Below are 124369 nucleotides of genomic sequence, written 5' to 3'. Positions count from 1 at the left end.
AAGTGCTCGAGGCAAATTTTGCCCAGTGCCACTTGCAATGTCATAAACAACTGGGCAGTATTAGACTGGAGTGTTATGGGCAGCATTCAAGGTGTGGACTGCCTGCCTTTGTAAAACCCAACAACTGTTTGTAAGCATCTCCTTAGAACTGTAGAATAACTTTCAGAAAATACTCATATGCATTTGAATATATTGAGTTAGAAACCAAATTTTAAATGCTTTTGTCAGTTTTGTTGCTGCACATGGCACTGAACATTTCAGAGGGCGGCAACAATTCATGCAAACATGCCCACAATGCAAATAAATAGATTTAGCTGTGGTGCCACCTCATTAATAGAACTCGTTCCAAAAACGTGAGAATGGAAGAGCTGGAGGGAATACCAAGGCATTTTCTATTTGGCTTACAGAATAACCAGACTAACAATGAGCAGCAAAAAATTCCTGTCAAGTGTAATTTATGAGAGAAGTTAGATAAATCAAATATCAGAGGTGGTGTTTGCTTGTGATTTGTGTGGGCATCCCACTAGTGCTGCACTCCCTAGTACAATTTGTTTTCTTTCCCTGCAAGGAAAAACAATCTGATCGTAGCTCTTCACCTGTGACTTCTACTCCAACTAAGTCATAAGTCAGAATGCAGATATGTTGTCGCTCCTGTTGCCAAAGCATGTAAGCATGGCGTTGAACAACCGCCTCAGTTTACTATATTGGAGGAAACAGTCAAACACATGAGATACAAGGAAAAATACCTCACTTCATTTGTACATTAAAAAAACAGCCATAACAAAGTAAATGCACCATGAAAAGGAAATAGCACATGTGCTCAGGTGTCTGTCTTTGTGTTTCTCTACGTGTGTGAGTGTGTGTGAGTGTGTATGCACATGCTCTCTTGTGCGAGAGAGGTATGCAGTAATCTCTTACCGTCCTGTGCCAAGTTTCTGTTTACCTCACTCATCGTCTCAACCGCTTTATTGAACTTGTTTATCTCCTCCTCCCTCTATTCTTTTCTTTTCCCCTCTCTTCTTTTTGAGCATGGAGTCCTTGGTAACAGCTGAATGAAAGTGGCATCTAAACCTGATCCTTGCTCACTTGTGCTGTGTAATGTTTTCTTCAAGAGTTAGGTTACATTTAATAGTGAGGACAATTAGACTGTTTAGCTGCAAGCTCATGTAAATGAGTAAATATGCTGAAGAGAACAGAGAGGGGGATGGAGTTAGTGTCGGGTGGGTGGGAGGCAGACAGACACAGCAATGTATGTAAAGCATTCAACAAAATAAATAAAGCCAGGAGTTGGTGGGAAAGGAAGACAGGCTTGGCCACACATATTGATGTACTACAACAGAGACTTGTTTTGCACTCTCTCAAAATAGGGCCATTGTATGGGTGTGCGTGTGTGTGTGTGTGTGTTCACTACAAACCCCTCCACCTCATTCCTTTTTTCTCCATCATCCATCTGCCAACAAGCACCTCTTTGACAGAAAACTCACTCAGCCTGTTCAGATTTTCAGTTCCCACAGCTGCAACCTATACATTGTCTTTATGGCCTCTGAACTATTTCGTTGCATAAGTAGACGGGCACCTATCTTTTTAGACACCGCTGTTGTGTTGTGTTCAAGAATTTGTGGACCGTGCGTGGTGTGCATTTTCTATGAAGAGCCTTAAACTTTCTTTAGCCTACATGTGCAGGTGCTAAAGTGCGTTTCCCAATAGGGAACTGAAGCTGGGCAGAGTCAACAGCCCACGTCATCCACTGATAGCAATGAGCTGCTCATAGCATAGGTAAGGTGGGGTAGATAAAAACAATCACTGTTGAGCAACTTGCACACAGACAATTCAATTAAATGGCTTCCTCTGGAGCAAAGTGCTGATGAAAGTTAAGTGAACTATCTAAAAGCAATTTGGAGCAAGCGGCAGAAACAACAGAGCCACACGACATGGAATAAATGTAGGACTTTGATGCTGAGGAATGTCCCGTGTTTCTGCAGGCACAGCGGTGAACGTTAGAGAGGGATCATGTCTGTCTATTCATACAGTTTGGTCCAGAGCCAGCTCCTGTAAACCCGACAAACACAATAAAGTGACTGTTATCTTGGCTTTATGGCGGTAGGGCATGTTCGTTGAACTGTTGTCACAAGCAATCACAGTTCTTTTACTCACCAGCTATGTCTTTATTGCACTGAGGTTAATGAACATGACCCTTTTTTATGCCCTTGTTGTTGATCTTGCTCTGAGATGCTTGCAGATGGAATGTACGCGCGTGTGTGAGTGTGTGTGTGCGCGTGTGAGTGTGTGTGGAGACATTTTGTGGACACATTCTTTTTCCTGGTACACTACAAAAAACAACAACAACAACAACAACAACAACAAAAAACAGCTGGTTTATTATTTAGGTTAGACTTGGTGTAAGCATTTAAATAAAACCTCTTCAACACTGCTGGTCTCATTGGTGGGTTTGTCAATACAAATGCATGTTGTGTGGCTGAGCTTTGTTCAAACTCTCAGAACTATATTTTAAATTCTAGCGGAGATTGCAAGGTTTCCAAAGATGCCACATATGTTCTGCTGAAGAACATGGAAATGTGGATAAAATAGTGCAGAAGACATCCATATAATTTGTATTTGATGTAATGTTGCAGCCACAAAACAGTGGTGTCCTGGGTTTGAATATTTCACTTCACTGTAGCTTCAGTGAAGCAATGTAACCAGCAAATACAGAATTTGTATGTACCATTGTTGTACAATATACAAACACAAATAATGAAGCTGCTTAAGGGGATATTTAAGGGAAGTCAGTGTTCAAGGGGCTAAGATTAGGCAGTTGGCACTGATTTCAGGTGCTAAGAATATGGGCTTATGGATGAGTTCACCTGAATGTCGTCTTTGCATATATGTACCAACATGTATATTTGTGTATATGTGTTTGCTTGTGTGTTTGTCCATTCAAAGTATTGATTCCTAGACAACATTCAATGCGACAGTCATGCTACACCCTCCCTTCCGCTGTTGTTCTGTCCCCTCCATATTCTGTCGTGCCCTCTCGTTCTGTCAGAGATTTGAATAACAAAGCAGCAACTTGGTTCCAGTGACATCAATTGAACTCTAACAGCCTGTAAACAAGGCCACATATGTTTACCCAGCATGTAATCAGGCCCTCTGCCAGTCCTTAAACAGTCTTAAAACGTCTTAAATTCAATGTAGTAAACATTAGGCCTTGAAAGTTATTTGATAGTCTGAAACTTAATTGAATTTATTATTATAAATATGTTATCTAATTTAATTTATCCATCTTTTAATTTCTTTGTGTCAAAACTTGTGAAGCTCCTCTGCATGAAGTTCAGCATTTCTGGTGTTACACAACTCTAAACCTACCACTGAACCTAATACTTCCTTTATACCAACATGCAACACTTTACCTGGTGGGGAAATGCCTGTTGCATGTGCTATTTTAATATCAATGTAAGAGACCAGATTATTTATTTTTAGCATCAGTAGAGAGAAATTCACCAAAATCCTTGGACTTAGATAGAAGTTTGCTAAGCTAAGCTAGATAACTAAGTCTGTTAAAAATATGTGTATACTACTTACCCTTACACTTACAATGCTCACTTGAAAAGGAAAAGGATGATTTTTTTTTTTTTTTTCCAAAAATGAGTCTTAAATTTTGGTGAAATTTGTATTGAAAAGGTCTTAAAAAGTATGAAATTTAAGTCTTTGATGGCCATAGTCACCTTGATAATCCTGTTACAAGACTGCCATTGTTACCAGTCAAACTGAATAAAGTGGCTTGTAGTACGTGGTATAAAAAGCTCTTTATACATGAAGGACCATATTCAACAAAATTTCAATATATTATGACACCATTATATGCACAATATTGAATGTTCGGTGGATTCATCTTACTACCCCTACTTGTTCACATTGCACATCAGTACTAGAATATTACTAATAACCAATAATACTCATGGCCTGACACAACTGTTAAAATTATCTCTAAAATGCAAATGAGGGGTCAATATGTGTGTTAAATCCTTATAAACTCATTTACTGATGCTGACTACTCATTAATGTGAACTTAATCTATTTGCTCTGTGACAGTGGTGGTATGCACCGGCACCAACAACGATTTGAGCGTGACGAGAAACTTGGACGAGCACTACAAGATGATGCAACAGATTTACAACGGCTGTGAGATAGTCATGGGCAACCTTGAGATTTCCCAGATGGAGCACTCCAGAAACCTCTCCTTCCTGCAGGTGAGGGTTTGAACACACGGCATCACAGTAACAGATGTTCAGGGAGCATGGTGTCACTGAGTTGGTGACATGCCAAGACAAGACAGGGATGTTCAGATAACAGCATGAGCGCAGACACAACGAGAGAACCAAAACAAGCTTCTTTATCCTTTGTCTACTTGATGGATGATGTCACTTCCTCACATACACAATAACATCTCTTACATTTCCCTCCGAGACATTTCTCTCCATTACACCGTGTAGTGCCGTCTCAGTGACTAACACAGCAACCAATACACACTTCTTTTGTCAGGCTGTGACACCGAGTGATGACAAATGGTAAAAGCCAAGAGTTAGTATTTGCAAAAACAGATATTTCCAACTGTATTTATTTCTATAAAATGTGCAAAAAGCGCATAGGCAATATCATGACAAAATTTAGGGTTTTGGATTCAGAGGGTGTGTTATATAAAGTATTAGGTACAACTTTCACATCTTTTTTTTTTTTTTTTTTTTTTTTTTTTTTTTTCAAGAATGGCATTCATCTGTTTTTCCAAATAAACTCCTCTCATGCTTACAGCAAATTCTGACTTCCTGCATTTAACATTTCCTTGTCTAACTGTCTTGTTGTTTGTCTTTTACCCACTGCAGTCTATCAGGGAAGTGACCGGCTACATCCTGATTGGCCTCAACCAGTTTACCCGTCTACCACTTCCAAACCTGCGTGTCATCAGAGGCACCACATTGTACAAAGGGCACTATGCCTTGGCGGTGGTGCTCAACTACCAGAGGGACGGGCAGTATGGACTACGGGAACTGGGTCTCACACACCTTACAGGTAACATACACACATACACACACACACACACACACACACACATAGACATACACAGTGCAAAATTATGTGATGGGAAATTAGGATTGTGGCTTTTGTTTTTCTGAAGTGGCATAGTAACCGTTTGGTAATATTTATGTGTTCGTGATGTGGAAGCGTGTGTGACTATGTGTGTATGTGTGTGAGAGGCGACTTACAGCAGCTTACTGTTGTTGCTGCAGCTCCCACACCTACGTAGTACAGCCACGCCCTCAGTACTGGTCATCGGCAGGCAGGCAGTGCCAGGTGTAGACTTTAGTGATGGGAAGTCCCTGGAATGTCTCATGTGTTCAGTCCCTGTTTAACTGTCAGTGTAACATGAGCTGTAGCACATTACACTGTGTTAGTATGCACTGTAGTAAACACCAAATGTGCCCGAGTGTGCTGCACTGAGTCACCGGCCTGTTCTGACTTGTTTTGGTAATTGTGCTCATCATTAACATGCATGTGTGTCATCTGCAGAGATTTTGGAGGGAGGAGTCAGCATCTTCGAGAATAAGTTCCTGAGCTACGCTCCCCAGGTGAACTGGCAGGACATAGTGAGGGACCCAGCAGCCAAGGTTGTCATCAGTGACAACGGGCCTCAGAGTGAGTGCAGCGCATGCAAAGTCATGAAATATTTAATATCAGCATCAGCCAGGTTTTTTTTTTGTTTGTTTGTTTGTTTTAACCTCTTCAGCTTTTATGTTTTAATCTCTGCAATCCTGCAGGTGGTTCATCATTGCTGTGTGGCTGAGATTTTTTCAGCGATGCAGAAATAGTAGTGGAGATCCTAATGTTTCCATGGATACCAAATATGTCCTGCTGAATGACAGAGGAAATGTGTATAAAATGATGCAGAACATACCTAGATTTGTTATTTGATGTAACGCTGCAGCCATAAACACAATGGCATCTTTCATTTGAATATCTCACTCAGTAGTTTTTTTTTTTCATTATTATTATTATTTTTACCTTTGAGGATATTTCAGGGAAAAGCTGTCTGAGTTCAACTTGTTAATAAATATATATGAAATTTCATCCACTGATTATAATAGAGTTTTTAAATGTCATATGTCAGTGCCTTGTGATGAGGCGTGCAGAGACGTTCCATGCTGGGGGCCAGGGAACGACACGTGCCAGATCTGTACGTATATCATCCCTTTTATTTGTTTTAGCATTGTCACCTTGATTTACTACTGTTTGACTTCATGTGTCTTTGTGTTTTTTTTCTTTGCTTTATTGATTTACTGATTTGACTTGGAGCTTTATTGATTTTTCTTATGAATTTTATTGCCCTTTCCTTGTGGAGCACTTTACAACTTTTGTTTTGAAAAGTGCTGCACATATTAAGAATGTTATTGTTATTAGCAGATTTCTTTGTCAGCTAAACTCATAGTTAAATCTGTAACAGATCGGTTAGTCAACATGGTCTCGAATTTGTCACTCTCCTTCTCTCCCTCTCAGTGACCAAGACAGTGTGCGCGCCTCAGTGTAATGGTCGTTGTTTTGGCAGAAGTCCCAGTGAGTGTTGTCATATCGAGTGTGCAGGCGGCTGCAATGGACCCCTGGATACAGACTGCTTTGTGAGTTTGCAGCTTGAAGGAATACTCCAACATTTTGGGCAAAATATCCTTTATTTGACTCACCCAGATTGAGACAAGACGTTTGATACCATTTTCACCTCTGTGCATCCAGTGGTTCAGTTTGTATGGGTAGCATTTCACGTTAGCTTAGCATAAAGACTTGAAGTCTATGGGAGTCGTTAGCTTAGCTCTGTCAAAGTGAACAAATAAATATTACAGCAGCTCCGAAGCTGTGTAATTCAAATACACATGATATGCTGTGTAAATAGCACAGCTTCGGTGTCGCTGTAAGGTTTATTTTTTCACTTTTATGAGCCAGGTTAATGAATCCTATAAACTTCAAGGAACCCACCCATAGGAACCAAACCACTGGATGTACCGATGTGAAAATGGTATCACACATCTTGTCTCAGTCTTAGTAAGTATTTTTCCCACAACGTTGGAGTATTCCTTTAAAATCATAGACTCAAACTTACAGACTCAACACATCTATGGGCACATGCTGTGTTGCTAACTGTGTTGTGCTCTGACTCTTTGCAGGCTTGTAAGAACTTCAACAACTCAGGTTCTTGTGTGCCTCAGTGTCCCCAGACTCTGATCTACAACATGCACACGTTCAAACTGGAGCTCAACCCCAATGCTAAATATCAGTACGGCTCCATCTGTGTGGCCCAGTGTCCCAGTGAGTCCCCAGACACTCATCCTTGATCATTTTTTTTTACATTAAGTTACTGTTACACCCCTATATATCAGTTAGGGATGCACTTATACTGGTATCAGTATTAGTGCCGTTGTTGAGCAAAAGTGTGCTAGCCCTGAGTAACACATTAGAAATAAAAGCAATTTTCTTCGGTGTCTTCCACTCTTAACTCTCTTACCTGCTTTTCTCAAATGGGGTGTAAAACGTTTTTTATATTAATTATTTTGTTCAATGACCCCAAACGTTAAAAAAAAAGAAAAAAAAAAAGGATTGAATCATAACTCCACATTGATTTAAAGTTTTGTTTTCAGCAGGTGGCATCAGTGCTTCCCTAATATCAGTGCATTATGATTGTATAACACTGAATTTGCATTTTGAAGCGGTACATAGAGTTCCAGTTGATTAGCATTTGGCTACTATAAAGTTATAGATCCCTAAAATACTGTAGAGTATGTATGCTCATGCTTGCTAATGTTTTAATGCAGTCAGAGTCAACTAATCTTTATATTTGTTCTTTCTCTCACAGCAAACTTTGTCGTTGATGGCAGCTCGTGTGTGAGCAGCTGCCCTTCTGGTAAGAAGGAGGTGGAGGAGAGCGGAATGAAAAAGTGTAAGCCCTGCGAAGGCCTCTGCCCAAAAGGTACTCAAAAGACTTCAGTAATTGATTCACAGTTAATTTTCTGCAACTGGCTCATACAACTAAAATAGAAGCAAACCTTTGTGTCTCTGTCATCTTCCAAGATTGCAGCGGCACAGGAGGCAAAAAAGGACAAACTGTCGACGCCAACAACATCGACAGCTTCATCAACTGCACGACCATCCAGGGCAGTCTTCACTTTCTGGTGACGGGGATCAAAGGGTGAATAATGCTCTTTGCAAAATACAATCGGGGTTTTGTGTCATAGGTTTATATATGTTTTATTTTCTGTGCCTTGTGAATGCTTTTTGCAAGTGATCCTTACTTTTGCCTCATATTTGTCTTTGCAAAGTGATTCTTACAAGAAAGTCCCAGCCCTCGATCCAGAAAAACTGAAAATCTTCAGGACTGTGCGAGAGATTACAGGTACAAGTGTGTGCATGCGCGCGCGCGTGTGTGTGTGTGTGTGTGCACATGTGTGCGTGTGGTGTGTGTGCATGGTGATTTGCCTACAATCTGGTGACTTCTTTTGAAAACTGCCTGTGGTTGCAGATTTCCTCAGTATCCAGTCATGGCCTGAAAGCATGTCTGACCTGTCAGTCTTCTCCAACCTCCAAACAATTCAAGGCAGAAAACTCTACAGGTAAGCAGTTTGTGGTGTTTTCTGTGTTTCTGGCATATTTTTTTCTCCCTCCTTTTTGTGTCCTTTAAACTCATGTTGTCATCTCTATTTAACTGCATTCACCACCTGCATGAATCTCATTGCCTTGATGTGTTTTCTGTTTTTGTATCCCCCTCCCACACCCCTCTCCTTGTCCCATGGCCTCTTTCCTTCTCCCCCATTGTGACCCCATGTAGAGGACCGAGCTCTAAAAGGTACAGTGCAATTTTTCACATTTTTTTCCTGTCCCTGTTTGTTGTGTGTATGTGATGTCTGATGTTTCACAAATCAGTTTAGCTGAATATAGAGACAAGAACTGACATATTTTCTTGTCATCTGTAAAATGTCATGGTAATACATTTCAACCACATATTTCACACAGAGTTGAAATTAGTTTTTTATTTATTTATTTATTTATTTTTTAAATTTGGTTGGTAACAACACAGGGATTCCTGGTTGTATTTTGAGAACAAATTTCATAATGACCACTCTTGAATACACATGCATCGAAGAATAAAAGAACATTTTTTATTAAACTAAACTCACTCTGTATCTGGTTTCAGGGGCTACTCTCTGTTGGTGATGAGGATCCCCTCTTTGACCTCTCTGGGTTTACGCTCACTGCGAATAATCAATGAGGGCAGTGTGTACATCTCAGAAAACAAGAAGCTCTGCTACCACGACACCATCAACTGGACACGTATTTTTAACAGCAGGTCCCGCCCACAGCGTCGCCAGAAGCACATCGAAATCAAGAACAACCGACCACAGGGTCAATGTGGTGAGACGGGCGGGTGGCCATTGTATCTACCATTCTTGATCAGCTCCTCTGTCAGTGGTAATGTTGGTGATCATGACCTTGTCATTTTTGTGCCGTTGTGTCTGTAGCAGCAGAGGGCCACGTGTGTGACCCCATGTGCTCGTCTGATGGGTGCTGGGGGCCTGGGCCAAACCAGTGTCTGTCCTGTAAGAATTTTAGCAGAGGAGGAACTTGTGTCCCGCAGTGTATGTTCCTAACTGGGTGAGTCTTCACAAAACAACAATAAGAAGTAGGTTATGTTTGCTGCACCTCAGCTTCTGCCTGTGTTTCAGTGCTCCTTTCAATTCATTCAAAACATTTGTGAGTAGTTTATTTTCATTCTGTTGTATTTTTATGTTTGTTTTGGGCTCTATGCAGTGAGAGGCGAGAGTTTGCTACCCCAGAAGGCGAGTGTATGCCCTGCCACTCAGAGTGTGCGGTCCAAGAGGGAAAGTTAACCTGCATTGGTCCAGTAAGTTCTCTGCCATCTAGTGGCCACCTGAGGCCAAACAATCAGGTGGATTACCATTTAATATGTGCAAACAATCAGATTCTTCAAGCTACATAATTATATTGTAGTAACCATAGGTGAACTGCTGCCACCTAGTGGCCAATGGCTCTGTTAGAGTGCCTGCCATGCACCAAGACTGAGTAGCCCAGATTCAATTCCAGCGCAAGCCCTTTGCTGCCTTTCATGCCCTCTCTGTTTCTTGTCTGTCTAATAAAGCAGAATTGACTCACCAAAAAAAAAAAGAGCTTTATAGATGAAGATATCACTGACTTCAGGTCTAATTTCAAGAGAAAATCCATGTCCTCTGCTCTTACCATGTTTCTGTCTATCTCTCTTTTGTCTGTCCATAAAATTGCCTTTATTTCTTCCCAGGGAGCAGATGAGTGCGTGGCCTGTGCCAGTCTCCAGGACGGTCCACACTGTGTGTCCTCGTGTCCTGAGGGTGTAATGGGAGGGGAGGGAATTATCTTTAAATACCCCAGCAAACAACGCCGCTGTGAGCCTTGCCACAGCAACTGCACCAAAGGGTAAGGAATAAGAAGGGATGCATGTGTGTGAGTGTGTGTGTGTGTGTGTGTGTGTGTGTGTGTGTGTGCACATGCACTAGTCTGTATTGAATTTGCCTCCTCTCTGCATTCTGTGTTTAGATGCTTAGGCCCAGGAAGTGCAGACTGTCTGGAGACTTCCCGGTACATGTCCAGGTGAGTGTCTCTCTTCACACTGACATATTTTCAGTTAAAATAAGAAAAGATGTAAACAGACAATTTCATACTGAAATGTAGATTCAGTATTAAGTGACGATAATATGACACCACTTCATTTTCATTCCTGTCCAGCCAAAAAACCACAGCCATTGCACTGGGAGTGATTGCACTTCTGTTCATGGGATTCTCCATTTTTGTGCTGAGTGTCCTGTATCGCCGAGGTCTTGCCATCCGCCGCAAAAGAGCTATGAGGAGATACATGGAGAGTGGAGGAGTGAGTGAGATTGTGTGGTTTGAGTTTTAACTATGCTCATGTGTTTAAATAAGGCACCTGTTAACATGGTGCCGTGTGCTGACAGAGTTTTGAGCCCGATCCTGGAGAGAAAGGGACCAAAGTTCACGCTCGGATCCTGAAGCCCACAGAGCTACGAAAGATCAAGCTGCTGGGTAACGGCGTGTTCGGATCTGTCCATAAGGTAGTGACATCATCAGCCTATATAATGCTCCTCGATAGTTATTAACTTGATCAGTGATGAAAATGTCTCTTCTCTGACTCACAGGGCTTCTGGATTCCTGAAGGAGACACAGTGAAGCTTCCTGTGGCCATAAAGACGATTCAGAGTCGCTCTGGACGGCAAACCTTCCATGAGATTACAGATGTGAGACAACATATGGATTCTCACTGAGCATTTATTCGTCATTTTTCTTCCTTTTTTTTTTTTTTTACCCTAATAATTATACTTATGCCTTTTGCAGCACATGTTGGCGATGGGGGGTTTGGACCATGCTAATGTTGTCAGGATCTTAGGTATTTGTCCGGGTGCTAGCCTGCAGCTTGTCATCCAGCTCAGCCACCTGGGCTCCCTGCTGGAGCACACCAGGCGTTACAAAAACAAACTCAGCCCTCAGAGGCTGCTCAACTGGTGTGTGCAAATTGCAAAGGTAAAGTACAACAAGGATACTTTTTTGCAAAAATGTGTGTATTTTATTTCTTTTTGTATACAATTGTTACATGTACTATTTAACTTAAATACATGCCTCAACTTTTCTGTCAGGGCATGTATTACCTGGAGGAGCACAGGATGGTCCACAGGAACCTGGCTGCCAGAAATGTGCTCCTGAACGCTAATTACATTGCCCAGATCTCAGACTACGGCATTGCAGACTTGCTTTACCCTGATGAGAAGAAGTACGTCTACAATGAGGCCAAGGTCTGTAGTCCTCCAATAAAGATATGTCTTTGTTTTTTTCCTGGTAGACAAATAGCCATTCAGTCAAAGGTACAAAGTTCATTAACAGATATCGTGCCATGTATTTTAACCTTTAGAAAATAACTCAGTGCTTCTGGTTTTGAGCAGTGAACAGTGAGGACTTGCTCTCATATTCTTTATATGTCTATCCTCTTGCATTTATTGACCACTTTCTCTGCCTTAATTAACTGTGTATGTCTTTATTTAGACACCAATCAAATGGATGGCCTTGGAGAGCATCTTGTTTCGCAGATACACACATCAGAGTGATGTCTGGAGCTATGGTGAGGTTTATGTTTGTTTGTTTGTTTTTTTAAACAGGGTTTTAATCCTCTGAATCAACCAAATCTCCCACTTAAGATATTGATTATCTATTGCAAACAAAAGCCTTGTGGACTTTTAAGCTACCATTACTGCTGTTTCACTCCAACTCACAAATATATCTATCACTTTTTTTTAGGTGTGACAATATGGGAGATGATGTCTTATGGAGCAGAGCCATATGCAAATATGCGTTCACAGGAAGTCCCTGATCTGCTGGAAAAGGGCGAGCGTCTCTCCCAGCCTCAGATTTGCACTATAGACGTTTACATGGTCATGGTCAAGTGTGAGTAGCCAAAATTACATGAGTACACCATACCTACCACATCCTTTTTTCATATCGAATTACATATTGGTTTGTTTCTGACACTATTTTTATTTATTTGTTTGTTGCAAACTACTGTATGACTCTTTGTTTCCTTAATTTCCAGGTTGGATGATTGATGAGAATATCCGTCCAACATTCAAGGAGCTGGCCAGTGAATTTACCAGAATGGCCAGAGACCCACCTCGCTATCTTGTGATCAAAGTAAGAAATGCCCAGTTAACATCAGTAGCCACTTTTGTTTATTTTCATTGTGAAAGGAAAAGTTCTGCTCATCACAGGGCCTCTGTAAAAGTGTGCAGACAAATTACTTATGGTTTCCATACTTTTGTGTTCCAGGAGGACTGCAGCCAACAAGACTCTCCTCCAGATGAAGCAGCTCAACGGAGTGTGGACCTGGATGACCTGAATATTGAGCTGGACTATCTGAAGGAAGATGAGCTTGATGATGGCATGACCGCAACCGCACTCTACATGTCCCCATCTCGGAGCCTCTCTCGTATCTCCAGGATGGACAGTCACAGAGTAGGGAGTCTTACTTGTTGTTGATTTTATGGATAGTTGGGAAAATGGTACTTGAAAGGGCTATTTTGTCACCTCATGTGTGTATCTCTGTCTTTTTCTAAAAGGTGGTTCTGACACCGTCAAGCATGGCTGGATACCTGCCTATGACCCCAGGTGTTGACAACCCAGGACAGGTAAACATGGAGACTGTTGTGTGATTTTAGATAATGCACATTTAAAAAATGTATTTGCACACTGACCTGTTTGTTAATGTACATTCTTCTTGTTTGACTAAGACAGCACTTGTCTGTTTCCTTTGTGTAGGTCATGTGGCAATCACGCTCTCGACTGAACTCGAACCGGACCGTGTCGGAGAGCTCAGAGGGCTGTGGCACAGCAGTGGAGCTGGAGATGAGTGAGGACTTCTCACTGGCAGGGAGCCTGAAGAGGAAACGTCACCGTGAGGACAGTGCTTACATGTCCCAGAGGGACAGCATGTCTGGTGGGCCATCAGAGACTCCCTCCCCAGAAATAGAGGAAGAAGACCAAAATGGATATGTGCTTCCTGGAGACAGCCCAGAGAGAGGTGATACTGTGATTCACAAGCATTATACATTTGTCTAATAGACCTTTAAAGTTAGAACCATATTTAAATGACGCTGATAATTTGGCTGCCTCTAAGTCGAATGTTTTTGGTAAAATGTGAAAAAGCATCGGAGGCTTGATTTAATTCTGTGTCAAAACTTCCAATTAATGGAACGACTGCATTGTGCCATTATTTTACGCTGTTTTACTTGTTACTTATAAACCAGTAAGTAATGTTGAGGATAGAGTGGAATGCCCTAGTGCAACAAAACATACAAATCTTTCTTACTACATCAGCAGTTACATGAAAATGGCTTCTTGCTGATGTGGTTTACACTAAATTATTAGAACCCATATCAGTTCAGAATCTAATCCTTACTCACTCTTTCTGTTGTTTTTCAGACACCCTCCTGTCCACCTCTCGAGCCACTCTGTCTCATGACAAGATGTGGAGGGCTCACTCAGCAGGACTCCTGGATGACCCAGAAAATGAAGAATATGAGTACATGAACAAACAACTATCCATACCATACCTCTCACCCAGACGCAGTCACAAGGATAACTGCCTGAGGAAGGACAAGAAACAGACGCCCTCTCTGCCGGCGCAGGCGACAGGCAACATCGCATCATCTACAGTGAGCACGGGCGACCACACCAGGAACGAGGACAATGCCACAAAGCATAACTCTGATCCAAAACACCAGGGATGTCAGGAAATCGAATATGAATACATGGACATCAGGGGCATTGAAAAAGAAGATGCTAGCCCTCCAGTACACGAACCCCCTCTTCCAGCATCAACAAGGGTTGGAGGGGAGGTGGAGGAGGAGGACGTCGATGAATATATAGACAGTAACTATCAGTACACAAACGAGCAGCCGAAGCTGCGGCAAGCTCTTCGAGACAGGAAGGAGCTGAAGATACACGGCAGGGATGAGGAGGAGGAGGCATATGAGTACGAGGAGATGGACTCTCTTGCTGCACCGGGGGCCAGAGATATAGCGGTTTACCAGAATATGCGAGGGGAGGAGGAGGGTGCGGTGGGCGGCACAGAGACACAGCAATCCGGGTTTGACCCTTGTGTAAAAGTGCGCACTAGTGTTGGGGTTGGGGAGCCTGCCAGTGGAGACAGATCCTTTGACAATCCAGATTACTGGCATAGCAGGATGCTGCCGAAGCCCAAAGCAGTGCGCACATGAAGAACACTTACAACCACACGTACACATCACAACCACAGCTATTTTTTTTCAATGAAATGTATATTAATGAAGGACCTGGAGGAGAGAATTCCCTCAAAGCCATCCAGTTGTGACTTTTTCCGTAATTGTATTGTCTGTTACAGGTTGACATTATGCAGTTTATTTTGACAAGTTGTTGGGTATTTCCAGAAGTAATGGCACTAAGTGATGGAAACACAGATGTGGCCAGAATACAAGCTTTATTTTTATGTTTACTTTTTGAAATGAACAAAGAATTTTTTTTACAATAATTGTATTTTTTTAAGTTTCCATGTTTTGAGACCTCTTTCAATGACAGCAAATCAATATGTTTCCTACACAATAAAACATGTTTTCAATATTATGATGCGGACACTTTTTATTTTAAGCATGGCTCATGCAGTGTGTGAAATGCATGCATATGGGCTGTTCCACCATGCAGGAACTGGTGTGTGTGTGTGTGTGTATATATATATATATATATATATATATATATATATATATATATATATATATATATATATATACATACATACATATATATATTGTTTAAAAAGAATTTAATAATAACGGCAGCTACGGCAGCTCTGCTTGCATTGGGCTGTATTTCTGTGCCAATTCTTTGGTTTTGCTTCACAGTAAAGTGGACTGAAATAGTAAGATAATATATCAGATAATTTGAGTAAATTGTTGGGTGGGGATACTTAGCCCTCACATTATCTTTGAGGTCTGGTAACTGTTTAAAGTCTCTAATTACATGCTTAACATTGTTATTTTTTTCTTCATATTTAATGATTTTTCCTAATCTAATGGGGACAAATGGGCAAGCATAAAATTAACATGATGATATGTTTTCTTTACCCTGGACATATTTTGTAGGCATCAGTTTTTCTAAAGGGTCTATTTGACCCCAATGCTTTTTTAGCTGTCTAAAACATATAAGAGGCATCAACATTTTATAACATTATATAAAACCTCTCCTTTGGTGTGCTAACCAAACATGACCATACCTGTAGTAGTGCAAGAACCTCTTTTGACATTCAGGAGGGGAAAACATAATTGCCACAAGAGCTTTGGTGTATAAGAGGTTTAAGTTTTTGTTTAAAGGGCTGTTTATTATATTTTTTCTGGAGGTTTGAATTACTGAAGTCAAATGACCCCAAATGATAAAAAGTTAGTAAATTTTAAAGACAACAGGAGGGCTAAGAATATAACTCAAATGAAAACAAATCAGTTATCAATTTTCTGCCTTATAATTCATGCCAAAAGATGATGTAAAACCAAATAAAGACAAGTGAGACTACATTTACAATGATTCTTTGATTTGAGCTTGTAAATGCAAATGATTTTTTTCCTGTGTAGTAAATTATAAGTTAATGTGAGAGTGGCAGGAGGGTTAGTTGACTTTCTATTTCTAAGGAGACACTTGAGGAGTCCTCTCAGTTTGTTGAAGCGGGTTTTACTTTAACGGCGCCATCCGCATTTTGGCGGGTTGGAGTGGTGTGACGTAAGTGACGTCAGCGCGGTGGGAGGAGCCTCAGAGGGCAGGAGGCCGGAGAGCAACGGCCAACAGTCGCTGGGGAAGTGAGGCTGTTTTGCTGCCTGTACACGGCTGAAGAGCGCGTTGAACCCGCTGTAAACATGTCCGACGAGGAGCAAGAGCAGACCATTGCCGAGGACCTGGTTGTCACCAAGTATAAGATGGGAGGTGACATCGCCAACCGTAAGTTCAATTAGACAAGTGGCCACGGGGTGAATGTGGAGGAGGTGACCCGCTCCTCTCGGCCTGTCGTGCAGCGTCTCTCCAGCTAGCGTTAATTCCAGCAGACAGCCAGCAGCCATGTGGTTTGACATGCGAGTCACATAGCTTCAGGAGACACGGACGGGCTACTGGAGACGACTAGCTTGGTAGCTAGCAAGTGCTGCCGTTGTTGCTAGCGACTCTGTCATCCATAAGACTTTACCGGAGAGAATGCTCTAGCTGTTCTTTTTCTTTTAAAAACAAACAAACAAACAAACGTGGGATGCTAGCTAACTAGCTAGCAGGATCCCCAGCTGGTTGCTTAGGCATGTCAGCTAAGTTAGAAATCTTAACCAGCTGGGAGACTAATCAGCCCCGCATCTTCCCGTTTCGTGTACTTGTCACCACGGTAAAATCGCGTGTTAGGTTCATCCACCAGTTTTGAATGTAATCTAGTTAACCCTGCCACTTCAAGCTGCTTGCTTTAAATGTTACCTGCACTGACATGCTAATAGTTCTGCTTTGGGACACAGACATGGTATGTTGCCTACAGCTTACATGCCACCTGTTCAGGTGACATTATTTTGTCTCCTTTATTTGTCCATTGGTGGACTGAACACAGTGACAGCTTGGGGCCATGTATGAAAAGTAACTTATACTCTGGACACTGGCTACAATTTGAAAACATCAACCAAAGTTATTGTAAATCATTTTATTGACTGTTCATATTGTAGTTGCTTCCCCTCTCCCTTCCCCTCTTTCCTTAGCAAATTAATTTTTGCCTTTTTGTCTCTCTGACTTCACCCAGAGACTCTCCGTCTGGTGGTGGAGGCGGCCAAGGCCGGGGTCTCGGTGCTCAGCCTCTGTGAGAAGGGGGACGCCCACATCATGGCTGAGACTGGAAAGGTCTTCAAGAAGGAGAAGGAGATTAAGAAAGGTGAGGTTAGGGTGGGGTTTTAGTGACCTGAGAATGATAATACTGATGCATCTCGCATATTTCGGTTAGGCCAAGTGTCACTATCAACAAGACGGTAGCTGCAGTGATGCGCAGTGTTTGTAGTCCGCTGTGTGTCATGCCAGACATTTTTAATTAGTTTCAGTCGCTGAAGGGGGTTTGAAAACTATGGATATGGTGGCAGAATTTGACCATGTATGGACTTAGGAATAAGCACATTAGGTGGACCAAGTGCCACTTCCTCTATTCCGCATACTTTAGGCAGTTTTCGTAATAAAACTGTGGATGATATTCCAAATGAAGACTTGGTGGTTCTCTTTTCCCTCTTCTAGGCATTGCCTTTCCCACCAGCGTCTCAGTCAATAACTGTGTTTGCCACTTCTCTCCCCTGAAGAGTGACCCTGACTACACACTTAAAGATGGGGATCTGGTCAAAATGTAGGCACCGCACTCTACAATAATGTTCCCCCGTGTGTGTGTTGAGTGTCTCAGTGTGTTGTCTCCCCCTCTCTCTATTTCACCTTGTGTGATGTCTTGTCACTTGTCTGTGACGGTTTTCGCTTTGCTCTTGACTGTCTGTTTCATTGGTGAGGTCTTTGTCTCCCTGTCTGTGTCATGTGGCAAACGACAAATAAGTTTGGACATTTTTAGAATTAGTCTTTTTGTGGTAACATACTTTTTGTTGGTGATACAGTGGATTTTAGCCACAGTGACCATCCATCTGCTAAATTCCGTTTTTCACTTTTGTCAGTGCAATGTTAATCTTCGTCTTCATCTTAGTTGTTGTATTGCCACTTGTTTTCATGCCTCTGTTTACTCTTGTTATTTGTCTTCTGTCTTTGCCTCCGTCACATGTATATATTTTTAGAATTTTAAGAGTTTTTTTTTTTTTTTATAATAGTGCAGTGTTTAATTATACAAATTGGGTTTGTATGTTTGTCACCTTGCTCAGACCAGTTGCATAAGCTTTTCTGCTGGTGTGTCTGTCTGTTGTAGTACAATCTCTTGGTGCTCATTTGGATTCACAAAAAGTGCTTTACAGTATCCATCCAGCTGATGTACAGCCAAAGGTTGCAGAGCTTAACCTCGGAATATATCTTCAATGTAATGACCATAATAGATTAAGTTGTTTTACTTTTATCTGACCTTCTCTTATGATCTCGTGTCACTCAGTCCGATTTTCTAAAGTACAGGATGGTTGACATTTTGTCCTCCCTGAATTGTCTTTGATCGGTTGTTTCACACAATGATATTAATAATCCCGGCAGCTGGTTGGCAGTAAACCTGCCATAAATTTGACACATCACAGATTTCACCTTGTTTTATTATGTTTGTCTGTCCTCTCTTCCCTCTCTCCCTCTTCTTTTTTCTCTGCAGAGATCTTGGGGTGCATGTTGATGGCTTCATTGCCAATGTTGCTCACAGCTTTGTTGTTGGAGCCACTAAGGTATAGGCTATATCATTGTTTTAGTAGCAGCATTTAATGTCTTTGTTTTAATTGCAACATCATGTCCTCTCATGAGCACACACCTTGACCTCCTGTTTTCACCATGTCTTGTCGGTACAGGAGAACCCGGTCACAGGCCGGAAAGCTGACGTAATAAAGGCAGCTCATCTGTGTGCAGAAGCAGCTCTTCGTCTTGTCAAACCTGGAAACCAGGTAATATCACACTTTTCCACCTCACAGTGTCTCACATGCCAACAATAATATTATATTACATTCTCTGCTGCTGTTTTTATGCACAGACTGGGTCAGGACCCAAAGGTAGGTCATGGAAAGATTAAAACGGGTACTCAAATTATGAAGAAAACTTGGTTTTACAGAGCTAGTAGCTGTTACTGTTGGCTATGCTACCTCCACCAGTCTTTTCAGGGCATGATGGGTTGAATAAAGTGTAAAGCTCAGGAATGTGTCGTCTACTGGAGGGCAGTAGAAACAGCTGGTCAGTTTGTGGCTTTGCAGGTTGTGCACCCATCCGTTTGTAAACTGCATGTTTTTATAAATATTCACAAGTTTATGCACTCAAGCCAAACACAACATACACTATGTGCCAAAACTGATGACTGTTATTGGAGTCAGTAGGCCTAGTTTTGTTTGGTAATGTTTACGGATCCATACCACCAACAGGGTGTAGTTTTTCTTCATCATGCCATGGCTTACTTTACAGACTTTCCTTGTAAAGTTTTTTTTTCTTTGCATGTTTTTTGTTTTACATTTGTGACTGTAAAAGATGACAAATCCATTCTTTCAATCATTTCTTGTGGCCATACCAAACTAATTCTACAATGTCGCTTATTTAAGTTAGAAGTGAGACATTTCAAGCTTTCACACGGGGAACTTACTGTCAGTATGGGTTGAGGATTTACTTTGATCAAAACTCTTGATCTGTAAGTGTAACGGTAGTATACGGTCATTGGTAACCATGCATCTGCTGTCATAGATTAAATTGATTAAAGGCATAGACAGATTGGTAAATAAGTTGTTCTGCATTTCACTTGTGTAAAGAATGCACTTCTCTCTTGCAGAACACTCAGGTGACAGAGGCTTGGAACAAGATTGCTCAGTCATTCAAGTGCTCAGCCATTGAAGGTGAGTGCTTTTATTAAAAGTCCTTGCTTTTATTTAAATAACAGGCTGTTCCTCACAACATGCTGTGTCATGGAAAATGCACCGTAGGGCACAATGAGTGTTGGTTAACTGTTGTCCTTTAACTTCCTCCTTGAATCTCTTGGACTGTGTGAGAAAGCTGTATTATATTGACACTGTGGTATGTGATCAGATATCGTCTGGAATTTTGGATATTGCAATGTGGCTTAAGTCTGGTCTTTTCCTGGTTTTAAAGGCTGTGTTGCATTACATGGATGTAATTATCTAAACATAATAGACTGCTCCAGCTCTTCTGGTACTGCCAGTACCTGCTTGGTGATCTACATTACTAGTGATTGTTTTTCAAAAATATCTTGTGTATAAATATCTAAAGAAAGCATTGGTGGTTATACCTACAACACTGTTACAATATTGGTATTGAAGTATTCGTTCAAAGCGATTATGTGCTATTGATTTTGACCATATATCTCCCAGCCCGAGCTTGTTCAAATAAAAGATTACCTCTGTCACACATTCATATAATGCCAGTGGATGCTTTCAATGAAATACAGTGAAATGCCGAAACAAGACAATTCTCCACCCTGTTGAATAATCGTAATGGTTCGGCGTTGTGTTTCGAAGGTATGCTGTCTCATCAGCTAAAGCAGCATGTCATAGATGGAGAGAAGACCATCATTCAAAACCCCACAGACCAGCAAAGGTATAGACATTCACTCAGATGTTCTGCAGGTATTTTGCGTTAGGAAGCATGTTTTACCACAGAGATGTCACTGATTTGTTTTGCCTGGCCTCTGCTGACACTCGCTCGCAGGAAGGACCATGAGAAGGCAGAGTTTGAGGTACATGAAGTCTATGCTGTGGACGTGCTGATCAGCACTGGAGAAGGGAAGGTCAGCGGCCTCTTTTTGTTTTGTTTACTCTTGTTCCGCGACCGTCCAAATTTCAAATGCCTCTACTGTACATAGTCAGCCATGAAATTACAAGAAAGGATCTTTATCCTCTGTATGCAGGCCAGGGATGGAGGTCAGAGGACCACCATTTATAAAAGGGACCCCAGCAAGCAGTATGGCTTGAAGATGAAGACCTCCCGCATGTTCTTCAGTGAGGTGGAGCGACGTTTTGATGCCATGCCCTTCACTCTCAGGTACACTTCACATGAAGCAAGCTGCTAAAAGAGACCATGTTTTTAATGGCTCTGACAGAATTTACAAATTGATTGATTGCTTGACAACACAACAACGTTCTATTCAGCAAAGTTGAGTGCAGATTTTGAGATGCTAACGTGTAGGACTGCCATCTTGTAATTTAACTTGTTGACCCCCTTGGTCGACTGAGATTCTTTGACTTTAGCTGTCGTTTTTTTCCCATCAAGACATGCCTTCATGACCAAAAGTGGTTGTGGACGGAGTCAGAGCAGCTCACACACACACACTGCCACCTTGCACTGTGTGTTAGCAACGGTCTGGTGATACGACACATATCATGATACAGAGTTGTTGTTGTTGTTTTTTTTTTTAATCTAATTTTAGGAAAACTGATATGTGCTTCTTCCTGTCTCAGTTTATGTTGTCAGGTTGGAGTGAGAGTCAACACTGCAAATAGTAGTTGGGGTTTTAAACACCTGCCACAAATCTTTGCATGTAAACTATTAATTTAAAATCTATAGTGTTTTTGAAAGTCAACACAGTATCACAGAACATGATGTGGTGATACTCAAGTGTATGGATATTTTATAACGCCACCTGTGCTGTTCTTATTATATTGCTGTGGTAATTCAGTTGTGTTGTTGCTGAAAGTAAATGCCACAGAAAACATATTACTACAAGAAAAAACTCTAGGGGAAACACAGGTACGTTGTGAATTTAGGCCCTAGAGCTTCAGTATTTTAATCATTCACAGTCAGAACAGCCTGTGTGCTTTCTCCTTATTCCAACAAAACTTTACAGTATTTCAGATTGGCTGGAGATTAAACTCTTTATGCAGCTGTCTTAATGAATTCAGTAGATTTCAAGTGCTCAGAATATCTTTAGATTACTCTGTTGCATTTGATTATTATTGATTAGGATTGCTTTGATTGTTATCAGCACGCTGTATAAAAGTGAAACTGCCAATTCATTTTGTGATTGCCAGAAAGTATGAATTAAAAAAGAAGTTGTTGTATTGACCATCCAGACTTGATTCAGCAGATGCGACTTGGAGTGTCAAGCACAGCCCTAACTTGTCTCTCCTTTCCTCACCAGGGCTTTCGAGGATGAGGCCAAGGCCCGGCTGGGTGTAGTGGAGTGTGCCAAACATGAATTACTACAGCCATTTAGTGTACTTAATGAGAAAGAGGGTAGGTGTGCACCTCTCTCTTCTAATTATACATTTGATGATGCATTGCATTCCTGTGTTATTTACCTCCCCACACTCCCTTACACACACACATGCTCTGTCTCTGCCCCTCCCAGGAGAATATGTAGCCCAGTTTAAGTTCACAGTGCTGCTGATGGCCAACGGCTCTCACAGAATCACCACCGGACCCTTTGAGCCAGAGCTCTACAAGTCAGAGTATGAAGTGCAGGATGCAGAGCTGAGGGTAAGATGTAAAACTCACCCTGCCGACATCAAGCTCTTCCGGTCACATTCACGCACGTTCACGCTGCAGAGCTGCTTTGCATGAAGTGTCTCATCCACTTTGGTGCTCAAAGCTCTCCTCTCTTCCCCAGACCTTACTGCAGAGCTCCGCTAGCCGCAAAACACAGAAGAAAAAGAAAAAGAAGGTACATTTCCATTTAGAGAAGAATGAGTGAACCAGGCTGATGCATAAATTGTGGACTCGTGATTTTAGAGTTATAGGCATTATTATTAACAGGACAATATCCATTGTGCTCAGTGTAACTTGTTTTCTGATTTGTTCCTCCTGTTTCATGTTCCACAGGCTTCAAGGACTGCAGAAAATGCAACTGGACAGCCAACCGAGGACACGGACGCAGCGGAATAAATACGACCTCTCCACACATACAAACACACGCAACACCCCAAAGAACAGCAAGAGAGAGAAGAAAAAAAAAAAAAAGACAAATCTGCCCAAACTCTTAGTTCCCTCTGCTCATTGTTCACCTCTAGAGTTGAGTCCACAGATTAAAGTGTTGAATTAATAAAAACAATTTTTGGAATCAGTTAAATATTTGAAGATCATAGTTGAGTGATTAACCAGCTTGCCATTAATGTTTAACCCTTTACTGCATTAATTGAAAGAATCATTGAAGAAATGTGACTTCATTTTCCCTGCCAGTTTTGTTACATTTTCAACTATAATTTTCACCAAACTGTGTGTGCAGCTGAGGTGCTTGTTGTAAAATTAAGAAGTCGTTGATTGTATCTTGTACCCGAGGCCGCCCAGGTGTACTTTACTTTCCTGTTGCTTGAATGGAGAATTTCAGTTTTCATTGTTTCATATAGTTTCTCTTGGACAAGAGTGTTAAACGTTATCTTTTTTTTTTTTTTTTTTTTTCATGAAAAATGTTCCTTTGGTTAAATATGACTTTGGTAATTACTGTTTGAAGAAGCTCCAGGTTGTGTCTAGAAACACTTTGCAGCCACCTCAGTGTGGGTGGGGCAAAAGATTTCCACTGACCAAGGGCATTATTAAACAGCTGAGACCTTGTCATTTATAAAGAAATAAAGAAACACCGTTTAAATAAATTATCTTAAAGTGGGCAAAAGAAAAGTCATTTTTACCAAAATGGCAGCACCATGCAGTAAAGGGTTAAATTCAGAAATCTTGGAAACTAGCCCAGGTGATTAGAGATAAGGAAAACATGTTTTTAGAAACAAATTATACAAACCTGACTCCTAAATTGTCAAAGCTAGAGATGAGGCTTTGTATATTTAATAAATTAAAAATGTGGGGGGAAAGAGATTATTACAGAATTGACAGTAAATGACTCAAGTGGCTTGATCGTTAGGAGGCCCTCGCTTCACACTCTTGATGTAGTGAAGCTCAATGTTTATCCTGACGTTTACAGCTGCACCCATTTGGTTAAGATTCCTGGGTTTTGACCACCGAAACCATTTTTTAAATTTGAGCAATAACTTGAGCAGAAGAATAAAACATTTGGAAGAATGCAAGCACTGACAAACACAGCTTGATGTTTGGGAACAAACTGCTATATTTACTGCCATTCCCCTAAACATGGTAATTTTATGAAAAAAAAAAATATGGAAGTGAGTCTGTACTTTCCACTTTGGGAAAATATTTTTTACTGTTCCAAAATGACACGTTACCTGTTTTTTTGCTTTAATACATCATTAGTCTTGTGGAGCATGTAAGCTTATCAGCTTTTATGAAGAATGGTGTTTGGGGTGTTTTTCATGGAGCTCAATTTCAACCCGATGTGTGGGACAAAGTTGGAAGGGTCAGAATTAAAAGCTGTTGGAAATGTTAGAAATGGTCAAATCTTGTTTTGTACCTTGAACAGTGGTTGATGGAACTTTATATCTAATGAAATAAAAAAGGACATTTTCATATTTTTTCTCTTTGTTTTCTTTAAAAGTTCCCAATCAAAGATCAAAATAAAAATTTTCTTGTGTCAATACAGACAATTAAGAGACAGCAGGCTGCTTGGTTTACCCCCCAAAAGTCTAAGATTATACCTGTATTGAGATGTATGGTGGTGGTATGAAAACATGAGCGTGGGATGAGTTCACCATCATTCAGCTGGGATAAGGAGCTGCTGCTAAACCAACATATGTGACCCAGCAGGAAACACAAGGATGCTGTAATGTCACATGTTATCTCTGTCATAATCTAACATGCCAACTATTTGTTTGTTTTCTATTATTTTTGGAAATAAACTCGACTGAAAAAACAACCACGTGGTCAGTCCAATGTTTGGTTTAATCTTTCAGTCAGACATAAGGCCAAAGTTACAGGATCGCCTTTCAATCACTTATTTTGTTGTTAGAGCAGACGGTGCAGTTTCAAATGGGAGACGCCTCACCTTGTTATGATGTGGTTTAAAAAAAAAGAGAGAGAGATGAATGCCACTCTATTTTCAAAAGAATGTGATTAGGAAATCCTCAAGAGTTCAGGATAATCCCCATCATCCCCATTATGACCCAAAGTGTAAGAGCATTTCACTCCACTATTTATATTTTGTACAAACCTCACATCAAAACATTCAAGACAGAAATTTAAGGCAGTTAATTCTATGGGTCATTAGTCTTGGCCAATGCTGTTATCGTGAACGAAAAATGACGAAATAACGAAAAGCAGGTGTGAAAAAAATAATTAAGTACAAATGAAGATGAAGCTTTACCAAAAAAGATAACTAACTGAGACGGTATGGTCTTTAAAACTATCTATAATTATAGAGAAAATGCCTTAAGTTTTCGTCGTTGTCAGTTTATTTGGTTGTTCATCTGCCCGAAGTGAAAACACTATTTAAAATGGTACGGTGACAAATATGCCATATTACAAAAACTCTAAAAGCAACACTGACACTAATGAAAACTAAACTAAAACTACGCATTTTCTAAAACAAACAAACAAACTAAACTAGCAAACCTAAAAATAAGTCTGAAAAATAAAAAGTCAAGACGAAATAAAAATAAAAACCAATGTACGATGCAACACTATATTAACCTTGGTCTTGGCATGAGCCTGAGGGGTTTTCTCCTTCCTCACCGTCATCCTCATCCTCAGTTAAAACGGCACAGACTCACAAACTTTACAAAGAAAAAAAGTCTGCAGGAACACTACCAGTCATAACCTACAACTTTTGATAGACACAGAGCACAATAGTACTGATATTTCTGGAGAATATCGTTACGCTGTGCAACGTTGGCGAATTGGAACTACATTTCCCATAAACCAACGCGGAGGGCGCTGGGACATGACGCCGCACTCGCCATAAATTCCGCCCTCTTTCGTCGTCACATCCTCTTTCAGTTGCTCTCCTCGCTTCGAGGTAAGCTAGGAAAATAACCGCCAACTAAAATCCAATCTAATCATCAAAGTTCACAAACCATCCGCAGTATCTAACGTTGTTTCTCCACTTGTTATTCACAGACACGTCTCCACAAGATGAGGGCCAAGGTAAGTGAGCCAAATAATGTCTTTTTTTTAGTGTTTGAATTGTCTTCCGTTAAGCATCAATGCCGCTAGCAAGCACCTGGCTAACTGCAGCTAGCTTGTCTGTAGTCATGCTAACTGTGGCCTTTTTGAATCCACTGTTTCTCCAGGTTGCATGGAATAATACTTGACCATGTGGCAGTGTAATAACAGTGATTTAATAGGTGTTACAGTGATGGTGTGTGCTTAGTAACATTCATGCTAAGATACCCTCACGGCCCTCTGTTTTACATGCTGTAGTCTCCGCAGTGGCTGGTAATCAATTGTGTGAGGTGCAATTAATCTGATTACGTGTGATCCAGGTAGTTATTGGTGTTGGTCATGTAAAGTTGGTTACTGACCCTGCCGTTTTATAAAGTAAAGATAAATTTAGCCATTACTTATGTTGCTATGTTGTAGTGGCTTGTCTAATCCTCCAACAAGCATGCTGTCCAGGGCTCTACCAGCATGCATGAGTACATTTTTTTTTTTTTCAACAGTGTAAATACTTGACACTAATGTCTCTTTTTGCCTTCTAGTGGAGGAAGAAGCGTATGCGCAGGTAAGCCTTAACCAAAATATTACTGTCCAAACTCACCTGAGCAGTCTTGATTTTATATTGTTGAACATTATTATGAGAACTGGGGTTTACACTTCACATATTAAAAACTTCTGTCCAGACCATTTAGTATGCACACCTCACAGGGAGTGGATAGGCTGTGATTTTTAGACCTTTACTCATATTCGCTAAGCTGCCAGATAACTTACAGAGGCAGAAAGGAGGCCAGATGCGGTAACAGAACTAATACAGTAATTTCTTTGAGACAAGGTTTAAAGGTTCTTAAGAAGAGAATTGACATAAGAGCATTGGTCAGCTCTGTGCCTCATACTCATGCCAAAATGATAATGTAAAACCAAACACACAGAAGCGAGTAAATTTATAATGAAGATTGTTTGATTTGAGCATGTAAATGATGATCACTTTTTGTGTATCCTCCAATCTGGTGTCTGACTTCATAAAGCAGTCATGGTGTGTAGTAGCAGATCAGTTTAAATGAGTATGTAAACTGGACCACTGAGAAAATGGAGCTACCGTATTGCAAAACGGAATATTTACTTGATTGTTGCTGTTCAATTGCTCCTTGAAAGCACCAGACCTCAAAAGCCATAAATGTAAATTGTGCACTCAAGTGCCCTATGTCAAAGTTCAAAAGGAAAGCAACCATAAAATATTTGCTGCTACAGTTTACAGACTTTTTTACTGTAAAATGTGGAAAGGAGAATGAATTGATAATTCCTATCAGTGCATGATGGGTACACATTGAAGGTGGAAACCCACAGCAGTAGGAGTGAACGAATAAATTGTAGTATATCCTACTGCCTCTTGCAATGCGTTATTGATGCGCTTATTCCAAGTGTCTGTTAAGTTCTGAATGTAATTTGCATTACCATGAAGCATGTCTTTTTTTTTTTTTTTTTTTTTTTTCCCTGCCTCAAAGTCAGTGATAGTCAGCCATGTGCCATGAAGCACCCAGAGCCTGCAGGTTTTCATTCAATGAAAACTACATCAGGTGGCTTCACTGATTAATTCCTTCCCTTTGTTTGAAGACGAGGCAATCAGTGAAAACACTATGGAGTTGTGATATATTGGTGTAATAGATTAGTGACACTAGACCTTATGGTTCTGTCCTGGATGTAGTCAGGCTGCTTGAGAAATACACTTAAGTAATCAGAAATTCATTGATTAGTCAGTATTCACAGGCAGTCGCTTTCATCTTCAATTTTTTTCTTTTTTCTTTAATTCAACCTTAAATTGAGTTTAGAAAGTAACTGTATAAGCTGCTTTATCTGTTTGGGTCAGTTGTGAGAGTAGGCTGCTGCATCAGTTGTCCATCCATAGTTAGATGGTTTTCCATCCTTCAAAATGCGGTGTTAAGGCTCCTAATGTCTCTGCAGCTTGTGCAGAAAATGATCCAGATGCCAGTTTTCCCTTTCTGTAAACCCTCAGGTCATTGGCACAGTTTTGGGGTAAACAAATGTGGACCTTGTACCTGGAAAGAATCTGCATTTGAGATGGGGTACTTGAAGCCAAGGGGTGAAATAGGCAGGATCTTATCCTAATAGGATGTACAACTACACATCACCAATGCTGTGAACAGTGCAATAGTGGCATACGTGTGAGGTCCTTCTTTACTGAAAGCTGCTTCTTTCCAACAGGCTGAAGCGTAAAAGGAGAAAGATGAGGCAGAGGTCCAAGTAGACTGCCCCCTTCCCCAGCAGCTGTGATCCTGTCAGAGCCTGACCTGACGACTGAAGCTGCGGCTGAGATGACGCGTGGAGCCGCCCTGGTTGGAGAAGCAGCGTCTCAACTCTGATAAAGAGCCGCCACACTTCATGGCAGCCAGTTGTGGATGTCTTCGACTGGAGGATGGTGCCGATGACAAGAATGGATCTCCCCTCAACATCATTACTACAGCTGCTTTAAGAGACCATAATAAATTTTGGTTACCAACAACTGTTCTCCTGTGGTGTGTGTTCAACTAGGAATCTGAGTCTTGACGTTTGGCAGAAAGTGCAGTTTTCTTGACTAGATCTCACGGTGCAGGTGTCTAGTTAAAAGAACTAGAGCTAATCAAGGCTTGACCCTGGGCCATGAGTGGTTTATATGGTAAGAGATGGAGCTAGTACTGCAGTTACTGTCATTAAGTGTCCTGATCTCATTAAATTAGTCATTAAATGAAACGGCTGATGCTAATTGACAGTCATGTTGGTTTCCCTGCATAACTCAATCTCTTAAGTGCAAAGCTTGCAGCCCCGTAAAATTACCCCGAAGTTCTGGCGGTGGAAACGAGCCTTATTAGAGCTTACAACAACCTGCAGAGTCCTATAAAGACCAAGAGTCACTTTTTTTTCTCTCTAAAGATGGGCCCTAATTAGTTTTGCCAAAGAAGCATTTTGACCCCTCATGACCCTTTATGGTAGGGGCTTCATGTAGACTCGTGGTGATCTCTAACTCAAAAACCACATGGCAGACACGAAATATTTAAACCACAGCTTCCCACGGTAAAGTGGGCCCGGCTAGGTTCTGGGGCGCCTGCTACATTAAGTTAATGACAACTACCGATTGATTACTGATAACTGAGAATAGCAAAAGGTGTTGTACGGTTAATGCACAAATTAGCATGATTTTATGAGTGGTGGTATTGAAGAAAATGCAATGCATGGCTGCCAACTCAAGTTGGCCACATTCAGCTCAGCCTCTCCCTGCCTCACTCCTTGTAATGTCCCTTCTGAAAAGTCATGTTGGCATCCAGGCACAGCGGCATGACGCACAGCACGCACCGACTTTCTGAGCTCCGTATTGTAAAAATCCCACCTGACTTGTCCAAACATCTAAAAAGCATTTGACGCAGGACAAATGTTAACTCCACTTTGCAGTATGTTGTCCTCAACAACACATCGTTGAATATTCGTTGCTGCTGAGCTGTCGGAGTGGCTTCTGGCGTGAGAATCCACGTGCGCAATGAATGTCCAAACAGCCAGGGCGCTCTGGATAAGACTTGCCCTGCGTTCCAAATCGCATACTTATACTTTTTACTTTTAGTATGTACTGCAGCTGCCCTTACAAAGTATGTAGTTTAGTATGTATTGGGACATACTAATTCTTTTTTTCCCTACTAAATAGTATGGTAGTAAGGGTACTGGAACGCAGGGTCAGTGTCTTATCGCAATGACTTACTTACTCACCTGTTTCAGCAAAATAGCACACCTCGACTTGCGCTTCCTCATCTAAATAGTCACCCAATCTCGGTGCGCCCGTCCTTCCCTCCCATCCTTGCTCGCCAAGCCCGGTGCAAAACACTGAAACACCACATGGATGGACGACCGTGTCTCTGGGTCACCAAAATACCAGTAAGTCACAGCATTTCTTTGGATGATCTTTGTACCCACTAAAATATGACGCATCGTGCTTTTATGACAAGTCAACATCCATAAAGATAGAAAACAGGATGGATAGAGTAAAACACTATCATCAGGCTAAAGGTGTAGTCAAAGTCACATTATAACTTGGCTATCAAAACTGCCAGGCCGAGAAAAAATCAAAAGGGCAGCATCCATAGGCCGCTAGTTGAATATGCCTGCAGTGCATCTGCATCAGATTAAGGGGAACCACATCTACCTCCACCACGCAGGTGATGAATACCCTTTCACTGAATGCCCAGATACATCGTTTCCCCTTTTTGATTACTGATCCCAGTGCACCAGATGCGTATTCCTTGTTTTTGATAGTGCAGAAACAGAAGGATGCACACACTTGGGAGTGGACCCTCAAATTTAGGTTTAGATTTTGGGGAAAAAAGTGGCTATCGATTCTGGTCCTAGCAGCCAGAGCAAGGCTGTATTTCTGTTTTATACCTTGGAATGCAATTAACCATCAAGTGAGACAGGATTGATTACACTGATTAAACTCCCGCTTCCAGCTAAGACTTCTAGGCCCGCCTCTCCCACCCTCTGCCGCTAGGGGGAGACCAGGAGCGCTGGAGCCGCACTCCACGTTGAAGACACCAAAGAAGCAGAAGTAGGATTGTAAACACAAGGATATGGCTGACGAGAGGGGTGGAGGTGACAACAACATCAACGACAACATGGGCAACCAGCTACAGCTCTTACCAGGTAACAAGTGATCTTCATCCTCATTTAAGAGCTTTCTTTGTGTGCCTGGTGTTTCTTTAGCAAAGCGTTTTTCTTCGTACCTAGCTGCTCTTCTTGTGCAAAAGGCCACTGTCAGTGATCACAGCCTGACCTGACTGGCAGATTTTCGAAACCTAGCGTCAGACTTTCGCTTTTACTTCATTCTCCAAAAAATAACAGCTCCTGGCAGCTAACCGGTTTGATATAAGGCTGCTAAGTTTGCAGGCGTAATGTGGGTGGGATACTCAGCCAGCTAGCTAACATCTCCAGCTTGACCTGAGATCCCATTCAAGCAGAGAGCGACTGGTCATTCTGCATGTGCCATTACAGAGAATGAAGAAGAGGAGGAGGACGATGACATGGAGACTGAAGATCGGGACAGTGAGGATGCAGAAAAACCTAATATCATCAACTTTGACCCCAGTCTTCCCACATCACATGCTGTGAGTGTTGACAAAGGATTCCTCTAAGTCAGACCTCTTCTCAGTAGATGTTAGACTTTTGTACTGCTGGGCTGCACGTTTGGAGTGCATTTGTTTGATTATTGTCATGACCTCCCAGTTTCCAGCTGGCAGGGAGCTCCGTGGATCTTGTTCTGAAGGTGTTGTGTTTCACTGTGTCCTCTCTGTCCGCAGTACCTGGGTTCAGACATGGAGGAGTTTCACGGCCGTACGGTGCACGATGACGACAGCTGTCAGACCATCCCTGTGCTGCCCCACACGGCCGTGATGCTGGTGCCAGGCCAGACGCTGCCGCTGCAGCTCTTCAGGCCGCAGGAGGTCAGCATGATGCGCAGCGTCATCCAGAGGGACCGCACGTTTGCTGTGCTCGCACACAGGTAGCTGGCAGTCCAAGTGTGGTGTATGCTTTGGGAGTTCTTGCATACTTCTTGCTTTGACAACAACAAAAGGCATTTCTTTTGATGTTCAATAACTGAATTGTTTTTGATGTGGCTTCCTGCAGCGACACCACTGACCCAGAGGCAGAGTTTGGGACAACAGCTGAAATCTATGCATACCGCGAGGAGCAGGAGTATGGCATTGAAACAGTCAAGGTGAAAGCTGTAGGGAGGCAGAGATTCAAGGTCCATGAGATAAGAACTCAAGCAGATGGGTAAGTTGAAACTGCCAAAAATTAGGATTTGAAAGAACCTTCATTAATGTGCACTTTTGAATGGGAGTTACCCTTTATGAATAAAAGCATCATCATCATGTAGTCAGTGCTGCGGGTTAGGGTTAGGGTTCCCACAGCACTGAACTACACTCTGAACCGTTTGGATGTTGCTGCTGTTGTTTATTTGTATTTACCTGGATCTTGAGTCTGAACATGACTCCAGTATGGAATGATCCATTTCCGAGATGCTCTAATTTCATTCTAACAGTGAAATTGATCTTATAAATATCTGTTTTTGCTGCCTATGTATTAAAGGAGGATGAAACCACATCAGAATCTGGTTCTGACCAGACACACCCTGTGATCCAGTTTACAGTCAGGATGTCCTCCATGTTATTAAAGTGCTATCACAGCTGACAGCTAGAGGGCAGACTTATTCTGCAGGAGAACAAAAAACAACAGGGTCAGCTTTATTTGAGTGGATCTGGGGAGCTTAACTCTTATTCCTGGAAACATGGCCACCAAAGGTTTTTGTGTCAGCTTTGTGGGTTGTGATTAGCTCTTTCATTTTGAGTTCAATGGAGTACTTACAGAGCAGGGCTTATTTTTGTTATTAAATGAATCCAGTATTGATCCAGTGAAGACACTGCTGCAGTGATGGATCATGTCTGTTTAATTCCTTCCTTGTCCTGGAAATCCATGTCCAAGCTGCCGAGGCACCGAGTCTAATAAATAAATAAAGACATATTTCTCTCATTTTCCTGTCGCTGTTATGTAACGCACACAGACGTCTGGCGGCCGTAATCATTCTGACCTCTCGTCATGATGCGAGTGACATCGCCATCGTTTTAATGGAATCTGGCGTTGTGTGCGGCATGCGTCTTTACCTCTTAGAGGACAACATGTCTTGAAGGGGTTTTATCTGAATGCTGTTCCCCTCCTGTCTGCATCTCCTCTCTGAATGTTAAAGCCCAGGATAATCGATCGCTGAACTTGCCATCTGCTATACAAACAAACACTTAGAAATGATGCCAGCTATTTATTTTTTTTTACTTCTTTATCTCTGACGTGTTTTGCGTTTGTGCCTTTTTAAATGCAAGTAGAGATTAAATATTGCAAGACATGTTAAGTTACTGTTCTTATGTAGGAGCTGCAACATTTTAAATTATTTTTTAATTTTCCTTTATTTAGCCAGGAAGGTCCCATTAACATAGAAGATCTCTTCTTCCAGGGAATCCTGGTCAGGACGGCAGCGCAATTAGTTTCACATAAAAGAACAATTTCACACGAAACAATGCAAAACAATACATAAAAGCAACACAAGGGAGGTAGTGAAAGAAGGGAGTCATGCAGGCTATACCAGATATACCAAAACACAGTGGTTTTAACAGTGGTGGTTTTAATTAAGGATGTCACAATATCAGATTTTTGGGAATTTATCCCAATACCAATAAAATTCCACCATTGTTGATACTTGATGCAATGTGACAGCTAGAACAGAAATCCTATTCAGAACGCTTCCTGTTATTCTGCATAAACATTAACAAACATATAGGATACATTAGAAGAAGAACAGAGTTACAATTGCAACATCGGCCAGTGCTCTTGACGCAGAAAACAAAATATTAGTTTACAATTATATGAACTCTATGAAATGTCCTGCTATCATAACAAATCTAATGTTATGATTATGCGATCTTATTTTGATTTACAGTCCTATAAACATGACTACAGTCTGAAGTGTTGCAGTCTTTAAACATGCAGGCTGAGGCTGGATTAGGATAATAGCACTGAGTTACAGAGTGAGGGATCAAGTTGTGTCGATACTACCAATGCTAAAAACACTAGCATTGGTATCGTTTCGAAAAACATTAGCGTTGACACCCGGTCGCTCCATTTGTCCCATCTTTTCCCGATGTATTCAGTTTAACCCGCTCCTCTCTTGGTCGCTCTCCCTTTCCCTCCTTCCCTGTGTATTTTATCGTATTTTTATTATCTGCGCCTATTTACCAACCTCCTTTCTTCCATTTTCCTCTCTCTCCTGTAGGATCAGACAAGCTAAGGTACAGATCCTCCCGGAGCGGATCCTCCCAGATCCCCTCACTGCAGTGCAGCTGACACCCCTCTCCAGGCTCCACATGCACCCCTCCTGTAGACCCCCGTCCCAGAGTTGCACACAGGCCCAGTGCTGGTGGAATAACTACCGTCAGGTCAGACACACACACACACACACACATGCAAACAAAGTATATGCACGGCATCACAAACACCTCTTGTTATTGCACAGTTGGATATTCAACAATTACTACTATATCAGTTATTAGCCTGGGCTTTTATTTTCGTCAGCCATTAAAAGCAGACAGACACGGCGTTTAATTGGAAGTTGGCTTTTACTTGAAGGTTCACAGTATTTATTAAAAACAACAGCCGACATAACACAATCCCTCTGTGTCTGCGGACACTGAATGTTCAAAATGTTAAAAACACCTGATGTACTTTGTTGAATCCAGGTGAAAGCCATTATCCCATCTTCATTATCTCTTATGAAATCAATCACAAAGGAGGAGATGCAGATAAAAAGTCGAGTCAGAGAGGTATTTTTTTAAGCTTTGAGTGAACTGAGATGTGGATTGCGTAAAAGGGGATGTGACTCAGTGACAGGAAGATGTCACTAAAATTTTGTACATTCGGGATATTTGTCAGTACAGATTAAAATATGACCTTGTGTTTTACATATATTGCGTAATTGTTTTAGTGATATTTGTGTTTGTGAGATGTAGAGAACGAGGGAATGAGACGGCGGAAGACAAGATTGACTGTTCGCTTAGATGTTGGATGCTTGGAGGAAAACTAATCATCGTTGTATATGGAAAGTTGGAAGTGAATTATGAGGGGTGACAGCAAACCCTGTACCACTAGTCCGGTTATGTTATGTTGTATATGTACACTGTGTGCTCCTGTTCTTTACCACAGAGGAAGTTTCACTGTGCCAGTCTGACACCGTGGCCGCCCTGGGTCTACGCACTCTATGACTCTGTGAGTACTGCGGCCTGCATGCAGGGAATTTCATTGGTTAACCCGTTACCATTCAGAAAAAGAAGTTGTATGCATCATCTGAAAGCTGTGAACCTACGATTGATGCATAAGATGCAGCTCAGCACTGTGTGTCAAGTTATTATAGATCTGCAATAAACACAGTGTTTTGGTTAGGCACCTATTTATTTTACATGAGTACATGAGTCAGAACATTATGATGATGATAAAAATGGTGATAAATTCCTTCAAAATGCCACTTTAGGATACAAAGACCTGGAGGAACACCTTAGAAAAATTGGTCCTTTGATTTTGATATGAGACATTTGGAGATTTCTGTAAGAAATGCATTTTTCAGTGATTGGATAGTGAGCAGTCTCTTCTGGAAATTAGAAAGCTATACATCCTCTGAATTCTGTAGGTCTCTAGTTTGTGGACGTAAAGTTTCATGAGGCTGTGATTATCCTAGAGGTCACAACGGGTCATCTTGTTTTTAATGTTTCTTTCATTTTCCCTTGCAGGAGTCGCTCATGAACAGAGTGAAAAAACAGCTTCATGAATGGGACGAGAACCTGAAGGATGACTCTCTGCCGGCTAATGCCGTAGGTGAGCGAGTGCCTGCCAAGATTATTGTGGATGAATTACAGATGTGCACACGCACATGCACATAACGTCTCTTTGTTTGTGTTATTTTTGCTTTCCGTCCTTCCGCTCGCCCCCTCCTCATTGTCTTTTTCCTCCCACGCTTCTTCTTTTGTCTGGCTTCTGTCAGACTTCTCCTACAGAGTGGCTGCCTGTCTGCCCATAGATGATGCTCTGCGGCTTCAGCTGCTGAAGATCGGCAGTGCCATCCAGAGACTTCGCTGTGAGCTGGACATCATGGACCGGGTGAGGGCACCCTTAACACCTGCGTCATCCCCCCGCCAGAACTCCTCCTTTATTCCTTCTGATGTTTAAAATAACATCCTCTTCCCCTGCAGCCTCCGCCAGGGCTTTCATTCTGTTGTGCTAATCTTATATTCACCTTCCTTTACCACATACTCAAAGACAGACTATTTCTCCTGTCCTCCGTTAACGTCCCTTGGCATTTTTAACTGTTCCTGCTCATACTAGATCAGATATGTTGGGGCCTTTTGCAACTGAAAGATCTTCAGAAGTCTACTGTAGGATGATTTCATAGCAATTAACACTGAATTTGAATAGTTGAACAGTATTCATTTTAGGTCTTTGTTAAGTTTACTTTATAAAAGATGTGGATATTTGCCCTGGAGACATTCTTCATTCAGATGGATTGACGACCTGTCCACAATGTTCCCCTGTCTTCTGCCCAGTGAGCACTGGGATAGGCTCCAGCACCACTCCGCGACCCTTACAGATAAGCGGTTTGGAAAATGAATCATTCACATAACAGAAAATTATTATTGATGAATACATCAAATATTTTCCTTTCCATATATTCACATTCATATCAGACCCAAAATTCCTCAGCAGCTGGGTCCTAAAGCCTGTATATACTGGTGGTTAGTTAGGTAACTACAGGCCTGGATTACATCTGCGGGAGAGATCCTACCCAGACTTGAGGTTTTTGACAGTTTTAAAGCACCTCTCGCTTCGTCTTGCCTCCCTCACCTCTCTGCTAACATCCATGTGCTTTAATATAAACAGAACAACACGCTCTGGCCCCTATCCTCCCTGCTTGTCTCACTGCTGTGCACCCGGCACCTCCTTGCTCCTGCTAAGAAAGCTTATATAAGTTTGTGTACATGTGCTGTGTTGTTTGCTGTGTTCAAGTGCATGTACCGCTACAGTAATTGTCTGAGTCACTTAAAGCTCTCACTCAGTGCTTGTTGCTACTGTACCGTCACCTGCAATGTTACCTGCGTGTTCTTTCCTTTTGAATTGATTCATCCTGCCTTCTGATTGAGGATAATAAGCCCCCTCAACAGCGAAACCATCATCAGTCTCACTGAAAAACAGTGCATTTTATATGGATTACTACTCTCGGACAAGCACAGACTTTCAGGTGTCTTTCATCATGATTACAGCAGCCAAAGTCGACTGCAGCAGTGGGAACACTCTGAATCATTTACTGTGTAGTTCCTGTGTGTTAACTCTCATTCTCTCTCCTCAGTGCACTTCACTGTGCTGTAAGCAGTGCCAGGACACAGAAATCACCACAAAGAATGAGATCTTCAGGTGAGATTTGAGCACACCTTTTGATTTCCTGTAGGTCAGTGCATCTCTTCACTTTAGGATCACAGTAAACTTTTGCCACAGCTGATAAATAGGAGTGGATTTTTTTGATAGTGATGTGATCTCTGGTCCATTGACACACACACACACACACACACACACTTATAGAAATACACTATATGGACAAAAGTAGTGGGCCACCTTCACATTACACCTAGAAGAGCTTTCATGACATCCCATTCTAAATCCATAGGCATTAACATGCACATTAACATTAACATTAACATCCCTCCTCCACCAAACTTTACACTTGGCACAGTGCAGTCAGGCAGGGAACGTTCTCCTGGCATACACAAAACCCAGACTCGTCCATCACACTGCCAGATAGAGAGGTGTTTCATCACTCCACAGAACATGTTTCCACATGTGGCGGTGTGCTTTACACCGCTCCATCTGACGCTTGGCGGTGTGCTTGGTGATATAAGGCTTGCATGTGGCTGCTTGGCCATGGAAACTCATGCCATGAAGCTCCCGGCTCACAGTTTTTGTGCTGATGTTAATGCCAGAGGAGGTTTGGAGCTCTGCAGTTATTGAGTCAGCAGAGCATCGGCCACTCTTATGCACTAGGTGCCTCAGCACTCAGCGACCCCAGTCTGTAACTTTACGTGGTCTCTGTCACTTGACACTTCCACTTTGTAATAATACCGCTTACAGTTGATCTTGGAATATTTAGGAGGGAAGAAATTTCATGAACTAACTTGTTGTAATGGTGGCATCCTATCACATTACTATTACAGTACCACACTGGAATTCATTGAGCTCCTTAGAATGAGCCATTCTTTAACAAATGTTTGTAAAGGCAGACAGCATGGCTAGCTGCTGGGTTTTATATACTTGTGGCAATGGGACTGAATGAAACACCTGAAATCAGCACTTTTGTCCCTATAGTGTACATACATACATGCATGCCCATCACATTCTTAAAAAGTAACTCAGCTTCCTGCTCACCTCTGTCCTGTTGCTTGTTGATTTGAGGATGAGAAAGCCTCTAAATACTAAAAATTTGAATAAAAGGCACAAGTGACATTTGGTAAACATTTTCATGCTTGTGGAGGTGCTTGTTTTTGTACTCTGGTGTTAATTCTGTGAAAAGCCCACACATATTTATATTTCACTAAAAAATGGAAGGCAATTTAAGGCAATGTAAAGATGCACTTAAAGCGGCTCAGGGAGTAAGAAATGTGTTCATGCTTTATTTGGTAAGTCATTTGGTGTAAAGCCCAGTTTTTGCATATTCTTACAACCTCTCATTACTGTAATGATTAAACCATTAGTAGCAGTGTAGACTGTCTGGCAGTTACATAAAGACTGTCTGCGTTTACATCATCAAAACAAGTTGCTCCACTCCGCACCTCAGCTCTCACTGTGTAAGGAGTTGTCTCATCACCAGCATAAGGCATGTGTGTGTGCACGCACACGTACACACACAGTCTGTTATATAACATAATTTTCTGAGAGTGTATGACGTGTGATGGCTAAGTGTGTCTCCAACAGTGACACACACCGCCACAACAAGCACCACTGAAATTGTCCAGAGCCTTTAACTGTATGTTTATTGTAAATTGTCATGTGCTGTGCTGCCTGAGAACAACCAGATTATCTGAATGAGTGACTGATGATTTGTTTAATGCATTATCATAAACATTAAAAAAAAAAAGAGGTTTCTTACATGAAAGACTTAGAAACAAGCCCAAAATCACACCTGGAATGCAGCATAATGCCACCTGAGAGGAATCCAAAACACAACTGTGAGCCGTGATTGCATTTTGAAGCCCTGTTTTTGTAAGGCTGTATTATTTGTAAAAAATTACCACTACATGGGCCAGTAGTCTAGTATAATTATGTTGGTGGAAACTGAACATAGAAAACAAATCATTTCCCACCCTCCTAGCTTTCTGTATTTCTGCACATATTCCCGCAATTAATCTGCTCAGAAAATCCTGAATTCAGGGTTCAGTGGGTTCTGAGGACTACAAAAGGCTCAGCAGTCATTTTGATGTTTAAAATTGCCTTTGAGGTTTAAAGTTACATTTTATCTGGAGTGCCTTACAATGAACCAGCAGTTTCTCTAAGCGCTAGTCCAGCCTGTCGCCCTTGAAGCTGTTTGGCCACCAAAGTGACAAAATCCTTTGTAATAGACGTTTATCACTGCAGCTCCAGCTTTTTTTTTTTTTTTTTTTTGACATGAACTAGAAATGTAAACACAGGTGTTACTAATGACATTAATTGAGGCTCTGTTCCATTAGATCGAACAGAGGCGTTGTGCATGATGGCTCACTGGACTGGAGCCCAACCTCATTTAATGTCATTTGTAACACCTGCGTTAACTCTGCCATTCATGTCAAAATGACTAGTGAGAAAAATCTTTCCTTCGTCTATGGCTTTGGTGATGCCATTCTGTTGTTTGTCTTTGACAGAGCTGAGTGATATTAACCAAATCAAATGTCACGATATTTTGTTCTTGTGGGGATGACAGTTGGTGCCTTAAGGGGTTTGAAAAGTGGCTTTCTCCATGCAGCACATCACAGGACATAAGCATAAACAATTTGTTTGTCATACCAATAATTAAAAAAAAAACAAAAAACAAAAAACAGAAAAAGAAACATAATATAACGTTGCACTTTGACAGCAGCGCATCCCATAAATACCCTTATATAGTATATATAATGCTGTCATTCATTATATGGGTATATGTTATACCCATATAATGAATTAAGTCATAGTCATAAGACACTCACAAATATACACACATACACACACATACACATATCCAGAACACACACTCATAATACATGCAGGTATAGGCTACCCATGACAATATCAATATAGCATCAATATATTGCCCAGGCCAAATTATGGCCTCCACCAAAATCATGATTTTGGACAGTTCAGTTCAGTTCAGGTCGATTCAGGTCATTTCAGTTCACTCAAGGGTCTTTATTAGCATGACAGTTATTTATACAATGAAAAGCCACAGCACTAAAATGAGAATACCATCCTCCCCTCCAGAGTCAATGTACAAGAGAGTGAGAATCTCAGTCCCATGTTAGTGAAGGTTGAGTGCCCGTATCCAGAACCTTCCCCATCAGTGTGTACATGATTAATGTTTAATAAAATTTTAAATTATGCCCCCATCGCTTATTGTACAAGGCATTCATGTAATCTCAGTTCTCCATGTCTCCAACGTAATTTCATGATCTAGGGTGATGTACATTTCAAGCTTTGTTGTGTGATGTGTTTCTTTTGGTTTATTTTTGTTAGTTATTGTGAACTGCAGAGTGAAGTTTGGCTTTAAATCAGGGCTTCTGCTGTTACATAACAGGCCTTTATATTGGATGGACATCTGATGTGCTCGGTTTTGATGTCGCCGGCACTTCACAGCTCTTTTTCTGTGTTTGTATTTTCAAAAGGAAAAGTTTCAGCTAAGCTCTCCATGCGTTATCTGATGGTTGTGTTCAATAGATCTGAAAAATCTTAATCTTAACTGAGATTGGACTTGCGATAGGCCGGCCCTCTAGTTTTGTCACTGAATGCCTCAGCAGTCAAGCCAAAGTCTCATCAGAGCCGAAGTCTAGACAAAAATATTTAGAGGTATAATAATATTCATCCTCCTGCAGTCTGGATTTCCTCTAGCCATAACAGAGGTGTTGGAGCAATAATGACTCATGAGCTGTGATTATACATGAAACTTGGTTTAATGTATGAAAGTGAAATATTAAGTGGTACACAATCAAGCTATGTTAAATATGGTATGGTTTAACATGTATATTGAGTGATTTCTGTGTGAGCTATGATTATTTATATGCCTTGCTCCCCCCTTGGGTCAGCGCTGATACTGCAAGAGTTTTTGTTTATATATAATCGAGGGATTAGAGACACCTGAGGAATGTCACCTGGTGAGATGGACGAGCGGGACAGTTTATCGACCCCAGATATAATGTAGAAAATACGCCACTGATTACACTGATACATCATCATGTACGATGAGGATCAGTAGGATCAGTTTGACATCCAAAGTATTATATATAATGCTGTATAGTTATTAGTCAACCCAGGTGTTATGCAGTACTTTGTATTTTAAGCTCTGTTTCTACATTTTCAGTCATTTATGTAGAATATTGCCATGTATCATCATTGAAGTCATATTGTATACCCGTGTATCATGATGCGTACAGGATTGTGCTTTGCTTTGCTTAGCCCTACTCTTCATGGAGACCACTGAAACACGATGGCAATGTCAAGTTTTTATTAAGTCTGTAATAACAAATTTTTGGATGAGCATGGTTGCCACTGTAATCCTGCATCCTTACACCCAGTTCGCTCTTGCCAAATTCTCATGTTGCACTCACTGCAACTTTAAAGAGGTTTTTATATGCTTCCATCCAGTGCCATTTTGAAGTATTTTGTACTGCAATCCATTGTGCCACACAGAACCAAAAGCTTTCCTTTGATTTTGTAATATGATTTCTCTGCTTTATCTCCTTCTGCAGCCTGTCTCTGTACGGCCCCATGGCTGCGTATGTCAACCCTCATGGATATGTCCATGAAACCCTGACTGTCTACAAAGCCAGCAACCTCAACCTGGTCGGCCGGCCCTCCACACTGCACAGCTGGTTTCCAGGGTAACTCCGTCTGCACACGCCACATTCAGCTCGCATTCCTCTGCTGACTTGTGAATAATACAACACATATCAGTACTGACAGGTACACCAAAAGACAGACACGACACACACTGTGGTCGAGGTCTTACTCTTGCCTCATTGCTATATTTGGTGTAGGATTAATCCACACTGAGCCTGCCAAATGCCTGAAATTAAAAGTTTTTTGGCTCCACTTGAAACTGTCAAGTTTGCTGCATTAACAGTGTAGTGTTTAGCGCATCGTTTCATTGTAGTTTTTCAGAGGCACGTTGCTTCCTCGCTTCTTAGTATTCCAGAGGACTGTGGTCATTGTGTAACACGGGGCTTTGCGGAGGCAGGCTTATGCAGAGAAAGCAGCAGGGAGCTGCGACAGTACAGTCTCCCCAGGGCTCTCAGTAGTTACGTCACCCTCCATCAAACCGCTGTTCTCATAAATGGCACCTAGTTTCTTTCCTGCCAGAAAGTCCATTGGCATCTTATTTTCAGAAATGTTATCCATTTATCAGTACCTTCTTTCAAGCCATCAAAAAAGCACTTGCATTAGAGTTGCAAGGTATTTGGTAATAGATTTTTGAATAGCATAATGTAATAGCCACAGACGCTGAATCCATTCAACTTCTGTGATAATAGCTTTCGTGAACTTCTGAAAACCATTTCTCTTTTGAAAAAAACTTCACCAGAGCTAGCGATGAGAGTCTTAGATGCGAGATGTATCTTAAGCTAGTTGCCTTTGCATTTTGCTAGGCTGCAATTATAAAACCTAAAAGGGCTTTGAACTTAAGAAATTGATGAGAGTAAATGAACTGGAGATAAAAGAGGGGAGATAAATTGCATTAGTTTAGATTGTTTTCCAGCTTTTGTATCGAAGTGGGGAGGAAGTGCTTACTGTAGTTGCGTGGTTTAGTGGAGTTGTGTTGCCTCGTTTAATCACTGAGCTGGGAGAGGCTGCGTTATGTGGCTTACTGCCTCTATATAAAGGAGATAGAAAGTACACAGTTAATCAGTATAAGTTTCAAGGGGCAATATGTGAATAGAATAATAATTAAATGCTGTCTTCCACCAGGCAGGATCCTAGTTATTGAATCAATAACATGGTTGCTTAGGGACACATAAGTACCAGTAGTAGTGGTGATTTTTGGGTTACACATTAATATTACACATTAATGTTAGCCCATCGACCGTTATGCTTTCACAGATGTACACGTATCTTACAGGGCTTTTGAGTGTGCCTCATCACAAATAAAGACTGGAACCTTTCCATTTCATAGAGCTTGGCTAGTAACTCTTCTTTTCCTCTCAGGTACGCCTGGACAATCGCTCAGTGCCGGACCTGTGGCTCCCACATGGGCTGGAAGTTCACGGCCACCAAGAAGGACTTGTCTCCACCTCGTTTCTGGGGTCTGACTCGTTCAGCCATGCTGCCCCGCATCCCCCACACCGAGGGCGAGGAAGGGGGAGAGGGCTCTCGCCTCCTCTGCCTGTGACATTGGGTCATCATCAACGCCCCCTGAACCCCACCAACCCTGGATATTCAATTATTTTCTGACAGCAGTTCCTTTTTCTGAATCAATAATCACACACAGGCTGTCAACTGTGGCAGCAAATCCATCATATTTGTGGAAAGGTCATTCAGTCAGTAAATGGCTCACTAAGCGCAAATAGGAATGGGATGGCAACAGTCAGTGTTCTTAAATGTGGAAGCACTATTGAAAAAAAATCATAGCATTATGATCCAGTGAAGGGAAAGGAATAGAGAAAAATAAACAAAAAAAAATAACAGTACTTTAGCAGCATAAGTATGTGATCGTAATAGCATGCAGCTCCTTGATCTGCCCTCCTATAGCTGTCTGTCCAGCTGCTGATTGGCTGCTGTAGACACACACGCGCGCCCACATACGCAAACATACACACACACAAAATAATCTTGCTTCATGCACAGCTATGTTGTCTCCCAAGTCCTTTCCTCTGTATGATGGATAGTGTGACTGCATGCAGTTGAAATATCAATCTATGTCACAACATGACCACGTTATCCTCTTTAATTTGCTCCAAAACCATCCATTCAGTCGAAATCCGCTTGGGATTCAGCTCCTCAGCGGTTTTCTCAGATTTGTTTTCTCAAATGATTTCAGCTGCAGCAGGTCATCATAACATTAACTAATTGTACGAGGAAATATTCTCATGTTTGGCAAATTGCGTCAATCTTCCAAGAAAGTGGCTGTTTTTGTATGCCTGGAGTGAGATTGGAAATGAATACACTTTTCCATGTATGCGGAATTTTTATCACCAGTTTTTGAAGAAAACAAGGTGTAATATAGTTGTAGATTGGTTATCTATTTTGTAAAGAATGAAGGCTCATTGTTCTGCAAGTCGATGTGCCTCTGAAGACGTCATTATCTCTGGTCACTTCATATGCACAAGTGAAAATTAGAGATGGATTGGTGCCTCGTGTCAGACTGCTTGAGAAAGGTCAAAGCTAATTAAGCCAGAGACCAGGGATGTTAATTGCCCTTCTTCTGTTTACTTGTTTGTTCATGTTGTGTGGCATGTTAAAATGGTGTGCCTACGCTCCAGCTCAATGTCTTTTTGGATTTGAGTTTGGTAAATCATCGGACCACAGACTGATGAAATGAATGAAAGCAACTCATGAATGAAAGTGATTTAAAAAAAAAAAAAGAAAAAAAAAAGATTTACTTGTTTAAGTTTTTCTAGACTAGACTTTGAGCTGTAATCTCATAGTTTTAAGAATTTTACTTATTGAATTTGTTGCAAGGTTGCTGGCTCTCGTTTGTATAAATATAACTGTAAATAAGAGGCAGTGATGTTGATTATGGTTCAATATAACCAGCGTTCGACTGTGTGTAGAATCTGACTCTTATTTCTCCTAGCTGTTCATTCCATCGGCACATTACCTGAAATTATTCTTTCACCAGTAAGCAGACTAATCTTATGCCAAAAGAAACTCTCTAGAATGTGAAGATGTTGGTCTTGCTATCACACAGCTGTGGTGTGCCATAATGAAATGTTTGGATATTTTCCTAAAAGGCAACACCATTCAATAAACAATAAAGTCCTATATGTCAGTATTTTGGCCTCAAGACAACAATGTCATATGAGTGGACAGTTTGGAGTTGTATTTAAGGTTGGGAAAATGAATTTGTGGACTTACAGAGCTTGACTTTACAGGAATACTTCAAGGTTTTGGGCAGAATACATTTTTTTACTGACTTACCCATACCGAGATTAGGTTTTCAATACCAGTTTCACCTCTGGGCCGAACCACTGGACGTACAGATGCGAAAACGGTATCGAACATCTTGTCTTAGTCGGGTTAAGTTGGAAAAGGGTTATTTTGCTCAAAACATTGGAGTACTCCTTTACCATCTAATTGATCTCCACCTTCTAGTTCTGTAATTTCCAAGTTTAAAAAAATCAGTGTTGTCACTTTAGGATTTTCCATCTTTTCCAAATAACTCACTATTGAGCTGTACATCAGTATCATATCATAAATAAAGAGACATGAAAAACGCTGTTTTATTTTGTACTAAGGAGTAAGTGCTGACTGAGCTGTCCTAAAGCATTGGAACAACATCTGAAATTCAGTTGTTCTCGTCTTTAGATAATATTCTGTAATATCTAGTTTAATGTTCACCAGGCTGCCAGATTTTCCTACACTCCTGACAGTAATATGGATGCTTCACTTAAGGAATCAATAGCCCAGTTCCAAAAAAAAAAAAAAAGGCTTGTTTTTCCATGTTACTCAATGTACCACAAAGTAAAATAAAAATGCAGTTATACTGTGACTCCCCTCTTATCTTACCTCGATTTGAGATATTGAATGAGCACCAGTGGGTCAAACACAACCTGCAGACGGCATTATCCAAACAAAGGAGCAGTCTTAAGCATTCTGGCTACACCCACCGGCACAAATGTGACAATTCAGACACGAGGCACATGCTTGTCTGCAAACCTGGAGACCGTGGTGAGGTGATGAATGGATACATAAGAATCAGGTAGATCCATGATAATCTGCCTCACCATAATTACCATAATTGCTAATGTTCATATTGTCAGACAGATCAGCAAGTGCCTTGACTGGGGCTGTGTGTCTGCATATGAACTTCCATATCGCTTTGCTTTGTTTGTTCAGCCGTCTTGCAGATACACATGCAGGTTAGGTTAGCCGGTGCCTTTCTTGGTTGGCAATGTGGGTATTTTGTATGCTCACACAGTGCAGGGCTAATGAGTCACTGAGTGGGTGGCTGATCTTTGTTGTTGGGGGAATCAAGTTCTAAGCATGCCTGTGGAGATGGACGTGAGGGGCCCTCAGAGACGAGCTATTACTGAGAGTGACTCAATTTGGCATATGTAAAACATGTGACATCACCAGCCTCGCTTGCTGAGCCCAATATGAAAAATATGCACAACTATCTGTGCAGCTTCTGCAGTTTTTGTGCCATTTTTGATTTAAATGCTCTATCTCTTTGGTCTAGTTAGGCCTAGTTGATCTTTTTAAAGTGTGTTGTAATGTGTTTTTACTTAAAGCACGATTTCTCTAAAATTTGGATTCAACTTAAATTAGGCAATGATGATGATAATCTTTCATTCACCTCTGCCATAGAAGCCACCACCTCTGTGTTTGTCTTCCTCCTCAGATGTGACCAGTAGGAAAATTTTGTGCCAAGGAAAGTGTGTGTGTGTGTGTGTGTGTGTGTGTGTGTGTGTGTGTGTGTGTGTGTTCTTCTCCTGTAGCCTTTGTGTTGATATGGACTGGAGAAGTGCTTGATTAAAAACTATGGTGTTATTTGGGGCTTGTTGTTATATGATATGTACACATGTATCTACCCATGTGAAGACATGAAAGGAAACACATTATAGGGATTACTATTTTCATTTTTGGTCAGTGTGTGTGTTGTGAACAGTACCAGAGATTAGCTTTATAAAATTCTTATGGCTCATGTAATGTTCTTGTCAGTCTAATCGCAGTCGAGGGTTTCTGAAAATAAGAGAATTCCACTATTTATCCAGATGTATGGTGAAATAGACATTTATCTGTTGTGATCAGGCACTTACCTTGATCTTCCAGGAATTAATAAAAAGTGTAGTGTGTATCTCGACAGTAAAGCATAATGAGTGAGTGTGTAGATGGAAATCTTTTACAAAATGAGCAACTGTCATATGACAATCAGGAGCCACCAACTTTAAGGCACATCTGTCTGACATATTACATAGGACAGCATTACGGTGATGTGTTGTATAAGAGACTGGATGTCATTCCTCATTCAAAGCCTTCATGAAACAGTTAAACTCAGTCTAACCATTTAAAGATAAGCAACTGATCCAAAAGAAAAAGCGTCAGTTTAAACACAACCAACGTGATCACTGATAACAACACACATGGGGCACCTTCTGTTCTCTTTTTTATTTTTGAATGAGGAAAATATGAAAGAAAAAAACAACCAACCGACCCTCTTTGTGGAAAGTGTTGAAAGGAGGATCATTTATTTTTCTTTGAAAACCCAGGATTCGACAGCAGTAATGAGAACACAGAGCCACTGGGTTAAGGCCAGGGCCGTTCAATAAACTTCAGACGTTGTGGAGGTCAAGACTTTCTGCCGTATAAACATTCCCAGTCAGAACAGAAATCATTGTGGCTGCTATAGTGATCCTAACAAAACCTTTCCTCAGTCTCTATAGTGACTGCTCTGTTATTACACAGACAACAGAGTGCTAATGGCCTGCCTCTAATGTGGCCAATGTGTCCCTGTCCCCTCTCTGTCTGATCAGCTGAATAGGTCATGATGCAGTGCTACGTCTGTCCACATTACCGGTGAAGTAAGACAAAGCAAATAGTGGCTGTTTTGGAAAGATAATCATTGTTTCAGGATGAGGCCGGTGTGGTCATTCAGACAGGTCACGCGTGTCCACTCAGGTAAAGGGGCGGATTGCAGATTTAAGCCCGAAGCCCCATACAGCAATAACATCTGAAGGTCCTCTAGTGGTGGAGCATTTATTTGCCAATTAGATAAGAGAATTAATAACCAAGAGGAATATCATGACTACTAAATAATCAAAAAAGTTTGTTCTCAAAATGTGATCATATTTTTTTCTGTATTAGTAGGAGTAATGATTTTGTCTGAACTTGCACTGCCCGTAGTGTGTGTCTGTGTCTGAGTGTGGTTTAGTGTAGATGAGATGGGACACATTACCTGAACTTCATCTAATAACACATAATCTGGCTTTTGTTATGCTGTTCCTTGAATGGGACAGTATTAAATGTGGCAGGAAATGTTTTGCTAGTCATCTTCCTGACTGTAGGACATACCAAGGATCTGATATCACATATTTGAATCTGGTTCATGGGTTTTGCCAAAAAACATTTCTTGACCCTATCCACTACATACTGTCAAATCAAGAATTAAATAAATAAATAAAAAATAACAAAAAGAGTAGAAGACAACATGGTCCTCTGCAATGACATATATCTCCATACCATGGATGCTAAAGAGCACAGAACACACTAACCGCAGGTGGCTTGATGCAAACTTTTATATTCTCTTGTAAAGGTCATAAATAATATTTTCTAACTTTGTCATGAGTGTATTTTCAAGAAGACAAGTCATATACACAAGTTAAAGACCAAACAATTGTGAGAAGACAACTTTAATGCAGAACAGTTGCTTTCCATAATTGGCCATATACCACAAAACACATTGTTGGCAAGTTGAATCACACAGTCAATGATAAACAGCAGTTTAGCACCAGAGTACATCCATATAAGCAGCAACACAATTTTACAAAAACCATGTGGTCAGCTCACTGTTACTGGGGACCACATAATGCATTACATTCTTTACAGCATATGTTTGTACTCTTGAGTATGTCTGTAATCTTGAGAAAAATGTTTTCGCGTTCAGCTTGGACTACTTGGTAATGTTAGAGGAGTGTTGAGATGTGTTTTCTCTCACTCTTTGTGAAAGGGTTCAGTTTGGGAAAAAAGGATGGGATCTAGTAGCCTTACCCACTTAACTCAAACTCATAGGGCATTATGATGTAACTCACGGACTCCTTGACTGGAATTGTCAAAAACAGTTATATTTAGGCTATGTGTTTGTTTGTTTGTTTGTTTGTTTGTTTGTGTCCAATTGTCTTAGCATTCTTAACCCAGCTTGTGATACAAAATCAAAGTATATAGGCCTATTTAAGTTTAGAATATATGGGAATATCATCATTTGGGGTCAGTGGGCCTAATTAATGCTATAAATTTGACAACCTTTGTGACACTTTTGACGCATACCTTTGAACCGTTGAGCTGAAAACTAACCACACACTTTTCTCAACTTCAGACACCACTATCAGACTCAGAACAACATAGTGGCATTTATGAAAGCAGTTTTTTGCCCAAAGTGCCCCACAAAACCATACCTTTCGCTTTTTATCATCAGTCAGCGCCCAGCATCGGGGGCACATTTGGCTGAGCGCTCCTCGGAGACGCGCAGGAACATGGTTTCATCGTGATCTTGAGAGGAACTGCCTTAAAACACACAGGACATGGTGGTTTGGAGGCAAGTCCACTCAACGACTGTGCTTCAGATTGCCGTACCTTTTCAGACAGTTACTTTTTCCCTGGTCCGACCTTCATTTGCAGTCAGAGACGCTTTTGAAGCTCATGTATAAAGAACTGACCATGGTCGCCTCGTCATGCAGCAAGTCCTTACCCTCGGACCGCCTTTGGCAAAGGACTGTCATCAGTTTCTTAGGAAGCTGGTCGCTGAAAAGCAGGTAAATGCAGGGGTTCGCGCAGCTGTTCAGACTGGCCAACAGCATCAGGATGGCGAAGGTCGCCGCTGGAATGACATAACAAGAGTAAAAAAAAAAAAAAAAAAAAAAAAAAAATCACATAATGCCCCTGTGCATTACTAAAGAGGCTATCTAATGGCCAGCTGATTGTGGGAAAGTCAACAGTGATCGTTTCTTTTGCTTTACTATTAAAATAACTCATGCATGAGCTCAGAGTTTACACCAAATCGTATTTACGCACAGGCTATACGGGCGGGAATTCACAGTGTGACTTACTTTCTTTTGGCGCGTGTGTGTCCCAAACGGACCAAAGCTGCACGGTGAAGAAGGGAGCCCAGCAGATAACATAGGCAAGCACTATGACCACGGTCATCTTCACTGTCCTGATTCTGGCCTTGGACATCCCGGCCACACCGCTGGCTCTTGAGGGGAGCGGGAGAGCCACGCCGACACTGCCCGCCTGGTGTGTTTTTTGGTAGAGGTTCATCTGAATAGCTCTGCAAATGCGCACTTGGCAAGTAGCAACTGCAATGATGGGGAAAACAAAAATGACCAGCGTGGTCCAGGTAATGTAAGCCTTCAGACCCCATGGCTGTATGAATATCGCCCAGCAGTCAAACACGCCTGGTGCAACCTCGACGCGTGAAAAGATGAAAACTTGCGGCAAGCTGCCCAGCAGAGAGACTCCCCATGCGATGCACACGGGGATGTTGAGCCGTGCGCGTCGCCGCTGGAACGTAACCATCGGGTTGCATATGGCTTGGTAGCGGTCGATTGTCATCACCACAATCATGTAAGTTGAGGAAAACATGCCGAGAACTTGTAGGTACTTAACAAGGCGGCACACCAGGTCTGGTCCGACAAACCTGTCCGTGATGTCCCACATGAGCTGCGGGCACACCTGGAAGAAAGCGACCACCAGGTCCGCCAGGCACAGGTGGAAGACGAACACGCGCATCCTGGACATCTGCTTGCGCTGTTTCCACAGGACGAGCATCAGGCCGGTGTTGAGGATGGCGGCACTGACGAAGATAACACTGAGCAACGCGATCTCCACCTTGGCCAGGCTCTCATCCCTCGCCACATCCCCCGCATCCACCCCAGCATTTAGGTTACTGTCATTGAAAGGGTGCATCGTTTTTCTGGCGAGGATGGGGAAATTCAGACGTGCCACCTTGCCGAAAAGCGCGCTGTTGGGAGAGATAAATGAATAGATAATCACATGAAACTTAATATTTCTGAATGACAGGGTTGCTGAGTTGCAGAAAGCTGTACCCAGGCCCGGACTGTACATCGGGAGAACCGGGAGAATTCCCGAAGCGCCGGCCTGTCACTGGCCTGCTGGCCTGCCTGTCTTTTTTTTTTTTTTTTTTTTTTTTTTTTTTTTTTTGGACAGGTCGCCGGCCAGGCCAATCAGCTGTCATGCCGGCCCGCTCTCCGGTTGGCCTGTCCCTTACAGAGGGACAGGCCAGGCCAGGCCAATCAGAGGCCAGCAGCCTGTGACAAGATCAAGACGTGATTGGCTTGTTTTGATTAACACCCGCCCCAACAGTCCGAGCACGCTGTAAACATAGGAGGGGGTGTGGCGACTCGCGCGAGCGTGTTGGACTGTGGAGGAGAGCGGAGGAGGCGGAAGGAAAGGTTTAGTGATTACATTGCAGTTGATAAATAAATTTTTCCATGGACCCCAATCCAAATCCGGGGAAAAAAAGAGGAAAGGTGGGGCAGAAAGGGAGAGAGAGAAAAAAAGAAAGGCACTCGAGGAAGACGCTGCCAAGTGCCTCAAGTTGCCCTTGTTATTCAGCCCCCCCCTCGCTGTCGCACCGTCAAAAAAAAAGTGATGCTTCAGCAAGTGAGTTTTCTAAAACACACTGGTTCTTCTCAGTAGGAGATTCTTTAGGCCATGTACTCTCTCAGTTAGAGTTGAATTAACACTGAGGATTAGATTTTACACGTACAGTGTAGAAATGTAGGAGCTGGACTTGAAATTCAAAAGTTTTGAAATTAAATAAGGATTGAGGTTTTAAAATCACTGATTTACAAGCCATATTTTTTTTACTGCCTTTGAGATTATTTTTTTTGTGCAACAAATGGGATATAATCATTCCATTATTCTTATAGTGAATGCAAAACACAATAATTCTATGTTTGCTATTCAAAGGTGGTGGTGGTATTGATAGCAGTCCTGTTGGTGCTGCAGAAAGAGAGGCCAGTGCACGACCATTGGCAGAAGGTACACAACAATGTCTACAGTAGGGCATGTGATAGGTGCTACATGAGTCATTTGCATGTTCCTTGGGATTACATTACAAAACTGGTAGTTATTCTTTATTATTAATCACCAACCTGTAACAAGTTGCAGACATATGAAAACCAGGCAGTTTACATAAATATGGAGTGGCTATGTGACATCAGAGTGAGTGTTGGAGTGGCTACTGCCTGTATGTGTAGGCTTCCAACCCCCCAACCCCCCCCCCCCCGGATGGCCTGGGTGGATGACTACCTCCTGGCCTGAAATAATCTCCCAGTCCGGCCCTGGCTGTACCTATTATTTTAAATACACCCGACAGGAACCGCGTCTTGTGTCTGAAAGTTGATCACATTTTTGTTTTAGAATGTGATTTCAACACACGTTCCAATTTGAAGGAAATAGAAAGTTACTATTAATGAAAGTTACCATACTATTACTATTTTGCCACCAAAGGTCTCACAGCAAATAACAATTCACCCTGCAGCTTAACTGACTCCTAAACTATAAATAGGCTTATGCAATAAATAAAATCCAAGTGGGCCTGGTTATTTAGTGCATCATTTTAACAAATTTTGGAATGAAACTCTTCAAGTGCCATAGCTGAAGGTGAATGAAAACATCTTACTGAGTCTGCTGCTGTCACTGTGGGCAGTCTGAGGTTGGTGGTAGTCCTTGCACACAGGCGGGTGGTCTCTCTCGGGAAGGGGCCCCCGGCTCTCCACGTTTTATGTGAGGAAGAGGAGGGGTGGAGCAACACGCACCGTGACTACCGTGCATGTCACTCAGCTCCTGAGCTCTGCAGGTGAACAACCTCACAAGCAGTCCTGCTGATTTTTAATAACTTCAACTGTTTAAGGTCGAATATTCACTAGTGATAATGTATATATAATAATACTATTTATAATATAATATACCTGGATGTTCAAGCGATAGGCCTACTTTATATTTATAATTATTTATATTTAAGTAATATTCACGTAATTGTCATTGACCAAATAAATCAATATTTTAATTCAATCAGTTTTAATAATTGTAGTGTATTAGTAGTATCATCATCATCAGTAGTAGTAGTAGTAGTAGGCTAGTAGAGGTATTAGTGTTAATTTGTGTTTTTATTACTACTGCTACTACTACTAGGCCTAGGCTACTACTGAAGAATTACTAGACACTAAATTATGTAGCAGCCCAACTTGTTGATAGCCTACGTAATTAGACGAAATTAACTTGCTTAAAGCGGCAAGTTAACTTATTCTGCTGCTGGACAAATTTGAGCTTGTAACTCTCCTTTAAGTCCAGTGTCTCGGAGGACCAGTTTGAAACGGCGCAGCTTTTCAGGTCCTCACATTTTCTTATTCTGACAGTGACAAAAGGCCGTTTGACTGCATGAGTTTACTGGGGTGAGGCCATTGTCTCTTCAATGGAAATTCTCTTATACAGAAATACAGAACGAGAATGCTTTACTTTTGTACCTTTTTGTAATTATGTGCACGTCCCACACAAGGCATTTCCCCCATATTTCCCCCACAGTGATGCCACATTGACAAAGAGTAACATAAACCAATAAAATCTAAAGAATGTAGGCCTAAATATAAATATAATGTCAGGGGTAAATTACTGTAAATTATATGGAAAATGAATATAATTTAAAGTGGCGCTGTAGTGCCTGACTTCAATAAGATAGTGAAAACAGTTGGACTAATAGCTCTAGGTGATGTTTTTGTTTGAATGGGATGCTTCCCCATTAATGATAAAGCAGATGGACAGTAAAACTCATGTTAATATTAAAAAAATATCTTCTTAAATATAACCACATCAGACAGTTAAAGTTTAATTCAGAGTCCAGAGGGCAGAACTGTTTGAAGTTGCAAGACTTGAAACAAACAGTAAACAAAATAGCAGAGGAGAGGAGGTGGTGGAGAAAGTTAAACTGGTACTAAAGTGGTTGTAATAGGACAAAACTGTGTTGAGCAGCATCATAAAATACACAGGTGCTGTATTCTTCATGCCTCATTGTGACACGACTGTGACAGACCATCTTATACACAGCTGTACTTACAATAGGTGGAAGAAAATAACCAGCCCAGTGTTGTCATCGCTTCTGAGAGCATGTCTGCGCTTTCAGGCATTGAAATTGGAAAGTCATCATGTAGGCAGGGAATTGTGTTTGATATATTTTTCTACTCAGGCTGCATAATAAGGGATTGCCTGTGTTCTTTACGTTTCTGCTCACGGGGGGTGGAAGGAAATGGGGTGGTAGACATGTAGGCTCAATAGTCATTAAAACTACAATTAATTGACATACAAGTGCTTTTAAGCAAAGCAGACGTTAAAAATATAAAAGGATCATACGCGCAAAACCTGGCAGGACTACTGTGACTTGATTTTCACAGCAAGACATCTTCACAGTAGTAAAAACCTGTAGATTGCAAAAGCTATGATGAAGAAAGAAGCGAATTAATATCTAATAAACGATGGAAAACACAATATTACATCGAGTAATCTGCTAAGGAAGACACCAAGGAATGTACACAATCTTCTCATTTATTACTTAAAAGCAATAGGAATAATAGAGGGAATTTATTTGTTTTCCCTCCCTGCCAAGCTGCAGTTCCGCACTGCGTCCCAGTAGGTGGCGGTAATTCACCTGTACGCTGCTTTGCTGCCCGCAAATTAAAACTTAAAGAAGAAGAAGAGAAATACGGGGAAATGGTGACAAAACATCAACTTTCTCCCCGTCGTTACTCGACACCGTCTTACTCTTTTAGAAATACTTGTTAACACTCCTTTCAAAATGACTTTACCTCATTGGAAAGACTAACGGAGGCAGTTAAAACACAGCCGATACACGACGACTCTCACTAACGTTTCTCTACACCTCAGCGTTTAGCTCCGACTTGTATACGTAGCAAGCTAGCTCGGTGTTAGCCATCTCTAATCTCAGTCCCGTTACGATAACAGCGAGTTAAAACATCCAGCGCCGATGCCTCAAGAAGCGGAAGACGAGGGAGAGCAGTCGCTTCCCTTGGTCCGGTCCCTGAACAGTCAGATACCGATTAACGCCGTGTTTTGTAACCGGAGTCCCCGCGTCGTGCGACCCATATGGATCGATTACCGCGGAGAGCCTCGGGCTTATGACAGCCTGCAGCCGGGGACTGGACGGAAAATGAACACTTTTGTTGGTAAATAGGCTTCATAAGTAACACTGCATGTACCCTTGTTTTCGATTATTGGGCTGTTCATTCCTAGAAAGATGGAAAGTGGTCATTTCCAGATTAGGGGTCTAATCTGACAGAATACAGTGTCTGCAGTGGCAATATGATTTTTGTATATGTGTATGTCCTTCCTAGGCCACCCGTGGATGTTCAGAGATGCAGAGACGGATGAGCCTCTGAGAGTCAACTGCAAAGAGTTGTTCCTCCCCAACCCAGCAGAGGGTGGACACCCCACGTTTGCCAGTATCACCTTACCAGGTAAGATTAGATTATTGGACACTGTCATTATGACCAGCTGTCAGGTGAATTGCAGGTAACTCTAACAAGAGTCTGCTAACCTTCCTGCCAAAGTTTATGTGTACTGTGTGTGGCTCGTTTACTGCCTAAATAGCCCTTTAAATTAAACACAACGTCCCCCATTCAGTCCCCTTATACATCAAGGTCCTTGAGGAAATCATGTTTTCGCCTCCCCAGTGTTATGTGAAGTATCAGTGGCTCTCGCTCCACTGCAAGTGTGGTTATGTTTGGTAAGGGCCCTAAAGCAGAGGGAAGTTTTTTTTGGTAATTATAAATGGCATGTTATAGTTCCTCAGTGTCATCCAAAACAACTAAAAGACCAGTGTCTATAAAATATGTACAGGACATTGAATCATGTTATTTTTATGTTTACCTGGTTGTCCCCAGCAAGATCACAAGTTCAGCAAGTTTCTCCTTCATCGTTATTTTCTTGCTTTACTGTTATCCCAGTAAAGAAGAAATACATTAGCAAAGTGGTCTTTCTATAAAACACTCCCAAACCTTTGACAGTTTTTTGTGTGACGTTTACTCAGTTTTCAGCCTCAAGGAACGTGCTCTTCAGGTTGTTCGGCGTCTTGTACGGCCAGAAGACTACAGGAAGTTGGAAATTGCACGGTGTCTCCATGAGGAGCTGGAAGAGAAGCCCAGTGTGTTGAAAGACCTGCATCGTGTGAACAAGCGAGTAGAGCAACACCTGCTGGAGAGGATTCAGGGCCAAGAGGCATGATGCATAAAGCTCAGCCTTTTGTTGACTGATGCTGGAGCACACGCTCTAAGAGAGCACAGAATCACTGGAAAATGAGATAAAGTAAAGTGTCCTTTTGGTTAAATATTGGATAAATCAGCAGCGGCTGCAGGGGCTTCGCCACAAATCTGACATTTAAAGAAGACTGTGTTTGATGAGCTACATGCTTATCACAGTCACTTCAAGGTTTTGGAAAATGCCTTCCTTCTTCACACGACCAAGTCTCTGGACTTTGACCATTCAGCAAAAGACATTTTGTTATCTTGTAATGACAGAATTTCTTATAAGGAAGAACTTTTTTTTTCTTTCTTAAAAAATGTTATAAAATATTTAGTGTATAATGCCTATTCAACTATGCTACATTCTGCTGATGCCTGTCTGTCAAATGTTAACTTCCTTGGAAACATTACAAGGCAAATTGCACAAGAAAGAACTTGCAAGAATGTTTTTGCCATGAATACAGTGTAATAATTGATTTTCTGTCTTCAAATGTCCCTTGTGTAAATTTGATTGAACTAAACCAGATTAGACTACATTTTTTCAGGCAAATACACTCAGTGTCCACTTTATGAGGTCCACCTGTACAATCTAATGCAGTTTAGTGCAACAGCTCTGCCATAAATTCTACCTTTTAAGAAAGTTTATAATGTTCAGTTTTTGTTGACATTGTGGAGAATGTGAAAATATAATCCTATGTCTATGACTGAGATTGTAGTTTGCAGATGTCTTGTACTGGACTACATTATATTGAGAGGTGTTTCTAATTTTTTGTCCTCCCTATTAATGTACTTTGAGGGGGGACAGAATATTAGAAACACCTCAATAAAACGCAGTCTAGTACAACAGCAGCACTAAATATGAGCTCAATGCCAAACATAGAACTGAATGAACACCTCTATTACTGTGACAAAAAGAAAACCTGAGCATTATAGGCATCAGTAAACTTTGTGGTAGAACATGAATTGGATTGTATTAGACTGTGCAGGTAGACCTTATAATGTGGCCACTAATGTGTATAGTTTCAGATATATGCTGTTTGGAAACGTAACCACACAGTCGTCACATCACATGATATATGTAGCAACAGAGCATCTTGTTTTGTTCTCCCAACTAGAGGAAAGCATGCTTGTCAATTAATAAGGCTTAACTAAACCAAGGCAGTCATCAGGGCCCTGTTGTTTGTTATGCTGTTAAAGGTGCACCAAGCAAAATTATATAAGTTTGGTTTAAGTCAGAACCTTTAGACTCGGATGACAAATTCCACATTTTAGTCCGAAGGGCGCTCACTTAAATCATACCTCATTTTGCATAATGCTCCTTTTAAGACTGAACAAACATAATCAGAAGTGCATTTTACAGGTTAGTCACTGTGGAAAGTGCATATAATTAATAGGCAGTGTTATACATTGCAAACAAAGTTTCTGTTTCTTGCCAACTGTATTCCATTACAACATTGTATGAGTCACTGATATGTTCTTTCTATGCTGTTCTAGCTTCCTTATGTATTGATAGGTCAATGGCATGATTATAACACTGCCATTTTTAAGGTATTTGATAGTCATATGTATGGATTTATTGCAACCATACACTTCCAGAGTATCTGAAAAGGTACCTGAAACCCAAAAGTGTACACCGGCTCTTTTCATTTCATGGCCACAGACCAAAATCCCCAGCAAAGGCCTTTCTAGCACTTTTTAAGTTAAAACACAAAATAACCTTGTCTTTATAGTTTTGGGCTATGAGGTTGTGAAACACACTGACTGAGGAGCTTACAGGCAGATAAACAGATTTTTTTTTTTACCTATATTTTCCCTTATTTGCTAAGTTTATTCTTTTGCAATTTCCATTATAAATCCATTTGTTGACTTTCATGATTATTTGTGAAACACTGACTTAAAAAATTCCATGTAAAGAAACTATTATATTATTTTTTTCCAGCCCTCAAATGAACTAAATGACAGGGTTAAATGCATTTTGCATAATTGAAATGCAGGACAGAAGGTTAATCATATTTCAGTGTACTATGTTTAAAGAATGTATATGGTTGGAGATATTGCACCCACTTGCCTATTTTGCATGTCAGTGTTTAGCCTTTGCCATACTCTTTCCATTAGTTTGTTTTCCTGATGCAGGTTGATAAAACACTCTTTGATGTGGGCTATATATGTACTTTTGAGTTTAATTAAAGTTTATAGTTTACATAACACTACAGATATTGCAAATATTACTGGATAAATGTTCAGTGAGTGCTTTTTAGGCATTCAAGAATGGCTCCATGACAAAATAAACGACTGTTCAAACCAATTTCCCAATTCACAATTTATGGGGGCCCTCAAATACAAGTCACGGTGAAAACTAGAGAAGGTAAAAGTAATAAACTTGTAATGGTATGTTTGTAATTCTAACATTACTGCAGAAAGTGGCAGACAAATATGTTTTGGGAATGCTGGTCCCAATGCACATTTGCACATGGCATTGATGCAGCTTCACATGTACTGGTTTGCTGAAAGAGTTCAGAATCATCATTCCATTTTTCAGTGCTGTTTTTAACTATTAAACTGTACTCAAAATTCCTAGTTCAAAGCTTTGGCAAGTTGTACCCCCCCCCCCCCCCCCCCCGAGTCGGGTGTGTTTGTAGAGAGTGTGTCCACGCCTACTGAACGTTTCTGGGCAGATGGATGGTCTGAAATCTGCCAGGGCCTCCTGAATAATCTCCTTTCTCATTTAATGAACTACAGCCAACATGCATTTAGTTCTATACATCAGTAAACTGAAATTACAGATGGTATTTCATTACACTGCATCTGTGAGCATTGGACCTAGATAAGGTGAAACTTCAGTTGTTCACCAGGGAAAATTGTGTTGTGTGTGACCGTAACCAAAACACGTGCATACACACACTGGTTTGTAATTTTACATTTACATCAGCCCTTTATAATGGGCTTCCGTATGAGGTAAATATTGCACATAATTTTCACACATGCTAGCTTGGCCTGACAAAGCCTGGTGTGTGTTCTTAGAAATGTGTGTGAGGGAGTGAGAGAAACAGAAAGGCCACCCGGCAAAGCCCATCTAAATGTCAGGCCAGAGTCACAAATTGTTTCTAGCTTTAGCGTCGCCACAGAGAGGATACTGTTACTCACCTTGTTGCTAAGCAACAAAGAAACACAACGTATGCTTGTCTGTGTGAGGTGAGCTAGCTGCTGCAGAAACATGCAGGCTGGACAAAAGGAAAAAACCTGGGACTCGAGTCCTTTCAGAAAACAGCAGTGAGTTCTCTGCTATCAACATGATGAGCTTTGCCTCACACACATGCTTTAGTTTAGGCTGCTGGAGATCAATGATGCGCATGCTGTTATTTTGATGTTGAAGAAATGATCGACCGTATTTGTGGTCTTTTCATGTTTTTTACTAGTATGACGTTTTGGCCAAGAAGTCACCCAGTGATGTTTCCACATGTCCAGACAGACCACTGGGCCAAAATGAAAACAATGGTAAGAAGACTGATGAGTGAAGGACAGGCACAAGCCTTCCTCCTCACAGGTTAATATGTACAGCCATGGCATCACTGATATCTCTCTTGATTGATCAGTTACTCTCACTGTACATTTTTATATGTGTACAGTTTTGTACAGTTTTATATGTGTTTTGATGATTTTATATGTGGTCATCATTCCCACCAGGTACCAACTTATGTTGCATCACTTCCAGCTGCCTTGCTGAAGGACAAAGGTGTGTGAAAATGGTGTGATTATCAGGATTATGATAATAGAATAGAATTGACTCTAATTGAAACTGAGTGATATGGATACTCAAAGTTTTCAAAGTGTGTTATCAAAGTTTTTTGGGGTTTTTTTTTTCCCCAAAGTTTTCTCTTTTGGAGCACACTATCGGGTGGCCCTTTCAGAAATCTCCACATTTTCAAAACCAAAAGTGTTATTTTTGGGGGGAAAATGCATTGAAACCGGTAACACTGTAATGCAGGTGTTTCATCATGATAAGCTGTCTCGGAACTGCAGGGATGTTGTGAGTTTCATTTCTGCACTGAAATGTGTTTTTAACTTCTTGGTGTTTGAGATGTGCTTATATATCTCTACAGCAGCTTCAGCCCGGTCTCATAAAAACCGAGGTAAAGTGAAAAGGAATAAGAGAGCCGGCTAATCTTTGTCAAGGCTTGAAATGCAGAATTTACTCTTCATCTTTCTCACACTTGTGCCAAGTACAGCAGAAGAGAACACACAAGTAAGGAAATCACAGGTCACAGAGCTGAGTGGAAGTTTGGAACAGATAGAAATCAAAAGGTGAAAATGGTATACCCTCCCATCAAAATTAACTGCACAACTTGGTGCTTTACATTTTCTATTTCAGGATTAGTTTATTATTAAGACAGTGAAAACAATAGAATAAGCCTAATTTCAAAATGACAAAACATTAGTGAAGACAGGATGGCAAAGATCAACCCTTATATCACATCACTATACAAATGGACCAGGCTTCAGGCTTTTCTTTTCCTTTTCTAGATTCCCTGGACTATGAATCAGATCAAGGTGCTCTAAACCTGTCAAGCAGCTGCCCTTTACCTCCTCTGACCCGGGACAGACCTGAGACTGCTGCTCATGATCCTTTCTCCTCCATATTACAAGGTATATACTAGGCCCTCCTCACTTCTTTGAATATTAGGGCTTTCATTTTCAGTTTAAAACATAATGTATGAACACATTTAACACGACTTGTTGAAATATTTTGTAGTTTTAGCTTTCCTGCTCTAGCACTGTTCCATCTTTTTTTCCTAAGGTGTGCATCATATCACTTTCAAAACCAACTGCTCACCTCAAAACATGCCCCAGTACAGAAACATGTACAATGACCGTGCAAGAAGGGGCTTCCGCTACTGGCTCATTGAGAAGAAGACCCCGACATGTAAGCACTGATGCACACTCAGGCTCTTACTGCTGCAGCTTATCTCACCTGTGCTAAATGCTTATGACAATACGATCCATCCTCTAACTCTCTTTCATTACATTTCAAAATACGACTTTCCCTTGAAATGATGTTTATTTTGATGTTTACTTCTGTATTGTCATTGCTTCTCTAGGTAATGGATACAGCTTTGGAGCCTACAAGACTTCTCTAGGATTACCAAGAGTCTGAGAAAAGTGTGTGAATTTTACATGTCTGTGTCTTTACTTTTTCCCTACAATCTGCACTCACAGATTCTTCCTTTATATGGGGTTGTGAGCAGGGAAAAATCCTTACAGAGGTTCAATAAAGCATCACATAAAATAACTCTGTGTTTGTTTACTACTATGAATTATGATAACCCTATAAAGCAGTTTCATGTGTAGCTTCATTCTTATGTGATGATCAGTAAGGAAAAGAAGTGAGGTTTTAGCATGCAACCCTTGCTTCTAGTTCATCTGGTATGTTTTAAGGATTTTCTTGTGTATTGTACAATCTGAAACTTATTTATTCACTCACTTCTAAATATTGTAATATTTGTAGGCACTACAGACTTGGCAGGCCTGCCTTGCTGCCATGAGTTGATTATCAGGTTGCATTTTAATTCTGAGAGCCTCTGGTTGAAAGCAGCTTTGAGCATACGCTTTTTAGTTACGCAGACCTTATGTGATTTTAATATAAATTTGAATAAAGTTGTCCATCCTTCCAAAATACCGGGACAACTGCCAAATAAGTCAGAAATCAATTACAGGCCAATTAGGAACAGGGTTGCCAAGTCCGCGTTTTTTCCGCCAAATTGGGCTACTTTTTAAGTGTTGCCGCGGGTAACAAATTTTGTCGCGGGTTGGGCTTGGGCAGACCTGTGGCATACAGATGATGAATAATGCCTAAGAATAAAGATTCATATTTTGAATGACTAATGAACTCTGCTGCCACGAGTTTGAGCCCACCAAAGAGATGCGGGCCTTGTTCAATACAGTTCTGTATGACAGGGACCAGGGCGAGGGATCTCAACATGTCTAAAAAGAAACTGGACAACGCTGTAAATAGTTCAAGTTCATGGAGTTTTTTCCCGTTCTTTTTTATGTTGGAGACAGCCAGCAGTTTAACAGGTGAGCTGAATTGATTTTCGATTGCCTTTGCCTGGGAAATTGCCTTTAATGTTTATGATGTTATTTTATAGATATTATAGTGCATTTTGCAATTATAGCAATGCTGTTGGACTTTAAAAGCAACACATATGGATTTTTATGGGCATATTTTTAGTTCTGGTATTGGGCTGATTTTTGGGCCGTTTTTATACCCGGTTGGGCGGGTTTTGGGCTGGTTTTGAGTTGCTGTTTGGCTGCTTTTGTCTCACAGATCTGGCAACCCTGAACTGCAGCGCCATCTAGTGCCTTGGAATAAGTCACCCGCCGTCTTGAAAGGTGACAATAAGATGCATTTCATATAAAGCAGTAAACTAAAAACAAACGGACACCAACGCCATTCGATTCCGTTCAACTTATAGTGATTTTTTTTTTTAGTAACAAATCCTACATCGAGCAAACCAAAGCGGGTCCGGACACAGAGAAAGCCTGAGTGACAAACTGTCGGTGTGACGCCTAGCTAAACTTTTCTGCGAAGTTCAACTTGAAAAAAAAAAAAGGTAAAAACTTCATTCGCCACAGACTAAAATGCTGTACCAGCTACACAAGTGATAATGTAGTCTGTAGACATAATAATTCACAGTGTTTATGAACTTGGTTAACATTTCTTGGACAAGTAAGTGCCTTTGCCTGAACTAGATTAGCTCTTTTAGCTCTCTGTAGTTATTTAGCATGAACGTTAGAAAAGGAGCGCACATTGATGTTAGCTAACTAACTATAGCTAATAAAGTTAGCTAACTATAGCCAGAGCTGTTAGGCTGGGTGTTAATTTCCCTGTCACGTTATGATCTTCCTGAAAAGACTGATAACTAACTAAATTTATTTTCTGCCCAGCGGATAGTCTTACCTAGCAAACATTTTATCTCTAAAATCTTATTAAGGGCTCCGGTTTGTCTCAGCCGGGCCCTGGTGATTAATCAACAGGTAGAGATGCAAAACTAAGCTACCCCCTGGCTTATCTTCAAACATACAGTGCATAAGTTACCTCATAGCACAAAACCAGACTTTTTACCCCCTCAAGTCCTTGGTTGCCACATAGTGCACTAGACTTCACTGCAGTTACATGTGAATTAAATGAAAAGTGAAATTTAAAGTCTTAGTAACAGACTTTAAATCAGTAATACTCTAGCTGAGAAGCTACGCTGAATAGTGAAAACTGAAAATAAGTGCAATCTTAACAGGTACATTGGTAGGTAGACTCGAGACTCCTATAATAAACTTTAGACTGTGTGTTTAACTTGGCCAGTATCTTCATCAGCCATGTCAGGGCAAAACTGACTGTTGGTACATTTAACTACAAAATTTTAGCACAGCAGTTGTGTAGCAGGTCATTGTTACATTTTTTTTTTTTTTTTTTTTAATTTATTTATTTATTTATTTATTTATTTTTTTTTATCAAGCATTACTCTTTAGTAGCTGATGTGATGATAGCTGGCTTTTTAGAAGGCTTTCATCAGGCCTGCTCACTAATTTTCAGATTTTTTTTATTTTTATTTATTTATTTATTTTTTATTCCATTAGGGTCTCTGACATGGAGAGAAAGCAGAACAAGGTGACGATCAAGTGGTTACGAACTGCGCGTGGTTCTGCCACAACTTCTTCAAACAGTAATGCTGGCTTACACACACCTGCTCGCTGGAAGATGTCGCCTGTTGAAAACTTGAAGACTCCATCCCCGGGACTTACCAGCTCTGCTGGATCCACTCGATCTGTCGGATCTACGGGATCTACAGGATCTGCAGGCCTTGACGCACTCAGCCTGGACACCCCTAAAAGAAAAGCGGAGGTGCTTGAGGGGAATGGTCCTTCTGTAGGAAGAATGAAAATGAGGAAGCTCTACAGAAAGCGTTTTGAAGAATTCACCCCCTCCATGGTAAAACTTCACTTACTTTTGCTTATCAGTGTTACATCTAGAGTGCTTTCTTTAATTGAAACTGTACTCTCTCGTCTGTTTGTTTATATATTATCATGGGCTGCACTGATTATTTTTTCCACTGTATCATAACTGGTTCTTTCCTCAGGCCACACCTATGCAGAACACATCGGAGACAGAACCCACAAAGAGACAGGAAACATCAACTCCTACATCTCACACTTTCATTTTGAAGAAGAAAGACAGAACACCAGAGGCAGGAACACAGGCTATCATCAGGAAGGCCTTTATTGACACCTTTGGCAAAGGAGTGAAGAGGCACTCCTCCAGTAGCTGCAGCACCAACAGCAGCCCTCTTTTATCTGCCCAGCCTTCACCAGTGATGACTGAAATGCCCAGTTCTGCACCAGCTGACAGAGCATTGTTGGACTTTGACTGCTGCTCACCCCAGCCTGAGAGTAAGACCAAGGACGACACTCCTGTCCCAGGAGATCGCTGGTTCTGCCCACTGGTCTTCATGGACACAGAAAGCCAACGTGACAGCACAGACCATAAAATAGATGAGAGGGTAAGTCCTCGTTGGTTGGCCGAATTCCTAGGCAACCAAGGAACCAAGAAGTTTTTGTTCTTATTTTCTTCTTATGTCCATACCTTGTTCTTGTCTGTGAGTTACATTTTAACAAATCAGCTAATGCTTTTATCCATAGCAACTTGAAATTATCAGTAGAATAATGCCCAGGCTATACTGGTTACCTCTGCCTGTGTGCATTGGCTGTCTTGCTGAAATGCTGTGGCTCACGTGTGTGTGGTGTCCACAAACATAACAGTGATGTTACTGACAGTCCTGTCTTTTTACATTGAGTTTGCCTTTGATAATGGTCAGTGTAATTTTTTTTATATCTCTGTAACAGACGGTTGTTGCAACACGTGACCAGGACATATCCCTGAAAACCCACACAGGCACAGCCTCCACTTTCTCCATGTCATTGCAAAATAGATTGTAAAAAAATTTGATTTCTTTTCATGTCTGTGACATATTCTAAAGATACAGAAATTAGTGAAAGATGTCAGTTATATAATTCTTTTAATATGGCTATTAGCAGATAATTTTCCCTGTCTGTTTTTGCTGAGAACTGCATGCCTCACGCAGAGAAAAAACACTCCATGCTGAAACTGTAGTTTATGAGCTGCTTCAGTGAGGCTCGAGCCACACCAGAGATGCACTGCTCACACAGTCTGTGTGGCTGCTCTAATCTGTTAATATGACAGCCAAGAGGTTCTGTGACACACAGACACTGCTCAGGTAGATGGGGTGGCCCAGGTGTAATCTTCTGTGTCATCAAAAAATTGCAAGTCATTAAGTAATTTAGTTGTGGTAAGTGCACATAAAATATTCATCGGACCATACAGTAGTCCTGTACAAGCGTAAGCTAGGGAAAAGAAACATGATAAAATCTACAAAGAGAACCTTTTTTCTGATTTTTTTTTTTTGTTGTTGTTTGTCTTTGATTTCAGAATTTTGTGCTGAAAGGAGAGGATTCCCCTGAGTGGAGTGATACTGAGGACCCTGTGTTAATAGAGGCAAACTCCCAAGATGACTTTTGTGCTCCAGAAAAGGAATCAGACACTCTGGTCAGTGACTCTTGGCTCCCGGAACTGGAGTATGTTTCAGATCCTGTGCCCAGGTTCATGAAATTTGAGAACCACAGCTATGGCCGCCAAAGCCAAGGTCGCTGTCGGGTCAATACCCAGGGAATTACAACTCCCTCTCTCACCTCTCCACACAATGATGGACCCACTGGTGTTTCCCAGGCAACTGCTGAGGACATCCAGTTGCCTTTTCCACAGACACGGAGGACAGTCTTTGTTTCATCAGAGCAGCAACCAGAAGATAAGCTGGTGAGCACTCCCAGTCCCGACAATGTTCCTTCCAGGGCATCCAGGGTTGACACAGAGGACCGCAACCCTACTAGCTTTACATCCCCCTCACCAGACCATTTTGCTCTGCCCATACACTCAAACAGAAGGGTATCATCCACATCAAAGGTCCCCAGTTTGTGCTCCAATCTGTTTTCTCCCCTCTACCCCTGCTTGGACTTTATAAGACCCCGCAGGTACTCAGATGCTGGCTATGACATGCGTTACCCCTCCACCCCTTCTAGTAAATGTGGCAATCCTAAAAGAAGAATATCCCTGGGGGCCGAACCAATATGGACCAAAGACCCCTCCCTTGATAGCCGTGCTGGTTTCATAGACACACATTGTCACCTGGACATGCTCTACAATAAGCTGGGCTACCGCGGGACATTTCAGCGTTTCCGCAGTCTGCACCAGACGAGCTTTCCACCAGAGTTTCATGGCTGCATCGCTGACTTCTGCAACCCACGGATCATGGTGAAGGAGGCATTGTGGGAAGGGTTGCTGGCTGAAGACTTGGTATGGGGGGCGTTTGGGTGCCACCCCCACTTTGCCAAAGAGTATTCAGATGTCCACGAGCGCAGCATATTGAAAGCCATGCGACATCCAAAAGCTGTGGCCTTTGGTGAGATTGGTCTGGACTACTCCCACAAAAACAACACCAGCTCCTCCAAGCAAAAGGAGGTAAGGTGAAATCTGACATCGCAATAAGGATCATAGGTCAGTTGCTTGATTTTAAAACAGATGCAGATCAGGGTTTTGTGGGCAGAGGTGTGTTCTGTGGTAGTTAATTTGATGGAATAATAACAGAGTAATGTAGACAGTGCCGTGGTCTATGTTTTGGTTTTCTGGTCCCCTCTGCAGGTGTTTGAACGCCAGCTGCGCTTGGCTGTGGCCATGCAGAAACCTCTGGTAATCCACTGCCGGGATGCAGATGAAGACCTGCTGAACATCATGAGGAAGTGTGTCCCTCGGGACTACAAAATTCACAGGTGCATATATGGGGGCAAGTTTATTTGCATGGAGATTAAGAGTTAATCACCTGATGTAATATCTTCATTTGAGAAAAAGATTGTTGGGAATTGTGAAAATTAATCAGCCATTTGGCATTTTCAAAATAACAGACAGGTCCAACGGAAGAGCTGCATTGTTTGTTCATTTGTCCATTTGTTACAGTCAGTATCTCAAACATAATCGATTCCTTGCATTTCTGCACTTTCAAAATTACATTGATTTACTCAAGATGTTGACAGAATTTGATGAAATACTTGATCTCACATCAGGATTCTTTCACAATTCAGCTGTTTTTGTAATTGTGATCATCAGGGTTGCAAAAATCTGTCAGTCTGTCAGTGTTTTATTCAATGCAGATTACGGTATTGTGGATCATTACAGCCATTGTGACCTCAAAACCTTACAATGGGACAAAAAGGCAAATACAAATTTTGCTGAAGAAGCTTTTACTTGTTCGAATCAGATGACATCAGATCAAAAGTGAAACCAAAGTTACTGAATTATTTGCCTACTTCTTATGTGCAGTTTTTGATTTTATTCTGGCATTCTTGTTTCTCTCATTATTGATTGTTTTTATTCTTTGTGCTGCAGGCACTGTTTCACAAACAGTTATCCAGTGATCGAACCCTTCCTGACAGAGTTCCCCAACTTGTGCGTGGGGTTCACAGCCCTGATTACCTACCCAAGAGCCACAGAGGCCCGAGAAGCTGTCCGCAAGATCCCTCTCCACCGAATCGTGTTGGAGACAGATGCACCATATTTCCTACCAAGACAGGTGAGCTTAAGTTAAAGCCCAAGGGCATTCAACCCTAACACTCCATCTCCAGTGACATCACTGACATGCAGACATATTTCCACCTGCTAATTTGTAGGATTAAGTATGGAGGAGACACCTGATATTAGTAGTCTTTGGAATGAAAATGGCCAGGCATTGAGTATTGTCACAAAGTATTGGCTAGTGTATAGTTAATTGGTATAGTTAATAATAGATATCCAATAAAGGGACAGTAGTGCAACAATTAAAGGACAACAGATCTCTTGGTTCTGATTCTGAACCTTAGAAAGGGGGAAATTATCCATTTAGTGCCTTAAACATGGCTCAGTCTCACTCCCTCTCTCTGGCCCTGGCCTTCAGGTTGGTAAAGACGTCTGTCAGTTTGCCCATCCTGGCATGGGCATCCACACCCTGCGGGAGATCAGCCTGCTAAAGAGAGAGAGCCTGGCCACAGTCTTCACCACCATCCGACGCAACACTACTCAGCTCTATGGCTTATGAGCTTGATGTTTAATATTACATGTATAATTTGACATAGGAAAGGTAAGTCTCTGTGTTCAGGGCTGGTTTGTTTGTGAAAGTTAGGCTTTTTGTTGTAAGCTTAGATTTATCAGCCCTCCTTAAGTGGACTTCAGAAGCATGAAGTGGTCCGGTTGATCTGTATTCTTGTTTTAAAAAGTCAAAATGTTTAGTAATTGATCTCACACTGGTGGGAAAAAAATGTGAAAAACAGTGACTTGAAAGCAAATACCTTTGTCTAATAGAGATTATATTTTAATCTGTTTATGTCACATGCAGATTATTGTTCTTAATTATAATAATATGATAAACATCTATTTGAATATTTATTTTGTTTGCTGTGTTGCGATAATTTGACATCCCTTACTTGTTCTTGATTTTTCTGGATGTTTGTGTTTCTCATTATTGTGATATAGTTTGTTTTTTGAGACAGTGCAGAAAATTAAAAACCTTTCATCCTGTTTATTCACCCACAAGGCATTTCATGTCCATGTACTCATTTGCGCACTAATTAAAATGACATCTGCTCTTCCCTCACTGGACTTCTTTGATGTGATTTCTCAGTTGAAAAAATAAATCAGATTGCCAGGTGAGGTTATTACTTACACTGAATATTCAGAATCAGTAACTATGTTACATGGAATATTAAGTACATGAAGATGTACTATAGAAAACAGATATCCTGTGTAGTGCCATATTTTGAGGTACACTTTATCTTTTTTTTTTTTTTTTACTTACAGCACGGTTGAGTCACTGCCAGACAGAGTCAGGAAGTGGCTCCGAGACAGGTCCATTAGCTTGCTTTTATACCACCTAGTACTTCACACCCATTTGGGTTGAGTGCTTTTATTTTGAGAGTGATAAACATTGCCTTTGGGTTATATTTTTTAGTGGTTTGAGTGTGCTATCTTTGTTTTTTAGGAGGACCGGAGAGGGGAGGATTAGATTAACAGTAAATGGATAGAGGTGCCTCTGATCAATCAAGATTGACAGGGTAGAAGAGGCAAAGTATATGGATTACCTCTTGTTGCTAGGTTTTCAATGAGGGCTGCATTTCAGAAAGTTGTTTTAAGTCTCCAGAATGTAGGTCAGAGCGTTGGGTCCTTTATATATCTACACTTATTAGAGACTGCGAGTTAGAAAGCAGGAAGGACACCCTCGCATCAGACCAAGACCATCAATAAAACACAAAAGCATCCAGTGTTGTGTTTGTGTCCCTCCGCAGTTGACCTAGTTCCTGAGATTTAAACAGGAAGTTTTACAGCCTCGCCCCTTTGAGTCAGTAATTTGATGTTCTCGCCATGAATAAATAAAAAAATATGATTACCAGTGTAAAGGCAGGAACTTTGAAAACCTCAGGCCGAGGTCAGCTCAAAACAAGGACAAGGACACTTCAGCCAAACATGAGACGAAAAGACAGCAGATCAATTGAAAGTTTAATTAACAAGGCATGTGTGGTTCTCCACATTGAAAGACAATTTGCAGTGCAGTGCTTCTGCTTGCAGTGGTCCTGATTAGTGTTGGCTGCCGAAGAATATTAACATTGCAGGTGGACAGTTCTTAAAAGATACGAACATAGATTTAAATATGAGCAGTTTGACTCATCTACTGCCAGCAGAAAATTTAAAAATGTTAGGGTTGTCTGATAATTTATTACGCACCAGCAAATTTTGTGTATGGTGCTCCAGAGAAGTACAAATAGCTGAGAGTGTGTGACCTCTTCATGACTACGGTGTTATGACTGGCACAAATGAACTTTGCAGGTGAATTTTTAATCCTATCATAATTTTCCCATGTTTTTACACACGTTTTCACCTTGCTGAAAAGTGTTTAGGATCTAATTCGGGAAAAGGCTTCATGTCCTAAATATATTCTGACCAAAAAGGAACATGATCAATAAGCTCTCCTGAATTTATTAAGTGCCATTGGCTGCACCCTCCTGTCATGCATTCTGATGTAACTGGTTAAACCACAGTGAAGGAAGAATGCCATCAAGAGCTCTCATAGGCACAAATTGAAAATAGCTTTGAAAAAGATGAGACAACACGTCTGAGGACTAACTACACAAGCTTTCACTATTTTAAACAAGTCTGGTTCAGGACAAATTTTTGGAAGGCACTGTGATTGCAAATTGGAAACTCTTGTCCTTGATACTCAACGATCTGCTGGTTCATCTGCAACAAGAAGAGACATGATGTTAAAATGATAATAATAATAATAATAATAATAATAATAATAATAATAATAATGAAAATGTCTCGATTGACTTATAATTAGTAATTAGTAGCATTAGCAATTTACTGTATGGACTGTAGGGAACATGACTTGGTTCCAGTCCCATTTGTCTACATTAAATAGAAATGTTAAGGTTCACCTGCTGCGTTTTCTAGAAGATGCTGTAGGATTTTCTGCAGCGTGACACCATACTCCTCAAAGTCCTCCTCTCTCATGGTGACTCCGATTTCAAAGGGGGCACTGATCTTCTCAAAGGAAGGGAAGATTATTGAGTTATAATGAGTATTGTGGTCTCCTAAAGCCTTAGGAGAAAAAGTGGCATGCTATACTGCATGACTGTCACTCACTGTGATATGATTGCCCTCATGGGGTTGATCAAGCTCCTCCATGGCTTGCCGGCCGGCTCGAGGAGACTTCCCTTTACTCTGTGTTCGACAGCGCAGAGAGTCTCAGGCTTGTAACAACCTCAGCTTCACATTAGACACCCGAGCGCAGTCACATCGGTCGATAAGCATGCATGGAAATGATTAGAAAAGGACTGGCATTGCTCGTCAGCGTACAAAATCCCAAACAAAGGCATGAGTAGCCAATCCGACGAGTTCAAAGTTCAGATGAGTTGTTTTAAAATGACCTATTATGCCAGAGGAAGAGCAGGTGTAAAAGCAAATGTCTTACCTGGGGTTTCTGAGAGGGGCTGAGGAAGCTGGAGCCCGCGCTGGTCGACTTGCACCACAGGACCAGAGAGCACAGCAGCAGCACCATCAGGGTTGTGTTTCTCTTCAGAGGCATGGTGACGAAGTGAGACGACCTCTACTGCTAGATCTGCTGCACGTGATACACAAATTACAATGCAAAGCCTGACCTGCTGACTTTGACAGTTTGAATAAATGACATTAACACTCACCTTATACTCTTTGATATGTAATTTGGTTAGCGAGGTTCCTGCCCTCTTTATATACCTTTCACCCTCTTCCTCCCACCTTCCCCCAGGTTGGAAGAGCATTAGACATACATGTAAGGGGTGGCTGTGATTGCCATGTCTTTGTTGCAGTGCACTGGTCAAATGTTTGGGCTGATAACAAAGTCGGCATTGCTGTGTTGTGACCTGATAGCTGGCTTGTTGATCATGATCTTAGGAAGGGATGATGGACACAATAGCTTCGCTGTTATAGAGATACTGATAAATGCCTTTAGCACTTGTCAACCTCAATGCTGTAATATTTGAGCTGTCATTTCCACGTACAGACTTGTACTACACCAAACATACAACTAATCACCGTTACTGTAAACCCAGTTAGAAAACCAACTAGGTATAAATCACCATGGTTTCAATGTTTGGCCAACCAGCTGATATTTGCAGTTAGGTAATTAAACCTTTCATCTGTCCACAATACAGGGTCACATAAGGAAACAATGAATGCACTTTCCTTTTACACTTATTTTATCTGAAGTTTTGGCAAAGCAAAGTCATCTAACCCAAAGCAGGACATAACTACTGACTCATCACAATATGCCTCACTCACACCCCCCCTAATGCAAGTCCTGCACCTGCACCTTTCTGAGGTGACACCATGTGAAACAATTATTATTGTGAAGGAGCAAACTTCACACTGTGGAATTAGCACCATTAATAAAATGTAAACATTGCACAAAAAGTAAGGAAATTTGTGTTTGGTAGATTATTTCTTTGTTGTAACAATGCTTCTTAGCAATAAATCTTATACCGTTAGAAAGCCTGTTTATTTCCCTTTTAAATGGTGCCACATTTGTAAGGAACATACTTTTGTGGGATGAGCAGCAGAGCTGAGTATGTGGGTTGCACCCATGAAAAATTTGCCAAATCTTCTCTGCCAATGCCAAACAGCTTACACTAGAAAACCGAGGCTTGTCATCAGGAGGCAATCTCAGGCAATCTGCAGAGAGATATCGAGATGAGATTCTGCAACCAGTGGCAATCCCATATCTCCACAGTCTGGGACCGAACTCTGTCCTCCAAGATGACAACGCTTGCCCCCACAGAGCGGGGTTTATCAGAGACTACCTCCAGAATTTGGGAGTGGAGAGGATGGAACGGCCTGCCAGCAGTCCTGACCTCAACCCCATTGAACACTTGTGGGATCAGCTTGGGCGTGCTGTTCGTGCCAGAGTGACCAACACAACCACGTTGGCTGACCTGCGACAAATGCTGGTTGAAGAATGGGATGCCGTCCCACAGCAGTGTGTGACCAGGCTGGTGACCAGCATGAGGAGGAGGTGCCAGGCTGTGGCTGTGTATGGTTCTTCCACACACTACTGAGGCTCCTGTTTGTTAAATGAATAAATTGTTAAATTGCCAATACATCTTGTTTCTTCAAACTTCAATCATCCAATCCACCAAACAAGACACCAAACAAGAGTCAATGGCAGAATAAGCTGTTTGGCATCAGCAAATTTTTCATGGGCACAACCCAAATACTCAGCTCTGCTGCTCATCCCACAAATGCATGTGGCACCATTTAAAAGGGAAATAAACAGGCTTTCCAACGGTATACAATTTATTGCCAAGAAGGATTGTTACAACAAAGAAATAATCTACCAAACACAAATTTCCTTACTTTTTGTGTGATGTTTATATAATTTTCTCATTTGAGTATAGACTGTTTATTGGGGAGTTCATCAACAGATGTAAAATATCCAGATAATTTACATCTTGAAGCATCTCTCTCTCTCTCTCTCTCTCTCTCTCTCTCTCTCTCTCTCTCTCTCTCTCTCTCTCTCTCTCTCTCTCTCCTGTTGTGCAAATTTTGCAAATACTGATACTTACTAATATTAAATACTAATACTAACTTACAAATACTAATACCTTACCTTTGTAAGGTTATATCTGAAAACAAAATTTTGAAGAAGAAGAGATGAGATGGTCAAAATCAGACCCATAAACCAGTCCAAAGGATCGTATGCGGGGCGCTGGGAGTGTGTTCATAACAGCCACTAGATGGCGGTAAAGAGTAATGCAGCCAGCGGGTAAAGCACCAAAGAAGAAGTCATTGCTCATGATCTGCCGGAGAAGAAGTAAATGTTGACTCTGTCCGCACTCAGGGGTTAATAAACATGGATAAAAAGAAGAAACCTTTCGACGTGACGGCCTCATCTGTGAGTTACACAGTCATCCAGCTGCTGGAGCATTTCCCTGACGTCTTACATCTCTGCATTATGTTTTATTAAGCGAGGAAAACTGCCTGCCTTGATAAACACAGTGAGTAAAGCCAGGCTGTGTTGCTAGCAAAATCTGCTAACTATGTTTTGGGTATTGCCTTGTTTCTCACAGCTGGTGGACCTCAAAGCTGAGCTGTACAGGAAGCAGGAGCAGTTCAAGCAGGAAAAACTTGGACAAGAAAACTCTGGAGCTGCGTTCAAACTAAAGAGCAAAGACAAGGTGTGTATTCTGGGTTGAGGTAAACATTAAACATTTCACATGGTGGTGATGCAGCTGTGAACCCAGAATTGTGTTCATGTTCCTGGGTAGAAACCTGACATATGGAGCAAGCAGAACAGCGGGGTGTCGTCTCGAGCTCAGAGAGATGTGGAGCAGCTGGCCGAAGAGGAGATCAGCCTCAACACGGCCAGGTGAGTTCAGCACTCTCACCTTCACCCTCACCTTCACCTTCACCTTCATCATCACAGCACAGTGCAAATCAAATCCTGCGACTCACCGCTTTCACTGGAAATTGTCTTTTCCTGACAGGCGCAAGTTGGAGGAAAAGGCCAAACTCTATGAGCAGATGACAAAAGGAGACTTTCCCGGTTGGTGATGTATGAATTAATGTTTAGTCTTGAATGCTGTCAAGGAAAATGTTAAAGCCTGGCTACGAAGAGCATGGGGTTTGTCAGATGCTTCCGTTTTGTTTGTTTGTTTGTCTGACATGGTATTTTCATGCCTTGTGATGCATCAGATGAAGAGACGGAGGGGCTGTTCCTGGTTGACTTCACTCAGAAAATTATTGACCAAAAGAAAGAGACATTTGCACAGAGGGAGAGGGAGAGAGAGAGGGAAGATGAAGAAAGAGAGACCTCATCACCTATCCCAGCCCCTCAGAACCCAGATGAGGAATGGTAAAGTCTCAGATCAATATGTGAACGATAAGTAAACTGAAATTAGTACTGCAGGCATTTATTTTGTCTATTTCTTTGGATCCCATTTTGGTTACATCAGCCTATTGTTTGTTTGTACAGAAACACAGTTCATTTCCATTAAATTATGTTGATTTTTATTTTAGAAACAACGCAATAACCACCACAGCTATCACCACTATGCCCGCTAATAGTACTTCTAACAAAAATAATACATCTGAAAATAGATTTATTACGTAGTTATGCTAATATTTAAAGCATTACTACTTATTTAAAATCTATAAGTGCACTCCTCTCCTACTGTGTTTCCTCTCTGTAGGGTGGATTATGTGGATGCTTTGGGACGATCACGGAGATGCATGAAGAAAGACTTGCCGGAATTTCAGAAACTGGACCAAAATCTGAAAGGAAAAGGGTAAATATCTCACAAATGGAAACAGTTTAAAGATGCAGGTTGTGGCTTCTTAGAAGACTCGACTTTGGTGTCTGTGTTGGGAATGCAGCTCTGTTGAATATGATTATTTCCTACAGAAGCGCCTCAGCTGAGAAGACGTTGCTGTCAGAGGACATGCGTCGGGAGCTGCAGAGGCAGGAGTGGGAGAGGGAGGAGGAGGAGGCGATGAAGAAGCCTGTCGGGCCACTCCATTACGAGGATATCAGGGGCCAAGGTTAGCATTATGTCATGTCCAAAACCTGCCAGCAAACATTTGGAATTGAGGGACTCAGGTGTAAAATTTACACTTGAAAACCTTTCCTCACTTGGTTTTTGTCAGAGGCGCGGGAGCTTGGCGTGGGCTACTTTGCATTCTCTCAGGATGAAGAGCAGCGCAGGAAACAGCGGGAAACTCTGGACATGCTCAGAGACCAGGTGAGCGGCTTCTGAATGGATAGATATAAAACACACAGAGCATCACACTGCACTGACACACTGACTGAGCCGGGCCAGTCTGCATATGAACGCCGTCCTCAAGCTTTACTAGTCGTGTTTTGTGCGCACGTCATTTATTCCACTTTCGTTTGTTTTCACCCTTATTTGTCTTGCTTCATCATCTGTTCCCCACTGTGCCACCACTGGGCTGGAAAACAAATTTGAACATATGAACATGTGTCGTGTGTTCATGTGGTGTTTGTTATACATTGCATCTTTTCTGTACAACACCTGAGGTCCTTTTATATTTTTTCTTTTCTCATGTGTCATTCCTGTGTTGCATTATTGTCCTGTAATGTGTCGTCACCCAATTCATCACAACACATAACTTGTGCACAGTTGTCGATGTATAATATATCAGTATCATCTGGGGTTTTGGATATTATAATATTATGATATAGTGTGGTCTTTTCCTGGTTTTAAAGGCTGCATTTCAGTAAAGGGATCTAATTTTCTGGTAAGACTTTACAATAAGAGTACAACAATTAACGTTAGTTAATGCGGTAATAAACATTAAGTAACAGGTAAAAAACATTAAGTAACAGTTAACTAACCCTTAACTAATGTGTCTAAGAATCATGTACTAATGCTGTTCATGTTAAGGTATTAATTTATATGTTATTTAAGGGTTATTGTAGATATTATTAACATTAGTAAATGCCATAATAATCATTAACTAACGGTTAATTAACCATTACGGCATTAACTAACGTTAATTGTTGTACTCTTATTGTAAAGTGTTACCAATTTTCTGAACTTATTAGACTCAATAGTCATACTACAGCATCTTAATCCATACCACCCTGTGTTATCGGCACGTTTTATATTTGGTCAATGAAAGTGAATCATCTCAGGAGATTATTGATGCCAGTTTCACTTTTTCCTGCCCCTCTGTTTTTCTTCATTTTTCTTTGTAAACCATCCTGTCCTCTAGACAACAGAGCAGCGTGGGAAGAGGGAAACCCTGAAGGAGAAGAGGAAAGCCATCCTGCAGGCACGGCTGGCCAAGGTCAGGCAGAGGAAGATGAAGAATGCTAAGCTGGATGACACTGATGAAAACCAGAAAGAGGAGGAAATTGGAGGTTAGAATCCTCATAAAACTCGCATCAAACTGTTAAATATTTGATACTTCAGAATTTGACCTGCTCATTTAAAGAGTCTCCTTGTAAAACTCAATATTTTCATGAATGCTGCTGATGGATTGTTATGAATTGTTTCTCCTAGAAGAGGAGGACGAGTTGATTGGGCCCTCGCCCGCACCAGAGGAGCACCCAGAGGTCAGTACACTGAAGAAGGTGGAGGTGGAGATCCAGGAAAGGAAAGACACCAAGCCTGGAGTTCCTCATGTCAGAGAATGGGACAGGGGCAAAGGTAAACCTGATGGCACTAAATTAATCTCATCATCTGTCGTGAGTACTTTGAAGGAATGATAGACTTGGTGCAGGTCATCCTGGGATGATTATTACAGGTGTAATGGTTCACTTTTCTATGGTTTGCACCTCGATTTGTGCACCATGGTTTGCCTTGTTTCATGGTTTCACTTGAAAAAACTGATCGGACTCAGAATTAAGTTCTCTCATTTCTCCCAAATAATAATGTTGGCCTCACACTTTGGTTCACTAAGACTGAGGCGAGATCGTTTTACAATCACATCTGCCGTAGATAAGTTTGCATGTTGCAGTTAAAACTTGTCAAGATTATGACTAGCCTTCTGTTTTGATATGTACTCTAAAAAAATCTTGATAAAACCCTCCTCTCCTTAACACCTTTTTTTTTCATTTCCTATTCCAGAATTTATGTTCAGTGAGTGGAAAAGTCGGCGTCGGGAAGAGCGAGATTCTGAATTCGCCCCTCCATCTGCGTACTTTACCGAGGATAAGAGACCGAGGAAGGAAAAGACTGTCGATCAGGGGGAGAACAAAGGGAAAATGTCCTTCAAGTGGTCTAATAGCTCAGGAGGAATCTCTGAGAGCAAGGGAGAGCCACAACCCAAGCCACCGCCTAAAGCGAATCCCTCACCTCCTCCTCAGCAGCAGCCTCCAGCTCCTGTGCAGCCTCCCACAGGCGGCCCCCCTGGTTCAGCTCCTGACTCAGACCCTCAGCCTCAGTATCCCTCATCAGCAGCAGGCCCTCAGTTTTCTGCCCCTTACAACCTGCAGTATCCTCCTCCTCCGTTTTATCCCCAGTTTCCTCCTCCGTTTCAGTACACGGGTCCTTCTCCTTTCCCTCCACAGTTTCCTCCACAGTACGCCAACCAGTACATGCCCCATTATCCCCCACCGTGTCCTCCCCAGCCTCAGCAGCTGCCCCAGCCTGAAGCCCCCCCACAGGCCCCTCCTCCGAGCCTGGATGACATGTTGTCCTTCTACAAGAACTCCACTTGAATGTTTTCTGCGAGTGTTTGTGGTCTAAAAACACCTGTACAGCAGTGCAATTTCTCTTTTAGGGGGACTAAAGAATTTAAACTTCGCTCTGTAGTTTGGACATTTATTAAAGATGAATGATTTATATTCCCCACCTTTTCTGGTCCTTTTTCTTATTCTAAAAAACAGCCAATTTTAGATGAGCTTTAGATGTGTCACATTTTGCTGCCATTGGTTTGTGCAAAGTATTGAAACTGCTCTGAGTGATTAAACATGTAAAACCTCTGCTTAGGTAGCATTTGTGCAGTGGCAGTTGAGTATGCATGTAACACTGCTCAGAGTTACATTTGCACAGGATCACAGAAGATGCTTTGTTTTATTTTCATTGAGGCAGCCGTGTCTTTCTGAAATCTAGAAGGGTAAAACCACTAGGTGGCGTCGTGTCTTTTCTTTGTGGAGCCCCTGAAACTCCTGGTTAGAAGAAGGACTCTACAAGTGACTACTGGTTGTGCACAGCAGTAATTTATTTAAACTAGTGGAATAATGATGATATTTGTCATTGGCATTCTTAGTGTTTTAAGATTAATGTAAAATTTTGAATCAACTGTAAAAAAAAAAAAAAAAAAAAAAAAAAGCAATCTTTTTATTGCCTCTGCTTTGTGTGTCACGGCAGCAGGTGAAGGTGTGTATCTGAAGAGAGTTGCTTGTCCGTTGTTTAAAAGCAAGACTGGCTGTTTGCTGCTGCAAATGACCTGGTATGTTAGTTTTCACTAAAGGAGCAAGCAATGAATGGAGATAGGCAAGTTTGGTTTTGTTCAGTAGTCTGAAATACACATTTTGCTGTAGAGTAAATTTTCATCTGCAGTCCCTGGGTGGGAAATACACAGTTGTAAAAAAAACATTAGAGTTGATGTACACACATTACAATAGAAAACATAAACAATACAATACAATACAATACATCTTGTTTGGTGGGGAGCCGCTGCAATATTTAGTCCACAATGTAGGAGTGGTGATACTCTAAATACCTGGAGCTGTGATGGTTACATGAGTACAAAATGCTTCAGTTTGTGTTACATTAAGGCCTATTTTTAAGTGGATATATTTGACTCAATTTTACTAGTACAATTTATAACTGTAAAGCTTTCAGCGGAAAATGACTTTTCCCCAAAAGTGAGCTTTTTCTAGTTTTTATTGCAGTATGTATGCTTTTGATGTCATAATTGAAAGTGGTAGGCTACATACTCATCCCCTCTTCATTTTGTCACTGGTGTTGTGAATGTTTGTATTTGTTGCATATTTGTCTTAACCAGATAAGCCTCTCCCCAGGTCTTTATGACTGCATGACTCTTTGATTGTTTGATATAAGATGTTATGTCTCTGTATTGTGCAGACCTATTTCTGAAATTAGTCATGGCCACAATTTCAGCAGCTGCTCCACTGTGGCTGAGATAGATTTGGTAGATCATCAGAGGAGAGCTCAGCCTCTGATTTAGAGCTGATACCATTGTTAACAGTGTGTTGTATCACAAAGGGAAATGCCTTCATAAGGTATTGTTTCTGTGTGAGAACATTTGCAGTTAAAATCGCAGTGTAAAACATATCTTTGTGTAGGAAAAGTGCTTTTGTTTTAATTAATCTCAGCATCTCACTTATTGAGATGGGTCTCCTGATGGCAAAAGTCATTAGACATGCCATTAGCTTAAGAACATAGACCTCAAAACATTCAAACGCTACACTTCCCAAGCTGCAGACCTCCTGCGGCAGATAGCCAATCTCCTCCAGGAATGTCAGGAGAAACACATCCTGCTTCCCATGGGAATCAGGAACCTGTGTGACCTGTCCTGGGAAGAGCTATCAGATCCTCCTTGTGCTGCAAAGCCAGTCAACGCCTAAGGAGCAAAGCAGACCCTGAAACACCATGCGGCAGCCAGACAGTCATTACTGGATGACTGCTTTTCCCAGCACTGGCCTGCTGCTGCCTGCCTGCGGAGGGGAATGCATGCAAGCTGGCGCAAATCTCAAATCATCACCATGAAGTTCAAGGAAAAGCTCACTAATAACTGGTCACTGATTTCTTTGATTCACCACTATAAATATGTGATTTCATTAAAGGAAACATCCAAAATGTTTTTAAAAAATGGGGCTGCACTGCAAATAATGTTGATTTAATTCAGTTTTGAGGTTGTACATGTTCATTCATTATCATATTGATAGATGGATTGATACTTTCTATCAAACTTTGATCTGATTTGTTTGCAGCAGCTGTAATTCAACGGCAATGAGGTTGAAGAGCAGGATGTGGTCTTTAATTTGAGATATCTTGACCCACATTCGATGAATAGAAATATGGATGCCAACAATATTTGACAGATTGCATTTAATAATGTTAATCACTGCTGCCTCTTTGCCCTTCAGTTTACACCTCTGTGTATTCAGTTGTAAATTATTCTTGGCTCTAAATCATTATAATGCCAGACAAAACACATTGTTAACAAAAATGCCCACAAGCAACCCAGGATGTGAATCATCAGTCCAGCTTCAAGGTATGCATGGATGCTTTTTGTGATTGTTGGCGACTTTAATTCATGTGGTCAGCTGTCTCTTCCTGTTCTGCTGTGGCACAGAGCTCAGCTCCTCGGCTCCCCACCTAGACACCCACCAAACTCTGCAGGTGTGCCACTGGGTGGTGGACAGTATGCTGGGGCTCATCCTAGACCAAGTGTAAGTGCATTTCGTAGTTTTTCTTTTTTCTGAAGCATCCTTGTGTAGGAGCAATTAGCACATTAGGTTGAGTAAGTAGCTTTGTAAGCAACAGCAAATAGGGAAAAAAGTGAGAAAGGCTAAAAACATTAAATATTAATTCCTCGCAACTCCCACCCATTACCTCTGATCGCTTCACTCTCCTGCACCCAGTAATCACTTTTCAAAAGTGCCCTGTCTTGTGTTCATTTCAATCACTGATATTATTTGAGATACGTGTTTTAGTTGGTTCGTTGGTTTGTTTGTTCATATGTGTGAATATTGGCCATTCTGTTCCCCCAGAGAGGCCAGGAGAAGGAGAAGGCCAGGCTTAATAAAAGTAGTCACGTCTGCTCATCCATCCTGTTCTGTAGTTGTGTCATTGTCAGCTGGTCAGTGACACGTTCTGTGTCATTTCTGTGTCATCCATCCTGTCTGTGGGTCGTGTTGTAGTGCAGAGTCACTGCAATGACACTAAGAGCACTAAACATGTCCTAATCCCCGTTCCCATGCAGGTGGCTCTCTCTCTCCAGTCAGCCCCAGCACTGAGCTCTGTAGTCTTTTCAAAACTGCACTATGCACATCCTGATGGGACAACCTTCCTTTAGTATCCTGCCCAGGTGTGCTTGTACCTCTCCCTGCAGGTCTAATGCTGTTATGTACTAACTAACTTAGTTTAACCTTTCAAAGACTGGACCGCGGCTCTTTGTGTCTCCATGAACTCTGGGAGCTTCACCTTCTGTTGTTCTCCTTGACTCTCATGTCTCAGCTCTCCCTCTGGTGTAGTGGCAGTGTGTCAGGGGGCGTGTACACCAACATCTTCTCAGAGGACATTTCTGAGATCCTGGCCACATTCATGCCAAATGGATGCAGCTTTGTGTATCATTCAAGAGAGGCCAGCTAAGGTCAGACACCACAGAATCCCAATTTCTAAGCAGCGAATCAACGTGTGTAGATTGCACATGCACAAGGTGTGTGTCTGTGTCTGTGCTCCTTTGTGTGTGTAGGTGTGTGTGGTTTCTGTAGGGTCAAGATGGTTTTCCTTGGTTGTGGAAAGCTCAGGGTGTAAGCTTTATGATCCAGATGGATGCATGACAAAGGAGTGGGCTTTTAACCCAAAAGCACCAGATGTAGTAGTGTTATAATCTTTGATAGGAATGAATAAGAAGTGACATTTCTGCATTCGTTATATTTTCTTTAGGTGAATGAATGTATAACTCTGACTGTCATCAGCCACCTGTTTTTGCACATTTCAATGTTCTGCTAGAAAGTTTTTTTTACTCTGTTTTAGAAAGGCACATGTGGCAAGAAATACCTTTTCCATTCTTGTAGTTTAATGAACTCTGATTGAAATGATTTTTAGCCTAATTGGTGACCCAGCTAAAACTGAAATACAAGACTCACAAATCTAGCAGTTTCCATTCATTAAAAGCAAAAGCAACGTCTTTAAAACATCCCCAAGAAGCAGAAAAAGGTGCCGCTGACTTAAATTGTTTTAAAATCAATTTTACCCACAAATGTGAAGCATAAGTGCTACTTTGACTTTCATTTGGAATAGTGATTGGCAGCTTTTAATTACAGGGCTATTACTGCAGGTCCACTTTTTTCATTTTGTATTCACGTGGACAGTTGGAAGATGAATATTAATACTTGTATTAAACGAATCAGGAACACACACAATACACAAAATGGTCTAATATTAAAAGACTATTGCACAAACAAGCCAAATTCCATCTAAACTCATTCAAGATATATTTACTGTTCTTCCCCATGGTTTCTCTCTTTTTTTTTTTTTTTTACCTCCGTCATCCTTTATTTTTGTCTACATAATGATTTACTGCTGACTGTTATTGATTACTATAAAGGATAATGCTTACTGTAAATCCCATGGGCTTACAGCAAAACACTGCCAGCAATATACAAATTTAATTGAGTGTTATGTTGTTCATTTACTCATGCTTTTTAAATCATATTCCTGTAGTCCTTTCCCTTTTTTGCGTACTATTACATTTTGACTTTTTCATAGATGTACCCATTGTACCCCAAAATGTGCACACACTATTGAAACATGAGGTAAGAAGAAGGAGAACGTTCTCTAGGAAACATCATCAATAATATCACCTTCCTCACATTTTTCCAAAATTTGATGTGTAGAACAGGCACTAAAGTGTTATGTACATGCATAGGCTTAAATAATTGACACAGAACCTGCATTTGTTCATGAATGTTAACTTTTTTGGTTGAGGTTTAATTTCTTTCTGTCTTCAACCACTCAAGGCTCAGTGATGATTGCCAACACTCAGGCCCTCAATCTAAACCATTCAAACGCAGCTTGCAGTGAAATGTTCAAAGTAGAAAGAGCAACTGGAGAGAACCCACCTGCCAAAGTCCAGCCTTTTCCATTTCTGAGGAGCAAAGATCCTGAATCCGTCAGCCGCAGTTTACCAGTTTACAAACCGAGCTGCTATCAAACAACAGTAAGTCACACACACTCACACACACCTGCTGTATGCTTGTGTTTCTTTCGTCCATCTCTTTTTCCTGCGGGACTCTGCAGGTTTGCTGTCTGGTCCTCTTTGTCCCTGTCTCCAAGTGAGGCCCCTTCCTGCCCCGTGCAGCTGAGGCTGCTCCTTATCCAAACTTAAGGGGGGCCAGAAATACCCCTGCCTCTCCTGCCTGCCCGTCCAGTCTGACCTTGGACTGGACCGCTGCGTCACTGCTCCCTGGATGCCACATAGACATGTGCTGGTGGTCTACATCACCTCCTCCACATGCCCACCATCACACTCCCATGATGAGGAGAAAGTGTTTGCAAAGCATAATAAACAGGTCTCTGCCTTGTCCAGTCACTGCTCAAAGGAGTTGTTGGAAGTATCTCACATGAAAACAGTTTTAGTTTCCAAGTCCAGCTAAAAGATGAATTTCATTTCACAGCTTTCTGACATGCTCTGCAGTACGATTCATGATAAAAGCAGCATCGAGTCATTACATTTCTCATTTCACATCATGTTGTTGGGGTAATCCATGTTAAATAGGAATGCATTCCCCTCAGGCTGTGTGGCCAGTCTCAAAACCACAAGTCCTCCACCTTCTTGAATGATTATACGAACATGATGCTGTTGTTTGTCATTTAAAAGGGCACTCTTTATTTTGAAGAAGGATGGTGTTTGTAACCACAGAGTCTGATTTAATGACTCCTTTGACTCTTTTGCTCTCCCCTCACTCTTGCAAATTCAGTGCACATCACTACAGTATGCCTGGCCAGCGAGAGGAATGGGGAAGCAAGAGGATACATGGAAAACTTGCACTTTGCTTACTTTCATCATGTTTCATTTTCAGTTTCATTAAGTCCAACATTCATCATGTTGGACTTAATGGATGACAAAGCTGGATTAGACCTGATGACCTAATCTGCTGTCTTTGTTTCTGTCAGAGCTGTCGGGAGCTGTTCCCTCTGGTGAAATATGACATAGACGCAGCCAACCGTCTGACTCAGTCTTCCGCCTCCTGTCCTGGTCTAAAGGAACCACGTGGGACCGGGAACATTTCTGCTAGGACACAGAGGGGAGCCATTCAGGAGGGTCTCATGGTTAGCCAGCGCTCTCAGTGTTAAGAGCCAACTCTTAACTGGAACTTGACCGCAGATCAAAGAACAAATTACCCCGCCACACCAATAACCAGATACTTGGCCTGGTTTGGGCTCACCCATTTCCTCTCTCAAGCAGGAGAATAAGTAATTTAGCACTTTGTGTGTTTTGTGGATCTTCTGTATGAAGAGGTGGGTCTCTTCCTGGTTTGGTGGATTGCTGACCCCCATGTGACCTTAACCACTGTGTTTTTTCCCCTCTTTGTTTCTGTGGCCTCGAGTCTGCCTGAGCAGAGTGGGAAATAGACACTCAGACAGCCACTGCTCTGTCCCCTTGTGTGTGTGTGTGTGTGAATGTGTGTGTGTGTGTGTGTGTGTGTGTGTGTGAATGTGTGTGTGTGCTGCAAGCATTTGTGTGTGTCAGTTTGTGTGTGAAATACTGAGCACACGTTAATTCAATCTGTTTTATCTCAGTTTGTTGCCTGAGTGAATTTGCTGCATGGGAGGTTAGGTGATGCTGGTGCAGTGACAGGACCTCATGGAGTGATGGTCATACAGGGGATTTAAATATGCACATATATGCATACATAATGCAGCAGAGGGCTCAATACTCATAACAGTAAAGAAAAGCCGAATTTAATGAGGGTTACAACTGAATAATTCAACCCTAATAAGAGCACACAGAGACCGGAGCAGAGTGGCCTGGATTCGTTTATGCTCAGGGCCTTTGTTTTCTTCCTAAGGTATCATCAGCTGTTTCCCGGGAACCAAAACACTAACATGCATAGTGACAAAGTGACTTCTTGTTGTTCATGTCCTTTCACCCTCAACCTCACACCCTGCCGTGTTTTGTGTGTGTCAACAGATTTATGTTGGGGAACTGCTGGGAGTGCATGAAATGGGTACAGTTTCAGCAAGGCCAGCCTCCTTAAGCAAATCACCAAATCTAAGGATGACATCACCAGACGCTCGTTCCTTCCTCCTGACGACAGACTGGGGTGAGTCGTCCACTGGACCTGCCAGCTACAGACAGGCGACTGGGTACACCTTGGATTATGTCTCATGGGATAGTAATGTTACATCATATCCTGTGTATTGATTAAAAAAATTACAAAGACACTGTGTTCAGTTACTGCATTCTAACTACAGTTAAAGAATCACAGAATAGAAGGTAAATAGAGGCGTCTGTTAAATATTGCACAGGAAATTAGCCGGAAATAAAATTTCCTTTTCCATTTTCCTTAATTTAAAGTCAGTAAAATCAGATTACTTTATTGAGTCTGAGTAATTTAGATTATTTTACTGATCACAGTTTTCACAATCACATATAGATAGATAGACAGATACATTTAAGAGTCTGTCATGAATCCTCCTCAGTATACAAAATGAAGTGACACGAATGGGTACAAGATTAATTACAGCCATGACCAGCCCCTGTTCAGGCAGAGGCACAACACACACACACACACACACACACACCAGTTAAAGGCACTGCCCTGGATTCTCCGACATCTGGAGCAGCAGACCAGCAGTCTGCCTGGCTGTGAAGAGCAACATGCAGCGATGGCTGCATGTTTTGTGTACATCCACCAGGCCGTGATCGAATAGCACCTGGAAAAAAATGTGCATCGTCTCAGCCGGTGTGATGACTGCCATCAGTTTTCAGGGACAGGAAGGCGTGGCCCACTGACAGCCCTGCCCTCCTCGTAGGGACCAGCCGGCATGAGAAATGATTCCTGCATTTGGTTTAGGCAGTTTAATTCTTCTGTGGCCGAGGAAAGAAGCAACATAGAGTGTTTTCATAATAGAAAATAAATGCCTTTCATTATGAGAAACATGGTATTTTTTTTTTTCCTCTGCTAACAGAGCTCGACGGGGGTTATGTTTTCACCCCATTCTGTTTGTTTGTTTGTTTGTTGGCAGGATATGATGAAATGTTATGAATGGATTTGTATGAAACTTTGTGGAAAGGTTGGTCAAGGGCCCAGGAAGAGCTGACTAACCTTTCACAACAATTGGTCCAAGTAGGGCATGGCAGAGGGCGTGGCTTCACATAAAAATGCATGTAATTACCAAACGGATTCACAAAGGATCAAGAAAATTGGTAGAAACATTGATTAACGGCCAAGGAAGAACTGATTGGCTTTTTACACCAACTGGCCAAAAGGGTGTGTGGCGGTCAGCGTGATTAACTCTTGGTAAATATCCAACATGTGGAACTGGGATATCTCCTCAATTGCATAGTGTTGGTGGAGGGCTTTCTTGTTTCTAATATTTTATTCTGTAAAGCACATTAGCTAACAAGCAGCCACCCATGCACCCTTCAGACATGTACTATCACACAGAAAACACAGACACACACACACACACACACTGTAGGTGTCACAGCACTCTAGATGCTCGATGCTCTTCACAGCTGTGCAGCTGTAAAGCCAGTCCTGTCAGAGTGTAGCACAGAAGCTAATGGAGCCTTTACGATCAGGGTTATGGTTATTCTTTAGTAATTCCTTCTTATGTCCTCTAGAGCACCAGCAGGCAGTCAATGTTGTCTTTATGGCACTGCAAGGTCCCGATCCTGGGAGAGCGGGGCAGGGCTTGTCCCTTGTGAATACACTTTTACTGGCATGGCAGGCAAACAAGCAATGCTGAATGGTTTTCCCCCTTGTTCTGGTGAGATGAAAGTGCTTACATGACAAGGCAGAATAAATCCCTTCAGTGAGGGATCAGAGAGAGCAGAACGGCTCCGGAGGGCTTCAGATCCACCAGGAGCAGTTGGGGCCACGTCGTAGAGGACATTGTGGAGCTGCCCTGGATTTTGTCTTGTATCGATCCTCATCTTTACCCGCTTTGTCTTACTAATGGCCCTTCCAGCACAAATTTAAAAAGTCACCAGACTGGGACAGTAGCAGCAGCAATGAGATGGTGAGCTTAGCAGAAATTGTTATTAGTGCACTGTTAGAAGAGTGTTGAAACTCGATAATTGTGTGCACCAAGCTGAGAGTGAAGGTTTTTGCCCCCCTGGGATTTGATGTTAGAAATGTGAATTGAGACACAAGTCAGGCTGTCTGAAATACTGTATCGGCATAGTAAAGCTTTGAACATCTACTTAAGGTGTCATGGTACACCTGAGAGCCCACAATGAAACTCAGAGACAGTCTTGCCTTCAGAAATTTTCAGTAAAATTAAATTATTGATGCTTCATTTACATTACATGGATTCTTCTTTTCAGTTGTCTTGCTCTCTTGATATGCTGTATGTAAGCAGAATGGAAGCAGCACATCTTTTAACAGGATGGTGAGATGGATGCTGAGTGTGTTGCTGAAGTCAGTAACATGAGGCTCTACTGATGGTTTTACAAGACTTACATGTGGTGAGCTCCACAGTGGAGCTCAATGTTGGAATATGTTTTAAAATAGGACTGTTGACATGCTCTCATTTTCTCCTTTATTTCAATAGCACCTAAAAAATAAAAAAATAAAACCTAAAATTAGGTTTGAATATTTAAACTCTAATTCACTGAAAACTTACTTTTTGCTCTCATTACTCTGGACAAGTTTTGCGAATTTCTTTGTTGGTCCAATATGATTATCTGAATTTTACTGATAGATTCTTAGCAACCTGGTTCTAAACAGAGCCAGCAGACTTTGTTGATGGTAATTTTAAGAAGATTACAAATTAAAAAAAAAAAAAAATCAAACTGTGTTAAACACTCTTCTGTGCTCTGTACAAATGAAGCATTTGTTTTGTTGCCAAATCCGTCTAATATCAAAACTTCATCCAGCTCAGTGAAGTTGTACTTACAGCTTCTGCCCCCTGTTTGTGAGCTCAGTCCCCAGCTGGGTCATTGAGACGCGGCATCATAAAATAGCCCTCAGGGTTAAAGCAGGTTGAGGGGAAAACCTGTGGGATGATGCAAGCAAAACAAAGCAGTGGATGGGCTGTATGTAAGAAATTAACAAGGACGCATACTGTGATAGAGGTGAAGCACCACTCTGTATTTGAACCCATGTTCTGAATCTGAAACAGCCAAATAAAATGCAGCCTCTGTGGTGAGTGAAGGCAGGGAGACTGCATGGTGATGCTCGTGTCTGGAGGGAAATGAGTGAAGCACAGAGTTCATGTGGAACTTGCGATAGTGTGATGCAAGTCACAGTTAAAATGTTGGCAGTGAAATGAGCAGACGCATAAATAACTAACTAACAGATAAGTGACAGGACACCTGAACACTGGTGCATGTAGTCAACTTGTCCCAATTTTATCTGTGTTTTAGCTAACTCTGATCCCATGAGTCAGTGAGTGAGTTTCACCTGCAGCTCATTGAGGTGATTTATATCTAAAAAATAGTCAGAGAAGTGCAGAATCAATTGTTAATAAGCATATTTTCAGGATAGGAATCACAGGGAAAACTTACAGAATTTTAAGTCCTGATCAAATTATTTTTTTTATGAGGGTTTGATTTATTTACCTTTTAAAACCGGCAGTTGTAACACAGAAACATTTTTTTTAAAAGTCTCATAAAAGTTGAAACAAGCCTACATAGAGACAAACAAACTAGTACAAAGTAACACAAGTAAACTGCATAGATGGCTAATAATCTAACTTCAAGATGAGCTCTTCAGTGGAGTCGTAAAACAATAGGGGGTCTTTCTGAAAGGTCCGGCAAGAGCAACGCAGAGAGGTGAGGCAAATGCAACATTCATTAAAGATTATTACATTTCCTTTCTGATATGTAAGCAGATTTATTCATCTAAATTAAATATGCCGTATCTCTGAGGCGGGACAGCTTTGGTCTAATTTCTTTCTTTCTTTTTTTTTTTTTTTTTTTTAATATGACAAAAGAAACTTGACAAGATAAACTTTGAGATGCGTCGTCTTTGTGCTGTACACTTTTTCTCTGGTACAGAGTACTGGACATGTTAGTTTATTATTAGCAAAATGACAAGAGTGAGGGGAATTGAGACAGGAGTGGCGATCAGTGCAGGGTTTCAGAGCCTGTTCTCATGGAGAAGTCAGCAGTACAGATGTATAAAGCTCTTTACGTTGCTGCACACGAAACTGCTACAACCACAACTACCACAACTACTGCTTCTACTAAAACCGCTATTTCATATTCACAATTTCAGTACGCTTTATTGACAAGGAAATTCTTGGAGCAGTGTTGCCAAAGCATCAACACTGCATTTTGCTACATACAATTCATACGATCCATTGGATTACAGCATATTCCCAGTTATGCTTGTCAGGATTAGGTAATAATTAAAGTCATGTATTATTTACCGTTTCATATTGCAAAGACTGTGTAAAATAAAGTATATGGTAAAGTGTTTTAGACACAATACCGAACAGATGTACAGTAGAATTCATTTTAAACATTGGAGTTGGATCAAGGTTCAGTGAATGTCTGGTTGAGAGTGAAATGAAACATTGTGAGGTGTGTGAGTGGATGTTCTGTCTCTCATATTGTGACAGGCCGTTACAAACTGAGCTGTCAGCCTGCAGCAGGCTCTGCTCTCTCTGAGCTGAAAGGGCATTTTGTACGTATCTGAGAACTTCACAAAGTTCATCAGGGAAGACTGTAGAAGCTTCAGATTTACAGAAATACTGAATGTCTTTCTTATGTGTTTATATTTCTCACATTTAGTGAGGAAATGCAGCTCTGTCTCCGGTATATTCATTTTACAGTGGTTACAAATCCTTTCTTATTGTGGTAGATATTTTTCTGTGCCTGTCCTCCTGATGGAGAGAAACAGACAGTTTTATGGCCATATGCATTCAAACCAGAGCCGTGACCATATAGGGCAAACAATTAAAATGCATTATTGCCCTCGCATCCCACTCTGCTCAATGAAAGGACCGTTTTGCTGTTGTAGAAACTCTTTAATGGTCCATCAGTGAGTAGCATCTTCCACTGGTGTGCATTGCCACCTCCACATTGTGAGTTGATGTGCTTCAGATGGAGGCCCAGGTCCCCTTCTCAACATCACCCCACGGTGAGCTGTAATGAGATAGTGTGTGTAATGAGAGCTAATGCTGCCACAGCTATTGAGCCCCTCTTGCCACCGGGTCATAATGCTGCTCCTGCTGTGTTGTGTCAAACAGCCACATGTAAAACAGACTGGTAGCAGTGTGCTGTGATGGCAGGCCTGCTGCAGAGTTTCCCCAGTAGCAGATGGATCAGAGAAAGAGGGACAAAGACCCTGTGGATTCTCTAATGACTGCATTTGGCTCCGGTATAACTCACAACACGGGGCTGCTGAATTTATGTTGTAAATAACACCTTCGCTCTCTGTTAAACACATATTGTTTATGTGCACTTCATTCCATGCCAAGGTATTTTTGTACCTTGGTGCTTTACTGCATTGATTTTAATCCTAATGGCATTTTTTTAAAATCAGGTTTCAATTTTAGCCTAAGTTACATTCATTATTTAAGGAGTTGGCTATCTTAAAAAAGCCAATTAATGTGTTTAAAATGCTGAGACATATTAAATGGCCCGAGTGGTGTTTGTATGTGTGTGTGTTCAGTTGAACTGTGAGCTGGGGGGGCCATTTGTCTCCTGGGCAGTCTATGTGTCGTCTGACAGGTCCCGCTCCTCACGGCAGCGGATAAAGATATTAGCCAAGTGCTGAGCGCTGTTGACACTGCATGCACACTCGTAATGGCCTCATAAATTCTGCCTGTGTGAAAGGGGAGAAAAGGACAGAAAAATGGAGGAAAGGGAGTGTGGAGTCATTGGCAGTCCACTCGCACTCTCTCCCTGGCCCTATCTGCGCTGAAAAACCACCCAGAATGCTCTCTGCCTGCTGTCAAGGGACATAACAAATACACTTTCTACATTATAAGTGTTTGCCAATTCCTCTTTACACTACACTTCCCAACTCTGTGGCTGTTTGATGGTTATGTATGTTTGCTAAGGTAATTCCCTGCTCTGGTTTGGTAGAATCGTTGATACCCAGCTCTTTTAATGCCTTAGATCACTCAGTGTGTGCATCTCTTTCTACATTTTTTTTCTTTTAAGATTAAAGCCAAGATGGTACATTTCTCATGCTGTACACTACAAAACATTAGACAAAATAACATCTGTGTATAGATGGCATGCATTCAAAATCTATGCTGGACTGCAAATACTATTTCCTCCTATGTCCTATGACAAGAAATATATCCAAATGAATGATACATACAAAATACATTAAAAAAAAAAAAAAAAAAAAAAAAAAAAAAACATTTTCTGTGATTTTTTCATGTATAAATTGTGGATTGTGAAATTTTGAGTACTTTTTTTGTTGGGAGGGGTTTGGGGCTCAATAAAGCCACCATTACTACAGAACGGGGAGCACCCTTATAGTCTCCTTGAGGTTCCAGATGTTGTTGTTTTTGTTGTCCTCGGTCAGCGTCATGGCAGCTAAAGTTAATCAACACTCACTGCTCTGCTAGCCTAGTTAGTGAGCGGGCTGGATTTGTCATCGTCGTGTCCCTGAGGGAGTGGCCCGCTTGTGTCATTTATCATTACTGTTTATCATTTATCATTAAACTGTATTAAAGATTCTCATTACACTGAATCAGATGTCGGTGATGCCAACAGGTGAAGACAGCATGAGATACAGAGGGTGTAAATGCAGCCTCCTCTAGCTGCAGATCTTGATGACAGAACCATAAATGTGATGTACAGCTCACTTAGAGCCCACAGAGATTATTGTAGTTTCACACCTTATTTAAGCAATTAAACAAATTACGTTAAGCTCCTGACCTGCAGCAGGTTTGTACCAGAGATCATGAGGCGGCAGCTGAATAATAAATCAGAGTTTAACATGTGCTCAGTGTTGCCACGTCAGGTTAATGATGTGGGTTTCATAGTGATATGTGACAGTCAGTGACTGCGCCTAAATTAGATGCTGTAAAAAGAGTGAAGGAGCAACATGTCACTCTTCCTGCCTCCACCATCACATGGCCCGTATTGATTGTTAGATTCCAGGGGCTGTTAAGGCGCTTCTTGCATCTCTGTGTCTCTCAGTGTGAGATAAATGCAGCTGCTAAAAATCAGAGGACATGTAGACCTCTCTGGCCCTCTGCTTTCCTCTTCTTCATTAATGCAACTTGAACGTCAGTTTGCCAAACCTAATTGAACAAAAGCAAACAGCAGCTTCAAAAACAAGCAAACAAACCAACAACCACAACAGCATCAGCAATATGTATGTAGTTTCATTCCAGCAGTGGCATTAATTAGTATATTTTAACCAGTATATTTTAAGAGTTTTTTTTTTTTTTTTTTTTTTTTTTTTTAATATCGCACAAATATATTTTTATAGCAAATATAATACCCCTTCAAAAGAATATTTACTTTCACATCAACCTCACCAAGGCACCATTAATTCAGTTAAACTGGTGCGTGCAACAGTAGGATCATCCTGCTAAATTTGATTTGATCTTCATTTTTCTCAAACAGATCCATCAAATGGGTCACCAAATGTAGGATACAAAAAATATCTCACTAAACGATACATCAAACAGTCAACAGGTAGAAAACACACCTGATACGTCCTAGAAGAGGCAGAGGGAAGAAAAAGGCTTATCTGGTCCTGCCCCTTCCTTACAATATCAAATCACTACAAAAAAAAAAAAAAAATCTATCTATCTATCTATCTATCTATCTATCTATCTATCTATCTATCTATCTATCTATCTATATATATACACACACACACATACAATAAGAACTCTCAGCAAATATATATAACATAAACAAAGGAAAAAAAACATGAGATAAATGTTAAATGAAATAAAGTCAGATAAATTAATTTACTTAAACACATGGTTTGTTGTGTTTAGAAAACAAGTGACTTTGCCGAACAAATTTATATTCATTATCCTGTCGTGGGTGAAAAACTTGCTCCATGAATACGCTGAGATCAGTCTCACCTTTCTACCAGGACAGTAGGTTGAGACGGATGAATCCTCAAGTGTTTATTGAGCTGCTGTGATTCTGCATCCTGCTGTTAAATGGATTTCCATCACCTGAACGTTTTAAACCTGTCCTGTCCGCGGCAGATACACAAACACACACTCCCATTACTGAAGACACACATAACACTCATGACAGGAGGTCAGTTCAGGTTAATCCAGTGTGGGTTTATGGGGATACGTGATCGGCGCTCACATAAATATGGTCATTACACTTATTAGTTCCCATGACAAGATCCAGACAGAGGAATTGTTCAGTTTCAATTAATAGCCGCCTCTTAAATCAACAATGAGTAATTTGCTCAATGTGTAAATCTCCATTGGGGTTTTTAATGTACGTTATACTATTACAGTGAGTGTATGAAATGCTCAGTGAAGATGATCTCACTGATGCTCGGCGCACAAAACATTAGCAATCCCTTCTAAATTGGGCTCTAGTCTGAAAATCCTTCGACTTGTCTTCTCCTAATCTACCTTCTTTTCATGAGCAAAACCCTTTTAAAAAGCGAAAAGAATAACAGATCAAGTCTAGTTTTGTTTCCTGATGTTTTTATACACATAAACTGCACCCATAATATGTTAAAGACAGCATGAACCATCGCAGACCAGTGTTAAACCATGACACAGACACTGTTGTCTCCTGCTTTGGCTAAAATAATCCCTTTCAGCACAAACAACTGTATTCCTATTGTTCATTGTTCACAGAGCTCAGTTAAAACTACCTGCTAGTATTGGTTCCTTCTAAAGGAAATAACTCTCTTATACTGCATTGTGTGTCCCAGTAGTTTGGTGTGAGAATGCCTTAAACCTTTTGCACACAACTTAAAGGTGATCTTTGCAAAATCACTGAGGTTTGACTGAGAAAAAAACCTAGAAAGAGATGAAAGCATGCAATGAATGATTTATAGATAGATAGATAGATAGATAGATAGATAGATTAACAAACACAAACAAAACATTTTCGTCTGCACATCATAAGCGTGATATTTACATCTTTCCATTGTACACTTGTCACACAGTTCTCACAGAAGAACAAAAACAACCTCCAGCTGTGTTTTCTTCTTTGCTATGATGTCACATGAAACTATAATTAGACAGCCATGACACAGGAGTTTGTTCCTGCACCCTATTGATTCCCGGCTTTACAGTTTACAGCCAAAGACAGCACAAGTCAACAATACTTTCCAAGCAGAACAAAATTTCTCTGTCCAAGTGAAAATGATCATTCACTTACAGCAAGAGCTACATAATCAGAGCTAAAAATGCCTTTACACTGACACACTTGATTCCTTGGAAAAGCAAGAGCAGAAAATAAAAATTCGCACTTTGTTTGCGGATAGTTGACTCAATTTTAAATTTTTCGCATTATTCACTAAAGCCAAATTCAATAGAGATATGGCTTATGATGGATCCCAATTCTTTGAAAAAAAAAATGCACGAAGTGAAAATAATGCTTGTAAAAGGACACAAGGAATGGGACGGAAACTGTTTTTAAGTTTGGTAACGGCACCCTCCCTGCTCCAGTTTTGCTGAAAGACTTGAAAACAGTCACAGGAAGGAGTATATCAAGATGGAGTTCCTTTTTTAAGCCACAGTCTCATTGTTTTACCTCAGAGCAGGAGAGGAGGAGAAGCACTCTTTCCTAGCCTGATGCAAACAGGAGACAGGGAGCCAGAGATGGACCTCGCTGTGTAAAATGAACACGCCTGAGCTCATGGATCTCACTACTGTACATGATACACCTTTTTTGTAATTAACACCAAAAATATACTGACTTTTTTTTTAACTGTACAATTTCAAAATATCATGATTGCGTAAATGTATGTATGTCTAACCTGGATGTATCACATCCTGATCCACATGAGTAAAAGATTTTATTGATGAGGTTTTAAACTCTCAGTGAATGTATCTTTCTCACGTGGTGCTGAGGAGCGACACAGTCATTTCATTGAAGTACAGCAGGTAACACGAATGCGATGTCATTCTAATCACCTGAGCTACCAGTTGTACTTACAGCCAAAGCATCAACACTGACCCACTGACCCTCCTCAAAACTAACTCTGTGCGTGTGTGTGTGTGTGTGTGTGTGTGTGTGTGTGTGTGCATGCAGGATATCCCCAACCCGTAAAAACATGTTTTCATGTTTGCCATGTCCCCTGTTTGTCAGGAGATCCATCATTATTCTCTCATGCCGTAGAGCGCAGTGCTCACCTTCCTCCCCTTTATTGACTCAACATGAAAACACAATTATTGCACAAACAAAATGGGGTCAAAGGTACAGCCACATAATGTTTTTTCAATGAGCAAAACAATCTGTTACTGACAACGTTTGTAGCCCCAGTAACAGTAGAGCACCGAAAGAAATAACTGTGGCGCATTTTGATTGTTTGAATAGGTTTGTGTTTCTTACTTTTTTCAAACATCCTTTCAGTTTTTTTTGTTTTTTTTTTTTGTTTTTTTTTTTTACGATGGGCCAGGTGGGACAGGCCCAGAGTGTGTGACCAAGTTAATAAAGTTAAGTATCGAGGAACTCATCGCAGGCAGTGGCTGTGCTCTGATGTATCTGTCTGTGATCAATTACATCTGACGTAATTCCTCTCATAGCTGTGACTTGATTTTCAATTTTTAAGTGTTGTGCAAGGGGATGTAAGAGGAAAGACCACACATTATAGTTTGATTGTCTTGTGCAGCCTCTGGTGGTTGGGGATGCTTCAATTTCAGCTTTCTGCCTGTGTTCAATATAATTCAGTGTGCTGTTCGGCCAGGTTTAGCCTCACTTTGAGCCGCATGCAGCAACAAGTACGGCTTATGTCTGAACATCACATTCATCTTTTATTGTACAAAACAGACTTTTGATGTATGAGGTCAGTCCATTTATCATGCAAATAACAGCAGCAGGATTAAAGTTTCCAAGTGACCTTGTTCCACCCAGTTAAGACTCTGCTCCCTCTTGTCTTCCTACTGATGGACTGCTCCACCCACGACTCCCCATAAAAAAATGTTTATCAGCTGACCCCAATTCAGGAGTAAAAATAGTTCCCTTTACTTCATTGTGATTGACTCATGATACTCCAAGGGGTTAAATGTGAGCATAATGTCCATAAGTTGCTAAGGATGTGAAGTTGGGCTGTGCAGGAAACAGGGAGAGCAATTTCCTGTTATTAGAAAAGGGGGCTGCTCTACACCAATCAGACAGTCAGATGAGTGGGCAGGAAAACAAGGTTGGTGTGTCAGTGTATATAGGAGCGATGATTTAGGATTACTAATATTATGAATGAGATATGGCCAGCATGAGGCCTGACAAATAACATGTCAGTCAGGTCTGAGTGGGGATCCAAACATGTTGTCACCTCTCACTCACCTCACAAACCAACCGAGTTACAGCCATGATGACCACAGTGGATGCAAAATTAAAAAAAAAAAAAAAAAAAAAAAAAGTGATTAAAAGATGTGGAGGGAGGAAGAAATTGATGGATTTCCTTAAAAATAAAACTTCAAATAAATAAATAAATAAATAAATAAATAAATAAATAAATAAATAAATAAATAAATAAATAAATAAATAACAGTGTGCCATTATTCACAAGGTGATGAACCTGGCGTCATTTCTCAAATTAGCACTTACATACAAAGGGAGATACTTAGCCTATGCATTTTATTTTATTTTATTTTATTTTGTAATTTTGAAAATTTTCTTTATAAATTTACTTCAGCTTCATTAGTCGCATGAATCATCTAATGCATTTTCGCCCGCGCTATAATTAATTGCAAAGGTAGTCTAGAAAGTAGTTTTTGGATTCAGTGGACTAAGATTTTTTTTTTTTTTTTTTCCCATTCCAAGTCTCTTTACAGTGGAGCTCCTGGTGCAGCCACAAGGAGAGGAAGCGTCAAGTGAGTGAACTGGGGATCAGAGCCCCTCTCTCTCTCTCTCTCTCTCTCTCTCTCTCTCTCTCTCCATTTAGTTGCCAGTCGCGTCCTCCGCACTGTACGATGCACAAACGATCAGCTGAGGACCATTTCACTCTCAGGAAGCGCAGCTCTGAGCGCCGACACATTAACTCTCTGTTTGACTAGTTTAACTTCGGTACAGGCTCTTTGTCACTGCTTTCAGCCGCTTTTGAGGACGCGCTGCCCAGATGCTGGAGATGGTTGCTGTCCAAAAATGAACACAGGTGAGATAACTTACTTTGCACGCTAAATTTAAAATGATAGTCTCAATATGTCTGTTTGTCGGGTGGATACTTAATGTTTTTAGAGAATGCAATTTCTATGGAGACAGGGAGAAAGAAACTCATACAGAGAGAAAGAGAGAATGGTTTATTTGGCTTATAGGTTATAATAGATTAATTACAAAGTGAGATAGCGGGTTACACTCCCTGTTGATTGATTTTAAATGTAGCTGCAGCAGCACAAATGTTAGGAAACCCATATAGATAGTGTTTTTAAGGGGGAATCCCACCTCAGTCAATTAATTTCAACACTCCAGTGAGTTTTCTGATGCCGGAGGGTAGATCATGCACTTTTATCCCCAGACTCCAAGAGATGAGGCTTTGTATCACCTCATTACTAGTTTAAACTCCTAGACACACATTCTCAATCCTCATTTGGAGCACAGATTCATGTTCATATGTTGATTACACTGTTACATGCAGGAGGAGTAGTTTGTTGCATGTAAATACCTAACTGAGAGGTATTTCACATCGTTTATGTCAAGGCTGCAAACCCTCTGAACTGAATTCTTATGTCTTTTCAAAAGTATAACTATATTGTACATATATCAACTTTAGTAAATATAAATGTGGTGAATTCATTGCTCTTTTTTTTGGTATCGTCCTTTTCTGCGCTCCCATGTTTTCTTCACAAAGCAGTGCAGAGGGTCTGAGAGGGGTTTCTCTCCCGTGAATCACAGGAAGTGAGTCAGGGAAATCCCTTACATTTGTAGGTTTTGTTTCTAAGGGTGTATAGTTTTAACATTCCCCAGGTATCCATTTTAAGTCCTTTATTATTATCCTTGTCGCACACAACTTAAACGGCTTGAGTCGCCCTACATGTGAAATAAGAGAAAAGAATGTGGTGTACTCAGTATCTGGGTTTGGTTTTGTGCTGTAGATTTTGTCAAAATTGCAGTTAGTTCTTTGAAATATGTGATGTGCATTTTGCTAATGATCACAAACATCACATCATAACAACAGTTTTCTCATTCATATGCAAATAGATGTCATTATTACCAGTTTCCTGTTAAAAAAAAAAATCTATATATCTGTATAAATGTGATTTCTGCAGTATGTAAAGAATCTCTGGATAGTTAGAGGTCACAGGGACTAAGGACAATAGAACTGAAAGTTATTTTAAATCACATAATCTTAGAATTTCCTTTTCCTGTTTTTCTTGTAGACTACACCAAGCCTCCTCTTGCTCCGAAGCCAAAAATTGTTTATCACACCAGCTTCGACCTGCCCTCTCCTGTCATGTCTAGAGCCTGCTTTGCAGCTCGGGGTCCCAAACCTCCCATAGCCCCCAAACCTAAAGTTCCACATCATCTGAACGGGAGGGACCTCTTCTTCTCGGGCACCCAGGAAGGATGCATTAATGGGGGTTTGTTGCCTTCAGAAGGTGATCTTGATCAAGAGAATGAGTCGGAGGACTCTCTAAGCAAAGTGGTTGCAGACAAGGCACCAGTGGAGGGACAATCTGATTTATACTTCCTCGGCTCAGCACAAAAAGAATTACAGAATGGCTCACAGGAGCAGAGGGAAGGAGACTTGACAGAAGAGGGAGAGGACGAAGATATGATTCAGGAGTTGGAGGAGGACTGGAGATTAACTGACAGCGCTGTAACGGAGGAGGTGGACTCTTTGGAAACCCTTTGGGTCAGTGATGCTGGACTCACCGCTGACTCCACGGAGGATGCCGCAGAGATGATTGACGCAGACATGACTGAGGACATGGACGCTGATGGTTGTGACGCAGGCGAGGCGCTGGCTGACACAGAGGGCCTCTCAGTGGGAGACATTTCTGTTACGAGCATTGATGAGGAGGCAGGCTGCTACTCTGGTGAAGAGGTGTCTGGCTTGGAAAATACAGACATGAACAAGAGAGCGGACAAGCTCCAAAGTGAGGAGAATGAAGCCACTGACTGTACAGCAGATGAAATAACCGAGTCTCTCACTGATGAAAACATGGAGGCCATTGTAACCCAACAGATAACTTCAATGGAGAGAGAGGAGAAAACATGGGAATCTGCACCTGGCCGTGGTATCTCTTACAACAATCTAAGGTTGGAACACGATCATAACCTACAGCAGTACTCTGTTTTAGAGGAAGAGCATATGAATATTTATGAAAGCATCCCTGAAAACCAGAAACAGCTCTTGGACACAGGTGACAGACATGTTGCCTCAAAGTTTGATCCAACCCTCGAGCCGTATTACATCTCCTCTGCAGACATTACTGAGAGAGAGTCGAGCCCAGTGAACGACGAAACTCATGGACTCTCAGCGAGTCCGCTCACACCCTGGAAGCATCCATCCATAAACAAGAGTGCACTACGGCCCAGTAAGTATGAGGCAGTTTGTGATGAAGACTCGCTATGCGGGGAATCTGTAGACAATGGACAGATAGAGTGTGTATCTTCTGAGGATTATGTGGAGATAGGCAGCAGTGACGAGGATGGCAAAGACGATGATGAGCACAGGATAGCATCACGTCAGAAAAGGACATCTATCAGAAGTGAGGAGCACAGAGCTCAAATAGCAGAGGCCTTATTGAATCACTCTGACTGTCAGCCAAGGTTCAGGCTAGTATCCATCTCAGTGCCAACAGACACTGACACCTCGCTGACATCCTCTCTCTCAGAGAGCCAGTTGCTTTCCCCAAATGACTCCGATGTCTTCAGAGATGAGGACGACCTGGAGGGTCACATTGTGCCGTTTCTGGATGACACCACCGATACAGAGCAGGATGTCACCGATGAGCCTGTGTATGAGGAGGCCGGGCATGGTTTGAAAGATGAAAATGTGCTTTTTGACAAAAAGTCCATGGTAATGCGCTCCCGCTCTCTGTCACAACGCATCGCTAATAATGTGACTGAGAGGGGGGTGCAGTCTAATGGTCAAAAGCCCTGCCTGGGGGGATTTGACCACATGGCGCCTGCACTGAGCAGCAGTCCAATGTTGAACGCGCTCCGTACCAAGACCTACTCCAAACCCCATTGTTTTTCTCTGTACCCTCGCTCCTTCTCCGTGGAGGGACGGGACATGCCTCTGTGTGTATACAGGGAGAGGGAGGAATCCCCAAGGGAGAGAGGCGAGGACAGTCTCTCTTTGCCTTACGTCATTTGTTCATCTGGAAGCTTTTCTCGCTGCTCACCTTTATCATCCAGCGGCCTGTCCACGCCTACATCTGTGGTGGACATCCCTCCTCCATTTGAGCTGGCTTATATTACCAAGAAGCCAATCACCAAGAGCTCACCCTCCCTTCTCACTGAGGGAGACTCGCCAGAAAAAAGCAAGAAGAAGAAGTCCTCCATCAAGCGCTTCCTGATGCTCAAGTTCAGGCGAAAAACAGAGAGTAAGCCTGTGGTCGACGTCAGCCCGTCCGCCGCAAGGTCCTCATCGGAGTCCAGCCACCACACACCCAGCAGATTGCTAGACATAAACAGGCACAGCAGAACTAGTTCTCCGCAGCTCGGCTCTCACTCTGCTGCTAAGGGTTCGCCTCAGCCAGCCTCCACCTTCTTGTTCTACAAAGACAGCAAAAGAAAAGGGGGTTCTGTCGCTTTTCTCAATCGCAGCGTTGTCCGGGTGGAGTCGTTCGAGGACCGCTCCCGGGTGCCCTTCACACCTCTTCCCCTGACCAAGCCTCGCTCCATCTCCTTCCCCAATGCAGACACCTCGGACTATGAGAACGTCCCTGCCATTAGCTCTGACTATGAGAACGTTCAGGTCCCCCATCAGAGGCCTGTCCTGCAGCTGGCGTTCCCCAACTTCTTTGACCACCCCAGTCGGGCGCTGTCCTCTGCCAATGAGACGGATGGTTATGTGGACATGAGCAGCTTCCCCGGGTTTGAGAGCAAAACTCAGTCACCTGAGCAGGAGACAGAAAGGTACGGGGAAAGGTGTGTGTGTGTGTGTGTGTGTGCATGCATGCGCTGACATAGATGGATGCTCCTGGAAGTAATATTAGTGATCCCTGACACCTTTTATACTGAGCGCTAGTCTTTTTATTACTTCTTGGTCTCTGTGTGGGTTTACTATGCCCCTGGGGTGGAGGATTTATAACTATTTATTATGGTTGGTCCCTTGCTGCTGTGGCCAGATGTGGATGTGGCGGTGTGGGGGTGATGTGATAGGAGGTAGAGAGTAAAAGGAGGGAAGTGCAGTAGCTTCCTTCTTGCATTGTACTGAGACATATAGAGCCACAGCTGTGATGTGTGTATGCTGTGGGTGTGTGTGTTTGTATGTGCGTGGAGAAGAAGGGATACTCTTCAGATTCCAGCTAAAAGGGCCTGTCGTGGTTTCCATTCATAAATCATATGTTTGGACAAGCAATACAGTAGTAGGCTCTGCTTTTGTACGTGTTGGAGAGCCATTTTCCTCCTGCCGCTTGTCTTAGTCTTACCTTCCCCGTTGTGGTGGTATCTTTTGGTATGATCACCCATGCTTTGCTGACATTAACCCATCCCCCCCCCTCCATTCCTGTTCACTGTGCCCCTATCATACAGGCTGCTCAGGATGATTAATAGTCAGAGCATTTTGGAGTCATTGCTCCCTCTCTAGCCAATCAGAAACAACGAGGTGAGATACAATCTCAGCGTCGGTATGTTCTGTAGTCAGCAGTTGCTTGCTGCAGTGCTCGCCTCTAACCATGTTTACCATTTGGGTGTTGTGTGCAAGCGAAGCCATCCAGTAAAGGGCTAAAATATTGATTTGTGGTAAAATGAATGGCAAAATAAGTGTTTGACGCAAAAGGGAAGTGTAATTGTTTTATAATTTCCTTAAACTAGTACATTTTGTATAAAGTACACATGCTCTGATTAGGCCTATATTCTGCTGGTGTTGTACATCCATAGGGTTTAGACTCACAAAGATTTACTTCTTAGATGAGGAAGTTTTTAATCTGTGTGGGTGCTAATTTTGTTTATTCACATAGATCATTGGTGTGTCTTTGTATACTTTATCTTCTGAGGAAAACCTATTGTATTCTTTATGAGTATTTGTTTTTCATTCAGTTTATCTATGGTTAAAAATAAATGCGACTTTTTCTTAGTGACATTGTCCGCTCAATCGCCAGCGTAGATAAGCTAAGAATTAATTCTCATGCACTCTGCCTTGTTTTCTTATCAGTATGAACAGAGGCAGGGTTTACGATGTTTTTCTTCAAAAATAGACCCACAGAGGTTTGGCGTAGAGGGGGCGCAGCAGCTGGGTGGCGGCCTGCTGCAGGTGATGCAAGAGGCGTGTGTTCTTGTTCGTGTGTTTTTTTTTTTTTTTATGTCACTACTATCTACTACTACACAACACAGATATTGGTCGTATGATTGAGCTTGTAGCCTTTAGGTGACAGGATTTGGCTAGACAGTTGTTTTGAGGGTCAGAGTAGTAAGGAAGTTTACTCGCTCCCAGGTCATTGGACAAGGCTGCCTGTCACTTTGTATTATTGGTTTTAAAGGAGATTAGGGCAAGAGAGATCTGGATTAAAAATTGGAGATACCTCAGTTTGCATAAGGGTTAGTTGTAAAAGTCTCAGCTGCACCTCTTGTATCTTTTATCTATCTGTTGAACTATGGCGTCCTTGTTTTAACCCTATATGCCAATGCAACAGTATGCTATTTGTTGTATGTCAGTGCTATTTCACTAGATAACAGAAAACAGCTGGTTATGTTTCTTGGTTATGAGATTTCTATGCTTGTGCTAAACAAGGACCAGCAGAGCACTACAATGACTATCATTGTCTCCAGTCTATTTGATCTGCCTGGGAATAGAATGATTGTAATCACAGCAAAGCAATATCGCGATGGATAGCATCGCCAGTGTTTGAAGCTGTCAGGTTTGCAGCCTAAAGGGGCAATATTAGCACATAGTTTGGAGATCGCTGCCCTCTTTGCCCCTGCTTCCGACTGCTATCATTGGAACAAATTGGCTCACTAAGAGCCTGGGGATAAAAAGAGAATGAATATTTTTTTATTTCCTTTTGTAATTTATCACCATAGATTTGGCCTTGGGCCCTCATAAAACATCACACCACAGAGATAAGTGACAGAGACAGTGATTCACCGGTCATGCCTGACAGCGAAAGGGGAATGTCCTCTGCTGAAAGAGTTGTTTTTATGTGAGAGTGATGGAAAAAGCCTCAAATGTAGAAACTGTGCATATAGTTGAGTACTTGTGGTTCTAGCACCCCCGGGTATCCCATCCAACGCTTGACTCCGTGAACAGTAATGGGCCATGATGCTCTAATATGTGAAATACAGAGATCTGAACCACTCACATATGTTGATCATGTGTCGCTAATTTACATCTCAGTGGGGTTAAATCCATTGGTGTCAGGAGTGAAAACTAGTAACACTGGCAAGGCCATTAGTCACATAGGGGACGACTGCACTGCTACTGTAACTCAAGGATGTGTTGTTATTAGCATAGCTTACACTCCCCACTGAGCTGCAGCCATTAGCATATTCATTTGGGCTCCCTGCAGAAATGTATCGTCTAGCATGAAATACCGACATGTGTCCCTGGGTCTGGTGTGGATGTCACCGCAGGCCCTATAGGATCAGTTTATTGGTTTCTCTAGGCCTGCCATGTTTTATCTCGTCACATTTGCTTCTAACTCTTTATATGTTTAATTATTGTAGTGATATTTCAGCATAGAGAAACATAAAGCTGGCTCAGATGGCTCAGTGAGATTCATATGTCTGATTTATTCTCTTAAAGATGAAGGTTTATGGAGACAGCACAGTTCATATTAAAAAGCCATGAAGTCAAATTTGTGCTGGAAATGATACTTTACAAACTAGATGAAAACAATTATTGCCTCTGCTGAGTTGAACAGTAGTTATATGTTCAGTCCTGCCAGTTTTACAAAACTTTGGTGCAGCAGAAAAGGAGCAGCCCCGCTACATACTGAACAAATATAGTGCTGAATGGCATAAATGGCTTGTAAAGGTGTCCTGAATTTGAACAGGGCTATTTCATGTGCCATTTCAAAAACGTTTACCAAAAGTTGGCGTGTATTGCAATATTGCACAGTGTTGGGACATGCTTATGCTGTGCTATCTAGTTGAAACTGCAATTTTTCCATCAGTAGTCAGTGTTGAGTTATTCTTAAAATTACCCCCATGCCCTCCATTACAAATGTTTTTGAATCTAACTCTCAGGCAAACTTTGAAATTTATTAGAAATTGCCAGCCCGTGTGTAATAGGCTGAACTGGCTGCAGTGAGATGCCAGCAAGCTTCATGGAGCTGGATTGCAGCTCGGTCCTTAACTATCAATATGTCCTTTTTACTAATATATAGATCTATGTCTTTTCATCACTAACTAATTAGTTTGAGTGCATACAAGATGTAACATTGTAGCACAGTTTTTACGTCTACCTGTGTGTGTGTTAGTGTGTATGTGTCTGCACATGCATGCCTGTGTGTGCCTATCCTTATGTGTATATATCTAATCTGCTCTTCCCCTCAGTGCCTACACAGAAGCCTACAACGTTTGCTCGGTGGCTGTTGCTCCTCTCAGTGGCTCAGTGGGCGATGTGGGGCGAGAGACAGCGGGTGACGAAGACCAAGGACGCACCTCTGAGGAGGAGGAGGGAGGGCCAGACAGCAATTATGACAGACAGGTCAGTGAGAATTATTTTGTGTTTGCATGATGATGACAAAAATTCCCAAACACTGTTTTAAAATATTTTATCTTTTAGATAAAATATTGAATTAAAAATTTCTATTAATTTGTGAATCAAGGACTTAAGATAGTATTCTTTAAAATGTACTGTAATTGTTTTGTTTTGTTTTGTTTTGTTTTCATTCTTGTGTGCTATCAACCACTGTATGAGTAGGTGGTAGTAGTGTCACCGTTTTATGATAGACATCTAATTTGGGAATGAAATATATTTGAAAAAATACGAGAATGGAAATTTTACTGGCCCACCAGCTGTGGGTAGTATTGCTCACCATGGTCAACTGCAAAAATGCCCCCACAAGCATAGTTTTTTAGTCAGGTAATGGAGGTTAATGGGCTAGTTACACACTCATCCTCATTATTTAGAATTTGATTGTGGCTTGGAGACGATGTGGAGAGGGCAGATAAACATATTCACTGGACAAGAGCCAAAATCCTTTAGTGCCATCATGGGGCAAATTACAAATAAAAAATATAACTGTTTATAGACCGACGGTCGATCCAGAGCCTTTTACATCGCCAAGGAGCTGGTGGACACAGAGAGACTGTAAGTTACGCTTGATCTCATATCACCTACTTAGAGAATCATTGCCAAAATTATTAATAAAGTCTGCAAAGCTTACTAAGTTCAGTTCACTTCCACATTGAGTTGTTTATGTATTTCTTTCTTCAGGCATGTAAAAGCCCTAAAGCTTCTCCAAGAAGTAAGTGTCATATCTATATTTTCTTTATCAATAGAATAATTTTTTTTTACACACACAGGTATGTCATTCTCTTTATGCTGTATGTATCTTCCAGATAAAGAATCAGTTTACCATCTATTATTTTTTCAATCCTGTCATTAAAACATCTGTTTCAAGTTTTGCAGCTTTTTTTGTTAAAGCAGAGCAGTCACTTTCTGTGGGATTTATGTAATAGTAGCTCAACCAATAATAAAGCAAAACAGTAAATATGTTCATCACAGATTAGACATAAAAGTACATGGCCAGTGTTTTGAAACCTTAAATAAAATACTCTTAACACTCAAACTGGCACAGCTTTACCGTGTACAGGAGTAATCTGATATTCTGTGCCCTGTGCAGTCGTCTGAGCTTCTGGCTGTTGCGTGCTGCTGTTTACAGTCATAAACACATACGGCCATAAATAATAAAATTAATAAACATCTCGAGACAGGCTGTGCTGTGCTGTCTGACAATATCACAAAGAGGTGATAATGCAGAGGATATATTATGGATGTAGTACATAAGCAGAGGAGGAGTTGGAGGGTGGGGCTGCTGTGATGTGATCATTTTAAATACAGTGAGAAATGTCTGTGCAGTTGAGTCAAACAATATGTGTGTCTATGGTACCAAAACACCCACAAAAATAGTTTCATAAAACATCATTTATCTTATGTAGCATATAGAGTGTGACAGAGTAGATACTGTTCATGCCTAGGTTATATTCGTTATTACTTACAAGTGAAACTGAATGCAGGATATATGAACAGGCATTTTAGTACCATTATGGGCAAGTAAACTGTATGTATATGTGCATCACTTATCATGTGCATCACTTTACTCAGTTTAAAGTTGGTGCAGGAGCAGGTAGTCGCTGACATGAGGAGCTACTTTGGAAGTATTGGCATAAACCCACATTCATATTAACGTTTCTTAAAGGAATAATTCAACGTTCAAGGGGAAAGGCCCTTTTTCCAACTTACCCAGACTGACCTCGGTACGTCCACTGATTCGGTTCATATCGGTAGCATTTTGTGTTAGCTTAGCATAAAGACTTGAAGTCTATGGGACTCATTAGCCTAACTCCATCATAGTGAAAAAATAAATCTTACAGCAACACCAAAGCTGTCTTATTTTACACAATGTATCATTTGTATTTGAAGTACACAGTGGATTTTTTTAAAGTTGTTTTAGGAGAAGTTAGATAGTGGAACTATAACCACTCAACACATTTATCCTTCCAGCTATCGCAGTGATCCGTGCACCGCTGAAGGTATAGGAAGGTCTGGCACAAATTAACTCCTCCTACAACAAGTCTTTTTTTTTTTTTTTTTTTTTTTTTTTACTTAATTCCAAGATGTATATTTCAAATATACATGATACACTGTGTGAATAAGACAGCTTCAGAGTTGCTGCAAGGTGTATTTTTTCACTACGATGAAAATGGTATCCAACATCTTGTCTCACTCTGGGTAAATCGGAAAAAAAGGTATTTTGCCCAAAACGTTGGAGTATTCCTTGAGCTGCTGTTTCTGGTGTGTGTATTAGAGATATTTATCATATTGTAGTGTTACAGATGGGGACAGGCAAAACAGGGAAACTGTATTTTTGAATTTAAACACACCATCAGACCAGATCATCGTAATTTGCACACTCCTCCCTGTGTGTCAGGACTTTCGGGAAGCAGTCGGAGCAGCGGTGGGGGATGAGGGGGATCCCGTGCTGGATGAAGAGCGGCTCAGGGAGATTCTCAACGAGCTCCCTGATGTTTATACCTTGCATCGCAGAATCCTCACTGAGTTGGAGAATCGAATCCGACACTGGTGAGAGGTGCACACTGTCCCTGGCTATAGCAGCAAATGACGACGCACACACACATCATACAGCATGAACAAAAAGCTATTACCCTCTGCAGTTGGCCTCCTGGTGTGTGCCACGCTAATGCAGCTCAGCGGGCGTTCATCCTTCACATGCATCTTGTGTTGGTGGCTTCAGTGCACAGTGACTCTCCATCTTTCTGCTGCTGTTTCTCTGCTCAGGGAGGAGAGTCAGAGGATCGCAGATGTCATCCTGTCCAGGAAGGCAGAGTTTTTGGTTTTTACTACGTACATTGGCCACTACGACCGCAGCATGACCTTACTGGAGGACAGCTGCCGAACTTCACCTGCCTTTGCAGCCATCGTGCACCAGTTTGAGGTCAGACACACAGTTTTTCCTCAACTCTTTACAAATGTTTTCAAAAACGACACCTGAAAAAACACCCCATAATACAAACTCCATTGCAGGAAATATTACATTCAAATCCATCAAATCAAAATTATAATTTGTATTCAAATCGCATGCAATTATATGAATAGATTTTTGAACCAATTAGACATTGAGTTGCTCACTGAAAAACATATGACTACCTTTTCTTATCAGTAGGACAAATACACTGTTAAAAGTTATTCAAGTGATGAATACAGTTATTTTGAATTGAAAATATCAAGGTTACAAATATAATACACACATTTGACATTTGACACCCACAACACCAACCCCAAAATGTACAAACCCTCAGGGAAAACTTAATATTCATGAATGAAATGGCATTTTTTAAAATATTTCCCTCAGCTGAATAAGATATTCAATTCAAGTGAACCTAAATATGACTGGGCCATGACACAGTACTAGTTGTTTTTCCTAGTAGAAAGTCTTTTGCTTTAGTTATCTGTTGTTTTCAATGGGATTGTGTACTTAGGTAGACTGTGTGTAGTTAAACAGAAAATGAAACGTTTTTTCTAATAATCTTTCCAGATTGTGGATGCCAGCAAAAATGACATTCATTTCCCTGTGGCACAATGCGTATGTGTCTCATTTATAGTTGCCTGTATCTCTTTAAGTGGCATGGGTAAATCAAACAGTACAAAGCAATTTCCAGTATCACCCCCCCCCTTACTTTTATAGACCACAGAAGGGGAGTCTTGGCAGAGATAGGATTTTGTGTGTGTGTGTGTGTGTGTGTGTGTGTGTGTGTGTGTGTGTGTGTGTGCGATTTAAAAGTACCATCACTCAGTTCTTTAAACTTTAGTGTAATGCAATAAGCTTTTTCTTTAGTTTACCCATCGGTAGCTACACCCTTTAATTGTGAGAAATTTTGGAGAACACAGAGAAGATTATCCTTGTCGGCCTTTGAGTTGAACCTGTTTGTCAAAATTATTGTATTTTTCCACTGCAAATCTTCTTCGCCCTAAACATTAAACTGGATGAATTATTGATGTGAATTGAATGCATATAATTGGGTACTGGCTACAGCTGTTTTTAGCACCCATGGACCAATCGTGTGTGACGGTATATGGTTGTGGGGCTGAGTGTCTGTGTAAATGTGACAGTCTCCTCCCTGTTGACATGTTGCCTTGTTGATTATAGCAGTGCATGTGGATATCCTGCTGCTGCAGTAATAATCCTTTTGGATTCAATTCAAGACACTTAATCCTGGTGAGAAGAACATTAAAGGAATAATTCACCAAAAACCTCTGTATTTTGTCTTCTGAACGCACCCTAAGTTTTCTTATAAGTCTGACAAAAGAAGATTTTATTGGCATGGCTCATCGTAAACAGGTTCGACAAGCAAAGGCAGCAAAAAAGAATACGAAAATGTTTGCTAATCTAAGTCTTCAATCTTCATTTGTATGTTCAGCATGTCCCAAACCAATGTGCATTTAACACAGCTTGGAAGGAGTACAAAATATGTGTTTTTTAGTTTTTAGTCTTGTTCAAAGTTTCAAATGGAGAAATTCTGTGGCATATTATTTTCTATACAATTTCAAAATTAAGTGATACAGTGCAACAATTAATTCATATGAGAATATGAGTTTCTCTTCATATGTATGGTTATTTTAAAACTTTTACTGGTTTATACGCTCACTTGTATCATATCAACCACAGACACACACACACACACATACACACACACACACACACACACACAGCTGCTGTTATGTAAAGCACTGTGCTGACCAGCACTCTGTGTTATTGGCCCTCGCTCACACATTATAACTGACTGACGACAACTGAATTCTGCTGAAAGGCCCACAGTTGTGCAATTTGCTCGTCAGTATAGCTTTTATTATCTCGAGTGAGGTGCCCTTGACTGTCTTAATTAATCTGAACACATTTTGTGTTAATTCTTAATGGGATTAATCTGGAATTAATGAACAGCAATGCTGTTGAGGAATGAGTCTTTGTATTTCTTTTGGTCTCAGCAGCAGAGTCCAGCTGGGGAAAAAATTTCTCTCAAGCATCAGCTCCTGCAGGTCATTGTGCGTGTGGCTCAGTACCGCATGCTCCTCACTGGTGAGTGTGAATGACGGGATTCACTGAAATTTAACAGGCCTAGTGTCCAGTTTCACCGCTCTATACTATTTTCTTTGGTACCATTAATTTCTTGCCCTCCTCTTTCAGATTACCTGAACAACCTCTCACCAGATTCAAAGGAATATGAAGACACCCAAGGTACTGCCACAGTGTTGCACCAACGCACAGTAGTCGAGGAGACAGTGGCAGCCACTGACCGCTCGCTCTACACTCTGTGTTACTCACAGGAGAGCCTTACTGTGTCTGTTTGCTGCAGAGTGTGTGCTCATTTAGCATGGAGAGATGGCCATGAGAGAGCCATATCTGACCCACTGCCTTGTGGTGGTAACCCACCAGGTGGTCATTTGGGCTCTCTTATGTGTGAACCCTGCATGTGTAATTCATGAGAAGGCGAGTTGCAGCAGCACTATCTCTTATCTTCGATAAGGGAGCCAGCCTCATGCCAGACGTGCAGACACTTGCAGTCTCCTGCCCTCTCACATCCTGCTGACTCACACTGCACAGGGAGAGGTGAGGGTGGGGCATCATACATTAGGCCAGGGGTTTTCAAACTTTTTCGTGTTCTGTACCTCCATGTTCTGACATTCATTGAGTCTCAGACCCCCGTTCAAAGTGATTTTACCCTGCGGGCCCTGATATGAAAAGATATTTTTGGGTTGTGCTAAGTATGAAATTGTTTAGATGTCATAGTTGAGCGTGAGACAAGTAGATCAAAGGATTTACATTAATATTCAATATGTGTTAGGTAACAAGGAAAGAACAGACATCTCATTTATAGTGTGTGAATTTTTGGCATAACAGAGATTCAGTTCAATTCACATGGGAGGCAGTTCAATTCAATCTGACTTTGTAAACCATGATTCAAGTTAAGGATTCTATGTAGCACTTTTACCCCAAATTTTAGATTCATTAACATGTGCAATAACACTTAACACTATCCGTTTTCATCTGAAATGTGAAAAAAAAAATCAGACAAAAGAATTACGTAAACATTGTTTTTTCTAAAAAAGTTACAATTCATAGTATTCTATTAGATTAACACATTAGGTCCTTTTTTAAGATTTGTGAATGTCAGTGTGAGGGCAGGGCAAGCATTGTGTTTATCTCCTCTAGTAGATTGATGTAGAATCAGCAGAACTTGCATCAATCAAATGAAAGAATCATCACAATTTGCACTGATGAATAATGTCTCTGATTGTATTCATTTCTTAACATCTGGCTGCCCTCCCTCTCTCTCTTTTTTTGTGTCTGTCTGTCATTCAGCTGCCGTGGCGATAGTGTCTGACATTGCAGATCAAGCAAACGACAGCTTGAAACACGGGGTGAGTTTCAAGTGTAGGCTCATGCACCAGTTGTTTAATGCATTACCTAGTAACACGATTTTAGCAGCTCTCTTTTGCCCTCTCACTCTTTCATCTCTTTGTCTCCCTTGTCTCAGGAGAACTTGTTGCGTCTGGTCAACATAGAGTACAGTGTTCGTGGGCAGAAGAACCTGCTGCAGCCTGGCAGGGTGAGCGCTGATAACAGCATTGTTTCTGTCCAAACCTTGCCAGCCCACCACAGTCCGCCCTCCACCGCCCCTGTGTTGCCCTTTGTTCAATTATTCAGCTGGGAATCCCCGGCAGGCCTGCTTTAATTAAAGAAAGACAAAATATGCCACAGCTCTGTGTGCCTTGTGTTAATGTAAAAAGTAAAGCTTTTGGCTCTGTTTTTTTTCTGTGTGTATATTTTTTCTCTCAGGTGTTTGTGAAGGAGGGTACCCTGATGAAGGTCAGCAGGAAGAGCAGACAGCCTCGCCATCTGTTTCTGGTAAATACCTCTTCCTGTTTGCACTATACGGCTCACCTAAAGGTACTGACTAAACACTCAATCGCCTGTGGATAAATTATGCTACGATTTTACTGCCCAAGCCAAGTTGCTACCACTTTTCCCTCTATGTCTAATATATCAGAATAAAATGTAGTGTCAGGCATTTTCTGCCTGGTCTATTTCTATGCCCAGACTATGCTATTAAGAGCAGGGTTTCCTGGCAGGATGTTTCTGAATGCCGACTTCCTGAGCCAGTTCTTTACTGACAGCCTGGGGAAGGTCAGGAGCGGCTCCATATACCCTGAATGGCCAAAGTAGAGTGTGAGCTTTTATTGGTGTTATTCTCTCAGCCAAATGTTACACCGATGTGTGTTTGACTCCCTGAATATATAGCTACAGCCTGCTTTCCTATGACCAGCTTCGTCCTATATGACTTATCTAAAAATGCAGCCGCTATACATGTTTTTTATCGAATGGTGAGCCGTCAGCCCACTGAGATAATGCTTCAGTGTGAGAGTAAACAGGGAGATTGAAGGATGTAAAGGGATGGGAAAGGGACATAATTTATAAAGCCATAAGTCTAAATGAGGTAACAATTTTGGACAGGTCGTTCTTTACCACCTGTCAGAGCGGCCACTATTGTGGCCAGGCCAGGAAGAGTGGATATGAACACGAGAGAGAGTCACTGAGAGAAAAGGAGAGAGTCAAAAGAGAGAGATGCCACAATGCGCTAAAGCTGCAGGTGAAATATTGAGTTATCTCTTAAGTGTCGTCCTGAATGAAAACATATCCGTAGATTAGCTCCATTAAAAAAAGTGCACAGAGCATCATTATAGAGCACCTCTTTGCCCACACATGGCATTTTTAAAATTTGCAGTCTAGGCCAGACACTTAAAAAGCTCATAAATGTCTCCTCCTGAGGAATGTTGGTAATCATTGCGGCGTAAGTGTTATTTTGCTAGATTATCAAGCCCGAAAATGATCACTTGCTGGCTATTCCTACTGTTGGAGGACAATATGACAAAGCGAATGTTCACTGGAGTTTCTGTGGTCCTGAGAACTTAAAAACAGCACAAACTGAGAATAAAGAGTAAAAAAATTTACTATTACTACTAAATTTACTATTGCAGGGGTTTACTTTATAATAGGGTACAATGAGGTAACTACCCTGCTAGTCCTGTTAAGTTAGTGTTGTCGTGGAAAATTGAATGTAAAAGTACAGCCAAATTATTATTGGAGACTAATATCTGTCTTATTATCTTTTTCGAAAAGGTAATAGTATGGTTACATTTGGTATAATTTTGCATAGTGTAATATTGTGTAGTTTAGCGTTGTTTAGTATAGTATATTATATTCTGTTATAGTATAATATTGCACAGCATAGCATAGCTTATGGCATTATATTTGTATACTATAGTATAGTGTAGTATCATACAGTACAATATAGTGTTGTGTAGTGTAATTGTTTAGTGTAATGTATTGTAGTGTAGTATAGTATAGAATAGCATAGACTGGTTCACGGCTAATATCACAAAGAGTCACGTGGAAGTTTGGCTTATTATCATGGGTGCTGGTGCAACGGCCAGGTAAGTTAGTTAGTTCACATTTTATTTGATCAAACTTTTAGATCAGAGAGTGTCAGGTTGATGTGTAGCATTTAACATAGTCACTCACTGTGCCATTTCTGCCTATTCTGTCTCCAAAATACCTACTCAGCTTTCTGCATCAACTCTGAGGGGATCTATAGTACAGTGTGGTATACTATAGTACAATACATTATATCTTTAATATCTTTGAGAGTAGCAGCAAATAAAAGTACAAAACAGCCTAATCCACAACATGCACAACATTCTCAATCAAAATCAAAGCTATAGTTATGCAAATCATTGTGTACACAACACAGCCCTCCACGATGGCATACACAGCTGGATTACAACATAAACACCCTCATCCTCAAATAATCTTTCGTAGGTTAGTACATAATTGTGAAAACTGTGAGTTATGAGCTCACTGAGTTTTCCTATTAGCTTAGAGTGCCACCACATGGTGAAGTGCTGCACATGCACAAGGGTCAGTGGTGAAGTTACAGCACTACAGAAGTTACTCTTTATCTGAATCAGTGTTTTTGGCCCGTTGGGAAGCAGGGCAACACGTCACTGCGACAATATTCATGTTGCCTTGAGGATGGACTCAATTTTGGTGACCCCATGATCTTTCCAGGCCAAAACTGTGCTGCACAGTAATACCCTTTTTTTTTTTTTTTTTACATTTCCAAGTTTCCTGTACAAAACATTTCCAAGTTTTGTACAGGAATCTTGATACATCTGAAATGTGTAAACGCTTTCCCAGTGGCGAATCTGCGTTCAAATTAATGCACTTGTTATTTGAAATTAGTGATCTCCTTAATCTTTCCTCTGACCTGCAAATAGAAACAGACTGTCTGTTTCACTCTGATTTGTGGCTCTGCAGGATTACTAGGCCTGATGAGTGATTTATCATTATGTTGTCAGATGAACGACGTGCTGCTGTACACCTACCCCCAACAGGATGGCAAATACAGACTGAAGAACACCCTGTCACTCACAGGGATGAAGGTGAGAGTCCACTAAATTTCCTTTCATCTCTCAATCTCAAATCCCTCCAATTGCTCACGTTTTCCTTTAATGTAGAATATTTTCACTGAAGCATGCATGCCCTTACGAATACAATCTTGGCAATATATTGTCCTTATGTACATGGCAGCCAGTTATAGCTGCCATTTACATAAGGATGGACATGTACATGTTATAGATGATGATGTACATTTCAGACCACTAAACCCTTCCTCAGATCTAAAACTATGCTAGCACATTAAGTGGGTGTGTCCAAAAGGTCAGTGCAGTTCAGTTCATTTCAAAGGGTAATTAATTTCTACAGTCTATCAAATTCATGTAGATAAAAATGAATGAATGAATAAATAAATAAATAAATATATTAAGCAGCAGCAATCAGACAGCAACATCAACATCCACATCAACAACAACAACCGACCTGAGGCCATAACTGAAAATTCCCTGAAAAGTATGATCGGGTTGGCGAATTATTCCTTCTGCTTTCTGGACCACCTGCTTCTTCCAGAGAGAGCACAGGTCATTTAATCAGGCTGCTGTGATCTTGGAGCAGACCTTAACAATGTAAACATCATTAAGCATCATAGCGTCCCCTAAATCAAAGGTGCCAAACAGCATTAATAATCATCAAATGTTGTAGCACATCGCATATATTTATAATCATATGAAGAAGAAAAATACAGAGTAGATGTTTTTCTTTTTCGGTGCAAGAAATAGCTCAATACTTGTCTAATTTACAGTTTTAAACCTCCCCATGCCATACTGGCTTGCAAAAAGCATTCAGTAACCAAATATAAGATCAAGTAAATAAGAATGCATGAAATACAGAGATTTTTTAGCCATGCCCTATGTTATATTACTACTATGACGACTCTCTGTGTCTCTCTCTGTCATTTTTTGGTCTGCTGTTTGACATGTGTTATTACTGATTGATTCCCCAGGTCAGTAAACCCATCATAGATAATGTCCAGAACACACTGAAGATTGAAGGAACAGACATCTCCATCACTCTGTCTGCAAGGTGGGTCATTCCATCACCTTGAAACTGTTATATGTCCTTATTGAATTATCATGGATATACATCTAAATATTGAAAAAGCTTGAAAAAAACAACAACACATTTTTAACTACCTAATAGTTTGGAAACACCTTGCCACATTAAGCCCATATGATGTTTTAATATACAGTACAGCCTGTCCACATGGTCTTGTACACCTAACAACCTAAAGATAATTAAACAGATATATGAGATTGTCAAAGATAGATAGGTCCTCTAGTTCTGTGGTTTGTCTATCATATAAACTTAGCTTAGCTTCTTTAAAACCTCTGCTACTGCAATTGATGCTTTGCATACACGGTGTTCATGTTTTATTCTTTTTGTATTGCTAAGGAGCGACCCCAATTTTCTTAGGGTGGCTTTTAAAATGAACTTCAGTAACTAAAGATATGTTTTCAGGAGGACAGCAATTTAATAGCACAGCGCTGAATCATGTTTTTGTGGTAACAGTATAGAGACGTTGTGACACCGTTTGCATTGTTGTGCAGCTCCTGCAGTGAAAGGGAGGACTGGTTTTACACTCTAACCCGCACTGTCAGTGAACACGCCAGAGGACCTGTTGGGTTCAGCAGCTGCCAAGGAGAGGTGAGCAAAATTGCCTCCTTTTACATAAAATATTCTATCTTTACATAGTTTTACATGTGTTTCTTCAAAAATGTGTTCTTGCCTCTCCTCACCAAAGCAGATTGAGATTGTTGTTTAGGTCATTGTCTCCTCAGTGTGATAAATCCCTGTGTGTGTGTGTGTGTGTGTGTGTGTACCAGGCCAGAGAGCGTCTGCGGCTGTCTCTAGGAGAAAAAGCTCCCACGCTCGTACCAGTGTCTCATGTGGTGATGTGTATGAACTGCACCTCTGATTTCAGCCTTACACTTCGCAGACACCACTGCCATGCCTGCGGGAGAGTGAGTCACACACAAACTAAATGCACACACAGAAACACACATATATACAAGTCAAGACAGAAGAAACTGTGCCTGTGACCCGAGTGTATTCAGCTCTAGTTTTCCAAACTTGTTGAATGTGCCTGAGGTGCTGCTCTCTGCTGTTGTATGCAGATTGTTTGCCGCAGCTGTTCCAGGAACAGATATCCCCTGAAATACATGAAGGACCGCATGGCCAAAGTGTGTGACCACTGTTACAGCGAACTCAAGAAGAGAGGTACACAACTCTCCTGGCACCCTTTTCTTGTTGTCTTTTGTTGTCTCATTTTTGTCTCATGGCTAAAAAGTTTGTTTTTTTGTGTGTGCAGGAGGAGATGTGTCTGCGCAGACAGGCAAGAACAGCCCTCGGCCAAACCGCTCCAGCCGCCCGCTCTCCGCTGTCTTCCAAAACATTCACCCTCCCAACATTTGGAGACATCGGAAAGGCACTGCCACCCTGACCCAGGTACACCCAGACCACTTGCATCTCCGCCCTCTTCAGAGGAGTTTTGTTCACAGCACAGTGGTGACAGATAAATTGTTAATGATGTGTAGCGTCAGGGATGCGGTGTTCTCATCAGTGTTGTGTTGCCCTAGATGACTGTGTCGGAGGAAGGCTCCATAAGTGGCAGTCTACAGCGAAGTAAGAGGAGCAAGAGGAACTGGAAGAGGCTGTGGTTCCTCCTCAAAGACAAGGTGCTTTACACCTACCGGGCCCAAGAGGTGAGGGGCCACGCCCACTCCCCTTAAACCTGAGCAGCACATCAGGGTTCCCACACTCGTACAAATCTGGGAAAAATCTCGTAATTTGAAATTTTGCTTTCCGGGAAAAAAATGTTATGGAAGATTGCAAAATTATCATTAAAATTTTGCAATTTGGGAAAAAATGCAATGAAAATGAGCTGAGTAAAAATGCAGTTGGTCTTGTGGTGAGACTTCTAATGAAATAGGTCACAGATTACCAGTTACCTGTTAAAAATGTAATAAGGAATGTAACTAGACTAATTAATTCATCAAAGTAATGTAACTTATTACTTGTGAGTTAATGAGATTGCATTAGCTGCAGTGTTAGATAACCGAGCCTGGCAGTCACTTCAGTAAAATCACTAGCAGTACAGACAGGCTTACAGTTAAATAGCCATGATGTCTAAGTCGTATCTCTCTCCCTCCTCATATTTCCTGCTCCAGGAGAAAGTAGCATCAGAGAGTTTGCCTCTGTTGGGCTTCACGGTGAGGCTGCCTGACAGACAAGAGGGGGAGGAGGAAGCAAATGTCTTCCAGCTTTACCACAAAAAGACTTTGTATTACACCTTTAAAGCCGAAGACAACTTCACAGCACAGAGGTGAGAAGTACACTGTAACACTGACCCGATAGGAAGGTTTAACATCTAACGGAGTTTAAAGAAATTCATTTGTGAGTTAAACCAGTTTCAGCCTGATTGTTATCATCAGAGTCATCAGTGAGGCTCTCTCTGCATGCACACAGCGTCTAAATGTGTGGTGTGAGTTTAATTTGTGAAACTGAGAAGTTGGTTAAACTCACTCTGGTAAAAAAAAAAAAACAACAACCAACAACTCATTTTTCTAATTCAGGAGCATGCTTTAAAATTAGCTCAGCTGATAATGTCACCATCTATCATGCTGACAGGTACAGGACTTGTAATTTCCAGACTGTAGGAGAAGAAACTTATCATAAGAGAAGAGTCTTTGCCTGCAAGAGTTACTCTTTCTATTACAAGTGCATGTTATACTGTAATAATCGATTAAAAATGGACAGTAATTTCCTAATATCAGATCTGCCTCTCTTGCAGGTGGGTAAATGCCATGGAGGAAGCCACAGTTTTATAGGAGTAGTTGCTGAAAACTGGACCCGATATCAGCTGTCTTTGCTCCTTTGCAAGCTTCCTGAAAATGACTCACTATGAAAAGAAAAAGGGAAATGAAAAATCATGAACATATTCAGCCGTCTGTGAGAGCTCTAATTTTCCTGGCCAGACTGAAGAAAAGAAGACAAAGTGTTCTTTGCGAGCGGACGCGATCACCTACTTTGTCAACCTCCAGTGTCCCCAACCTGCTGCTACAGCAGGTGTGATGCTGAGGAGCAGGAGAGGTGCTGGCCCAGATATTTGTCAGAGTGGAACGTTACATTAGCCAGACCTGCATATTCCCCCATACAGTCTAAGCTATGGGAAAAGTGGAGGAGTATCGTCACAGTGTGTAGAAAGAAGATCGTTTTAATTTGATCTTTTTTTCTAGCCTAGAAAATGAAAAAGTTAAGTTAAAACAGCATAAAGAAATTCTGAACAGAATAGACTTCCAGCAGACTGCCATTATCAGTCTGTCAATGTAGCCAAATGCCACTAACTACTGAAAGGTTACTGTCTTGTCTTTGGTTCAGCAAATATTCTTTGTCTGATTACAGCCAGAGTGTATCGAGTATGAAAAATGTCTTTTATTATTTGTATAGATATGTCGGTAGCTTTGCCATGTACTGTACTGTCAGAGATGGTCCTGCAAGTAAATGTAAATACATACATTTAGAGAGTTGCTAGAATTGGTTACTTGCTGTATTTGCACTGATATGAAAGAGGATGAACCTAAAAGTGGAATATATGAGTGTACCCGTCATTTTTGTTATCCCTTATGTCTTATGTCTCATTGGAAGCCAGAGTGACCAGCTTCCAGCTTCTGTAGCCTACTTTACTGACATTTTTTCCAATGTGTCCAAACACACACACACACACACTTTTTTTTTTTTTTTTGATCAAGGACTCAGACTTAACCCTTACTGTTTTTTTTTTTTTTTTCATGCAGTTTTATACCCACAGATTTGTTTGCCTGGGGTAAACCATGATTCCCCAGTTTTATTGATCAATATTATCGGTGTCACAGGCTCTGTACTGTACTTGACAAATTGTTAAGTTTATTTCTAACACTGTTATTTCAGAACCAAGTAAAAGGTGGAGATGCTGCCAGTGTTTTGTCGTCATCCTTCTCATGTCCTCTAGAGGGCAGATGGACTAAACTTTGAGGTCATCACACTGTCATTGACTTTGTCACCCTGCTTTTGGTAACTGAGTTCAGCACAAACAGTACAAATGGTATTATTAGCACGGCTATGCTGTTCAACTGTGCCCAAACCACTTGTAGCACCTGGTATATGAGCATATCAAATCAGCATGTCTTGAAAGTGATGATATGCGTCAGGCAAGGCAACATAGGGGCCATTTTGATGAAACACAGACCCATATTGTGTACTGCACTATGACCTGTTGCTAATGGAGGAAGTCAGATATATTAATAAGTTATCTGGAATTTCATATCACCCTTAGAGCTGCTAGAGGTGGCAATGAGGACTGTGCGGCACACAGAGCAGCGTGCTGTTGCGGCCAAAGAAAGGCCAGGCCTGCTCTGCTTCTCATCTTCCCCTGAGGCTTCCTGACCCAGAATGATATCAGGGAGAAAGTTTGCTTTCTGGGGCTCCTGAAAAGTTGCAGACACCTCGTCCTATATAGAGGGTGGATCATCCATCACTCTGTGCTCCCTCTCTATCCCCAAACTCCATGTTTCTCCTTCTTCTGTCGCCTCACTCAGTTCTCACTATTTTACTCATTTTCACTTTGTGATGGTTTATCTTACTGCTCTTGATTAGTTCTGTGCATGCATCCAGAGCACAGGAGTCTACACATTCTTTTTTTACTACTTTATTTTATTTTTTTTTATTTTGCATAAAATACACTTTGCAATAATACATCATGCTCACTAATATTTACCATGACACCCTCCTCTTCCCCACATGTAACACATCAGCAAAAATCACTGAGAGGTTACAGATGGAACAAAAGAGGGGGAAAATGTCTTTCACACTAAAAATCAAGGAATGTTGGCTGATATGGGGCACTATCATAGCTGTAATTTTATTGCATGTTCACTCCAAAGGCACATAAAGCGAAAAATGAGTACTAAAAACACCTATTTCCAGCAAAGTAATGTCTTGTATCAGCATATTCTCTAATTAGTGGACCAAGGTCCATCCAAAACTATGGTCTAATTTTTAGGGCCGAGGCTGCTCACTCCATCATCAGGTCCATGTAGTCCCTTCAGTAAAATCCAAACAAAAATAGATCCAGTTTGTAATTATAATGCATTTTAGTTGAGAGACAACAATCAAATGTTGTATTGTTTTTGAATTTATTCCATTTCTTCTGCTCCCTCACAAATTCACAGCCAGCCATAGTGGGAACTTCACTCTAAATACAGAACATACCATATCTTTGACACGGATCCAAAATCTTTTTACTTCTTGGCAATACCACAGCAGATGTATAAATGAACCCTTCTCTCCACAGCCATGCCAACAGACGTCTGGTACGTGACTCATTTTCTTCCATTTCTGTGGGGCTACATATATTCTCAATGTCTTCATCTATATAACTTTATTCCTAGTACAATTTCAATAAATAGACTCAATGTGTCTGGTGGAGAGATGTACATATGCCCATATCTTTTCTCCACTCTGACTTAATTTTTTCATCGCCAAAAGCAGATAGGTTGGGGGTGGAGGGGATAAAAGCCTATTTTTGTGGCCCTACCAGCAACAGCATCCTTCCATCTGTCATCAGTACCATTTTTGGAGACATGTGGAACACCCTTTCCAGTATATTACTTCAGTACAGTTTTTAATTAAATGCACGGCAAAAGAATTTGAGTCATTGAGTCTGAAGTTACAGGAACCCTTTGCATTCTTTAATTAATGACAGTCTTTCTGTTCCCGTCATACCACACCTAAAACAAAAATCACCCCCCTGTTAGCCACTGCACCTGTTCCCGCTCACTGATGTCTCCACTGGAATAACCTCTCTGTATTAGCCGTCTCTCCGTGCCTTTTGCAAGCGCTTAGTGAACTATCACTGCACCAGCAAAGTACTTCATTTCCACGTTATACAACAGTGATCATTAGCCCTGAGTAGCTGTCAAGTGCCACCCAAACACACAATCCTCAAAGTGCTCAAAGGTGACCTCACTTTACCTGAATAAAGAAGTCTGTGTCTGTTATGCCCTCCATAAGGGATACAGAGATTCATATTTGTATTTTTTGTTCACACTTCACTTTTACAAGCTTATATGACTTTACTAGGCATAACAGAGGAGGGGGAGAGAAAATTAAAGCACGGATGTCTATTGCCATAGGCTTTAGATGATGCTCTGTGTGCTAACAAGCGGGGAGAGCTTGCCCTATAGGGTTGATGCTGGAAAGACAGGCTTTTTACAGCGGGACAGCAACAGAGTGTCATAACCCACGCATACCTCCATATTGCCCCAGGCAGCAGCAATACCGAGAGAGGCAAATAACCAATCAATCATACACACACAGCCTACTCAATAAGGTCAGATGCTTTCAGCTCCAGTATGCTCTGGCTCGATTGTGTATCAAAGAAATTACAAACTCCTGAAGCCAAAATAGATTTTAAAAATAAGAAAGAAAGAAAGAAAAAAAAGTAGTTTCTGAGGTGAACTCCACCATCTGTGGCCTCGTAACCATGTTGCTCCGAGTGCTGCATCGCATGAACTCCGCTTCATTCTCCACTGCCACTGACAAATTCATGCTGACACACTTAGCAGCCAGTTTCAGCTTTAGTCAGAGGAGGCAATGCAGTATCTGTGTTGTTGTCACGAGTTCCAACAGCTTGCCTCCATATCTTTATATCATACTGTTGTGTGGGTAGCACATCACTTCTCAAAAGGGGAAAGATGTTATTACATAATCGTCGGAGATGATCTGATTTATGCTTTAGAAAAAAAGTGAGAATAAGAGAGAGGGGAGAATGAGAAAAAAAAATAACTACATATCCACTTGACTTTGGCTTGACATTTCTGGGCTTGATCCTTGTCTTGTGTTTCTCTGCAATTGCCCTCCAGAGACCAAGAGAGGAGGAGGGGAAAAAAACAGTGGAGAGGCTGGAAGAATAGAGGGACAAGCTCTTGTGTCCCACTTTACAAACTCTTTTCAGCCTACACTGGAAAACTCAATGTTACACCTATTCCACCTTCTTTATAGCTTTAAATAGCCCAGTCTCCCTCGACAGGACATATGGAGAGAAAACACACAGCAGCATTCAGCACACTCCTCACCTTGGGACGAACATTTAGTTTCCATGCTATCCAAGCACAGAGCCTGTGTCATGGTTAACACTCGGTAACTGTCTGCAGAGAGACAGAAACACAAACACGTCAGCAGGTCTGGCAGCTGTCACTGAAGCAGAAGTCTGATGGTTTTTCACAGAAGAGACTAAAATCTGCCTGTGCTCTCTGAACCAAGACAGGAGGAGTACAGAGTTTTCATTACAGTTTTGTGCTGTGCCCAGGTTATGTTCTCCAGTCATCTTGCAACTTTGCAATTAATTATTTTGACTATAACATCACATTATATTAAGAAGCTGTGCTGTTCTCACACCGGGGCAATAGACCAGGGATCTCAAGAGAAAGAATCAGTACATAGGTAGAACGTCACTACCAAAATTTTACAAAAACAGCAACAATATTACTGTTTTTACATCAGTGCAACTTGATCCTCCACTCTGTGAATTAGTATTCTCACTGTGATGTAGCCGGCGATACACAGTGCAACTTACATGCAGTTTGTTGCATGTTGTAAATTATTTTTTTACTGTTACCATGTCACCAAATGATGATGCAGTCCCAGTTCATGATTTTCACTGGATGGGACTTCATGCAACTTAACTGCATGAAAAAGTTTCCCATGTAACCATAATCTTAGTCTGCATGTTGAAATAAAGTTTGACTGGAATTTCATTGGTACTGGTATCAACTATCATATCTCAAGATATTTGACATTCCTGGTTGAGACAAACAGAGACAGCAGTCACTATCAGTTGATTCATGACTGTTATCATGAACAGGAAACATTACCTTCCTCCATGCTGCAGCTGCATACTTTCTTTCCTTTTTTAAATAAAGAAATTTTGCTTTTACTTTCTTTTTGCTCTTAAAACATGGCCGGATACACCTTTGATGGGTCACCTCATGTTCACCGACTGACCATTGACCCTTAAAATTTGCACACCATCCATTCATCAGCCGATTATATTTTAGTATACTCAAGCTCCTCACTTTTCCTTCTCATTGCTTTAAGATCCAAACATAAATTCTCACTGACCTGCATAAACTAAATTGCTCACAGGTTGACATCTTAACATTTTTTTTTAACTTCAGCTCATCAAAGTTCAATATTCTTCTGTGGCAAACCACTGAGTGATGCAACTTCCTCCTAACCATGACCCATCAAAGTTGCATATGTCAACACAGCCTGCGCGGGGAGAGTCCTGTTATGTGGATGTGGAGCTACATCAGGCTCTAAATTTAACATCCGCCTGTGTTAGAGGCAATACATCCCACGGGTAGATCCTGACAGTGGGTATGTGCCTGTGGATGTGTGTGTGTGTGTGTGTGTGTGTGTGTGTGTAATGGCGATGAGATATTCATTGTGATGATACAAGAAAGAAGAATCCTAGAGGCATGGATATGTGTCTGTTAGAA

General features: G+C 41.3%; 9 protein-coding genes and 1 long non-coding RNA gene across 12 annotated transcripts in view; 8 read left to right on the top strand and 2 right to left on the bottom strand.

Moving 5' to 3' along the window:
• erbb3a (erb-b2 receptor tyrosine kinase 3a) overlaps positions 1–15248 on the top strand; it is a 17494-nt gene extending 2246 nt beyond the window's left edge. Inside the window, exons 3-30 of one of the 2 annotated variants that reach the window (XM_030052295.1) lie at positions 4093–4250; positions 4881–5067; positions 5566–5691; positions 6164–6229; positions 6550–6668; positions 7209–7350; positions 7895–8008; positions 8110–8227; positions 8358–8431; positions 8558–8648; positions 8864–8881; positions 9230–9447; positions 9558–9687; positions 9844–9937; positions 10349–10503; positions 10624–10677; positions 10813–10954; positions 11040–11156; positions 11241–11339; positions 11437–11622; positions 11736–11891; positions 12139–12214; positions 12391–12537; positions 12683–12780; positions 12916–13101; positions 13206–13274; positions 13405–13666; positions 14068–15248. In XM_030052295.1, coding sequence (XP_029908155.1) covers positions 4093–4250; positions 4881–5067; positions 5566–5691; positions 6164–6229; positions 6550–6668; positions 7209–7350; positions 7895–8008; positions 8110–8227; positions 8358–8431; positions 8558–8648; positions 8864–8881; positions 9230–9447; positions 9558–9687; positions 9844–9937; positions 10349–10503; positions 10624–10677; positions 10813–10954; positions 11040–11156; positions 11241–11339; positions 11437–11622; positions 11736–11891; positions 12139–12214; positions 12391–12537; positions 12683–12780; positions 12916–13101; positions 13206–13274; positions 13405–13666; positions 14068–14864 — 4199 coding nt within the window. In that variant the 3' untranslated portion in view covers positions 14865–15248. Of the gene's footprint in view, positions 1–4092; positions 4251–4880; positions 5068–5565; positions 5692–6163; positions 6230–6549; positions 6669–7208; positions 7351–7894; positions 8009–8109; positions 8228–8357; positions 8432–8557; positions 8649–8863; positions 8882–9229; positions 9448–9554; positions 9688–9843; positions 9938–10348; positions 10504–10623; positions 10678–10812; positions 10955–11039; positions 11157–11240; positions 11340–11436; positions 11623–11735; positions 11892–12138; positions 12215–12390; positions 12538–12682; positions 12781–12915; positions 13102–13205; positions 13275–13404; positions 13667–14067 lie in introns of both variants that reach the window. The other variant, XM_030052294.1, reaches the window with a different exon arrangement.
• Positions 15249–16397: 1149 nt separating this feature from the next.
• Positions 16398–23316, top strand: pa2g4a (proliferation-associated 2G4, a). The gene is made up of 13 exons (XM_030052193.1): positions 16398–16605; positions 17432–17560; positions 17911–18016; positions 18956–19025; positions 19146–19238; positions 20105–20168; positions 20808–20886; positions 20998–21076; positions 21197–21330; positions 22427–22521; positions 22637–22764; positions 22895–22948; positions 23107–23316. The coding sequence occupies exons 1-13, from the start codon at positions 16524–16526 to the stop codon at positions 23167–23169; spliced, it is 1176 nt and encodes a 391-aa protein (XP_029908053.1). The 5' UTR covers positions 16398–16523; the 3' UTR covers positions 23170–23316.
• A 2725-nt stretch (positions 23317–26041) lies between these two features.
• Positions 26042–28798, top strand: LOC115359912 (uncharacterized). The gene is made up of 4 exons (XR_003928289.1): positions 26042–26140; positions 26242–26268; positions 26823–26845; positions 28501–28798. It is a non-coding gene; the product is annotated as an uncharacterized LOC115359912 (long non-coding RNA).
• A 2018-nt stretch (positions 28799–30816) lies between these two features.
• Positions 30817–45559, top strand: crbn (cereblon). Its single transcript, XM_030052196.1, has 11 exons — positions 30817–30957; positions 31306–31418; positions 31611–31813; positions 31939–32088; positions 34136–34298; positions 35062–35124; positions 35643–35727; positions 35894–36009; positions 37253–37317; positions 41865–41996; positions 43315–45559. The coding sequence occupies exons 1-11, from the start codon at positions 30885–30887 to the stop codon at positions 43496–43498; spliced, it is 1347 nt and encodes a 448-aa protein (XP_029908056.1). The 5' UTR covers positions 30817–30884; the 3' UTR covers positions 43499–45559.
• A 3205-nt stretch (positions 45560–48764) lies between these two features.
• LOC115359017 (oxytocin receptor-like) lies at positions 48765–50949 on the bottom strand. Its single transcript, XM_030051217.1, has 2 exons — positions 50091–50949; positions 48765–49861 (listed from the first exon to the last, which is right to left on the bottom strand). The coding sequence occupies exons 1-2, from the start codon at positions 50947–50949 to the stop codon at positions 49653–49655; spliced, it is 1068 nt and encodes a 355-aa protein (XP_029907077.1). The 3' UTR covers positions 48765–49652.
• A 3769-nt stretch (positions 50950–54718) lies between these two features.
• Positions 54719–57035, top strand: vhl (von Hippel-Lindau tumor suppressor). Its single transcript, XM_030051218.1, has 3 exons — positions 54719–55244; positions 55413–55535; positions 56108–57035. Exons 1-3 carry the CDS (start codon positions 55046–55048, stop codon positions 56299–56301), a joined length of 516 nt encoding a protein of 171 aa, XP_029907078.1. The 5' UTR covers positions 54719–55045; the 3' UTR covers positions 56302–57035.
• A 5553-nt stretch (positions 57036–62588) lies between these two features.
• Positions 62589–73645, bottom strand: ghrl (ghrelin/obestatin prepropeptide; the record flags this gene model as incomplete). Its single annotated transcript, XM_030051219.1, has 5 exons — positions 73607–73645; positions 71435–71584; positions 71107–71184; positions 70902–71004; positions 62589–62608 (listed from the first exon to the last, which is right to left on the bottom strand). Coding segments are annotated over exons 2-5 (315 nt in total), but the record flags the coding sequence as incomplete, so codon positions are not given.
• tatdn2 (TatD DNase domain containing 2) lies at positions 62683–69066 on the top strand. The gene is made up of 7 exons (XM_030051214.1): positions 62683–62926; positions 63948–64299; positions 64448–64867; positions 65815–66900; positions 67081–67208; positions 67822–68005; positions 68366–69066. Exons 2-7 carry the CDS (start codon positions 63958–63960, stop codon positions 68504–68506), a joined length of 2301 nt encoding a protein of 766 aa, XP_029907074.1. The 5' UTR covers positions 62683–62926; positions 63948–63957; the 3' UTR covers positions 68507–69066.
• A 112-nt stretch (positions 73646–73757) lies between the features above and the next one.
• Positions 73758–78314, top strand: ccdc174 (coiled-coil domain containing 174). 2 transcript variants are annotated; one of them, XM_030051216.1, is made up of 11 exons: positions 73758–73891; positions 74067–74174; positions 74265–74365; positions 74484–74542; positions 74692–74851; positions 75189–75284; positions 75401–75537; positions 75643–75737; positions 76732–76879; positions 77025–77168; positions 77589–78314. In XM_030051216.1, the coding sequence occupies exons 1-11, from the start codon at positions 73850–73852 to the stop codon at positions 78179–78181; spliced, it is 1683 nt and encodes a 560-aa protein (XP_029907076.1). In that variant the 5' UTR covers positions 73758–73849; the 3' UTR covers positions 78182–78314. The 2 variants fall into 2 exon arrangements, with proteins under 2 accessions (XP_029907076.1, XP_029907075.1); XM_030051215.1 differs by having other exon boundaries at positions 77022–77168.
• A 19227-nt stretch (positions 78315–97541) lies between these two features.
• On the top strand, positions 97542–119551 carry fgd5b (FYVE, RhoGEF and PH domain containing 5b). The gene is made up of 21 exons (XM_030050602.1): positions 97542–97618; positions 98841–101550; positions 105130–105283; positions 105831–105889; positions 106016–106046; positions 107733–107884; positions 108101–108257; positions 110306–110396; positions 110505–110555; positions 111681–111739; positions 111856–111927; positions 112158–112226; positions 114737–114820; positions 115777–115856; positions 116381–116477; positions 116657–116794; positions 116948–117050; positions 117142–117278; positions 117410–117535; positions 118001–118155; positions 118624–119551. Exons 1-21 carry the CDS (start codon positions 97609–97611, stop codon positions 118658–118660), a joined length of 4572 nt encoding a protein of 1523 aa, XP_029906462.1. The 5' UTR covers positions 97542–97608; the 3' UTR covers positions 118661–119551.
• Positions 119552–124369: the final 4818 nt, after the last annotated feature.

Source organism: Myripristis murdjan, chromosome 5 (genome assembly GCF_902150065.1).
Source record: "Myripristis murdjan chromosome 5, fMyrMur1.1, whole genome shotgun sequence".
In the NCBI taxonomy this organism is placed as follows: domain Eukaryota; kingdom Metazoa; phylum Chordata; class Actinopteri; order Holocentriformes; family Holocentridae; genus Myripristis; species Myripristis murdjan.
This window is presented reverse-complemented; position numbering and strand designations above follow the sequence as displayed.

What these genes read in the sequence shown, in the direction of transcription:
- fgd5b (XM_030050602.1), top strand. An exon ending in CTGGTGGACACAGAGAGACT is followed by an intron (nt 105,890 to 106,015) that starts GTAAGTTACGCT and finishes TTCTTTCTTCAG; the next exon opens with GCATGTAAAAGCCCTAAAGC. An exon ending in GTACCGCATGCTCCTCACTG is followed by an intron (nt 110,397 to 110,504) that starts GTGAGTGTGAAT and finishes CTCCTCTTTCAG; the next exon opens with ATTACCTGAACAACCTCTCA.
- crbn (XM_030052196.1), top strand. Translation starts at nt 30,885, where the DNA reads ATGGCTGACGAGAGGGGTGGAGGTGACAACAACATCAACGACAACATG. An exon ending in GTCTTCCCACATCACATGCT is followed by an intron (nt 31,419 to 31,610) that starts GTGAGTGTTGAC and finishes CTCTGTCCGCAG; the next exon opens with TACCTGGGTTCAGACATGGA. An exon ending in AGCTGGACATCATGGACCGG is followed by an intron (nt 36,010 to 37,252) that starts GTGAGGGCACCC and finishes CTCTCTCCTCAG; the next exon opens with TGCACTTCACTGTGCTGTAA.
- pa2g4a (XM_030052193.1), top strand. Translation starts at nt 16,524, where the DNA reads ATGTCCGACGAGGAGCAAGAGCAGACCATTGCCGAGGACCTGGTTGTC. An exon ending in CAAGTGCTCAGCCATTGAAG is followed by an intron (nt 20,169 to 20,807) that starts GTGAGTGCTTTT and finishes TGTGTTTCGAAG; the next exon opens with GTATGCTGTCTCATCAGCTA. An exon ending in TGCAGGATGCAGAGCTGAGG is followed by an intron (nt 22,765 to 22,894) that starts GTAAGATGTAAA and finishes TCTCTTCCCCAG; the next exon opens with ACCTTACTGCAGAGCTCCGC.
- vhl (XM_030051218.1), top strand. Translation starts at nt 55,046, where the DNA reads ATGCCTCAAGAAGCGGAAGACGAGGGAGAGCAGTCGCTTCCCTTGGTC. An exon ending in GAAAATGAACACTTTTGTTG is followed by an intron (nt 55,245 to 55,412) that starts GTAAATAGGCTT and finishes TGTCCTTCCTAG; the next exon opens with GCCACCCGTGGATGTTCAGA. An exon ending in TGCCAGTATCACCTTACCAG is followed by an intron (nt 55,536 to 56,107) that starts GTAAGATTAGAT and finishes ACGTTTACTCAG; the next exon opens with TTTTCAGCCTCAAGGAACGT.
- ccdc174 (XM_030051215.1), top strand. Translation starts at nt 73,850, where the DNA reads ATGGATAAAAAGAAGAAACCTTTCGACGTGACGGCCTCATCT. An exon ending in ATCAGCCTCAACACGGCCAG is followed by an intron (nt 74,366 to 74,483) that starts GTGAGTTCAGCA and finishes TTTTCCTGACAG; the next exon opens with GCGCAAGTTGGAGGAAAAGG. An exon ending in CAAAATCTGAAAGGAAAAGG is followed by an intron (nt 75,285 to 75,400) that starts GTAAATATCTCA and finishes TATTTCCTACAG; the next exon opens with AAGCGCCTCAGCTGAGAAGA.
- LOC115359017 (XM_030051217.1), bottom strand. Translation starts at nt 50,949, where the DNA reads ATGCACCCTTTCAATGACAGTAACCTAAATGCTGGGGTGGATGCGGGG. An exon ending in CACACACGCGCCAAAAGAAA is followed by an intron (nt 49,862 to 50,090) that starts GTAAGTCACACT and finishes ATGTCATTCCAG; the next exon opens with CGGCGACCTTCGCCATCCTG.
- tatdn2 (XM_030051214.1), top strand. Translation starts at nt 63,958, where the DNA reads ATGGAGAGAAAGCAGAACAAGGTGACGATCAAGTGGTTACGAACTGCG. An exon ending in GCTCCTCCAAGCAAAAGGAG is followed by an intron (nt 66,901 to 67,080) that starts GTAAGGTGAAAT and finishes TCCCCTCTGCAG; the next exon opens with GTGTTTGAACGCCAGCTGCG. An exon ending in CGGGACTACAAAATTCACAG is followed by an intron (nt 67,209 to 67,821) that starts GTGCATATATGG and finishes TTTGTGCTGCAG; the next exon opens with GCACTGTTTCACAAACAGTT.